This window comes from Copadichromis virginalis, linkage group LG6 (genome assembly GCF_057382275.1).
Source record: "Copadichromis virginalis isolate Kocher_CV1m ecotype Utaka linkage group LG6, C_Virginalis_male_GT1.1, whole genome shotgun sequence".
In the NCBI taxonomy this organism is placed as follows: Eukaryota; Metazoa; Chordata; class Actinopteri; order Cichliformes; family Cichlidae; genus Copadichromis; species Copadichromis virginalis.
Window position 1 is genome coordinate 32,319,220 of NC_140623.1, and position 120,695 is coordinate 32,439,914.

The 120,695-nt window shown below is 40.8% G+C and overlaps 1 protein-coding gene across 11 annotated transcripts; it reads right to left on the reverse strand.

The window, feature by feature from the left end:
- Positions 1-8,965: 8,965 nt before the first annotated feature.
- On the reverse strand, positions 8,966-113,463 carry add3a (adducin 3 (gamma) a). 11 transcript variants are annotated; one of them, XM_085459906.1, is made up of 17 exons: positions 113,267-113,463; positions 94,838-94,875; positions 42,881-43,125; positions 31,938-32,076; positions 31,205-31,356; positions 30,314-30,394; positions 24,799-24,948; positions 24,213-24,356; positions 23,221-23,319; positions 21,518-21,694; positions 19,505-19,762; positions 19,168-19,272; positions 18,296-18,382; positions 17,497-17,532; positions 16,688-16,811; positions 14,132-14,224; positions 8,966-12,025 (listed from the first exon to the last, which is right to left on the reverse strand). In XM_085459906.1, exons 3-17 carry the CDS (start codon positions 43,073-43,075, stop codon positions 11,775-11,777), a joined length of 2,091 nt encoding a protein of 696 aa, XP_085316032.1. In that variant the 5' UTR covers positions 43,076-43,125; positions 94,838-94,875; positions 113,267-113,463; the 3' UTR covers positions 8,966-11,774. The 11 variants fall into 11 exon arrangements, with proteins under 11 accessions (XP_085316032.1, XP_085316029.1, XP_085316035.1 ...); XM_085459903.1 differs by lacking the exons at positions 94,838-94,875; positions 113,267-113,463 and adding exons at positions 44,477-44,539; positions 47,481-47,882; XM_085459909.1 differs by lacking the exon at positions 94,838-94,875.
- Positions 113,464-120,695: the final 7,232 nt, after the last annotated feature.

The following is a 120,695-nucleotide window of genomic DNA, read 5'->3' on the forward strand; positions in this document are numbered from 1 at the left end:
ATGGTCCCACATCACCCTTATTCTTTCCTCCCTTCGTTGGCTTTCACTGAAATTCATAATTGATTTTAAAATTGTATTTGTAACATATGTATGACCAAGCTCTTGAATTTATTCATCTGGGGGCAAAAAAGTCATAGATTTTAAAACTATAGATTTTAGTCCTGTTCTTTATTACGTTTCAGGAAGATTGTCTCTCTTAGCATTGCTAGGATTCAGCCAAAAATAGTAATCTAATTGGCTCGCATCAGTCCAATCAGCTTCTCATTTATAGATAAAAAGCTATACAACCTTTGAGCCCCGTGTCCTCAGCACAACTGATCACCAGCTAGTGTAAAAAATGAGAGCATTTGACAGCTAATGAGTCTGAAATGGACAAATGACAAGTTAAAGGAAAAATGTGAACTTTTGACCCCTACAGTGAAGGGATCCGGGCGCAAGCATGAGAGAAGGGTTGCTGTGAATCAATACAATATTGTTGTGAGTGAGCAGCAATCTGCTGAAACACTTCTATTCACACGGCAGTGGTCACTTCCAAGATGAGTTCTTCCATCCATTATGGCGCAAAGGATCAGCGAATGGTTTGAATATTAAAATAATGGCCATCATAGTTACTATACATGAGCCCAGCTGAACGTCTGTGGGAGGGTGTAAGGTGCATTGAAGCTTCTGGGGACGTGTTCTGGTCCACAACACTTTCTCCTAGATTTTGTCATTCATCTTTATTGCTTTGTTGCTCATTCTGGAAGGAGAACCTTACTATCATAGCCAGTTCAAGTAATTCAGATCATTAGCATATCAACCACCACAGGAGCCTGCGTGTCTAACTATCAAGCCATTGTCAAGGACTCGACATTATGTCGTTGTACTCTTGGATGTTGATAATAAAAATGGCACTGGGTTTCCTGTTGGATGAGCAATAATAAAACACCAAGATAATACTCCTCAGCAGAGTTCCTTTTCTTGGTTTCCACAAACAACATTTATAATCTCCCTCCAAAGGCTCCACTGAATTGAAGATTAGGGGGCAATAAGTGAGATCCTTACTGCTTCATAGCGCAAAATGAACATAATACATCTTCAAGAGTTTGACAGAGAACCTGATCAATAACGGTGACTTCACACACACACACACACTGATTTGCAATTTTAACCTACTCACTGATGGAAGTCAGTTTTATAGAGGGACCATTAGAGGACGCACTCAATCCAAAAGCTAAATAACACAGGCGCAATATAATTACAGTATAATTCATTGAGATATCTAGTAGATGCTCACTGGGTGCTTTTGCTGGAGCTCTGATTAGTTAGCTACCTCAGTTCAGTAGAGAAAAATAGATTTTATTACTTCTGTCGATAAGAGGCCATCACAGTGAATCTGTGCTTGCAGAAGGAGTTCATTAAAGGTCACAGGCATCTTAATCAGAGATGTTGGGCCATTTGCTTTAGTAGTATCGGTTTCATGCGCACAAACTTGCACACACACTTTTGAGTTATTTGTTTGTAAGGCGATTTCACCACAAGTTTGCATACATTATTAAGATAAAACTGCGCTAAAGCGATCAAATGCCAGACTGAATTTACGAACATCTCGAGCCCTGCATGTGCTTCTCTTTCCTTTTCAGCCTTTCTTGTGCGATAATTGCCTCTCTCTCTCTCTAACTTTGAAGCCATCTCACCCCCTCACTTACTCTTTGGTAAATTTTGAATTCCACCACTTTTCACAGGGTTAACATCAGAGTTAGAGATGCTTCATTACAAACTATTCCATCACTTAAACCTGGGATGAATTTTACAGCTGACCTAAAAGGCGTGCAGGAGAACACAGAGCATTACTTTCAGATCTGACCCGTCTGACTCTAGTTAGACTCTAACTCTGTCAACGCCATAAATGTAGTTTTCATCATTATTTTTTCCTGTTTGCCAGATAATGCTCTCTATTTGTATTTATTAAAGTCACCGCTACATGCTGTAACATACAGACCCTAATCTAAGACACTCCCAATCTTTCTGAATCCCATTAATTGATTAATTCTAGCATTTTGACAGATGTTTCAATATTCTATATTACAAAGATACATGAAAGAGATTTGTGGTTTCCACGGGCCAGATTTCTTAAAGCTCTGCTCCACAGCAAATTCTTCTTTCACTTCAAAAAGCTACAGGATTTAATAAAGATGTACAGCATCATCTTCATGACTGAAAGGTGTGGACACACTTATTATTGCATATTTATTTGTTGGACTTTCCCTTTCATAGCACAAAACTTTGTTTCCGGCACACAATTTAATGCCACAAAAAAGGACGCGTTACTTTAGTTGTGGGATTTGTGATAGTTGGAGCTTTCATTTAAAGTAATGAAAGAGAGAAATGTTATCAGGAATAGAACGTAACTGTGACGTGTGGGTGACTCAAAGCTGTGACTGTGACTGCAGTGCCAAAACTCTGGCTCTGTTCTGAAGCTCTTCACTCAGTCGTCACCCAGAGTGCTGATAGCTGAGTCCCTCTCTGCACCTCAATGATACAAGTATTCATAGAAACTGAGCAGAACTGAACAGAAACTGTTTCAGTTTGGGGGCTTTTTTTGTTAAATTTCTACACAGAGATTGATGGTAATGTTGTCACCACCACCACATTCATCAATATGAAAGTGTAGCCAGTAGCTTCTTAGCTTATCTTGGGGGGAAAAAAAGTCTGGAAAGAGAGGAAAACAAACTCAGCCTACCGGCTTTCTTTATCTCACTATGAACACATTATATCTTGTTTGTTCAAGAAGACCAAATGTAAACACACCAATTTGTGGTTTTGGGTGGAGGTTGTGTCCCAGACTATATCTCAAACATTTGTAGTGATTTCCTGGAGTATTGTCATTTGAGTTGAGTTAAGTTTAGCAACTGCAAGCTATAATTTAGAGCGAGTGTTGTACTTTTTATATCTGTGAGTATGCTATGGATCCCTTGCATCTGAGTGAGATAAATTTTGTGATCCCAGCAAACAGCCAAGATATACGTCTGGGCGTGGAATATATGTCCCCTAACAATCCCACTCACTGAGAGGCTGTGCACACACTTGGTGTTAACGACGGGTCTTTGAGTTAAGGCTTAGGGCATTGGTTCCCAAACTTTTTTTGCTAGGGCCCCTTTGTTTTACAAGAAAAACGCCTCTCTGTGCAAAATGGGTTTAAAAACATAAACTGCTGTGGGATACTGTTTGTCTGTGATTTAGACAGGGGGAACAAATTGTGGCAGGATCAGCCTGATGTTATTTGTATCCCGCTGTAACTTTACTGTATAAAGAGCTAACATCTCCAACATGTCAGGAGTAGTTAGTCATTACAAGAAGTGTTAAACTTGAGGGGGTAGGGACAAATAAGTATATAGTATATACTTCTGCCTACTCCTTTTCAAACAAATAATGGAATGATATTTTGTAATGATTGTGAAGGCACATGTTTGAAATGTTTGAAATAAAAAATGAACTGAACTAAAAATCAAGAATGGGGGATACTGTTTGTCCGTGATTTGGAGAGCCCAGCGCTGCTCACGACGCAGGGAAAACCAATTCTGTCAGGGAGACCTACCTCGGCACTTGTGCAGGTGAAGCCAAAGGGAAGATATGCTTCACCATATTTTCGAGTCTTTGGCTTAGAATGAAGTTGGTTTGGAAACATATTCAGCTATGCTTCATCTCCTGCTTTGCGTTTGTGCGGGAGCCCCGTGCTAGCAGTTTTTCCCGTTTCATACCGGGCCCCCCTGCAATGACCCCCCACACTTTGGGAAGCTCTGGCTTAGGGTATAAATTTAATAATAAGTTTTGGGATGGCCTCTTTCTACTTACATGAACAGAAGGAGGAAGTTCCAATTCCAGTCACTGACAAAACAAAGTTCCTGAAAGCCATTACACAGTGTTTATTTCCAAAGCAAAACTGTTTGACACGCAAACCTCGTATCTGGAAGGACAAGAGGTTTCAACATGAAACAGTTACTACACCCTTACAAACTGTGATTAGTGAGGCTTTACTGGCAAAGACCTAGTGTTAGAGGACTTTATAACACACTTGCAGTTAAGGTTAAATGGTCTGCATTTCATGTGAAGTTCTCAGCATTCTCGTGTGGCCTCCACAAGCAAAAAAAAGAGGGGGGTGGGGGCTAGACTGGAATTGGGCCAGATTTACTTGAAGACTAGGATGGGGACGGCCGCACCTGCTGTTGTTATTGTACTGTTTTCAAGACCTCTCCTTGGAGGATGCATGCAAAGTATCACAAACGTGACAACATTTGTCTCACCTTCACTCAAGTAGAGTCATAATTATGGATATAAAAGTATAACAATGACATTTAATGTGAGAGAACAGACTTTACCTGCTTACGTACTAAAAAAGAACCAGATTTCATTATGTATCCTCCAAGAAGATGAGGAAGAATTCAGCAAGACCAACTAGTCATCTATGATAACTACAAGTAAATATAATGAAATCATTATACCGAAGAGTGAGAAATTGGTCTTTTCTTCACTGTGTTTCCAAAAAAACGTGTCATTTAATTCCAATTTGGGCCACCCTGCTAAAGACAGTCATTTAATGCACATATGGAGCATTCGTATTAAGAAAAAACTGCAAAATAAGAAATTGTGATTTTTTTAATGGTTTGTCAGAAAGTTAAAATTGTCACAATTTGTTGCATACAAGAGGTATCTTGTATGAGAAAATCTAACACCAGTTTGCAAAAGCTGTGTGGCTCTGTGTGGGTGGGTGGTCCCAAGGGGTGTGCATTTGCACTCAGCCCTAACTGACCCCTTATGTTGTTTATCAGTCACTAATTCATCCCAGTGGCATCTGGGTACTACTGCAGTCTGTCGTCACTGTGAAGCTTGGAGTGGTAGGGTGTCTAGCTAGGTATATTGTGGTGGGGTGGGTGCTTGTGTGTGCATGTGTGTTTGTCAGTGCATATGGGATGGGCTGTGCTCCCAAAAAAAGGCCTATCATGGTTACCGCACTCCCCTAGCAGAGCATCCATCTGGACGCAAGTAGTCTCATTGTTTTGACACTCACAGCAGGATGCAGTGTGGAGAGGAGAGGGGAAGCCCTCTTCACCTCTTTAACAGTGTTGAACATGATGTAGCAGGATGGGTCTGTGTATAATGTATGAGTGTGTGCTGGTTTACAAATTTAAAAGGATAACTGATTATTTGAAATTGAATTAAAACATTTAATTATTGAAACTACAGCAGTGGGAAGTGAGGCAGAGGGAACGAGGCTCTTCTCATTCAGATGACAAACTAAAAAAAGAGCCTGGATCAGACTTGTTCAGTCCTTTTCCTTTGTTTGTTGCAGGGTGTTTATGTTTATGTTCCCCTGTCCTTTCCTGTTATTTGAGTAAGTTGTTGATAGGGCCTTTATTTGATTTATTAGAGGAGTCATATTTATAGATTGTTTTCATTTTGGCTTTAAACTCAGCCGTGTCAGTGGAAATTCCTTTAAGAAAAAATAAACCGTTAAACACCTCCTCTCCTCTGAGCTCACGCTGTGCCGGCGCAGAGTCTCCTAGAATAACACATCATAGTCAATTTTCTACATCACTGTAATCAGTTTTACCCCATTTTCTTAACAAACACCATTTATAATGTTGTGTTGAAAGAAAAGTCAATATTCAATGAAATTCAGAGAATATATTCTCCATTACAGGGAAAAGGCATACATGTTCTACTTAGCGTCACGAGTTAAATTAGATGCATGACTATTTTTCTGGAAAAAATTTCAATGGTTTTATCACTCACACTGGTTTTCAGTAGAAGTAAAGAACAAACAATTACCTCACTCTGGAGCAACTAGATGGTGTCATCTTCACCACGAGACACACAAAAACACGCAGTGTCACGGGATCGCTCGTACAGATTTATTGTTCACAACAGGAACGTTGCCAGATAAAGTGCTGTATACTGGTTTCGCATTCACTGACGCCAAGACAGGGTTACACTGGTTTTAAATGCTCTCTATGGAAGCCAGCAACATGTAAAATATAAATGATAACAGACAGAAGACGTGAGATAAAAGAAATTACGGCTCATCCGGTTTCCCTCGTCTCACTCTCGTCATACACCAAACTCACTCCCGTACTGGTGTCTTTTGTCGGGTTTCTCTGGATGCAAAGATTCAGTTCACGATGAGTCTTAGTTTTGGAGTTAGCCTGCTTGGAATAACACAACAATTTTCATTCAAAGTTCTCCATCACTAAATTCACATTAAACTGATTTTCTTTTGAAACATTCAAACATTCATTAAAGTGCCAAACTGAACGACCTGGCTCAAACATACAACTGTAAACCAGCACTGATCACAAGTGTATATTTTTTTAAGTAATGTTTTCCCCAGAGAAGTTCACGTTGCTGATATAAACCCAGCAAAGTGCTGAAAAGCAGAATAGTTGTAGACATCATAATAAGTGAGGGGCAGCCCAGGGTGGACAATCTATAGCAGCTTAGCATCAAAATTATACATTTCCCTCAATTTGGGGAAAACATCTGAGGTTGCAGGAAAGTAAATGTAAATAAGACATTTTAAAAAAAAGCAGTAAGGACATTTTGGGGGTGAAGAGGAAAAAGTGCTGCCAAGTCTACGTAAAGATGTGCAGACTCTAAAAAATCTGCGAGAGACATCCTTCGGGGAAGTTAGCACACACTATTGTGATGCTAGTTTTGCATATTTTGGTTTGCATCTTGAAATATAAATGCAATCAAGGCACAGTGGCTGCTCATGTGCACACACCTTCAAATTGGTTTTGACAGTCCATGCCGTGCAGTGACTGATTAGCTCCGACGCGAGACGGCTTTTTGCCGTGGTACGGTCCAGTTGGGCTTTAAGTGTCAGGAAAACTTTCAGACAGTAAAATGAGGTTTTGCAAGACAAAACAAATCATCCTAAACAAAAGAAAAACTCATAAAGATACATACACTGGAAGTGATACAACACAGAACACGTTTTAAAGCTGTGGTTCCCAACCTTTTTAACTTCATGAAGAGGAACACATTTAAAGACGTTTAAGTCAGTTTATAGGATATAGGACAAGGGTGAGATTTTTGCAACAGCATCAGATGCGAATTAGTGTCTCTGAGTGGAACTGAACCAGCAACCTTTGACTTTGTTAGTCCAAACCACTACACTATGGAGATATATCCATGATGTCATATATTACTCCCAATCATAAGCCAGTGCCAAAAAATTTAGAGCAGCTCTGAACTGTTGTAGATAATATCTAAAGATGTGTATGACGACACACAAGTTACAAACAGCAGGATCAGACATTAAATCATTTTCTTTTTTTAAACATGCCAGTTCAAATCTAAAACTGCACAATTATTAGAATAGGGAAGGGAATTTGTTTGGAAACGTGCCCTGTGCCTCCCTCCCACACACACACTACTTGGGCAACTCTGTCACCTAAACTGAGCATGCCCAGAAGTGATAATGCAGCTGATACAAATTATCTCATGCTGCGTGATACATATGAAAGAAAAACTCTAGTAAATCTCCCAAACTGAGGTCACATGTAAAAAAAGGCTATAGCCTGTATATAAAGGATGGCTGTAGCCACATTACATCACCCACTCCTACACATCATGACCAATCTTACTGAGGGTCTGAGGGCTTGTTAATCACAGTGTAGGCCTTCACCAAATTAGACCCTATTTCATTGTTTATTTTATTCTAAAAGTAGTTTACAATATGAACACTATACTTTATTAAATAACAGACAATAAAAGGGGAGAGTTACTGAGATATTAAGTGAGAAGTCTACTTGCATCTTCTTCTATGCAAGTGGATTTCTTTCTGCAAGCACTCGCCCACTGCTGGCTATGAGTCAGAATCCAGGTTTAAAATGGCTTTATTATTCAGACTCAGAGTATACTACTACTACTGGATTTGTGTGGTAGGGTTGTGATTACTACAGTTTTTTACATTAGTGCAGCCCTAGCCCTTCTCAAAGCCTCGACCAGTATTGACTTGAATTGTAGGTACTTCATTTTTTTTATTTCAAAGGGAAGGAGTGTTTGGAATAATAAAGCTATTTTTAACTCTTTACCCCTTGAAAGCCTGCTAGGAGTAAGCCCTTCAAATCCTTTTCTGAACTAAGCAGTTTCTGGTGATTGGGTTTGCATCAGAAGTTAGTGAGGGTGGTCTCTGCCTTTGCTGCTACCTTTGGAAAAATCTGGAAACTATTTTAATGGCAGACTAAAGACAACATTTTTATTCTAAAAGGTCAAAACTCATTAAGGCCACAGAGCGGGTCATCAAATAACGTCTTTATAGGGAAAAGCATTTGGACAGTGTGATGCATTTATAAGGATGCATAGTTATGGTTATTGACCAGTTTGAGGAAAATATTACAACAGTTCAAATAAAATGACTTGTCGTCACTCATGTGACTTACAGATCACCTCGCCCTTAGGTTGGGAACAACGGCCTTAAAAATCCGCTGTAATAAGACTTCACGTGTGAAAATAATGACAAGGATTATTCATAGCACAACAATAACTTGTCACGGAAAGATTTCCTTATACACAAACCTTACAAAGTGCTGCTTTATATAGCCATGGGATCATGACTCAATGCATATGTTTACTCTCATCATGACTTCTGTCCTTCCAGAGTTCTTGGGTCTGTTGATGATTTTCACATTTAATCAGTGCCATATTTTTCAGTCCTTGATTAAAGATAAAGGCACCAGAGTCCCCCCACCCACCACCACCCCACCCATGCTCACTCAACAAAGCGTCCTGTATGTCAGCACAGGTCTTTCTCTTCCATGAGGCTGTTCTACAATACTGAAACCTCATGAAAATGCAGCATTAAGCTTATAAAACTACTCCGTTCATGGAAATGTTAAAGTAAAATGATTGTGTATGGATTATGTCAAACTAAAGCTGAAGAATGATATGGACTGTGAAGCACAAACATGAAAAAAAATGAGCATCGGGTTCTTAAAATACAGTTTTATTTGTGAATTTACACAGATTAGCAATACATCTAAAAGCAACTCCATTAGATAACCATTTATATAGGATTTTCACAGGTCACAAAGTAGCTTGGCTCATTCTGGCATGCCAAAGCAAAACTCGTTCTTTTTGTTTGTTTACTTTTTTTTGGTTTGTTTTTTTGTGTTGAACAGAAAAAAAAAAGAAAAAAAAAGAGGGTGAGACATTAGCAAAGCAAGGTGCAAACAGTCAAAAACAGATGAGAAAATAAAAAGGATGTGATGCAAATTCAGTTCATCTGGAAGCAATTTTGCTAAAAAAGAAAAAAAGGGGTTAATAAAAAAAAAAAAAAACACCACCTAATGCGTTCTGCAAACTTAAAAAAAAAAAAAAAGAAAAGAAAAAAAAACCGTACTGCGATACAAATGGAGGATGAAAAAAGATTTCCTGGAGGAGCGATGTATCAAAGAAAACCAAAAAAACAACATCTGAGTGGTGAAAATATGGTGTGTTAGTATCAGGTTGTCCTTTTCCCCTGCTCCTGTCTACTACACACAGATAAGCACTTCCATTTCCTCTCTTTCTCCATCTTTCAGTTGTGTGCCCTCAGTTCTTCGCCCGGAGCCAAAAGCTATCGTTTAACACGGCTAAAGATGTGCCCCTAAACCCTCCCGCACTCCCTCCAAATCCAATACTTCACATTGCTAGCTGGGATATTGGTACATCTGGTTAAACTGCAGGGGGGAGGATATGCAGCAACCCATCACACTTTGGCTTTGCTGAGTTCAACTGTGGGTCATCCGCCAGTTACAACAGGATCGTGTTTAGAAGAGAAATTACAGGAGGGGAGGCTTTAGAAGCTGAAATAATGACTGGGCCCGGAAAGGAATCATAAAAAAATAAAATGTCCTATGACCTCCTAATGATGTTCCAGTTCTTGGAGGAAATAAAACAGCAAATTAAGCAAGGAGGCGTAGCTGCTGTGAGTGTAGCCACTGCAAAAATATAAAATAAAATAATAAAGTTTTGAGGTGCCTGAGGGGTGTCGATGCAGTCACTGGGGTGATTTAACAGAGTTCTTATTAGGGTCTATGACGCCTGAGCAGGCAGATAAGAATCACAACCCTTGTCTTATTAAAATAATGGAGGAAAAAAATTACAATATGGCTTAAAAACACACGCACGCACGCACAAACACACCAAACAAAAAGACGTCACCGCTCTACTCTCCATGACCCATGCTTCCCATCGCAGCTGGGGACTGCGTTTAGCAGAAACGCTGCTTGAGCACAGTAATATTTTCTCACGTGTGACACCAATGAAAGATTATTCTGTCCGTCTTCATTCAACTCACTTTCTGGGTCCTGACCGCTCCCCGACACCATGCCTCGCTTTCTACTTGCACGACTTTTACCAAATTACTTCACGATCCTCCTCACTGGTGAAACCACTTGCAACTAAAATGTGTTATATACCACAAAAAGTGCTGCACCATGAAATAAAAAATATATAGCTAACGAGAAAAAAAATCTATAGCCAACATATCCAGTTTTCATATATCTGTGTTATATAGTAACTTTGTGTACTCTGAAGGTTAGAATATAATTTGAAAAAAAAAAAAAAAAAAAAAAATCAGGCATCACTACAGAAGACAGCCAAATAAATTCAGTTGCTGCAAAAAAAATAAAACAGGAAAAAAAGAGAAATCATGCATAACATCTGTATTCTCTGTAGAAGCTTAGAAATGAGTACAAAACAGTCAACTAATACCAAATTTGTGTTCAGTAAAAATGAGATGACAAACTAGAAATAGAGATGCTTGCTTAAGATGAGATTGTTTTTTCCTCCCATTAATTTGGCAAAAAACCAACAAACACTGAGATGAAAAGGACAAGATGAAAAAAAAATGCTACATAAATATTCTCTCTCAGATAAAAGTTGTGATAGACTGTCAGCCTCACTGTCTCTACTCTTAAAACTCATCTGTAGTTCAACCACAACAAGCTGAAAAGAAGGTTTTTGTCAGAAGCCTGTGCCTACAGTAGCCTGAAGAGCGTGAGAGAGCCTCTCTCACAGTAAATAAATCAACACAAACCCTGTGGCTGTTTTCTTTTTCCCTCTGAGACCAGTTTTCCAGTGTGACTTGAAATTTTATGTGGTCTCGCTGTTCCGTATGCAGAGTCAGGTGACCGGGATATAAAAAAAAAAAAAGAAGAAGGAGGAGGAGGTAAAAGGGCTGGAAGGTCTTAGAAGGGGAGGAAAAAAAGCGTTTCTTTTAAACGTGTGCAGTTTTACAACACTCGGGCTGCATTCCAATTATTTGAAGCAAGAAAAAAAACAACGTGGTTTCACGTTCCATTTTTCAACCCGGGAATAATCACAGGAGTAGCCAAAAACTCAGGATCTAAACCGGCCTTCAATGACACTTTCAAGGAGCCCCGTTAAAGCCCTGCACAGGAGGTCAGGTGTGCAGACACCCCACTACCAGCCCTAGCCACCCCACATCTGTTGCAGTTTTAATCTGTGGCCTCACTTGCCCGCCCCAAACCCCTAAGCTTTCTTGTCTTTTTGCAGAAGGAGAAAACGTCTCTTTTTTTATTACAAACAGATTTTTGTTAATTCGTTTCCTCTGCCTTTTGCACATAAAACCTTTTGTTAAAAAACAAATAAAATTAAAAACATAAAAGGACATTTAAAACAAAATAAAAACAGACATTATTAAAACAGAAAACGGGGGTTTGCTTGCCCCTCATTCTTCTATGCAGATGATCTCCCCGTCTGCCTCGCCCCCTGCTGCCTGCTCGCTCTCAAGCCTCCGTCTTCTCTTTCTTTTTGTTTTTCTTCAGGAAGGATGGGGTGCGGAACTTCTTCTTCTTCTTGGTGTTGGGCGACTTGGAGGGCGAGCTCTCGGGGGACAGGGCCTCTTCGATTTTCTCCCCGGAGCGCACGGTGATCTCCACGCTCTCGACGCTGGTGGTCAGCTGGCTCACGCGCTTTGACAGCTCCTCGTCCACGTCCCCGTGGTCGTTTTTACCGTTCATCAGTCCTGTGTGGTTCTCTGCGGGAAGGGAAATTAGCCAGACACAAGTTAGAGGTGAAAACATCGGGCACAACATCTGCAAGATGTGATAAATTCTCCCACGACAAAGAAGAGCTCCCTGGATTTAAGTGTTCTTTGGAAGGGATACATGTAGGGTAAATCTATGAGCTGCAAGGCATTCTCTTTTCAAATAAAATATTCTTTGGCTTTTTACATCATGATCATGTTTAGCATTTTGGCATACAAGCTATTATCTGGTAGTTAAACAGAGTTCATTAAAACTGGATCTTTTCTAGTCGTTTTCCACCAATAGGAATCTTCAGCTTGTGGATGTCCACCAAGAACAAACTCATAACTATTACTGGTGGAGCATCACTGAGGTGCATGTTCATGTTATCATATTGGAGGAATGACTGATTAAATCAATATATTTTCCTCACACTGAATATGTCTCATCTCTTATTGTGTCTCATTGTGTCCTCTTGTGCCAAATGCGAGGCTCTGTTGTCGGATGTACTAATCACACAGTGTCCCCGTGCTCTACATATTTCGTAATATCCCTGCGTAAAAACCCCAGTGACCTGATAGCCCAGAGAGTCTGCCCTCCTTTCAACCCAACAAAATGGGAGCTTTGAACAGCACACTGCACACACTGCCTTAATCGGTGTTCACGTAACATGCCGGGAAGCGTCACATCTCCGTTCTCTGTGCTGCAAATGCAGGTTAACCAATCCAGGGCGCTGCTTTCATATTACGCACCAAACGTGTCCTCTCAGGTTATTTTCATCATTGCATAAAAACCAGATGGTTGGACTAAAAGGCTTGCTGTACACCACGGCTGACCTCATGGTGACAGTGTCAGAAAATATAGGTCCCCTGAGTGAACGCGCCGTTATTGGTTAATTGTTATTGTGTGGTTTTGCGTGTTTGCCCTGGAAGGAAGTGGACAGGAAGCCAATCCCATAGTGCCATTATTTACAACTTGTAGAGAGACCTCTATGATCCTGCCATTTCTTGGCGGCACACCAAATGGCTTCAAATGTCAATCTTGCGTGTTAACAGACGAAATACATTCAAAGGGCGGCAACAGGCAAGAAACCCAGTGATGTGAAACTTCCCATTACCAATCCGTCTTGTATCTTTCATTAGGAAGTGATGCAGAGCATGACGGCAAAGCTCTCAATTTATTGGCTGATCCATGTTCCTACTCTCATCTATGGCCACAAGCTGTAGGTAGTGACCAAACGAATATTTAACTGTTGGCAAAATGAGCCTTCTTTGAATGTCTGGGCTCTCTATTAGAGATAGGGGTGAGCAGCTCAGAGGAGAGATGCTGCTCCTCTACATCAAAAGGAAAGGCGACTCAGGCATCTGATCAGGACGCCTTCTAGGCAAGGTGTTTCAGGCATGTTCAACAAGGAGGAGACCTCTGGGCAGGACATGGTAGACAGCTTACCCCCCCAAGACTGTCTGGTGAGAGGGGGGTCTGGGCATCACTACTCACACCGTAGCAGACCCAGATAACTAGCAGAAAATGAAAGTATGAGTTTTCATCAGGAGGGAGTTCGTTTATCTTAGCAATAAAATGAGAGAAAAGTGCTGGGCTGATATAACCACAAATTGATGCCATTTCTTGAAGCAGCTACTCTCTGGCAACCAATTGCAAAATCACAGAAATCCCTGAATGCTTGATAAGTTTACAAGACTTCAAGTCTTTAAAAATTGCTTCTCCCATTGCTCTAAAAAACAAACAAACCTTTGGACCCTCAATGGCAAAATAATAAGTGTATAAAATATGAATTCATACCTTTCAGGCAATGCTACATTTTCATAATCCAATATAAATTTGAATTGTCCAAAAAAAAAAAAAAAAAAAAAAGCCAGAGAGGTATTAAATGTAGTGAAACTGTTGCAGTTTCATTGAATTAGATGACCACGTTTTAACATGAAAGACTAGTTAGCACAGCATGAGCTAGTTCAGGCACTGTATAATAAGCATTTAGTCTATTGCAGTTAAATTTACGCTCTCATGCTCGTCCACAAACACACGTCGGACATTAAAGTCAAAAAGCAAGACAGTGAAGCTCATTCTGAAAAACAATTCAGTCTGTGAGTGAGTGATACCTTCTTTAGCTGAAGTGCTTTGCGGGGACTGGGTGACAGACAGAGACTGAGAGAGAGTGGAGCCATCGTCAGAGGTTAGCTCGTGCTCGCCATCTGCAGGGAGGGTAGGGACGGGGCCAGGTGGGGGGAGGTTGTGAGGGTTGGATGAGAGGATTGTGGCAGGGTGTAGGGGGTGGAAGTAGAGGGAAGACAGCAGGGGTGAGTGGGATGAGAGGTTGGAGGGAATTGGGATGAAGGGTCCGGAGGGAGTGGGGTGGGGAGGTTGACAGATTAGTGGTAACACACACACATGTTAGAATCAGGGCATGCACAGCTGTTTTCCAACAAAATTTACAAAATCCTTGTCTGCTGATCACCCAGCTATCAGAGTGCCATCAATCCACCCGCCCCCGGGCGTGGGTGGCTGAGCACACACTGTAACATTTTGCTAAACCTTAACACAGACAACGCTCTTGATGGTGACTTGTGGTCCACTGCTAGCTAGACCACCAAAGTTTAAACTTTCTTTATGAGATGTCTCATTTACATAGACTGAAGTATTTGTATTGTGAGACATTTAAATACAGAAAAATTTAGTTTAGGGCAAGAAAGAAAAGAAATCTCAGTCACTCTTATATAGAATAAGGAGATTATGAGAAAAGTTTATATTCTTCTTTAAAATAGATAAAGAAACAAGCATAATGAGTCCCCTTTGAACTTTAGATTCTTAAACAATTCTATCCAACCATAAGGAGCACATAGTGTTGCCAGGCAGCTTAGCTACAGTAGCTTAATTTTATTTTAAACACCAATTAGTCTGAATGAAAGACGTTCCCTGATCACTTTAACACATTCATTAGTACGTTCGGGCTTACACATCGAGCTGGCAGTCGTCACAATCATTCACAACTCCTACAAGCACAGCGTATAGGACGTGTTTGCATAACAGCCTGATCTGTGCAGTGATAGTACTCGGTGTTCTGTATATACACAGATAAAAATGCGTGCGAGCCTCAGATGAGATGATCTCAGTGTGTGTAGTCATTTTGTCACCTCATGTGAAACATATAGCACATAATACGCATCTGTACATGTGTTCATACATATCTATGTCACATATAGCTCAATTTGATCAGTTCTCTTATATAATGCGCATTATAATCAATCTGTTTTTTAAAAAATGATCAATATATACAATCTGCATGTCACAACTAATCGCAGGCTAAGCCTATAAACGTGTGTGTGCGTGTCCGGGCCGAGCATGTATCAGGCCTTTCCAGACGGTCTCCAGCTTGTCTCCAGATTGGTCACCGGGGATTCATGGGGCTATGGGGGCAAAAGTGTCATAGCAACGGGCTCTGATCATGTGGCGGGTGTGAAGACCTGCTGTCTGTTCGCTCTGCCATCTTAGTCACACTGGCCCCTTACACACATACAGTCGCACCATGTTTCATATGCACAGAAGAACATTTGCAGCCATCCATACACATGGCCTTACCCAAATATACACAACACACAAATACACATTCACTGTGCTCCAGTGTGACAGAAGGCCCCCCAGATATTGATTCGCTATTGATTTTTCCTCTGCCTCTCTGAAAGATAATAGGACAGAAGGCTAATATGATTAGCCTTGACTTGTGTGTGTATTTGTGTGTGTGTGTTGACAAGGTTAACACAGTTTAAAGCAGCCATAGACCTTGCATATAGATATAGACGTATAGGTATATAGATGTGCGTCTGTGCACGCGTTGACCGAGATCATTTAAATCTTTTGTTACCACCAGACTGCTGAGAGGGCACAAAGGAAAGTTGAGCTGTTTACTAATCAGTCTCCAAGGGGACGGCTTTGTAATTGCAGAACCAATTTTAAGAAATCCTGATTAGTTTTAAGCTCAAGTTGAAATCTGCTCCAGCTGTTTATTTTAAGGACTTTTGAATATCTGGCTCTTAGTGTCTTATTTTTTCCACAGTTTAAAGTCTTTTAAAACGTGCAAAAAACCCCTTTAATGACTCAAACACCAACAGTAGTTTTAGGTGCCGATGAGCTTTTAATCCAGGGGCAACACAAACTGATTTCACTCAGCTCTCAAGAGATACAAGCGGAACCGGATAAATTCATATTCAAGATTTCTTGAGGTCTTAGTTTTTCCTTCAGGGTTATTAAAGATGATTGTGATGGTTAATAGACCAGCATTTAAAAAAAAAAGAAGATTTACTTTAAATAAATGTATCAAAACCATGATATAAAGTGATAAATTAAAAGAAAAGGACCAGTTTCCTGCACCGGAGTAAACTGACGCCAGCACCCAGCTAAGCAGATGACAATTCCTCTTGCTGGCTCAAACTAATCTCCCGATGTGCGCGCTCAAATTGTATCTTGCATATTGATTATTGATCCAATTTGTTTCAAGCCCCGGCTCAATATTTTGTTGTTTAATGAACCTTCACCGATTGGTAAGGTCGTCTGCAGCTGGCAGCAGGAAAGAAAACTCTGGGTTCGAGTTCATCTCGCCATGTGTGCGTGAGCTTTGATGGTTGTTAACAGAAGTGTATTCGTGAGCGTATGTGCCGTACCGCTGAGGCCCAGTTGCCTTCTCTCCACGTTCTTGCGATACTCTTCCAGCGCCTTCTCTGACAACTCACTGAAAGGGTTGGGAGGCAGGGGAGCCATCTGCTCTTCCTCTGTGGGCACGTATGGCTGGGGAGGAGACAGGCAGAGGGGTGAGGATGGGACACACGTACACAGAGAGAAATAATCAGGAGGCACTGGCACACACTCTGAAATTTAAAAAACAAACCATGTACTAACACACAAGCACACACCAAAGGTACACGTACCAAAAAAAAACATGCACACACACACACACACACACACAGAGAAAACAACACCACCTCTTTAGTCATGACTGCACTGACCGACTTAAAAGAAAAATACGTTTTTTAAAAATGGCACAAACACCCACTGTGTCTGAGGATGACAATCATTCATTAGAGGATGACTAAGGCAGCTCGTGTAAAGATAAAACCACATCACAGAGTCCACATCTAATCAACTCCACGCAAGATGTTTTTATTACTCACATTCGTGCACACACACACAACGCACTTGAGCTTAAATCTCTGCTAAGCTTTCTGCCTAAAAATGTCAGAAAAAGACTCGTGCTCCAACAAATCATCACACTTCAACAACTCTCACGAACAAGTGCAGTTTCGTTTAAAGCAAACAAGTAATACATTGAAAACAGCTGTCAATTTTAAAGCAAAACTCTACTACAACACATGCAGTGGTTTTTGATCAGAACGAGTGATGAAGTGTTAAAAATCATAAAACGAACAAAAAAAAAAGTAAAAAACTAAAAACAACCACAGACAGGAAAACGTACGTTGGTATTTACCAGAACGTTTATCTGCACCAGATCCTTCAAGACAAAACATTAAACCACGAAACCATCAGCACCACAACTTCTAGTTGAGACATTTTTACTTCACTTGTTCCATTAATTTATACATTCAATTCTATCCTTGCTAGTAAAGTGCAACTGTCAAGAGCTTCATTTCATCCGTTATAAATGTGTTTACTTGTCTCCCCCTAGTGTTCAAGAGATGTCATTAAAGTGGCTTAAACTGGCAGTCTGAACAATTTTGGATAAAGTTTTTTTTTTTAATAGTTTTGGAGAGTCCTCCTCCTCTAATGTTCTCACTAAGTCATTAAGATTAGGAAACTCCTGTAATATGCAGAAAAGCTCTATCATAATCACAAAAAAGCAAATCTCTAATCAGCCAGAACAACTAAGCCCACCTATAAGTTTCTCCTTAAAGTTAGATAAAGATGTCCTGCAAGCCTCAACTGTTTTTATAGCATTATCAACACCAGCTATTCTGGATTTTCTTCAAATATCTGTAAGGACTTTCTGTTAATTGAAGAATATCCTGCAAAAACTGTTTGTCATGTACCCCGGTGTGCCCTTTAAGAGGAATTAAAAGTATTTATTGTTAAGTCACAGCATCTAACTGCTTAAACTTTATGCATTTTTTGTGAAAACCTGTCTTGTTAAAACAGATATTAGATGTTACACATCTACAGTTTACCACCAGATACTTTCTTCTTTGAAGCTCTGCTCTCTAAAAACGACGGTTTCCACAGAACACGAGGTTTAGAGGCGAGAAAGAGGAAATTCTCACCTTTCGCGGTTCATCGACAGGGATGCCTGCGAGGTGCTGAGACCGCGGCCCTGATGACATCACATCAAGCCGGTTCTGCTCTCTGATCTGTAACGGGACGAAACACACGGTGACTTACTCTAATAACCCAAACAAGTGAACACAAACATTCTGTCAGGAATCAGGACAACATGCCTGATACAGTCAGATGTTTCAGTGCCTAGATTTGTACTGATTTTGTAAGATGCTCTAAAACCAGTGCAGTGACAGTTCAAATGTAGCCGTCTTCACAAGCACTGACTACAAATTATACAGTAGTATGATTACATGGGGACCAGACTATACACATAAAAGTATGGTAGAAAGAGACACTCTTGACAACAACTGTACAGTAGGCGACTCTTTAAAATTATTTTTATAACTAATCTACTTTGATACTATAAATGTTAAATTTAGGGGACTGGCTGCTGTAAATCCTCACCTCTGTTAATCTGAATGATTGATTTCGACTGTTTTCTGCTTTGTTTGGTGATTTCTATATAATCTTTATTGAAACATTATTACCTTTATAGTAAAATTAATACTATTACTATTTAGCATGGCTCTAGTTAGCTACCCCCTGGTGTACATATGCTCATATTTGGCTTTCAGAATAGTAAAACAAAAAAACCTGATACTTCAAAGTAGCATTGTGGCTGTTATGCCCTCCTTAAACATATGAGGCTATGATAGAGATTTATTTAATTATTAATTAAGTGTTAATATCCTCACACTTTTAAACAGAACCCAGCACAAAATAGTAAAGTGTATCCTACAATTTCTGTCACTCCATCTTTAGATTTTCGTCACGTTGAAAGCATCAAGCGTCTGCTAAAAATGGTAGTTTTACTTACTTTGTTCCTCTTCGCCAGCACTTCAGTGGGATCTGTGTTGAGAGGGACAAACTGATTGGGATCCTCGATACGAATTGGGGTTCCTGGGTCATCTGCCTTCATCCACTGTTAACAGAAGACCAGTGAAAACTTTGTTTCAAAAAATATAATAATAATATTAATAATATTAAAAATAATAATGATGATGCAGCTGAACCCCTGTAGTTCACAATTTAGCCACTAGATGGTGATCTAGTACCATTTGTTCTTAGCACTGGGATGCAAGTCCAGCCAAAACACAGCAGTCCACAGTAGCTGTGGGTATGTACACACCAACTTTCCCAGCCACACTGCTCACCGTGGTTGTCCGGCTGTTGTAGCGCTCCTCTCCACCTTCTACGCTGACCTTGGTGTAGCTGTTGGGTGAATTGAGCCAGCGTGTCTTCTCCCTCTGCTGCCGCTGCTGGAGAAACTTGAAGGGCAGCCGTGTTGCACCACTATCCGCGTCCTCTTCGAACATGAACGCTGTAACCGTGGCGGGGATCTCGACGTCGCTCTTGTGCCTCGGCTTCTCCCGGATGATGGGGTGCCGGTATGCATAGCCTGTCCTGTAGCCCTAAAAGGCGTCGCAGAGGATCACATGTAGGGTTTGCTTTCTTTTATCTGGTTTGTGCTGATCCATACATTTACATAGGCCTTGTCATATGTCACAGTAGTCTCCCCACATCATCCATGACTACTGCTCCAGAATAAGTTTTGTATCATGACATTGATTTCACAGCTGACATTATAAATAATAAACATTCAATCGGTTTCGTTTTTAGTACATGAACGACAGAAATAAGCATTGATTCCTGTAATGCTGGTTGGCCTGCCAGTTTCATAGTTAGTCACATGGAAAAGAAAGACTGTGCTTTGACTGCAGGCTTTCTGGCAACACAGAGGACAGCGTTAGATAGTCATTTCCTGTCTGACCCCCTTTTTCTCTCACCCTTTTCCCTCCATCCTCTTCCTTTCCTCTCTCTCTCTCTCTCTCTCCACTTTATTCCCAACCATCTTTTTCTCTCACATTCCCATCGCTCGTCCCTCAGTGCACTCTTTTAGTCCAGCTGGTTTTCAGACAGTTTTCCACACCAGGCTTGACAGCGAGGTTCCGTTCTTTTGTCTCTCCCCCTTTCCTTTTCATCTCAGCCCCCACATCTCAGTCGATACTGACATTTCAACCTAACTGAGCTGGCGTGATCTCCTCCTGCAAAATTCTGCTTTATATTCAGACATTTCTAAATATTCACAGCTGGCAGCTTGCCGAGACACAGTATAACTACTCGATTTTTCTCCCACTTTCTCCCTTTTTGTTACAAATGTGCCTTGGTCCTGTCCTGAATCCAAGAATTTATCTGACACAAATGCCGTTTATGAAGTGTGTAAAGGGGGAGAGTAGGAAAGCAAGGGAGACAAAGATGAACTATTCAAAGTTGCAACAGTCTGGGAGGCAGTGATTCATTGAGAAAGCAGAGGGGGAAAAGAGGAGAGAAAGGTGGGAGGGAAGCATGGAGAAAGGTGAAAAGTGTCGGGTGAAGCAGGCGAGCGAAGCACACGCGGATAGAGATGCAAGGAGGACAAAAGGCATGAGAATCTGAGACAAGGAAGAACATTCAGCAAATCTCCAGGGACTGAACCACTCCAGATTTTTTAAGTTATCACTGTACTAACAAAACGCTCCTCCATTTCCTTTAAATTTCATTTGCTGTTCTTTCCAAAGATGAGCTTTGGAATCAGCACTGCTTCTTTGCATTGCAAGTTAAAAGTTTAGTTTACTGTAGGTGGCGCCCTTTTCCAGTATTGTTCACCCACACTAGCCACCACTGCTAGTAGCTGAATAGTTCTCCATCATTAGTGCAACAGAAATAAGACTGAAACAAACAGAAAGGTGAACTAAAACGAACCTCGGACCAAATGTGTGCCATAGTGGTTAAACACCAGATGTGACACTTTTATGAAATCCATATAGGCCTGTTATTATCGTTTTATAAATCAGTAACTGAGTGCTTTCACACTGGATACCCTTGGATACCAGGGATTTGTGTCTACTCCTGGTTTTGAAGCAGGGATCTTACTCATGTTAAGTGAAACCAAGATGGGTTACTTTGCTAAAACAAATGATTACACTCCTGATTTCACAAAGCCACAACAAGTAAAGATTAAAATGATTTATTTTATGATTATTATGCATTTTTTGTGTCATATATATCTTTTTTAAAACTATGCAAGTGTTTATTTAGGTCTTTTTTGTGCCTTTTTCGGGGGGGTTTGTGTGGTAAACTGACAAAACTTTCACTTTTGATGTTTAGGTTTTTCTTTATACACTTACCAGATTATCCAGCATCCTCATCAGAGACTCAAACTCCAGCTCACCGATTTTCCACTTGTATTGCCCAGCCATGTTGATAGCACCCGCCGAGGCGACGGCGAACACTCGTGATTTGTACTTCTCCTGGTCCAGCACTATAAGGTTGTCCACACCTCCAGCACAAGAAATGGCATTAACCTGAGGACAGAGGGAGACAGACGTGAGCTTCTACTGGTGGCTGGTGGCTTACGCAACACAAAAATAAACAACACCCCCCTCCTTCTCATAATACATGTGCGGCATTGGATCATCTATCTAAAAGGAGCATAAGCAGGAACAAATTTCCTGACCATTTCCCCTGCAGACTAAAAGTGTCATTTAGCAAAACCAAAATGAGAGACCCCTCCGGCTACCACGGCATTGAATTTACAGTAGATGACATGCAAACATGCCTGAGGGGATTTATTTCGAGAAATTAAGCTGGGCTGGGCTTTGCGGGATGGATTAATGTTTTCTTTTGCTTGACCAGGGAGAGTCAATCAGGAGATTTGGTTTGCTGTTACAGTGGAGCGGGGGGGCACAGCCGTTCATCTCTAAAATCCACCATATTCACCAATGAACAGGAAGACACGCAAGAACAAAAAGCAAGACAACAGAAATCCAACACAGCTGTATTTTCACTTATTGCTACAACTGCCCCTTCAAAATGGAAACAGCTGCACAGCAGTCAGCTGCACCAACCAAACCACCACCGAGCAAAGTGGGCAGCGTTTATCAGCTTGTTACAGTTTGATATTCTGGGTAATTCACGTGGATGTTATTTTGACATGCAGCATCCACCTAATCGATGCTGCAAACCAAGCACACACCCCAAAGTCAATGACACTCACTAATAACCTCCACCAGCAGTGCACTACAACACACACCAGTAAAAGATCCACCATCCTGCAGCCCACAGGACCCAAAGAATCCACTGCTGGACACCAAAGGTCACTTAAAGAGGACGTCTGGCAATATGTTAACAGGTGCACAACAAACAGATCCAAACCCTTATAAATACACGGCAATGAGAAGTGTCTGAATGACCACTGAGATTTAAAAAAAAATATTATTTCTTATGTTCCATTTCAAATACTGCTGCAGCTAAGTTGAGCTAATCCACAATCCCTGACAAACACGCCACCGCTCTCCGGGCTTATCGCCATCTTATCGGAAAAGATTACGCAGACCGACACATTACATGAAATATGAATATACACTTAAGATAACCTCAAAATGAACATGCAGTCAATAAACATTCATTCATGCTGCCCAATTCTCACCCCTTGAAATCTTATGTATCACCTTCTGTTCAGCTTTACTAATTAAAAACAAAACACGGAGAACACCATCCTTCTCTTAATGCTGCTTTGGACCAGCGTCAACAATAACACATCAGATTGTTGCTCCCTTCATCAGACTCCTAATAGCCTTATTATAAAGCTGTGTTTGGCCAACATTTTCCACATGGGGAGAGATTATGAGTTAGAGCGTTCTTAAAATAGAGAGGGAGAAATGTGAAAGCAGCTGTGGAGATTAGATTTAGCAGGAAAGCTACCGCCCTCCTGGACTAATGCGTGTGTTTGGAAGCCGAAGAGAGAGAGTGTGAGTGTGAGCGTGAGCGCGTGTGTGTGTCGGGCAGGAATGTACTGGGTACCAGCAGCACTTGGCTCTGCAATGTGTACCTGGATTTCACAGGCATACTGAGCGCTGTAGATGTAGTGAAAGGCCTCTTCGATGGTCTCCCCGAGAGCAACCACGCCGTGATTCCTCAGCACCAAAACCTGGAACGCGCACACAGAAAAAGTCATTGTAAGCATCAGAAGAGTCCGATCACAGAGAGGTACTACAGGTCCATTTCTCTAACTTGTATTAAATGAGACCGTTAGATGGTGTTTATTTTATTTATTCAGCAAGTAACCAAGTCAATGGAAGTACTGATGGAGAATGTGCGTGCTCATGCTGATTTGTATCCAGAAGCTCTGTTTTCTCTAGTTCTTAAAAAATGTTGGCCCAGGGGACAGAAGAGCTTCAAGAGTTTGAAGGTTGAAATCATTATGATTTTATGTATCAACAAGGGCTTGGCCACTGGGCGATGACATCAGAACCTGGCAACAGACAAGCAGCGGAAACTCCCTTGAATTCCCAGAATGTTTTCCAGTTTAAATTCCATCAACCGGTGATTTTTTTTTTTTTTTTTTTTAAAGACGCCAGAAAGCAAGACATACACATGGAAGGCAAATAGAAAACCCAAAATAAGGGTGCCTGACTGCCCTACTATTGCTCCTTGTTCGAAATAAACACCCTGATATTTCAATCGTTTTCCTGTCTTAGGTTAAAGGGATGAGATCTAAAACAGGCTTGATTATTTTGAACTACCCCAACATATGGGCCTAAATTGCTCCAAGCCTCTAAAAGTTTTGGTCTGTTGTCTGAAAGACTGCAGAAACGCGACTCAAAGACACATTTTGGCTCTTTTTTATCAGCAAACCTCTGGGACATACACACTCCAGTCTGAAGCTAGAGATACTGGTAGAAAGCTTTTTAATACATCTGCACAAAGCTAAGTTTATTGTTTGCACTTTTTATTTACCGTGTGGATTCTTCAAATCGCAAACCAATTATGCAAAAGTGATGGAAGATGTTGCGCAATGTTTAGTCTCCTCGCTTCGCCTACCTTTGTTGTTGGCCCCAGGGCCTTCTGTAGCTCTATGCGCTCATCCTGCTCATCCAGACTGCCCTGGTAGTTGTAGTAGGCAATATCACCCAAGATCAGCGCCTCTTGGGAAATGGGCAGGATACCACACTTCATAGATGACACCTGAAGCAGGAGAAAGGTGAGAAGGAGACAGCAGAGACATGCCAGCAATGAGAAACGTTGACCGGTGGATTACAGCTGTATAGCTGCATTATTCTTTAACGTTCGGCAGCAGATGTTTCTCGTTGGTGCTCCTGTGGGAAGAAAGCTTGGAAACTCTGGCGCTCTCTGATGACTGCGGTGATGAGCCTCTTTGTTGTTGCAAAACTTTCATTTCTGCGCTGTCGAGTCGTTTAAAGATATTCCCTTTTGGTCGAGGTGTCAAGGTAATTTTACGGGATATCACTTCACTATTCAAATTCATCCAGCCTGAAATACCTCTTCTCAAATTGAAATCGCACCCCTCTTAAAAAAAATAAGCATCAAGCACCAATCTGCAGGGAAAATCATCACAGAGAGGTTTGCAAGGTTGGGTATAATATAACGTGTGGTAATGTGAACTTACAGCTGCTGTGGCAGGAGTGTGCACGTGTATGATGCAGCGGATGTCTGGACGCATGGAGTAGATGGCAGCATGGGGGCTGAAACCTGCGGGGTCGATCCTCAGGTTGGTGGAGCCCTGGTCGATCACATCCCCGATGATGTTGACTTTCACCTGGGGAGGCATGGATAGGGTGCTTTGAGGATATCTGCTTTGAGTGGTTAAAAACACTTTAACCCAAGCAATAAGCGGCAAGAGTACGGCAGGGCTTTAGAGGCCACAGAGAGACGATGTACTGTAAACCATCACAACATCAGTGAAATCAAATATGCCGATACAAAACTAGCTCACAAGCAGGTTATAACCCTGCAGTGTTAACCAAGCAGGCCTAAAGATAAGCCAACATCTGTGAGTATGATGGCACAGAAATCACATTACAACAATTCCTCCTTTCTGTATGCTCATCTCTGGGAAATGAATTTACGCTTTACCAGGAAACATAATAGTGGAACGGAGTGGACTCACTGTGACAACTTCATTACCAAGCAGTTAACAGTTATTCGATTACATGACCGGAGAGAAAAGCATTCGAGTCAAAAGATATATAGAGGACCTGGAGGGACAGAGAGTACAATACCGGGGGGGGAGAGAGACTGATAACTGGACACAGAGACTGTGATATAAAACCTGGAGGAAGAGCAAGTGCAGATGTCAGTCCTCACAGTAAAACCTAATAACAAACCGAAAACACAACTTTGCCTGCAGACCTTGTGCACAATTGGCATCACTAAGCACATGTTGTTCTGTGATACAAGCCAGAAGCAGCCTGCTCACATTTCTGACCCCCCCCCAACAAGGTCCAAGAGTGTGTTATCACACCAGGAACACGGCATCCATCATCCAGTCAGAGGCTCATGAAACAAACCCAGTTCAAACTGAGCCAGCTCAAAAGTGTGGGGTTTGGTACTTAAAGTGTGCGTGGAGCAGGAAACTATTTCCTTCCAAAATTAAAGGAATTACATTTTTTTTTAAACCCCTTCAAACTCTGTTTTTAATCTCTCATCATCATATTACTCAAACTAAAAACCCACCCTTCCCATCCAGGGCTTCTTCAGAGCTGTGCCTCTACTCATTAGCTTTGGTAGCAACAGATCATTTTTATTTTAGGAATAAAAAACGATTCAATAACAAAAACTGCACAAACCTACTGGAGGTGTGGCTTTAAGTTTTCACCTCGCAGAAAACTTGACACTCGAGTATTGATCACTGAGAATATAACAGATTTTTTAAAAGTAAGACCAAAGTGTTACCATGGGAAACTTGCCACTACTCAAACTTCTGAATAAATAATCTTGTTTTACTTGGTTTGAGGTTTATAACTACTTGGATAGTTTAGAGTGTATTTCCTTTTACATCCTTTTTAGATCTGGTCACTACTTATTCATTCTTTAGTAAAACAAGGAAATTCAGTAAGACATTTAACCTCAGAAAACTGCATACGACTAAAAATATTGTTGAAAATTAACCATATTGTGTTGGCACGGGGCCAATACAGCGCCTGAGCAATTACCAGCTCGACTGGTTAATACGTCTCTTTCCTGAAGAGAGTCCACAGATTGTTTCCGATCTTTGGGTCAAATGAGGCTGAAAATCCTCAGACGCATTCTGAGTGGTGTTCAGACTTTTAAAAGGCATATGGGTGTTTGGGCAGATGAATTTATTGATCTTTCCAGCAGAGGAAAGTGAATGGCACTAGCTAAGCGTGAGTAACTAACCCCATCTATGTCTCCACACACCCTCTCCTGACAGCCATAGCCAGCTGCCGTGTGATCGAACACCGTTATGTCACATGGCCGGTCCATTATTGGATCACCCCCGTCACACCCTTCAAACTTCAGCCCTTCAAACTGAGAGGCCCTTATGGCCGGTGTAGCACCTCTAATCTTAAAAATAAGTCAAAGGACGTGTCAAAGAATCTGAAATGTGATGCAGCTGCATGGTAGGGAGGGGATTAGAAGCTGATAAGGAGAGTGGGGCCAGAAGCAGGCAGTAGAAACTGAAAAGGAAATCTCTGAATTCCTTCAAGGGTTCAAGGTTGCCTGATTCAAGCAAATCAAAGAGTAAAGAGAGTAATTCTCTCACCTTTTGACTCTGATGTGTAGTCAACAGTAATTTCAATGAGAAGTTTAGAGACATGAAATGGGAAACTTTGCTGTGACTTCAGACTAAACTAAAACAACCAGATGGACCAAACATTTTTTCTTTTCAACTCCAAACTCAAACTGACCTCAGAATCACCTCAAAGCTCAAAGAGTAATACTGACAGGGAGAGACAGATGCAAACTAACCAAAGCCAACTGCACCACAGCTGACCCCAACACAACCTTTGACACGCTTTATTCTGGATGACTTCCTCCTAATCAATTTCTTTGCCTTCCTAAACTCTTGAACTTAATCATGTAACTATTGAGCTTACTAAGACAAAGCCGGCTGAAAGTGGAGAGAGAGATTAAACAGATGGATATAAACAAAGCAGTGCCAGACTGGCATCAAAACACAAACACTAAGGAAAATCTGGAAGTGCCAGGTTACACGAATTTGTTCTGTCTTTCAGCGTATGCAGTGCTGTGGTCAACTTTACTGCCCGACCACAGGATAGATGGATGTGGTCCAGACAAACAAACTAAAAATACTCACAGCTGAATAAGTTTGCCATATACTGCTTTTAAGGATTCTGTGGCTTCTAGTAAAAGTTATGGCGAGTAAGTTTGATTGAGTTTGCAATCATGGACATGATTAATTACACTTTACAATGATTTGAGCCAGAGACAGAAGGTAAGAGCATCATCTGTTACTTTGTGCAGCAACAGAGCTAAAACTAAGACTAACACAACATTGTCAAAGGTAAAAGTTTTCTTTTTGCTAATAGAATAACAGAAAAGTATACTTGGGAGGATGAACAACCAAGAAGCCTGATTGGACTTATCAGCCTTGAGCTGACATTTGACAATGAATATATGGCATGAACCATCCATCCATCCATCCATTTTCATCCGCTTTGTCCGAGGCCGGGTCGCGGGGGCAGCAGCCTAAGCAAAGAGGCCCAGACCTCCCTCTCCCCAGCCACCTCCTCCAGCTTATCCGGGGGAATACCAAGGCGTTCCCAGGCCAGCCGAGAGATATAATCTCTCCAGCGTGTCCTGGGTCTGCCCCGGGGCCTCCTCCCGGTGGGACATGCCTGGAACACCTCACCCAGGAGGCGCCCAGGGGGCATCCTTGTCAGATGCCCGAACCACCTCAGCTGGCTCCTTTCGATGTGGAGCAGCAGCTGCTCTACTCTGGGCCGAACTTCTCACCCTATCTCTAAGGGAGAGGCCAGCCACCCTTCGGAGGAAGCTCATTTCTGCCGCTTGTATCCGCGATCTCGTTCTTTCGGTCACTACCCACAGCTCGTGGCCATAGGTGAGGGTAGGGACGTAGATCGACCGGTAAATTGAGAGCTTCGCTTTTACACTCAGCTCCCTCTTCACCACGACGGACCGGTGCAGCGTCCGCATTACTGCAGCTGCAGCCCCAATCCGTCTGTCGATCTCCGGCTCCCTTCTCCCATCACTCGCGAACAAGACCCCGAGATACTTGAACTCCTCCACTTGGGGCAGGAACTCATCCCCGACCCGGAGTGGGCACTCCACCCTTTTCCGGCTGAGAACCATGGCCTCAGATTTGGAGGTGCTGATCCTCATTCCCGCTGCTTCACACTCGGCTGCGAACCGCTCCAGTGCGAGCTGGAGGCCCTCACCCGATGAAGCCAACAGAACCACATCATCTGCAAAAATCAGAGATGAGATTCTGAGGCCACCAAAGCGAAAGCCCTCCGGCACTTGGCTGCGCCTAGAAATCCTGTCCATAAAAATTATGAACAGAACCGGAGACACCCCGAGGGACACGGTCGAATGCCTTCTCCAAGTCCACAAAACACATGTAGACTGGTTGGGCAAACTCCCATGCACCCTCAAGTATCCTGGAGAGGATGAAGAGCTGGTCCAGTGTTCCGCGACCAGGACGAAAACCGCATTGTTCCTCCTGTATCCGAGGTTCGACTAACGGACGAACTCTCCTTTCCAGCACCCTGGCATAGACTTTCCCAGGGAGGCTGAGGAGTGTGATCCCCCTGTAGTTGGAACACACCCTCCGGTCCCCTTTCTTGAAGATGGGAACCAATGAACCAAAATAAATATGAACCAAATACTGCTGGCATTACTGCTATTGGTAAATAAATAAATATCAAGTTTTATCCTGATTATTTTGTTGCAGTACTGAACTATTATTTCTGTGTGCTAATCAAAGACATGTCAACGTCCATGTCTAACTAGTTAACTATTGCAGCAACAGGTTTTTGAGGCAGCAAAGTTACCCTAGTGAAGAGAGTCTGTTCTGGCGGTTTCAGGTAGGTACGCTTGTTTTGTGTCTGTACTGCAAAGAGAATTTATTGTCTGAAATTATTATCAGCAATTTGGCACTTTATTCCCTTTTAAGGAAATAAAGCAGATTTTCAGGGCAAGTTTACAGTGTGTGCTGAACTAAAGCAAAAAAGACAAACAAACCCCTATTAAATTAAAAACAGACTCAAAAATGACTGAGTTCAACAAGGACATGTTCAAACCACTCAGCCACCCACGAGGCTTTACTATCAGGAAGTAGCAAGTTAGGCGCAGAGATTTATATTACTACCTTCTAACCACTCTCGCAGGTCAAAAAGTGAAATCAGCTTGTCAGCGAGGTGCTGACAGATTTCACAATCTGGCTGCAGAAGCACACCTGCAGCATATTATCCCGGATTTTATCTGTTTGCGCAGGTGTCGAAGACAAAGTAGGAGAGTACAACAAAGCTACTACACAGAGGCGAACCCTGGTTCTGTTTTTTAAATTGTCAAATGGAAAAAGCAGAAATAAACAGAAGTCCGACAATCAGGATGAGACATGTTGATGAGACAAGAGCAACAGAAAGAGAAAAACAAAACGGAGACAAACCAAAATAGAAAGTGAATTAGAGGGAGCTGAAACGTACAGAGGGAGGTAACGAGGTTGCCAACGAACTCTTAAACACATTATTGCACATTTAGCGCCGTGGTATGTCGAGCACAGCTGAAACTGGGGAGACGGAGAGACTGAACCACCTACAGTGTTTGCTGACAGAGAAACAGAGTGGCTAATGTCAACATGAGAGGTGCCGGTGACACAGAACATGATAAACACGTACACAAAAGGGACAGTCAGAGAGAGACGGTGGGATCTCGTGCACAGAGAAGACCAAAAAGCACTGGAAAAAAGTTCATCTGGTAATGGGAGAGCGCTAGTTGAGTAAAGCAAATGCAAAGCCATTACAGTCCAATGTAATGCTGGCACAGTTACACAGAGAAGGATGCTGACGCAGACATTTACGATGCATTTCATTTGTAGCAAGAAATTAAATTAACAGGCAGAGCTTGTAGTTAAAAAACTGTCTTTGGATGAGACCACAGTGGCTCGTGTTTCTTACCAGGTTTGAAGCAGATGCCTCAGCAAATGAGAGTCCTCTGGGGATGATCAGGATGTGGTCTTGTTCTTTACTGACTCGGCCCTAGGAGAAAACACAGATTGAGGACTAAAGGTTACTTTTAGTTAGAAAAAAAATTAACCAGACCCAAGTTGGGACTGCATTAGAATAACAAAGCATTAAGAAAGAGTTGAAATATGGACTAAACAGTCAGATCTGCAATTAAAACATGCTTGCCAGCAACCTCCCTGTACATTTCTGTGGGCAACAGGGAGTCAGATACAGCATGAAATGGAGGAACTTGGGTGGAAGTGGACTGCAGAGTGGTTTGCCGTGGTCCAACCACTATGGGGAGTCTAAAGTGGCTCAGATAGCGTGCCTTATATGAGACAGCCATTTGTATGTGTAGAAGTGTATCAGCTGAGCCATCAGCTGATGTGGTCACAAAGAAATTATTGCAAAATGCATTGAGGCATTGTAAAGTCATCACTACTAGACTTTCTTGGGAATTTTGCACGGCACTTAAATAAAAAAAAAGAATAGTGCAATATATAGCATTTAAACAAAGGCATAGAATAGTAGAGGACATTCTGAAAGTCTGTGTGGACAGTTTTTGAACTGTAGTATCAGTTTTCTGTAGAAAGTCAAAGGTTACAATAATCTTTGTTGTGAATGACAAGCCAGGTATTTAAGTTGTGATATTAAAGATGTTTTTGTAACCTCGAGACAATTACTGTTAGACTGAAACACCCTTGAAATGACAATAAAAGCTTTCTCTGCAAACAGACCCTCAATGTTTGTACCCGGAAATAATACAGGAGACGGTAAAATTTATGAACTAGATAGATAATAGGGAATTTCCAGTACATCTGTGCTTTTGGAGTAGTGTCTTACTGTGATGTAGGAGTTGGCGAAGTGTGCCCAGCTGAACAGGTCCACCAGTCTGTAGAGGCTGGCCAGTTTACAACGTGTCAGCTTCTCGCCTTTCACCATCGTGGTGGATTCCACTCCGTACAAGTCGTTGATGGGAGTGACCATCCCCAGGCCTAAATGATCATGGACGATGAGAGGAGGGGGAGCAGGAATGTTAAAAATGCAGATTGCGGATCAGGTGGTATTAATATCAGTGACAACCATTCAGGACCAGACATCTGTAGCTAGCATCTGGATTTGTATCTAATGGTGTATCTGACTCTACATGAGAATCCTAATTTACACAGTGGGGTGATGCGAGCAGCACTCAGTCCTTTAATGCCTTTTGTTGTCTTTAATTACAATATTTAAAAAATTAGCTAAACCAAAAGGCTACACAGTTTCTGACGTCTAATTTAGCATTAGTTGTGCATTCCAAGGCTTTGACTTCACATATGGGACTCTTGGACAGAAATTGCAAAGGATCAAAACCCATGGAAATATGCACGGCTTTTCCGGAGTCTGGGGCTGGGATGTCTAAGAGTATTTATGCCCTTAAGCACACAAAGCTCATGTTTGTGTATAGATCTCCTATATTCCAATATTGAGGCTGTGCTTTTGTTTTTCAGTGCAGTTCAAAGTTATTGCACCCAGGGCGCGGATGGCATGTGTTAGTGTCTGGTTGTCTGGGGTAACGAGCACAGTGACCACTTACTGAGGGGGGAAGTGTTGAAACCGGCAACTGTGCTGGCCATAAAGAAGTCTGCGATCTGCCTGAGGGCCAGCAGGCCAGTGGGGTTGTTCCCCTTCCGTTGCTGCTCTTGGATCAGGCTCTCCAATTCCTCCTTGAAAGCCTGAGAAAGATAGGGAAAGACAAAAGGTTGAGAGGGGACACGAGCCAACTGAGAACGTAATGTGTCAAGAACTACAAATCTAACCCTCAAATTAAGAAAAGCAACAGTAAAAAGGATTTACCGGTTAATCTTCACATTGTGACTTTTAGCACATTATCAAGCCTCGTTGAAAAAACAAAACAAAAACAAACATTTTTATTCCATATATAAAAATGAGCCTTTACGTTCAACACAGGGGGCTTTAATCAGGTGTTATGCAGCTTAACTGGGAGACACACACACCCACACACACACACAAAACGAAAACATTTCACTGAAACTGGACATCCAGGTGTATTAATCTCAAAGTGAGGCAATATCACAAAGAAAACTAAGACTATGGCGAGACAGATGAAGATAGGAGGGAGGAGAAAGGAGTAGATTAGTAGTGACAGAGAGATAAAAGAGCAAAAAGATGTGGGAACATTCAAAGAGACAGGAAGAATGCGAGTAAAGACAGGAAGATCGTGGGAGACGTGCTAATCACAGATTAGACATCCTATTTGGGTGTCAATCTGAATCATCCTAAGAGCGCTCTACGAAGCTGGGCCCAGATTGGCTAGATACACAACAAGCTCCGGAAAGGTTGCTCGTCTGGTTAGCTCGCTGCTTGTGCTTTGATTGGCTGCTTGGTGTAACTGGGAGAAAGTTAGTTTGTAGCTAATCCTCTTGTCCAGTCATCTGCTGAGTCCACAGACACGATACAGTATATGCTAACAAGCTCTTATGCAGACCCCATAAACGCACAGCTGATTGAGTGACATAATACAGAGTACTGGGTAAAGCATCTTTCTCACAGTGCTCATAAATCAAGTCGAGTCATAAATCCTATTGTAGATGTTAGCGTTTGAAATATGATGGTGTTTAAAACTGCAGGTAATATTCAGCTAGGCTGTATAGATAACAGCAAATGAAGTAATAAACCCATCTGTATCTCCAGATAACCTTTGTAAGGTTTTAACCTCCCCCGGGGGCTTTCTCACCTCTCTACCAGCTGACTTTACTAAAGCTGTAACCAGTACGTGCGGGTTTCGGCATTTAATCACACATGTGATGTTCTTATACAGCACATGCCGACGACAGGTAAAGTCCGACAGTCTGAGTTTGAGATATTTGATTTGATCAGCAAGAGTTTATTTTGTGTTATCGTTTGTTTTGGTTTCAACTTTTGTTTCTACCTTTTCCTAGCAGACCTTGGTCATCCAAATAGCCTCATCAATGAGGTGTTGTAGGTAGGTAATTGCAAATAAAAGGTAAGTTGTTACTGATATACCATCAAGCTAAAGCTAAGTGATTATCAAATCACAGATACTGTTAGCATGTATGACTTAAGGTTTAAATAACTTGTGTAACTTATTTTAAAACCAAAAGATCAGAAGTGTTTGACACATCTTTACTGACTTCTATTCCTTCTTAGTGTTTATGTGCCATTTAACACAGAGTCTCTTCTAAACACATCTGTCCAGATCAATTAGTTGTTTTCATCATCTATTCATCTCATACACCTTTACATTTCCGTCTATCAGGTAAATCATTAAAATCTTTAGTTTTGTCTCCAATTGAACTTGCCATCATCACTGACAATAACAAAAACACTATGAAGCCTCTTTAAAGTCCTGATTGAAACTTAACACCAGTGATGGAAACCTCTGGAAAGAAAAGAGCACCGCAAGAAAGCTGAATGAATCCACAAACCCTTTTTCCGAGCAATGAAGCCTCCAGTAGGAAAACATCCAATATTGATACCTTTATTTCAGTACTTATGCAACAGTCCACACACTCCCAGTGGAGCTGCATTAGTGCACAAAAACATCACTGACACTTAACTTCCTCTTTTGCCCTTCAGTCACCACACTGGGATGAGTCCATTAGTGTTATGCGAATGTTTTGTCGTTAAATGTGGATCAACCCCCTGCGTCAGGACACTGCTGGTTCTGAACTACAGCCAGACATTCCTCCATCCCTGGTGGTGAGGTTGCTGGAGCAACTGGTCTGCTGCGGATGTCTGACAGTGGTGGGTCTTCTTTGTTTTAAGTTGCTGTTGTTCTGGGTGTCAGTGTTTCGGAGACTGTTGTGCAATCAGACTGACATTAAAGTCACTGTACTAAACCTACAGTAAATTAGAGCCGTGACTCAGAAACGTATCACTGCGGCAGAATCCGTGTTCCCGACTCAACTACAAAGTTCAGTCTGTGCCTAAAAGTTCTCTCTAATCTCAAACTGCGAGCTTGTCACTAGTTGTTCTTGTGAAACTGATGACATAACATGAGCAGAAATCCCATCATTTGGTACAGTTAAACCTTTGACATTGACATTCTACCGTTCCTTAGAAGTGGCTAACATTTAGCTATTTAAACACTTAGCACATACCCACCAGAGTTGTGGGCCTGGACACTACGCTGATAATAAGTCCAGTATACTGCATTTCTGACCTTTTCTCATTAAGTGCTGAGGGATACAAGATGCATAACAAATGAAAGGGAAAGTAGTATCAAGTGCAATCAAAAAAGCTACAGCGTTTAACTCTATTGACTATAAATATTCTTCCACCTTGGAATTCACTCATTCCATTTTGCAGTCACTTGTCTCCAGTTGCCTAGGTAACACTAACATATTTATTACCAGGTCATTTATTAATCAGCTGTTTCCTGCGCTCTCATTGATAGTTGCTTCCATCGCTTGCCTGGAAGTTGAGTAAAGTTTATCTCATCTCCAGCCCACTTTGGGTCATTTCTCCTGTAGTCACTTAAAGTTACAGAATATAATTCACGTTCTCTGATCCCTGGTCAACATTTCACTGCGAACACAGCTTAAAGGCAGAGAATACGATTGCATCATTTCTTGATCATCAAATCCATCCATGTCCCTTGAGACCACTTCTAACAGGATACAGTTCTTTCAAAGAGTAAAGTTGATCATTCCAACACTGCAATGATTTCCAGGAACATGATTTTTCTCTACAGGGACTGGCAGACACAAAACATTCCAGCAAAATGCCTCTCATGACAGAGCTGCTAGATCAACACACTGTAGGAGTTAAGGACTTTGGTTTTTCCTTTAATTTGTCAACCAGTTTCCGTGTGACTCTTCAGTAGCTGAATGCGCCACCATGTTCAGCAATGTAGACCAAGGCAATGAGCAAGATGAAACAAGAGAGATGTGAGAGAGTTGCAGACCCAGAAAACAAAATAACAAGCTGAATAGCTTCATAGAGCTTACTGGAACCACAAAGAAACCACAGAACCACACGCTATTCATTGTTAAAAGAAAAATGTCATCCCAAAAGAACATGGTTCAGTCATGGTTCTTGTGTTGCTTTAGATTTACAACACAAGCACAATTACCTGTTCAGTACATGGATTCAAATGGCAAACATTTGTGCCAATCAAGTGGCAGAAAACACATGGGCATAGCAACACACACACACGCGCGCACACACACAGGCATCTGCTCTACAATTTATGTTTCGCCATTCCCAAGAAGATTATGACAGCAGGGATTAGGTTCCCACAGAATAATCCAGGGACCAAAAAGTGGATCGTATCATTAATATTCAGCAAAACCTCCACATCTCCACAACAACTAAATGACCGTCACGTGTCAAGTTTCCCTTTTAGCCACAGTGCTCTACCTGCTCATCGTTTAAATACAGTTTCCACCTTGACAACCTTGACATGTGGGGGATGGGTGTCAGGTGAGTTTGGTGAACCAAACTCACCAACAGACAACCAGGCTAATCAAGTCTCTCCACTTACTGGAGGAAAAACAAAACAAAACGATCCAATCAGAGAAATGAGGAGGTGTTTTCATGGCTGCTCCAAAATGCCAACAGCCAATCTTTCAAAATTGAACTGCAGCGCTGCTGAGAATGTTAAGTCGACATGAGGGCTGGAGCTCGGCCAGTTTCTCAGTGGAAGGGTAAAAGCCTGAGGGTGGTGAATATTAAAAAAAAAAAAAAAAAAAAACGAAAAATCAAACTGAGTATCTGTAGGAAAACACAAATGGAGTTTCAGATCTTTAGAATCCAGTCTATGTTATGTTAATTTAGCATTTATTTTATATTACAGTTGGCTGATATCGAGCTTTTTCATGCACATATTTGAGCTGATTGACTGAACCATGTTCTTGTGTGGTCTTGTGTGATTAGACCAGTAGAGAAAGATATTTTTGGTGCTATTCCACCGTTTCTGTTAAAACTGGTGTTGCAGATGCAGGTGACGTTTAAACCGTTGATGTCATCCTGTGGAAAAGACAGACGGGACTTTTTAATGAGAGTGTTGGAGCAAAGTCGACCTTGCACGTCTGTGCTTGTGCTCATCAAAGAAATCTGTGTTGCTCCCGATAGTTTCACCATTACCTCACACGCACGCACGCACGCACGCACGCACACACGCACACACACACACACACACACACAGCTCATGTCTTCATGTAAAATTACAGTTTTCTATGAGTCATTGCAACACAGTTTAACTGAGTGCAATACGAAACAGGTTACTGCTTTAAACTTTAAAAGATGAACATTAAGTTTCAAGTAATGTAGTGTCTTCTACAAACTATCTTGGGATCATTTACCGTCACAGGTTAGGTTTACGTTCACCTTGAAAAAATAAAAAGCCTTGCATTACAGCCAAACTGAAGGAACACAATGACCTGCAATTTCAGGGTTGCTGGTAATAAACTGCATCTATCTAAAAAAAAGAAAAAGAAAAGAAAAGCACAGGCCAGGTGAGGCCTGTAATTTCAGACATAGCCTCTACAGTTATGTCAGCAGAATGCTTTTCCTTCAAGCCACCAACGTGACAGTGTTACAAAGCATACAGCTGCCTGCCTGCAAGCTCACCAATGCTATTGATTCCTCCTCATCTAACCTCTGAGCCTGCACCAGTAGAATTTGTCCCCAACAGCAACGGCAGCAACATCTCTCTCACGTACTCGACATAAACCCCTTACTGTCTTCTAGGATGATACACTTTACAGACAGCGAAATAAACATTGGGAAGAGGAAATGCATTCTAGTGACTGCAATCTAACAAGGTGGTTTATCGATGTATGAAAACAACCATCAATAGTGTTTGAGTGTCTTTTTGTGCATTAAAAAGATCTGCTGATAACAATTTTTGTACCCAATCCAGCTTCTTTCATAATACATAAACTGCCATCTCAGAACATATCCTGGAGCACATCATCACTCACCTGAAAGTACAACGCCACACAATATCAAACCCCTTGCAGTAATGTTCACATAAAGACGTTCTAGACCAGGGGTGTCGAACTCCAGGCCTCGAGGGCCGGTATCCTGCAGGTTTTAGATATTACCCTGGGTCAACACACCTGAATTAAATGATTAGTTCATTACCAGGCCTCTGGAGAACTTCAAGACATGTTGGGGAGGTCATTTAGCCATTTTAATCAGCTGTGTTGGATCAAGGACACATCTAAAACCTGCAGGACACCGGCCCTCGAGGCCTGGAGTTCGACACCTGTGTTCTAGACCAACTTTATTCCAAGAAACTTTATTTAAAGGGCCATACAACCATATTTTCACAAATTTATTTGAAAACCAAAGCTCGGTCTTCAGTTTGGAACCGAGCATTTAGAGCAAACAGGTTTTGCATAGTCTCTGGCTCTGAACACAGCAGTCCAATCCTATGTTTACAAGGGGCAGCCAATCAGAAGCCAGCTGGGTTAAAAAGAAGGTGCCCTTAAAGAGAATGGAGCCAAAACAGTTCGTTTTAGACAGGGGATGGACTAAGAGTTGAATCATGCAAAGCTACTCTAGCTGAAGAATATAACTATAGAAGTGGAATCTTTTAATATATGTCGACTTTTATTTAGCGTCATAAGGTCACTATTAGTGGTGCATCTCTAGTTTTAAATAGTATCATGCAGCTATTTCATGGTAATTTGGATGTTGACTAGAGCATTTCTATCTCTGATTCTAAATGAAAAAAAATATATATTGATTTAAGCTGCCATATGGAGAAACTTGATTATACCCAGTGGATTTTTTTCTCTCTTTTTGAGGTTACACAAAGTGGATGTAACACTTCAGCGTGTTGCTCTGTTATCCTGAGGGCGCTGCTTCACGGCTGGAAGTTCAAGACCTAAAAGATCCTGTGAAATGCCAAACTGAAACACAGCCGCCAAGATCTGGCTCTGAGAGGAAAGGCGGTGGTTTTTAAAAGAGTCTCTGGAGTGAGTTCAGCCACTAATGTTCTATCAAATGAGACCTTCAGGACTACAACAAGAAAAGGGGAAAAAAAACGTAAATGAGAGCAGGCATGACATTTGCTTCACACGAGGGGGTTCTCAGCAGAACCTAAAGCACCATAAATTATCCACTTGTGTTTTCTGGAAAGTGCATGCAGGGGGATTGCACTTCCTCTGCAAACCACAGGACAAGTGCAAATACGGCTGAGTAAATTTACCGCTTGGCATCAGTAAATCATTTCTGCAGGTGATGAACAGTCTGTGCCACAAGATGGAGAGAAGTGGAGAAGTGGGGGGAAGATGAAGGGGGGGGGGGGGTATTAACACAAGAGAAAACAAGACGGGCAATGACGATGAAAATGGAAGCAGCGTGTGAAGGCACAACTCCAATTCAATTTGGTCTGATTTAATCTCATTCTGATGGCATTTTAACCTTTTGGACCAACAGTGGCAAATCAAGTCACGTCAACCTAGTTCTCAGCAGTTAGAGGGAAACACAGAGGCTTTACTGCCATGACAAAATGAAGCGTGGATTTTTAGCCAAAATCCTCCTTGCAAACATACATAACAGAAAAACCACCCCAAGGCTCAAAGGCCACCTCGACAAAATTCTAATCATTGCATGTCACAGAAAACACTCATCAAAAATCATCAAAAAACAGTAGAAAGTAGAAAGATCTTCCTTTTCAATTCCCTCTTCAGACGATTGACACACACAATAACAAGAAGTTCTATAGCGGAAAAACATGTTCTACTGTTTATCTTAAGGCTACTGGCGAAACCTGGCCGTGTCTCTCTTTAAGTGCTTTAAATATAACGTCATCACATCAACAGGACGAGTCATTATTTTTCAGCCATCTCCGTTTTGTCACACTGCTGGTATGCCCGTCATTGTTGCACACAAGCAAAAATCACAGTTGTAGCTCTACAGTAGATAGCTGGATATGTTGAACAGCTCAAGGTTTGACTTTAGACTTTAAATGTAAACACAGCTGAATGAATGAGGTAAGTGGATCAAGTCAGCTGAGTTGATTCAGACCTGCCTAGTCTATATTCGTCCAGCTTTAAATACAACCTGCCATTGGAGCAATACAAACATGTAATCTGGAGCCGCCACTAGACCCATAACACTGGAATGAAAACAAATAGAGAAAGAAAAATGGAGAGAGAAATGAGGAAAGCAAAAAAAGAAAAAAAAGTATATACAGCTGGTTGCTGTAGTTGAATGAAAAAGTGCAAACTGAGAAAGAAGGAAGACAGAAATGGAGATAAGCCTGTGTCCAGCTGGTGCCACACACACACACTTCTTATTGTTGTTACGGCTGAATATGAATAAAGAAGCACTGAGACTAACTGTCTTCGTGTACGGGCTGCAAACACTATATAAGCCAAAGGGAACCACCTGTCACTGCTGACTGAAAGCTATTTGGCTCAAATTCAAAACCGCATAAAGCAGGAATACCATACAGACATACCACTGTAGCACACAGGCAAAGCTACAAGTACATACACACACAGTTAGATGCAGTTGCAAATAATAGTGAAGGGTAACCTGCGATGTTCAGATGTTAAATAATAAAAATTATTACAAGTGGAAAAAATATGTCTTTTCAAGATTGATACTAAAAAGTATTTGGTGTAAAAATGTCCACATGAGAAAAATAGCTGAAAATTATAATTAAGCATTTATAGACATGTTGAAAATACATGTCAACGTGGTAGATTCCTTTAGTTTGGAAAGTTTAGTTTTGCTTGCACTGGTGTTATAATGTCAGGCAGCTCTCTCACCGACCTCCTCTGCCATTAATTCAGTAATCTAAATCAGTGCGTCTGTATCAGCAGTGAAGTTAGAGACATAGCACAAAAAGGCCTGAGCCATTCGGCTCTGGATCAAGAACGCCCTGCAGCAAACTGTCTGCATTTAAGGGCCCTGTTTTAAGTAGACAGTCATTTTCTCTCCTACAGCTTACTTGCGGTACTCCCGCTCTCTCTCTGACACACACATGATACCAGCAGAGGATCAAGTGGAAACCTGGATCAGGAGCAGCGATACTGCCCTTCCAGACATCTGGCACAAAATACGGCACGCCAAGAAAACCACTCTGAGCATGTGCAGAATGTAGATCAAATTTAAAGTTTAAAAAAAAAAAAAAAAAGTACGGGTCAAACCACCAAGCTGTTACTACCCAGAGTTGATCACGCACATAGACACTTCCTGGATTGTACACAATCACTCTCCTTCTCTAGAAGGTTGTTTTGCATCTGCATCATTCATTGCATGTGTAACGTCTAACTTTATCCTGTCCCCAGCCTTATCATTTGTCTGTGCCTGCTGATTTGTCACAGCCTGCTGCTGTGCATACTCTTTAATAAGTGTATTTGTTACTTTAAAGTAATCCCAAGTACAAATGCATACTGACACATGTACACACCTTGCACCTGCGTCCCCTCGTAAACAGTGTGAAACATTTCAGCTAAAGACCAGCCTTGAGTCAATGTCGCAAAGTAAATAACGCCAGTGTGCAGGCTGAAAGGCCCTGTTGTAAAATCTCCACACAGAGTGATGCAACTGTTCAAAGGGCACAATACAAATAGCAAGATAGGACAACAGTGTGTTGTCTTTACAAGAACTTGCGTTTTCTCAATAAGGACGGTTGGGATATTTTTGCAAACAAATTTTATGCTCAAAAATCCACAAAATAATATATGCGTGCAAAATAGAGCTAAAAAAAGACGACTTCTTTCTGTGATTCTGAACTTTTTGAATGTTTCCTTGTGTTGCACAATCTTCACCCTACATTTTGAAGTTGGCGCCAACAATAAAATGCAGCACAGATAAGATATCACGGTGCTTTACCTTTCCAGAACAATGAACGATTATTTTAAATAATAAAATAAAAATAAAAATCGAGTGTGCGATTGCCAGGAGGCTCAAACATCTAACTGCACCATAAAACAGTAACTCTTAAGAATTCAGACCTCCAAGGAAAGGAAATCGGATAACATTAGTTGTCTTTGCTAAGATTTTTGTCAAGGAGTTGTTTACTTTAAAAAACCTGACCTAACATGAGTGCTCTTAGTGGGAGGGCACTTGAAGAGATTCAACGGTAAGTTTGAAAGAGGGTGTGGCAGCTTGTGGTTATATTAAAGCTTGAGCAAAGCCAGCTGCTGACTGCTGTGATTCTTTAGTCGGTGTCATAATACCAAGGGAAGCATGAACGCACAAGCACATGTGATGCATTCACTGCTGTAACTTATTTTGAAACCCCTTGATTAGGGAATAATAACTGACACAAAGGAGAAAAAAAGGGAACCGATTACACAAACATTTAGTCAGTGAGGTGAAACCTTTGCTTTGCTTAAACAAGTTCTCCATTAAATTGGAGGAAAAAAAACATTACTCTTTTTTGGCAAAGTATTAGACATTTAATACATCTGTTTATCTTGTTCACAGTTGTGGGAGGCAAGAGGAAGTTCCAGCAAGCACCAAACAGGTAAAACAGACAGCTCATTTATCAGGGGGCACAGAAATATGAATAGGCTGACATCTACTTTCATGTTTATAGTTGGAGACTAATAGCCAATGCATTCAAGAAATCTGAAAACGTGGAATATAAAGAACAATGCAGATATGAGCAGGGCATATAAATCCCACAAAGATAGGCTTTTTTGCCAGTCGGTAGATTCTCCAATCCTGCAGCTTAAAGCTTCCTCGACTACAAACATTGTTTGTAACCATGATGCTCCATAATCAGGCCCATCAGCAAGTTAGCAACCCGAAATGTATTATCCGTTTCAAAAATATCCGTCAATGGGCTGCTTACCACATTTGCCCTGCACTGTGTAAAAGGAGGATTCAGCCACTTAAGGTGTTGGTTGATACAGTTGAACTGCTTGGAAAACACTCAAGCTCTGTACAAGAAGGGCCAATGTTGGCTCCATCTTCTGTGCAGGCTGAGGTCTTCTGGGGTGTGCAGGTCCTTTACGACACAGCTATGGCTTCTGCAGTCTTTTATCTAGTTGTCTGCCAAGTAGGTGGCAACATGAAGCAGGACCAGAAACGACTCAATAAACTGGTGAATAAGGCCGGCTCTGTTTCCTCGACTCCACAGAGGTTATTTGTGAGACAAGGATGTTACCCGAGCTAATAACCTTCACGGACAACACCACCTATCACCTGTATGAGACAGTGGAGGCTGCACACTACAATACCCTATATAAGATAAATACCTAATAAAAGAAAATATTCAGTGTATCTATTATTAGTCACACTGCACTTTTTGTACATACAAAAAAACTCTGTGACATATCTTTTGTGTTTTAACATATACACTTCCTCGGAGTGGGATTAATAAGCTCTGTCTATCCATCTAGAGGTTGCTCCCCTTTAGGCAGTATCCCCCAGTAGGCAAATGTACACTAGTGATGTCTTTAAAACCTCAACGTGTTAAAAATTGTTTGCTCAGTCTCTAAATTTGCACCAAGGGGTCACTAACATTGACATTTACGTGTTTAAAAAGAAACAAAATGATGTGTTTTTCTCTTAACTTACGGGGCTCTGTAGTATCTGTGTGACACGTTTCTTCTGCTCCAAAACGTTGAAGTCCTGTCGGAGGTCGGGAGACATGTTCCTGGCCCTGATGTACTCCGGATCATTCACGTCGACACGGTCGAAGTAGCGCTCCTTAGTACCTCCACCAGGCGGAGGAGGGGTGGTCACCACCCCCTGATGGCTGTCCGCACTCATGCCTGTTTCACCTCACTTGCTTGCTCTACAGCTGCCACTCTGACTGTCACCTGAAAAGCAGAAAGGTTGACATGTTACATGACACATATGAAGCAATTTTTTAAAAAAAAGGCAAGCAAGGAGAGTTTAACATTTAAATTAAAAGAATATTTGTTCAGGGTGTTTGTGGTTTTTATGCACGTAAAATGAAGGGTGGTAATATACCAGGAAAAGGTGTAGCATGCAAATAAAAAGGGCATCAAGATCTAAGTCAGATTAGCCTGTAAGGAAAAATGCAAAAGCTGAAATGTGCCATGTATCGATCACAGGATTTATACTTTTGTCGCTCTTAAACATGAATATTTTTCAATGAAAGTTAGTTGAATGCCAACAAACAGTCATGTTTAAAATTAGCTAAAGGCACGTAGCATAAACGAGACCAATGATGAGTAAGAAAATGGCATGCCTACCACCTCTCTTTTATCAGATGAAAACACACGGAGGTGTATCATAAACAGGAAAAGGAAGTCCCTGTTATCTCTATACCATAGAGGTGCTACTCTTCGGTTTGATGGAAATAAAAGTTCTATCCTGCAGTTCATGTCATTCGCTTGCTGAGTCACGACTACATGTAGGTCTTGGTTAGGTCACACTGACAGATCAACTAACAAAGCATACAAATGGGGGCGGGAGGAATTTTGTTTTGACATCCAAGACCTTGACTGCTGAGGTGGTTTACTCCCACTGTTCATTCTCAGGTCAACTGGCATGACAAGCATTTTGCAGGATGCAGGAATTGGTAAATGCAACAATAGAAAATGACTTCAGCGCTTTGCTTTCAGGCCAAGAGTCAAAGCCAATAAAGTCAAAACAAAAATACTAATACAAAAGATTAAAAAACAAAATGCAAGCAGAGCTTTAAAATAAATAAACACGGCATCTTCCAGGAGCCCTTGTTAGCATACGCAGCTGCAGTTACAGTGCCAAATAGTAAGATGCTGGTGTATCATGAAGAGGCGGAGCTTATGGGATGGCTACCAGATGGTGTCTTGGCTTGGACAACAGAGGAATGACAGCAAAAAAAAAAGTTCAAGGAAATAGATCCGAAGTTTTTTTTTCTTTTTTTTTAAAAAATGCAGTAGTCATCTGACAGCACCAGAATTAAAATGTATAGGTTCCTGTGCCAGCACAGAGTCCTCCTGTATTTCAATTCAGCGTTGTCATCTTAGCTTAACACTATAAGAAACAGCAGGGTTTGAGCGGTGATTTAGATTGACACATGCCACTAAGCCACTCATTCAGGTCAAACGCCAATTAAAACTGTGGTTGAGATTAGACAAGAGTCACACACAAAACAAAGTTTAACGAACTCCTCACACATGGATGACAAATTAACCAATATTTTCCTTACTCATCACTCACATTGGCGTGTGACTGATTTATGGTTTTTCTCTCTCTCTTCAGGAAGAAGCCTGAACCCCGAGGCTGAAATAAAAAACACTCCATTTGTGTGTTTACTCAAATATCCATTAAACATCAGTATTTCCTATATGTCTTTACCTCTAAGAATCCAGGACTCAGGAAACCACTCTTTGTCTGCCTGATCTCCCTGCCATAGCTCTGATTTATACTATAAAAACAAATAAAAGCCTCCCAAAAAGTAAAATCCTCTTTAACTGAAGGCAGCTGGGCAGCACAGAGTTATGTAACATGATATTGAATTCATCCTCCTGCCCGCACTGTTTTGCTTGCTGAACAACTTTACACAGGCCTGATCAACAAAAGCCCAAGACAAAAGGTTTTGAGAGCAGGACTTTGATATAAAGACTTGTATAAAGATGCATTTGCTGTGCTGTCCTGTTTCGTGCTTTATATCCACAGCTTTTCCTATATCTTCGACTGCAGGTATTCTGAGGAATACCACGTGGGAGAAACTTGACAGATGTGTAAATAAGAAATGCATTTAAGGACGGTGTGATTGACAGTAGAAGCTCACGCATAAAGTTTGCTGACTGGAATCTCTGCATGGCTGAATGCAACAGCTGTAGTTTCACCAAAATAAAACGACTCCCCCAACCCCCCACTCACACTCACATGCCTGAATACACCACCCCATCCCTGCTCTGTCACAACTTCAGCAGTCCCCAGCATGAACTTCCACCACCCCACCCCCACCTCCCCCAGTCTCTGTCAATAGATCATTGTCCTCATCTCGAATCATCTCAGTCTGTTCAGATCCAGAGGAATCGACGTTTTTGGAGCAGTGGGGGTGGTTGTGTGTGTGTGTGTGTGTGTGCGCGCATTTGAGAGAATGCACAATTAATCCGAGTAAGAATGAAACCCGATCCTCACATTACACCAGCAACATTTATAATCTTAATTTCATGCTCGATGACAGATGCTTACACTTTTTGAATGCAGCCCACTGAAGATGCCAGTTTATACTGAGCTTTGTTCAGTGAAAGACTGGAATTTACAAAGGCAATGGCCATTAAAGTGTGGCATTGCGTGATAACGCTATTATTGCAGTCGATGTAAACTTCACAATTCTATGGCTGATAAATGAGGTGGGCTGTGTTTACTGATGTGCACTAGACTGTGACTGCAGCACCCGAGGTCAGCACAACCTCAAGACCTTTAGTGACCCTTCCTCTTTTTCCTCCTTTTCCTCCCATCTGCACGTTTAGAAGCACCAACAGACAACATGTTTTCATCTGAGGGTAAGCTGTCCATGAAAAAGTTCCCATTTATAAAACAGTGCCACGAATCACTGCTATGAACCACAGAATGCTCAATGTGACTTTAGTTAGTTAGATAACAAATGCAGCGAGTTAAAATTGAGCTTGGCCTTAACTATCAGGTAAGAATAAGAGGTCAGGCATAAAAACCAACTGTACAATACAACTGTATTTAATAAGTTATTTCATGTATAAAATGACAGAAAGTAACTTAAAGTGCTAAAAGAATGACTTGAAATATCTTATTCGGCCAAAATACATCAAAGCAACTCTTTACAGTTCGTTACATCCTAATGTAAAATCTTATTTATGTGTAGTATGAAAATATTTGCTGCAGAGAAGAGATAGACGAGAAAAAAGGACAATTAAGGATGCGTACATGTTTGTGACTTTTCGCTGCAGTTCAACTGACCACTTCCTTGTATTTGAATTGGTTCTGTGGACAGCCTCCATTAGTGGAACTCGATGTTTATCTCTAAGACAGAGGACTCATCCATTACACACTAATACTTCTGACATTTGGAAATGGAGAGCAAGTGCCTGAGACAAGGCATAACTCTCCATCTTCATCTGATGACAGCTGGCTAATCTAGAAGCCTACACAGACCTCTCTCCAGTCCTTTAACTCTGCTCTGTTTCACTTTTATCCATCTCACTCTGATGTTTCGTCGTATACAATACGCAAACTTGCTAGAAAGGCAGGAGTAAAGCAAGAAGCCATGAGTAAACATATGTAGTCACAAAAACTCCCTAAAATGCCGAGTGACACTGCCCGGGCTCTCCACTCACACACATGCATGCAGCTACTGTCTTTATCGTGCTGGGGCAGATGGACTTCAAAAGCAAGCCTGCCTACATCTCTGCCACCTCTAAAAATAGACAAACTGCCTTTTGGGCTGTGTTACAACCCTAATAACAACAATACCAGGAAAGAATCTGTGCGCCGCTAATTATATCCCCGAGTGCTGCAAAAAGCAGCGCGAACACACATGCACACAGTGACCTGTAGCGTAAACTTTGCTAATGCACACACCCAAACACACAGAGACAAGTAGGTGCGTTCCCTGTCCAAACACGCCTGCGTGAGAGCTCTAGCAGTGAAACTGAAGGACAATGTTTGAGCCAAAAGCTCAGCAGCTTACATGATCCTCCAGCGGCTTTGCTATGAGATGAGGAAAGCTCCTCTTGAATCCATCACTGTGCCAGCAGCAAGCGTTACCCATGACACAGGGTAATGCCTGGCTATCAGTTTAAGCTGATGGTTTCTTATGAAATCTTGATTTAGAGCAACGACTAGTGACTGTGAATGCATTTTAACTTGCAAATATATTCAGTCTAATATGTTTCTCTCTATACTTCATCTGTAAGGATTCTAAAACACTCCCTGCTATCTTCCTTCACAGAGCTAATCTTCTCTGGTGCTCACACTCAGTGCACTATTATTGCCAGACGTGTTTACAGTGGCAGCCACACTGACATGGAATTCCCCTAAAATTGCCAATCGTTTTTTTGGATAGTAACCTTTGGAGTCATGCCCCGGGTTCTAGTGGGAGCAGAAAACAGATCCCAAGTCGGATGAATGAAACAAAAACATCCGTCCATACAACAGAGGGAATACATACAAAATATGCAAACAGGTGTACTGACACAAGCAGCCGACACACAAATATAATGCAAGCACAACCAACCTTGTGTTTATTTCCTACGTGGTCAGTGAATGGGAGAGAATGGGGAGTAGTAGTAGGCAGCTGAGGCAAAACACATGTCTCTGTTTTTCACTGCTGCTTGGTGCCCGTGCACAAATTCCACCAGTGAGTCCCAGAAAGAAGCCGGGAGAGACGAGAGAGAAAGAGCGGGATACGAATAACCAGGCGGCGATCAGAAAACCAGTCTGTCCACGCGTCCCTGCAGATTTTCCATATAAATGCTCCTCGGTGAAGCTGCCAGCAGACAGCAGATTCTCCCAGATTCTTACAGTCTCCCCGTCTTGGCTGCTCCAGCGTTCATCAGATAGAGAAGTATCAACAGCTGTGAGTGTGTATGTGAGAGGATCTGTGTATGTGCGTGCCCTTAGTGAATGGGGGCGTGTGTTTGTGTGGAAAAGAAGCTAAAGCGACCACGTGATGCAAGCTTAATCCCCCGCCCACTGGCTAAAAAACACACACACACACACACACACACACACACACACACACACACACACACACAATCAGGCAAAGGCATACATACAGGCTTTTTGACCAATCAGAGCTCAGGCTCACACACTAATCACACCTCCCCTCCTCCACTGCCTTCTCTCTCCCTCTCTCTCTCTCCATCTAGTCTAGCCTTTTTCTTCCTCTCTTTTTTTCTTTGATCCATTCACATCCCTCACATTCCACTAGCCGCTCTCGCTCGCTTTCTTTTTATGTCTCTCATTCACACCCACTGCTGTCCTTCCCCCCTCGCTGGGCGACTGTACTAAAGGTCAGTGTTTATTAGTTTGGCTGGAAGCAGCATAACTGCAGCCGCACAACCTGCTGCAGCAGAAACTGCTCGGCTTTCACTGTCACTTCTGCCCCATTGAATCAATGCTATCTGGCTCTCTGATAAAATCAAATACCAACAGCCTTACAAAAGAACATTGTTAAAAAGTATCATTTAATGCCATAATTCAGTCACCCGTCTGTCAATACATCTGTCACATGACAGCTCTCTGCAAGTCTGTGGCCCTACTCACTTCGCCTATACATTTTTCTCATACTTGTTGCTGTTCATTGTATCTCTAAAGCCATTTTTGAAGCCATGACGACATCTTGTATTTCTACACTCCCTAAACTTGCTCAAAAGCACTCAAAGCATTTTCTCTTTCTTCACTCTATGCTGGTGAGGAATATGAAAAATGTGTCCTCTGGTTTTCCGTCTCTCTTTATCACCAAAGCTGTTTTTCATGCATGAACTCCAAACAATGTGACGAAAATCAGGTTAGGACGCTGTGAAAGGTTGTACACTACATCAGATAGTGTGTTTTGAGTTTTAAAAAGTGGGTGCTGTGTGCACTAAGAATGCAAAAGGAAGTTCACAATACACCCATACACTTTTTACGAATTCATCAACTCTTCCCTACATTATTCTCATATTAACACTGTCAGACATCTTGCAGACTCTTTAACAGACTCCAATCACACAAGCCTAGAGACCAGTTGGAGACTGAATGAGTTGGTGGGTGGTTGCTGAAAGTTAACTGCTGTCGTTACATGAAACTGGTCACAAAGAGGTATATGGTGGTCCACCCAAAAAAAACCCTAAAACCGAAAAAAACTAACATTTTTGTGATTTGTTTGGTCGCTATCAGACTGTCAGGGTTGCCTGTATTGTCCATTGAAGACACTGATATGATGGTTGGCCACAAAAGGTACAATTAACAAAATGGCAAACCAATACAGATTATGAACTTGAACAAAATATAAAATCTGGCCTTAAAACAACTGCTAAGCATTTGGACGAAAAGTGATTAGCAGAATGATAAACAGAAGTGTCTTAAAGGGAAAAGAAAACAGGCGAATGTTGCCTTTCGGTACACGTTAACAGGCTATACAGTGGGAACATTAGCACAGTCTCCAGCTGAAGGAGCATCTTCCGGCTCTGTACCTGTTGAGCAATCAAAGCAGGAAATAGACTAAGTCTCTACAACTGCAAAACACAGACCACAAACTCAACCCCCCAGTGGGGAATAAGCTAAGCCACAGATGACTTAACCACCAGAGAAACACATGGCACACATTTCCCCTTGCAATAGTTGAATACAGTCCAATTCACAAGCCATCCATGCAGAAGACAAACAAACAATCCAGGCAACCAAGATGTCAACAACTTGTCAGCCAGGTCATTCATTCTAATGTTTGCTTTTAAAAGATCAACGCTTCACATCAAATGCAAATTTACATATGGATGCTTTACACACACTCTGGATTTAACCTTGTAAGAATGTACATAGTGATGATGCAGATAAGCTGAGAGACTCAGCATCAGGTATAGTTAAATGAAGACATGCATTTGAAGCTAAAATCCTAAAATATGAATAATATAAAGAAACTATTTCTAGGCACTTTAGGTATTTAGACTGTGATCTTTCAACAACACTTTCAGGAAGTTGTCATTCAGAAGTACAACAGTGACCCAAAGCACACAACAGGGTCATAAGGACATCCTCAAGATAAGAACAAGACCTGCAACAGATGGCATGGCCCCCACAGAGCCCTGATCTTCACATCATCATTCAGGGATTACACGTGGAAACACTGAGACAGTCTTAATCTACAAGTCACTACACTTAACATGTTGTTAGCCAATTAATATAAACGAATGATAACATTAATTTGTTAAGCATCATAACCATTTTCATTCAACTTTCAACAAAGCAGCACAAGTTGCAAGGTACAGTAATGGCACGTCAAGTACCAGTTGAGTCCTGCAAAAGTGTGTCACTATCATAACAAAACTCACACATTACGCAAAATGTCATGAAATTTCCTTCATGAGAGCCCTAGATAACAAAGGGCTATAGTACACATTTGTTGTGATCGCCTGATGGCTTAGATGATATGGAGTTTTTGTTTAGGTTCCTGCAAGAGTAACGGTGATAACACTGCTGCAACAGACGCCAAGCCACACCCATTTGATATCTCACAGCTGGAAAATTGCCACAAGATAACTTTATCAAAGCCCTGCATTATTTTGTGACATCAGAATTTCCTCCTGAGTTTACATCCGACTTCATTTTAAAGCTCAATTTTTGCCTACAACACAAAGTGGTGAAAATGTGATGCTTGTTCAGGTCGCACAACAAATAAATGTGCTTAATAAAGAACCCAGGCAAGAATTTTAATGTGCTAAATGTATACAAGTTAATAATACTTGTGTGTAAGACTGTAATACATTCCAAGCATCTCAAGTTATTGTTGAATTTAAAACCAAAGGTGACATGTGCTATTTGTTATTTTCACTGGGGAATTACCCTTTACCGGGAAATCTACCATCATACGTACGTCATAGTCGCACACCTGTCTGAAATCCTACACCGTAACTTGATTTGCACCACCCTAGAAATGCAAGTACACACCGTGCTGACGTAGCCCGCAACAATTGTGATTGGCCTGTTCAGGACCCTTGATTCTTCCTGCGTATTTCCGACTACTTTAGGTCACAAAGGAATGAACAAAGAAGTAGAAAAATAAGTTTTTTTCTTTTTCTTCAGAAAAAAGAAAAAGAGGAAGAATAAAAAAAAAAAAAAGAAAAGAAAAAAAAGAAAGAACCTGACCACAAAAAAGTGGGGATCCATGAGGGAAACAAGTCCCAGTGTTTTGTTTCCATTGGCTGGCACTGCATATAAAACAGTGGGAAAACACCACATAATAATGAACACTAATTGCACCAGCACAAGCATAAATGGAGTCAACAGCTTATCGTTCATTCCATCTTTTCAACAACAGTGGAGAGTATGAGATAGGTCAGACCTGGGCATGGTATGGCCTGTGAGCAACATCCGGCGCATTGATTGTACCAGACCATAAGGTCCATGGGAAAATAGGATTTAAACAAAAATCCTAATAAGTACATGTTATGCAAGCAACACTGCGAAAGCAAGGAGGAGTTTTCTTTAAAGATATAATGCATTTTGGGGTCAACTTGAATGAGAGCGTCAGAGGTCAAATGTGACATGATATTTGAATGCAAACTATATTGTGATATTTAGAATACCCATATATCAGTATCATTTGTTTGTATTGACAACATTTACAAAAGAAAGTTGAATTTTATGGACAGTTTTAACGAGAAGACATTTTATGAAGGAATCCCCATGTTTCATTCCCCACAGCCCCTTTTCCATTAGAAGAAGACAAATCCTTTTCTTGTCATTCAATACAAGTTATACATTCATAAAGAGTAAGTATTTTATAAGGCTGTCATGTTTCTGTATCATCCCTTTCCTATTTGACCCAAAAAGATCAGCCTCTTTAATGATCTGTTATTTTTACCATTTTAAGAAAATTATATTGTACAATTTGTCATCCAATTAAAGAATATTTGCTACATCAGTTTGCCTTGCATTTTATCTGAAATATAAAAGCTTAAATATGCAGTAACTAAAGCTTTCAGACAGTGGTCGCATCAATTATTATTTGTCTGTGAGACACTCACAGGTACAAACTAGAGATGGCACGATACCACTTTTTTATGTCCGATACCGATACCGATATCATAAATTTGGATATCTGCCGATACCGATATGAATCCGATATAGTGTTTTTTAATCAACAAAACTGTTTTTTAAAATATCTTGCTGCATTTTGCAAGTCTGCAAGTTCATACTCAAGTTTAAAACAACAACTACACTAAAGCTATTCTGTTATACCTGTATGCAAAAAAAATATTTCATAGTTCAGCAATACTGATCAATCTAATAAACTTAGACCTACACCATCCTCCCTATTCTGGTATTTTAAAGAGTACTTAGCGTAAATATTAAGCAACCTAACTAATAGGGTTCCAACTCCCAGCAACAACAAAAATAAATAAATAAAAAATAGGGAACCACCCCTCACGCTCCACCTCATGATGCTTAATCAACGTAATCAACCTTAATTTGATGCAGTGTGAAAAAAAATGCACAGAAATCAATTATTTTTCAAGAAATATTAAATAGATTCAACATCTTTCTTCAACAAAATTGCAGACTGCACAGATGGTACCTTCCCAAAGGAAAATGTACTATAGCTTACTAGGGTATATATATTAGACTTAATAGTCACTATATACAGTAATTGACTTCTATTCATTTTACATCAAATTAAAACTTTGGGTGTCAGATAATTATTTATTAAAAGCTAGACATTTTAAATGAGAATAAGAAAGAAAAGTATGTCTTTGTGCCCCCTTTTCCCTGTTAATGCCCTATCGGCCCCCCTGGCTAAACTTTGCTAGATCCGCCCCTGCACAGTTACCAGCCGTCAGCTACGTAGAAAAAGATCCTGGTGTAGAAAGTAATATTAAATAAATTCTAACAACAGCTTATCAAGCTTAAACGTGCTGCTGTTGTTCAGCCGCTGGTTTGCTCTTTCTGGCGCAAAGTGGACCAAAAACAAACAAGAGAGACGGACTCACAACAGAAAAGCCGATCAGCTGATCATTAGCAGTTTCACGATTGAAGTAGCAGCCGGAGAGCGAGAGGCAGTCGCTCGTTAAGCTTAACGTGGGAATGCTTTACAAACATTCAGAGATGGACTTACACACTTGCTTTACTTCTCTCGGGGATAACTTTGTCGGAGATGAAATGCCAGGTTGCTAGCGAAGCTCCACATGCTATCCAGACCACCGACAGGTCCCGCATGCCACAGCTGCTCTATCACGTGATGCATACTGCTCCGACGTTCTGAGGCGAGTTACGGTGTGTTGCAAGTTTTGTGAGGTGCTTTCGTGATATTTAATGGATCGGATTACATTTTTTATTTTTCTCCGATATCCGATCCAGTAATTTAGGTCAGTATCGGACCGATAACGATACGTAATATCGGATCGGTCCATCTCTAGTACAAACGATATGATTTTAACTGACATGGAATATTTGAGACACCAGAGTTAAATTCTGAATTGAGTATATAAAGTGTATGTAAATGTAAATTCTGTCATAGTTGTACCTTCAAAATAAAATGAGACGAGTCACATGAGCTTGTTTATTAGCTAAAGTTAGCATCGTTGGTGGCTAAAAGGACTAAGCACATGGCTGTGGTGTTGGCTGTCCCAGATACATCACATGCAGATGAAAAAATACAATTTACTCAGATAAAAGTCAAACATAAAATTAAGATTTTATGCATTTCCTTCGAACATTACAACTGTAGCCGCTACTGTTGCGGTGGCTAGGCAACAGGAACTGCCTAGCAACATAAACGAAAACAAACAACTTTCTTTTTTCTTTCTTTTTTTTTTTTTTTTTTTAAAAACCCGGCAATGACAGAAATGGCTAGGGGAAAAAAACAAAACAAAAACCCTTTGTTATAACGTTCATGTCGCATATTAATTACGTCGCTGGACGTGTTGCTATAACAACAACTTCACACATTAGGTAGTACTGGATGATAATAGAAAACCAATCAATCCGAGTTGGTACTTATGGAAAAGTGGCTTATATGTCTGTATTGTCAATTCAAACAATAGCAGTGACTAACATGTTTTTTTAAATACCTTTATATAGCATTATCATCACTTTGACTTTTCAGGTCAATCCAGTGCCCTTGAAGGAAAGGTCAGAGGTCAAATGGGAAATTATATTTTAAATCTTTATACATTTAGCATTTGTTAACAATACACACCAGAGGGTTTTCTCAAGGCCTTTTGTCAAATTTCGGTCAACAAATGATTAAGATGACTCTGGATCTTGGTGGATGCAAGCCAAATTTTAATGGATTGTTAACGTGATCCAACTCTACACCTCTACAAAGGTTATTTTTTTGTTTTTTCCTCTCTCATTCTCACTCTCAAATCTACCTTCATATGTGAACAAACATTGTCTCAGTGACGAAGTTTAACAAATCCATATAGAGATTACCTTTCAGCGAGGATTACCTGTCTGCTCTCCTTTGAATTTCCACCTCAGATTTAAACCAGACTTAAACCGAACACACTTATTCAAATTGTTAAAACCTGGCATCTACTCTTGCCAGGAGCAGTTTATACTAGAGATGGACCGATCCGATATTACGTATCGGTATCGGTCCGATACTGACCTAAATTACTGGATCGGATATCGGAGAAAAATAAAAAATTTAATCCGATCCATTAAATATCACGAAAGCACCTCACAAAACTTGCAACACGCCGTAACTCACCTCAGAACGTTAGCACGTCGGAGCAGTATGCATCAGGTGATAGAGCGGCTGTGGCATGCGGGACCTGTCGGTGGTCTGGATAGCATTTGGAGCTTCGCTAGCAACCCGGCATTTCATCTCCGACAAAGTTATCCCCGAGAGAAGTAAAGCAAGTGTGTAAGTCCATCTCTGAATGTTTGTAAAGCATTCCTGCGTTAAGCTTAACAAACGATATATGGAGCGACTGCTTCTTCTGGCTGCTACTTCAATCATGAAACTGCTTAACGATCAGCTGATCGGCTTTTCTGTCACGAGTCCGTCTCTCTGGTTTGTTTTTGGCCCACTTTGCACCAGAAAGAGGAAACCATCGGCTGAACAACAGCAGCACGTTTAAGCTTGATAAGCTGTTGTTAGAATCTATTTATTATTACTTTCTACTCGAGGATCTTTTTCTACGTAGCTGACGGCTGGTAACTGTGCAGGGGCGGATCTAGCAAAGTTTAGCCAGGGGGGCCGATAGGGCATTAACATGGAAAAGGGGGCACAAAGACATACTTTTCTTTCTTATTCTCATTTAAAATGTCTAGCTTTTAATAAATAATTATCCGAATCTTACACCCAAAGTTTTAATTTGATGTAAAATGAATAGAAGTCCATTACTGTATATAGTGACTATTAAGTCTAATATATATACCCTAGTAAGCTATAGTACTTTTTCCTTTGGGAAGGTACCATCTGTGCAGTCTGCAATTTTGTTGAAGAAAGATGTTGAATCTATTTAATATTTCTTGAAAAATAATTGATTTCTGTGCATTTTTTTTCACACTGCATCAAATTAAGGTTGATTACGTTGATTAAGCATCATGAGGTGGAGTGTGAGGGGTGGTTCCCTATTTTTTATTTATTTATTTTTGTTGTTGCTGGGAGTTGGAACCCTATTAGTTAGGTTGCTTAATATTTACACTAAGTACTCTTTAAAATACCAGAATAGGGAGGATGGTGTAGGTTTAAGTTTATTAGATTGATCAGTATTGCTGAAATATGAAATATATTTTTTTTACATACAGGTATAACAGAATAGCTTTAGTGTAGTTGTTGTTTTAAACTTGAGTATGAACTTATACAAAATGCAGCAAGATATTTAAAAAAAAACAGTTTTGTTGATTAAAAAACATTATATCGGATTCATATCGGTATCGGCAGATATCCAAATTTATGATATCGGTATCGGTATCGGACATAAAAAAGTGGTATCGTGCCATCTCTAGTTTATACAGGGATAAAATTAAAACTGACCAAAAATGAATCCAGTTTATTGAACTCAATTCTGCTTGACAGTTCACAACAATCCCAGTTTCTCATGTGATCCCATGGGAAAATTAATTGCCCACCCCTTTGATACATATTCCTCACACAGTCTGGTTGCCACTGGCCATGTAATAATAGGCAGATTCCCTTAAATGGCATCAAATACATGTGGAAGAAATCCCTGGAGTGTTTGCTCAACTGGCTGCAGCTGGCCTACACCAACAAACAAGCAGCCATCACACGACTAACAATTTCTTTTCCCGAACAAACTGTCTTCTACAGAAAGAAGAACAACAATGCACTCTGGGGACATTTTTGCAATGCTGATCTGTGAGAAAACATGAAGAATGCTTACAGAAAATACCTTTATTGGTATGCAGCAGCTGGAGGGGACCTTTTATTTGAGATTGAGGATAATCCTTCACAGCTCATCTAAAAGAAAGTGCTTAAGAGTAATAAACACCTATATAGCAATCCGAGTCAAGAGAAAGTAACACTGCAACAATAGTGCAGCAAAATCAGCTTGGGCATCTCTGTACACAGCTGTAAATCCTTTAATACAAGTGTATTATCCATTTATAATCTGTTATATGCATAATTCTATACAAGCAAGATTTTTGTCACACTGCAGCACTTTCGCTAGAAGAATATGCAACGGACAAAAAACCTGCTTTTCGCAAATCACATCTGAAGAAACCACTTAAAGATCAACTAAAGATCATAATAACTTATGAAGGATCACACTACAATCAATTGATTTCCTTGCACTCTATCCTGTATGGTGTTACTCTATACTAACAGCTCCAGTTGGTAAAATATTAGTTATATTCACACTACCAAGACCTGTGTCTAGACAGCATTCTCTTCTGCAGTGCGGTAAATATAAGTATAGACTGGCACAGAAAGGAGACCGATCCCTCTCAACCCCTCCTTCTGGAAGTCGGTGCATCACTCAGCACTTTTACAAACTCCACACACACGGACGCACGCAGACAGCTGACTCTGTGAAAAAAAGCTCTGTGCACATTGTTGAATAAAGCCACTTTCACACAAAACCCCAAACAGTTAACTGTATAAAGATAACAGTGTAGTACAGATAGAGACACGCTTACGTTTTGAGCAGTTTAAGTTATTTTAATAGTAAAACTGAGAGTATCTGAAAGAGTTTTAACACAATATAAAACTATTAAAGATTAACTACAAAACCATAAGATAAACTTTTCAGACGTGACTACTGACTCCAACAATCTGTTATCAGCTTTCTGTCATTCAGACAGAATGCTGGGTAGTCAGTCTGTCGATGCTTTCTTGGTCATTAGCAGACAGGCGTGCATGGGTATCTAATCATTTGTATCCATACAGTTCAGATTTGCGCACCAAGTCTAGCCAGATTTCTGAATTTACAGTAAATTACAGAAAGGCGTGTCAAAGGTCTGAATGGATCTCTGGACATTTTTGGGAGAGCCGGGTTGGGAAATTTCAAGTTGCTTTTGCTCACGTGAGGAGGAGACTCACTTTTAGAAATCTCTTATTTAGATCATGGTGCTGCCTGGATAATGCTCTAAAGGAGAGTCTGGATATCACACAGACTTTGTACCATGGAACTGGCATCTTAAAGACAGTTTTATACAGTTTGGACGTTTGTGTTCTTACATGCAGTTCCACCCGGTAACAAAGTTCAGGGCTGCAGTGCATGTGTGAAAACAGCTTTTGTTTTGCCATTTCACTGAGTACAAATGAGAGCACCATCCAGGTGGGACCGTCTCAAGATGCTGCCCAATCAACAACATATCTCACTGGGTGATGAGAGCAGGCTAGTCTCTGAACAACAGCTAATTATGGCTGTGTGGACACCAAAATTACTGTTATTTCCCCTGGTTCAGTCATGTGAGACATGACAAACAAAGCTGCACTAATCCTATACATCTAAAAGAACGCTTAGTGCTCTAACACACTCCACACAACTGTTATTAACTTTAAAGATTAATGAGTCCTTTGCACACTACAGTACTCAAGTAATCCTACATTTTTTGTTGAAGTCATCCACTCCTTGAATCCTGCGATAAGCCGTGGACAAAAACGGAGCACAACAGAGGAGAGGGCCCGACAGTTTGCTGGGCTGAATGCTTGCTGGTATCCATTTACAGCCAAAGCCCTGCTATCAGCGTTCTGTCAGCATTTCCCACCAAACGGCGAGCAGTAAGAGGAGAGGAGCAATAGGGCACTTTCACTGATGTTAACTACCAGGGAATATATAAACATTTGAACTCATGACCAGGGGAAAAGGAAAAAAAAGGACACCACACGCACACACAATAAAATAGAAACAGACTAATGTGGAGACTCCTCAAAGGGAAAAGGATGGATGTGGATTTCTTAACATAATAAGACAGTTAATGGTTATAAGGAAAAACCCCTGACCTTACTTCAAATGCCATTTGCCCACATGTCAGGAAGTTCAAGTTTATTCCTTAAAGGAAGTATAAATTCACAACATCAAAACTGCTTCACAGTTGCCAGCTCCTATGCAACATCAGATACTCCTCTTGAAGGGAAACATTTTGACAATCAAGTCCAAACAGCAGGATGACACAAACTGCAAATTCCGGTCATTAATCTCACGTCTTCACTTATTCAAAGCAACCACAACCAATTAAAACCGGAATCACAGACTTTTGACAAAACTATGTCACCAGTGTCCAAACACACACACACAATCCCATAAAGTTATCGCTCACACGCATGTTTACGCGACTCTAGTCTAGTTTTACACTTGTATAGGAGTCATAATAAGTAGTCACTAATCCCTGTTTGAAGGGTAAATAGGCATTAAGAGCAGAGCTAATGTTTAAAATAAAGAGACACATTCAGATTCACTTCCTGGAGCCCTCGCTGGTAACAAAGCTGTGCCTGTCTGAGCAGCTGTGTTATTTAGCACAGAGAAGAAATACACGCACACAGACCAATGCATGAACCTACTCGAGCGTGAACAGGGAAGCCTGCTTCTCCCTCAAGGTTCAGGTAGAGACAATAAACTTCTGTGGAGGCAGAGAGGGTGAGCAAGGAAGCAGCGGGCCTGTGTGTGTATTTTAAGGAGTTTGTTTCCTCCATTGACAGAGATAAAACGTGGCCTAGAAGCAACAATGGGAAGTCACCGCCCAGGCATCACCCTCTGTCAAATGTGCTATTTCAGGTCGACGGCAGAACAGCACGAGTGCTTAGGAGCTTCAGTGTTTGGAGGAAATTTAAACACACAGATAAGATAACATCTCGGCTCACAGGCGATCAGTCAAGATGAACTGCGTGAGTCATCTGCAAAACATTTGACTTTAACTGAAAAAGATCGTATCAATATCAGCGACTTGCACAATGAATTGACCGTAAAAACAAAAACGTTGTTATGGCCACTTTAGCTACTGTGAACAAGGAGGTAATTTCCTCCTTTACTTTATAATGCTCAGCTGTCCTTATTTCTAACCAAAGCTCATGTTTAAATTTAAAGTGACTCTTGTTTCACTGGAAATACTTCAGTTAACCTTGGTAAACAACGCCGCATCATATTTCTATGTCTCAGCATTTCTGGCATCTGCATTGAAATCTAAAAGAGTCTTTAACTACTTTTGAGTTTGAATTTAGCCGAGATTTACAGTGTTTAACAATGTTGGTAACACCTGTGACAAGCACAGGTGATAAGTTCCCAGCTGCATTGTAATATCTTTGCATGCAGTCTTTATCTCTCTTTAATATTTCTGGGGTTTCTACGCTTGTAATAATCATTCCCGTGTACTGTCGTCACTCTTAACAGTCACAGAATATCAGATTACCTCAAATCCACACACATGAAAATCTTCCCTTCCTTGTTGACAACAAAATGCCATGCACACCTCGAATCCACACTGCAGGAGAAAAAAAAAAAATTAATATAGTCACCTCCTTGTCCAGGGTGTAGTCTGGCCCTATGGTAGCTAGGATGGGCTCCAGGTTCCCATGACGCTGATAAGAATAAGTGGAAGAGAATGAATGGATGGAATGTAGTCTGAGCTTCCACGTACACTATATGGATAAAAGTACTGACCTGCATACGCATTACAGGAGCCGTTAAGCCATAAAAGTTTATGACATGAGGCTCTCGGCCCACAGTTTTTATGCTGATGTTAATGCGAGAGTAGGTTTGAAACTCTGCAGTGATTGAGTCAGCACAGCGTTGGCGACTTTTACACACCGGTTGCCTCAGCATTCATTTCCCCACTTTGTCACCTCAGGTTGCGGAATTCAAGGTCTCCAATTTTCAATAATAACACTTCCTTGTAAAATATCTTGGAATAAATTCTACAAACTGAGATCTTTCAACAGTGGCATCCAACTGCAGTACCGCACTCAAACTCAGAATCAGAACACTTTATTAATCCCTAGGGAAATTATGTCAATGTAGGATGTTGACTTCTATGTATCATGTAAAATCTGTGAATTATTTAGACATAAGGGCCTGGGGTGATAATCAGCCTGGAAAATTAGGAGGGCGGCATATATTTTGGACTTTTGATTTTATTTTAAATCTTACAGCTTTTCCCCCTGATAAACAGCTTACCCACTTCATGGATGTCCCACCTGTAGCACAGTAATTAAGTAGCACGACAATTCCTGTTTTTCCCCACAATCTACTATAGAAATGAGTGTTTTTCTGTGAATTAACAGAAACCGTCTTTAAATTCTTAGTTTAAATCATGCTGACACACTTCTTTCATTTGTAACAGCAGAACTTCATGTAGAAAAACCAACATATACTTCTGAAATTTCATCTTTTTCTTATTTTAAAGAGATCTTAGTTAAACCTCTTCATGCTGACAGAAAGGGGAGTTTCACCGGTCTAGCCCACTCAGGATCAAAGGGGGCTGCATGTGGCCCACCATGTAACACAAGGTTAAAATCCCTACTTTAGAGCAATCCACTTTTTTGGGGGACCAATAAAATGAAATTGAATTCATAGATTAATAGTTGTGTTTCTGGTACTTTTTTCTGAATTTCAGCAGACACTTTATCAGTTACTGTATTTATTTATTTCAAACACAGTAGCATGACTATTCAAAGACTGTCAGTGAACTAAAACGTCGAAGTCAACATCCTGCTCCTTAAACAAACTTTTAAAGGGACACAAAGGTGCTTTGTAGTATTACATCCCACAAGACAGTTCCTCTGAATGAAAACGGTAAAAGAAGCTCACCTACTTTTACCTTTGGCACAGAAAGCAGTGGTGCATGTCACACGGAAGTAGACAAAGACATTCAAAGCTTCAAGCTTCATTCTTCTCTCCACTCACTTAGTTTATGCTCATACAAGTAGCAGTAAAATAGCTCCCTGGATACAAAGCCCGTCACATTAATTCAAGGCTAGGACTCGGAGCACAAATCACTCAATCCTGCTTTCAATGTCATTTCAGAGATGACTACATTTTCTATTTTGACTTTCAATATTTTCATCTATATTAACGTCATTAATTCTTCTTGTTGTGATCAGAACTGTTGAATCATATTTCTGCTGCTTCTTTCAGGACACTGGTCCGCTTTTCATTTTTCTCTTTCATCTACACAGTCTTATATTTACAAAACAAGAAATACAATAAAAATAAGATGCATGGTGCATAATGCATTTGATGAGCATCATCCTAATAGTGTTGCAACCAGTCACAAATTTTACTGGTTCCTGTGTAAAAGAAAGTTTATTTCATTAAATAAATGAATCCCAATCTGGATCCTGTTGTACGATTCCTCTGAAAAACAGATCACATGCCAAATTAAGGTAATCCATAACACAAGACCCACACAGACACACACACACACACGACTGCTAATCACCCTGTAATTATAGCTGGTAATGACAGAGTTACAGACACACTTTAACGGGCCCCTGTTGCTTCACCCACACAAACAATCACAATCCAAGGCCGGGCGTCTCAGCTGCTAACCGTTACCGTATGTCCTCACCGCCAGACACTGCCTTTATATTTGGGCACAGGCTAAACAGCAGAGCGCTCTGAATTGCTCCATGGCTACACAACACAAGCTGTGCACTGAATTAGTTTTGGTGTGAATTACTTGACATTTTCTCAAAGCTTTCGCTGGCATCAATGCCTGATTGAGTGGGACTGGCAAAACTGTTTGGACTGTCCGATTCTGCTGCCTTCAAAACAAAATTCACTTTAGAAAGTTTTTTGTTTTGTTTTGTTTTTTTCCTTTTTTAAATAAATGGCCCCTGCTTAGGATTCAAATCACAGCACTCACCGAGTCTCAGTACACAGGTTCAGCTCCATCAGCGCACTATGGCCACTTATGAACAGGGTTCACGTTTCATTTAAATGATTAACTCAAGGATGCAGCTGCCTTTTCGTACTACATGTTAAAATTTCTCATGTGGCCCTTTTTCCCCAACTCACTGAACACAGCTGACAAATCCAATATACCTTATAAGCAAGCGTTCCATTTTGTAACCTTACACTTGGGTTATGCTCACAGTCAACTACTACATGTGTGTGAATGTTGCATTTCTAGTTTTGTAAGGTTACAAAAATTGGTAATGGAAGACAAAAAAACTCAGGTTCAGAAATTTGGGTCTGACAAACAGTTCTAAAACCAAAGCTGTAAACAGGCTTAGTTATACTATTCATAAAGCTGTTTGGACATACAATTGTTCAGACAGTGTTGGAGGAACTTATCTAATTCAGGGTTAGGGGGTGACTGTCCAGTCTCTGATGAAGCACACGGTTAAGCTCATACGGGGATACATTGTTTGGCTCCTCCACATATCCGTAGTATGCTATGTTGCAGATTTCCCCAATAATTTGGGACGACACTCATAATATAAACGAGGCAACACGGCTTTTTCCTATGAGGCAACATCCCTAACCTTTGCACCACCTTGTCGCGTACACATTCCAATAATCTGCTATAACACAGACTTGGTTCTACAGAACTGGCAGATACAGTGTGTTTAATGGTCAGTGCGACTACATCACATATTCAAGTTCTCACATAAAAGCCTGCAGGATTAGGTCAAAAGCATGAAAATAGCTTCAGTATCATGGAAAAAAAAACTGATGCTTTCTATAAAATATCCTATTATTTAAAAATGGAAAACAGCAATAAAACCAAAACTTGGATGTAAAAAACATCTTGTATCCTCTTTCACCCCTTTAATATTTACAGCAGCCGAATAGATTTTTTTCCGCACTGCAGTAGCTTACATAGATTTCCTTGCAGAAGACAAGAATATACTCGTGTCCTGGATTTCAGTCGGATAATGAAGCTTTTTTTGAAGTGGCAGTCTTAGGGGAAACAGAGCGGAGCACTGAGCAGGAATGTTTCGCTATCACAGTAACAGTGGCAGCAGTCATTACATAAGACCATGATAAAGATAAATCAATTGAATGTGTTTTATAATAAAGTGGACCAATGTGCTCTAGCCATTAAATTAAGCAGTTCATTTCAATGCAAATCTTTTCTAAGTCAATCACTTCACACCAGACTGAACCTTTGTCTGGATGGGTACCAGTATCCGGTGCCATTATGGCACCAGTTCTGACATAAACGGTAGTAACCAGACCGAAATGCAGCGCACATTTTGGTGTTTTACTTCGGTGCTTTTTTTTTTTTCTGAGATGTCATACATTTTGGATTCCAGCCAATCATTTTACGTTTCCGAGGATAGTAGGCGGGCCCAGGTACGTACGTTCTTTTAGAACAGAGCTACAGATTAAAAATGCCCAAAGCGAAGCGGTCAAAGTCGGGTTTTCTTCACAGCAAAAGATGCAAACTCAGCAGCCTGCAACAAGTGCTTTAAGCCGATACTGTGCAAAGGAGGTAACACCTCGAATCTGATGAAACACCTGGCGACGAATAGCATGTTTTTAAAAGCCGAGAAATGCGCCGTATTTGATAGCTTGCTGCGAGACCTCACACCGAGCACATCTGTGCGTGGGTTGCCTGTTATCGGACCCGGAGTTAGCAACATCCCCCAAAAAACCCGAAGAGGAGAGTCCTGGCCCCTAGCCCTGCCAGTGTAGCAGAAATGATGAGGATGATGATGGCAGCAGCAGCAGCCGTTCTTCTCTGCGTGAGTAGCTTAATGTTGTTCGTGTGTAATTTACGTTGAGTAGGCTAACCACGTTATTACATTAATGCACGTAAGGTGAACTAGCAAACACTGTCGTAGTTACTGTACATGCAGCTGTCTTTTTGTTTGATGGCAGATACTCCCTTCACCCTGGCCAAAAAGGCTAAAATGACCAAAGAAAAAGTGGAAAACAGCTAAACATGAGAGGTTTTTGGACAAAGTTTGTTTTTTCCATTGATTAAGCACTGCTTCCAGCCAAAGAGTGATGCCATATATCCCCTATAGCTGCAGAAAAAGCTAACATTGTTATCTTTTTACAATAAAACAGCTGAACATGAGAGGTTTTTGGACCAATTTTGTGTTCTCCATTCTTTAAGCACCGGTTCGAGCACCGTTTAAGCACCGGCACCGTTTCAAAAGTACCGGTTTGGTACTGGTATCGGATAAAACCTAAACGATACCCATCCCTAGTCTGCACCAGGTGACTAAACACACTTTGCTTGAATAAACATATGGAAACAAGCAGGGATTTTATCCACCAAGCAAAAAGCAAGTTTGGGGGGGATTTCTGTGCTGCATGGACAGTTGATGCATACGAGGTGTATTCCCTGGCAATCTTTCACAGGCTTGTCAGAGAAGAACTCGAGCTATTTTTCCCCCCATATGAAAAGCTGAACATTTTAAATCTTACTCGTGATCGTGTGTGTCAAACTGTGGCTGATTTATTTTTGCGTGCTTTATTAGAAACAGGAACGGCGAAAGTCAAAAATTGATGAAAAACTAAGCATGCAACATAAAAGCAAATATCCATGACATAGAGAATGCACCCCGGCAGTGCTACTGAATGAGCTCTTTTTAACAGTGAATACAGGATTTTCATGGAAGGCCACAGTCACGTGGCAAATCGGTAAGTAGGCCTTTAATAAGCGCGTACGTTTATGCTTCAGGGGAAAATACATCTTCCAGAAATCTTTGTGAAATGAAGCAGAGCTTTTCCGCTCACAGAGAGGAGCATTCTTTTCCACACGGAAAAAGATTTCTTACCAGTGACTTAACTCCCAGCTATAATAAATGCACATCAACACTGGGGCTGGGTTCCATATTTTCACACCGTCAGAGACGAGCAGCTGTGGAACGTCAGGAGCTTGACCCCGTGTGATAAGGTGGGAGTAGAAACAGTTTAAAACACTAATATTCAGCATGTACAATTATATATCAGAAGAAGTAGAGTTCGGGAGTTCATTGCGAGTTCGTGAACTTTCTCCTTTTCTAAAGAGATGTGATACTGAAGTCTATTCAAATAAAGCTCATTATGTACTGATGCAGCATTGAATTATCAAGCAATTATGCACTGTTCCTGTTGTCAAAGGGAGTTGCGACATTGTCGCTGAGAGCCACATGACTCCTCTGTGGTCAAGCAACGGGGCAAAACACTGAGTGGGCGTCGACCACAGAGCTGCTGTGCGTGTGTGCACGCATTTCTGGGGGGACCATCCATTACACAATCCAAGGAAGCAGACAGATTCGATATGTCAGAGTCTGTGTCTGGATGAGGTCATTATGCACGGAGCAGAACTGCAGGCCCATCTCACCAGCACAAACACACATGCAGTCGAGCATGAGCACACAAACAGGCGCACACTCGCACGGGTTTCTATGGCAACTCCAAACAAACAGTCGGTGCATGTGGTGACCCCACCCCAACAGAAAGAAAAAGGGAGAAACCAAGACTGAGAAGCAAAAACAGAAGTAAAAGTAAGATAGAAAGTGAGATGAAACATCCAGTCACATATGCTTTACTTTCTAGATCCCAAGTGTCATTCATAGGAGCATCTGCACCGAATATATACATAAAAGCTCTTAAATTATATTTACCATATTCTCATAATGCTAAATCTACTCTCAGAACTTAAGAGCTCCACATCTAAAACCAGATTCTCTTGTTAAGTCATTTGGAAAGTTTCACAAAAAGGCTGAGGAATTGTGAAACAGCCTCGTCCCACCAGTATCCCACAAGCCTCTTATGCTATCCTACCACACAGGTCGAAGACAGAGCACACAGAGACCGCACATCAACCAGCCTCCCAAAAGGCATTTTCATTTAACTCCAGAAAAACGAAAGAGAACACACCAACAATAGACACGCAGCTTTGTGTTCAAGTCAAGGCCACTTATTGAGGCTTAGCAACTTCCAAGGTCAGTCAAGGTTGAAAACACCCACATCCGCAGATTAAAAGAATCCTTACATGTAGATGTTTTGCTGGTTGGAAAAAAAAAAAAAAAAAAGACAAAAGAAAAAGTTTGACCACTTTTGGCATTTTCCCATGTTTTGCAAAGTCCATCCTGCCATCACAGAACATTTGACTCTGATAAAAGGTTAGGAGGTTAAGGGTGACATTTCACCAAACCTGTACGTGCCTAGGGTATTCTATATAGAAGATAAACATAAAGATAAGGTCTCACTCTAGAGACTAAAGTATCACATGAAACCAGCTGCAGGAAAGCAAACAAGCAGCTCTTCTCAGTGTGAGCCGCTGTCACCGTTTTGTGAACCGTTTTATCATATCAAACGATTCAATAACATGTTGTCAGAGGAAAAAGAGAGAGCCTCTGGGGTGTCTATTTGTTCATGAGTCCCTCAGTGTTTCCGGGCCTGTCAGGCTCGAGCCTCAGGGGTTGTGACACAAAGTCATACAAAGCATCCATCATGAAAAGTAAAGCAGGAGCAAAGGGTGCTGATGACATCCAGACGGTCGGGCATCTTGCTGCACGGGCCCCTGGGATCCTTTCCTAGTGTTGTCAACAAAATCTACTGAGAGTAAATGCAATGGAGCCCAAAAACATGGAAGAAGATAAAACAAGTTTATCTTTGTAGAGGATTAAAAGGTCTTTTAGGGGTTTTAGTTTTTTCATTTGGAGTAGCTGTCACAAGAAAAAATGTGTGTGTGTGTGTGTGTGTGTGTGTGCTAAAAAGCAACTAAAGAAACGGGCACTTCTTTTAAAAAAAAAAAAAAATCATGATCTTTAATGGTATTCCAGCAGTGACTGTTTTGCTGGACTTGGGAATAACCTGCTAGCTATCCTGTACAATATTACAATATCAGTTCCACTTGGATTTGGTCAAAAAAGAAAAGTTGTGAAAGCAGATTACAAACAAAACAAGTTTAAAATAGAAAAAAGTATTTCTGGTTTGTACAGTTTTGCTAAAATCAACTTGAGTTCATGTGGGTTTGAAATTCTAAGAAGCCATTATCTTTACTCAATCTGTAATTTCCCACTTTTGTGGTGTGTAATTAAATCTATTCATCCTTTTATCTCCGTTCCCTTATCGCTGCCACTTTCCGGTTGCCCATATGAGTAGCCTGCAGTGATTCAGTGTGTTGCCCTCTTTCCCCGTCTTGGTATCACACATACAGTTTGTGTGTGCGTGCATGAGTGTGAAGGAAGGACAAACTTCCTGTCAGGATGTGGGGTCCTGCGGAGGGACAGCGACACACGGCCAGAAGTCATAACTTTCTGCTGAGACCAAGTGTGGCATGGTTTGTGTGTGCGGGCGTCTCGTTCTAGTGCACGCATTCATGTGCAATTGTGCGCATCTTAATTGCTCTGACCACTGAGCATACTTCGTTTCACTGCAGCTATGTCGCTGATCGTAGGAAATTCTCCAAAATGAAAGAGATTTCAGGCTCGTACTGTAGCACAGCCTTCATTCATACAAGCTTCACTGAGACAACTTCAAACATACATGAAAATGACCATTATCAGCGCCTCTCCTGCAACTCAATCATAGCAAAGGGCTTCACTGGTCTATAGGGAGTCCGCATAATTAGACCACCAAGGCGGAAGAAAAATAGTCCACAGCTTGGGCCTCAAAGATGCCCTCTCTTCCTCACAGTCACCATCATTCCAACAATGTTCACTTATCTCAAACTGTGTGTTCTATTTCTTGCTGTTGTTCATGTTCTTATCTGCACAAACAGCAAACAGTGTACAACTTGTGACGTTCCAAACTATTTATTTATTTATTTTAATGAAAAAGTAATTCCTAGAAAAAATAAATAAGAGCAAGGAGGAGGACGATTTCCATGACACACCAAGGACTTTAATATTGTGATTAATACGCACTATGAAATTAGACTTTGCTTAAAACCAAGCAGCAGATGGTTTCTGGCTATAGAGAAAACACTGCAACCTTTCCAGCCCCACTATCACATGATGTCCCAAGCAGCTTCATATGATGTTTTCATTTGCACAAACATACTTTTAGGTCATAAAAATGTGGCAGAAAGACATCACCACAGCAAACAAGGCAGTAACTTAACCCTCTCAGGCTCAAATTAAACTTTTTGTTGCTAATGCACAACCAAGTCCTGCAGTGGTACTTCTGAGTAAAAAAACCTCATAAAATATGTATGTGGGGTAATCAGGTTGTTAGTTTTTAATTGTTGCAAATCGGCAACGCCTGCCTCGAGAGGGTTAACGAACTGAATTTCAAAAAGTGGATATTAATCCAATTTTAGCTACATTCTTCATTTAACTTGGTGAAATTTCAAGGGACTTTTTTCTGCAGAAACACATGAGCTCACATGTAACGATCTCAGTCATTTTCAGCTTTATGGATGTGGATGAGCGTTACTCTGTGTTGCACAAGTAGGTCCAGCTGTTTCCTCACACGCCCTTCACGCTTCCAATTATATACCAGTTCACACACGAGCTACCATCCTTTCCCGTCAGAATGAGCATAAAGGATGCTGAAAGAAAAGCCTTATATTGTTTTAGGATCCAATTGTTCCGGACAACCAGTGTCCTACATGACTCACAGTCACCACGGAGACCGAGACCTAGTGATGCAATCAGGAAGGAAAACTTTGGAGCAAGCGTGAACAGAGCGAGGGCTGAAAGAGACACACACACACACACACACACACACACACCCCGACTTCAAACAAACCATTTCAAGTACATTTGGGAAACCTACAAGTTCTCTCACAGTTTCCACAAGTAATTTCTCTTTCACTTTTCACGTATAGTGGTGGGTGAATGTTTTTGATTTAGAAGATTTTTTTTGTGAAGGGGGTGTAATGGGAAATACTGTTCGGTCTGAAGGAACCCCAGCACTTAAGCTTCTACTGCAGTGGCCGCTTTGCCAAATGCAAACCTTGTGGTTCCACGAACTGTTAAAATGGCCCAGAACATTAAATGCGTTGTATTATAATGGTGGAAGCTCATAAGTTTCACACAATAAAGCCATCACACATGTAATAGATTTTAGCATAAAGCGTAAGCTTCAGACTACTCTGAACTCTACACAGATATATATAGAGCCCTGCGACAAACTGAAGACCCATCCAGCGTCTATTCTGCCTTTTGCTCTGTGGTAGTTGGGATAGGCTCCAGCCCCCCACAACCCTGATAAGTTGAAGAGAATAGACAGATAAACCAGATATACCCAATATGGTCATTCTAGATGAGGAGTGTCAAACATAAGGCCCGGGGGCTAAAATTGGCCCAGCAGAGACTCCAATCCGGCCCACTGGACTAACATGATGAATGTCACAGAGGGCATAGATTTTGGATTTTTAACTTTAGAGTCCTACCAACACTCTTCTTTCATATACAACAGCAGCGATTCTTTGTTATGCAAAAAAAAGAGACATGCTGTTGAAAAATTGCACTTTTTCCAACAGCAAAATATCTCAGCGATGACACGATTAGTTAAATGTGTTTACACTGACAGAAAGGTTACTTTAAAACTGTTGCACTCGGGATCAAAGTGGGCTATATGGAGCACCACCAAGTAAAATGAGCTGTCTCTCTGTCCCAGATGCACAGGTCTGTTTGAGTACAGAAGAACAACACACACACACTGTTCAAACTTTCTAAGGCAGCTCAAGCAATCAAAAAATGGCTTGTTTCAGATGCTAGATGAACTGAAGGGTTGCAGCAATGCCTGGTATAAGATAAAGATCTCCATTTATGGGTGATATTACAGATATTTGTCTGTGAAATAAGGGATATCCAACCATTCTCTTCCACTTATCCAATTGAGGGTCCATCCCAGCTGTCTTAGAGCGAGAGGACAGGTCAGATAGACAGGTCACTGTGGACTGTGGGAGGAAGCCAGAGTACCCAGAGAGAACCCATGCAAACACGGGGAGAACAAGCAAACTCCACACAGAAAAACCCGGCCTGATGGTGGAACTGAACTTAAGACCTTCTTACTAGTTCAATGCTGTAGTAGTTGGAAGCTTTGATGGAAATTTCAACAAGAAGGCAAAATACTTCTAGTATAGTAAGAGTGTGTGTGTGTGTGTTTTTAATTCTCCCTCTTTTTTTTTGGCTGCTTCACATCTTGAAATAAGGATTTTTAGATGCTGTCAACTCGCAGCATGCCTGCAACACTACCACACGTGTCAGTGTCAACTTGACAAAGATAGGGAGCATTCCATTGGACCTAATGACAGCCGTCTTAAAGCCGCTGTAGATGTGTGCATGGCAGAACAAGAGAAAAGCAGGCGGTGGAAGGATTACACAACTGATGGTGGATCATAAAGTATTTAGTATTTAGTATTTATTTATTTATTGTCATTGTCAAGAACAATGAAATTGCGTTTGGGGCTTCCATACAACCCAAAAAAAGAAGAAAATAATAAATACCCCTTAAAACCCAAGTGTACATATTTAACCCAGTGTGACTCCAATGCAATAGGACAATCCTTAGCAATAATGTTCGTAGAAATTCAGACAAAGACCTGAGAAACATGACAAAATACAACAATGCAACCCATTCAATATTATTGTACTGTGAGATATGATATCAGATATGATAGTTATCTATTTAAGAAAGAGGGGGGGGGGGGGAGGAGGGGGAAGAGAATAAAGATATGATGCACCAATGCAGACCAGTTCATTGCTATTAAGAAGTTGGATATGGTTATTGTCCGTGAGAGGGGGGCAGAGAGTTCAGGAGCCTCACAGCCTGTGGATACAGGCTGTTGGCCAGTCTGGATGTTCTGGCCTGTATAGACCTGTACCTTCTCCCTGAGGGCAGCAGATGGAAAAGGTGGCGCGCAGGGTGATGTTGGTCCCGCAGGATACTGTGCACCCTCCTCAGACAGCGAGTGGGGAAGATATTACTGATCTCTGGCAGACTTGTTCCAATAATTCTGCCAGCTTCTTTCACCACCCGCTGGAGTGCTTGCTGATCGGCCTTGGTGCAGCTGGGGAACCACACTAGAAATCCATACGTCAGAACGCTGCTGATGGCACAGTTGTAGAAGTTCAACATCAGAGATCTGGGAATGTGTGCGCTCCGCAGTCTCCTCAGGTAGTAAAACATGAGGGATTATCTTTTCAACCTTGAGACTTAAATGTCTGATTATTTCCCTACTAGGATAAAGACTACTGAGACATTAATTCACGAAAAACTGCTGCGGGCTAATGGTTACCAGGAACTACAGGGTGTCACTGTGCATCAGCATCAACTTCAGTCGGCTCAGCTCACTTGTCTTGGAAATTTGCGCCACAGTTTCTGGCTTTGATCCTACTGCTTGAACTAAGACTGTACAAATTTAAGAAACACAATGGCAACATTCAACAATTAGACTTAACAGTTTCCCTAAGAGATATTAGATGTTGCCCCGAAAGAACTCTGACCAATATTTTAAGAGTCACTTTGTTTGACAAAATAATTTTATGAAAGGCTGTAAGTACCAGCAACCATATGTGAACAGCATTACAGAATAGTAAAAGCTCAAAACACTGGGAAAGGCATAAATACCAGTTTCAAATAGCTACCCTTCATAGCTAAATGAAATCCCAATGGAATAGCCTTGACATGGCTTGACAAGGTTACTCACTGGTTAGTGGTTCAAGTCCCAGCTTGAAGTCTCAGGCTTCACAGAGACACTGACTTAAAAAAAAAAAAAAACAATATTAAAATATAACTAAGATCATTACTTCAACATGAATGAATTCATGAAATACCTGATGATTAAAGCATCGTCACGTATGGATAATTATTTATCCACAAATCATTACATTTATTTACATTTTCTGAATGATCCCCATGCTCAGTGCAACCTCGGTAAATTGTAAAGGAGTCAACTTTAATCTAATTCATGTCTTTACTATATCGGAGTGCAGCTGAACCAATGTCTAGATGTGATGTCAGCTTTACAGACATGCCACATAATAATTTAAACTGGCATTACAGACATGTAATTCCAGACCTGGATCTATGTCAAAGGCCAGTGCTTTCTGGAAAAGGAGATTTAAGTAAAAAGGGGGTACAGGTTCTCATGTTACGACTTAATTAGCCACCAATTTGTCGGTGAGGCAGGTAAATGCATGGATCACCCCCAGGGTCCACATTGCTGTGTCAGTTCCAGTTAAAAATGAACAAATGCAGGAAGGTAGACACTTTCTTTCCTGCGTTAGGTGGGGAAAAAAAGACAACTGGAGATGGAGAGTGACCTCACTGACTGCCTGCTGCTGCACTCTCAGTCTCCTGGCCTGTGATCAGGGGAGTATTGGCAGTGATAAAAATCACTGATACATTTTTCAGCTGCACAGGGTATTACCACAGCTATGCACTGAAAAATTCCACAACTCCCTTCTTTTTCTTTATCCCCTGAGACTAGCAGATACCCTTCTTCCCATGTGGTGTCCCTCAAACTCCTTAAACATCATCACCGTTTATTAACAACTGGATACAGGAATATCCCCAACAATCAACCACTATAACACCAGACAGTAATCTAAGTAGCACCTCCGGACCAGAAAAAGACAAGTATTGCTAATGCGGCAGTGACTTGACTCCATTTACAAGGTGTCTGATGGAACATACAGACGGGTCGTCTCTCTTTTAATCTCAACGCAATGCCAGTTACCCTTGAGCAACACTTTGCACCAAGATCCCTTTCAATCTTTCCTCTCTGCTTAACCAATCACAGAAAACACCCACCAGCACAGCAGGTCCCTCCCGGATCTGGTGTTTAAACACGAGCATGAAAGGATTTTTCCACATTTAAAATGAAGGCAGAGAAGATTTATGACTGGTAAGTGGGCGATATAAGTCTGACCAGGTATTGCACACAGAGAAACTCGCCGGTCACAGAAAAGGAGACACCATCAGAGGTCTCTTATTAACAACCCACAATGTTTTATGGCTTTAACAGAAGACAATGGTGTGGAATGACAAGTCTAGGATTTGAAGGGAGAAATGATCTGATGGTCTGGTCATCTGCTTTCGACAAGCTTTTATAACCATTTCTGTGTATATGTATAGATCAGGGGTGGGCAATCTCAGTCCACGAGGGCTGGTGTCCCTGTAGGTTTTAGATGTGTCCTCGAACCAACACAGCTGATTTAAATGGCTAAATTAGCTCCTCAACATGTCCTGAAGTTCTCCAGAGGCCTGATAACGAACTAATCATGTGATTCAGGTGTGTTGACCCAAGGTGAGATCTAAAACCTGCAGGGACACCGGCCCTCGTGGACTGAGATTGCCCACCCCTGGTATAGATACATACATATAGATAAAAAACAGAAGGTAAGCTAAAACATAAATAAGAATATTTTTATTTAAAAAAAAAAAAAAAAAAAAAAAAAAAAAGGAAGGAATTGCTGCGGGCCATTCGATCCCTGTACAACCGTTGCAGGAGCTTGGTTCGCATTGCCGGCAATAAGTCGGACTCGTTCCCGGTGGGTGATGGGCTCCGCCAGGGCTGCCCTTTGTCACCGATTCTGTTCATAATTTTTATGGACAGGATTTTTAGGCGCAGCCAAGTGGCGGAGGGCTTTCACTTCAGTGGCCTCAGAATCTCATCTCTGCTTTTCACGGATGATGTGTTTCTGTTGGCTTCATCGGGTGAAGGCCTCCAGGTCGCACTGGAACGGTTTGCAGCCGAGTGTAGCCGAGGGAATTAGGATCAGCACCTCCAAATCTGAGGCCATGGTTCTCAGCCGGAAAAGGGTGGAGTCCCCACTCCGGGTCGGGGACGAGATCCTGCCCCAAGTGGAGGAGTTCAAGTATCTTGGGGTCTTGTTCACGAGTGATGGGAGAAGGGAGCCGAAGATCGACAGACTGATTGGTGCTGCGGCTGCAGTAATGCAGACGCTGCACCGGTCCGTCGTGGTGAAGAGGGAGCTGAGTGTAAAAGCGAAGCTCTCAATTTACCGGTCAATCTACGTCCCTACCCTCACCTATGGCCACGAGCTGTGGGTAGTGACCGAAAGAACGAGATCGTGGATACAAGCGGCAGAAATGGATTTCCTCCGAAGGGTGGCTGGCCTCTCCCTTAGAGATAGGGTGAGAAGTTCGGCCATCCGGGAGGGGCTCAGAGTAGAGCCGCTGCTCCTCCACATCGAGAGGAGCCAGCTGAGGTGGTTCGGGCATCTGACAAGGATGCCCCCTGGGCGCCTCCTGGGTGAGGTGTTCCGGGCATGTCCCACCGGGAGGAGGCCCCGGGGCAGACCCAGGACATGCTGGAGAGATTATATCTCTCGGCTGGCCTGGGAACACCTTTGTGTTCCCCCAGATAAGCTGGAGCAGGTGGCTGGGGAGAGGGAGGTCTGGGCATCTTTGCTTAGGCTGCTGCCCCCGCGACCCGGCCTCGGATAAAGCGGATGAAGATGGATGGATGGATGGATGGATGGATGGATGGATGGATGAAAAAAAAAAGCCTTGTGGGCGCAGCTGGACCACATTTGATTGACACAAATAGTAAAAGTTACAGTAATTTGAGGTATGATGCTTCCCATTTGATCCCATGATACTTTGGGTTCATTAAAAGGGAGCAACGTCTGGTTATTCCTACACTGAGCTGAGTTTTGTGAGCATTAACAGTTTAGTTTGGGTTGTAAAAGAATTAGCAGAGTGGATAATGTGCTGATGTACATATTTACTCATCAAGTTGTCCTCCCACCCTGATAACACACACACTCAATGAAAGGATTTATCAAGGTCGTACACGTAATTCATATATAGTGGAGACAGAAAAACACATTTTTTCCCCTGTGTGTCTGTTTGGTAGATTCTAACTTTACTTTGATTTCTACATCCCTCTTTGTCTCAGCTTTTCTGCCTGCAGCCTGTGTGCGAATCCATCCGTCTCTAATCCTCATCCTGTTCGGCTCACTGAAACCTCGGCGTTCATTTGTTAAACTTTTTCTTTGGCGTCCAGTACAGGCTGTCGGACTGTGCCCCCTCTCTCTCTCTCTCTCTCTCTCTCTCTCTCTCTCTCTCTCTCTCTCTCTCTCTCTCTCTCTCTCTCTCTCTCTCTCTCTCTCTCTCTCTCTCTCTCTCTCTCTCTCTCTCTCTCTCTCTCTCTCTCTCTCTCTCTCTCTCTCTCTCTCTCTCTCTCTCTCTCTCTCTCTCTCTCTCTCTCTCTCTCTCTCTCTCTCTCTCTCTCTCTCTCTCTCTCTCTCTCTCTCTCTCTCTCTCTCTCTCTCTCTCTCTCTCTCTCACTGTCCCGCCTGCATTTCTCTCTTTAGATAACTTTTGCTCTCCATCCTTCCCCTCAGTCCCACCACCTGTGTGTCCTCCTCCTCCTCCTCTTCTTCTTTAACCCCTCTTTCATCTCCTTCATCTTCCACCAGGTCATTCTTCTCTCACACACTTTCTTGTTGAGAGATAGACAGTGCAGCATCTTGGCAGCCCTCCACCCTCCCGCCTGGACGGAAAAATAAACAAGGGTCCACATGTTCCCAAGGAATTTTAATGACTTCCATAACTCTGGCCATTTTACCTGCCAAACTCCATGGAGCGTGAGAGGGAAGCGGCGGACTCTGAACGAGCTAGTTTAGCGGCACTGATGACGAGCTTTGTGAGGCCGAGCCAAGTAGTATCCTTTGAAGCACTAAGAAGCTTTGAAAGAAACCAGTCTGGGATGTTGTAAAGGACAAATCCGTGAGCTAAAAGTATACAGTGTCGAACAAAAAAAGCTGCAAATGTGAGTTTGTGTGGCATTTTACGAATGCCCTACAAACATAAACAAAGTACTGCATCAAAACGGTGAAGGGGATATTAAATGCCCTGGTGTATTGCTCAGTGTTAGAACTTTTTAGTGCAGCACAAGCAGCAGTCCTACTTATATAAGCATCCCGAAATTATGTTACTGTGCTAAAATGGTTGGCTCAACATTTGGCTTACAGGAATATTGCAGAGAGCACCTCTATGTGTCTCCCAGTGATCAACAGCTTCTGGCAGCTACATTCCTCTGCCTCAAACATTGGTGCACAAAATAGACGACTCTTTTGAGAGTCTTTAAAAAGTCAAAGTGAAATAAAGGCACGCATTTATTGTTGGTGTCTTCTCAAAGTTTTATGGTGATAAGCACACTTGTAATCACAAAACATGACAGAAACTGTTGTATGAAGAATTAAAGGATAGCTGTAGAGGAAGAGATATAAATCCTGCTTGTTTTTAATTTTTCACACCAGCACAAAAAAACAAAAATAGGCCAAGCAATGTGTAAAAAGTTCAACCAAACAAATAAAATCAGAACTGAAAGGATTTGTTATCATAGCCATTTAGCCGTTTCTCAACAAATGCCATGTTTAAATTGATCCATTCATTCAGCTCTGTGATCCCTTTGTTACAGACAGTCAACTATGATTTGTATAGAACCGTTTCTGTGAAAGACCACCACAGGCTAAATGACCGATAATAAAATCCCTAATGGCTATATTTTAAAGGGGCCACGACCATAGACTGTCAGGCTGAGCTGCACAGACCTGACCTGAGAGAAGACAAGGGGCTATGGAGGTCTCTTTCAAGGGCTGGGGCTGAGCAATAAATCTGAGCAAATTGTCTTCCCAGACTAAATCTTGAGACTTACTTAAAACAGTGAGAAGCACAAAAATTGTGAGTACATACATGAAACAACTCCACAAAATAAAGAAACTCTAGACTATCAATTTCATTTCCCACAAGAACTCAAATCAGAAGGTTTTAATCTATTAAAAAGGATTTATTCTCCCTTGCACAACGGATTATTCATTATTCAGATTTTGTGTTACATGTGTGCATCTTTAGCTTGTCAGACCTGTTCTACACCTTTATTAACACAGCATTACGAAATCAGACAATGTGTTTTATTACAGATGTGTCGGCAGCAGGGAACACCCAGCCCACTGGCAGGACCGCTGTTTAGATTTCAGTTATATTTTTCTTTCCCTCTCAACCCGGGACCAGCTGCAGAGGAAATGACAATAGAAGGGGAGATTCATAACATCTCCTCCCACCTACCCACGCTCCCAACTCACTAATTTCTCCCTCTATGCGTGCCAAAATGGCCTTTTTTTTCCTGCCCATCTAACTTGTTCAACTTCCCACCCCACTTCTTAATCTGCACTTCTACTTGTTTCATCTCCAAGTTTGTAACCCTTGACCCATGTGATTGATACTTTCATAAATTCAGGAAAATCACACATGCACATTTGGTTTCTTCCCCCCTTTCCCTCTCAGGACTCCATCCTCTCTCACGCACAAGGAATCTGGGATGTGTTCTCCAACTTCTCTAACTTTAAGTCTTCAAATCTAGTAGTCTTTGGGGTGTGGACCCACAAAACTCCCCCAGGCTTGTAATGTTGGACCTTTATGCCTCAATGTTTTCACTTTTAAGAGGACTGCCGATTCCTTATTGTTTAGCATGTATAAAAGTGTTGCATTTGTTTCAAATAACTACACAAACACTTGAACCTTTTTCTGATATCCCCGAAACAAGTGGACTTCTTTTGGTTTGAAAAATATCTACTTCATAGTGCTTTTCTACTCAACTTTCTTACTACAAGACATGCCATTATATATGCCTAAGGATTTTTACCCTAACATTCACTTACTCACATGGATGTATTGAGGTTTAGCACCTTCCCAGAAAACCAAACCACTAACCTTGCAATTGGTTGACAGCAGACACTAGCTCCTGGGCCACAACCCACATGAACTGACAAAGCGTAGAAGCAGAGCCTCTAATAATTTGGGTGAAGTGAGTATGAATAAGCACAATGACAGTATAACACAGTAATCTCCCAATCTTAATTTACAACAAACTAAATGAATAAGAGGAAAGAAACTAACAGCTGAGGTAAGACTGACAGGATTCACTAAGGACGGGAAACAAGTGTAGTGTCAGTACACCAACATCATTGAACTATCACTTATTTTACTTTGGTGCACGCACTGTTAAAAAGTGCTGGAACCAGATGTTCGTTACCAAGGCAGAGACTGTGTACCAAGTTTGGTTATAGCCAAACATCAACCCACAGCTGGTTCCAGCACGGAGCTCTTTAGCTCCACTCTGACGCAATCCCCTTGATGGGAGGCGTGGGACATCAAACTTTAGTCTCTACCCTCTGTGCTCTACTCATATATCCACTTTTGGACAGGAGAAACCCCATCCTGACTTTATAAATGACTTCTAGACTGTAGTTAAGAAGCAGAGAAGTTGGAAAAAGGGTCAGAAAGAAAAGAGTGAAAAAGGATTTAATAAGGAACCTGGGAGTCCTGAGCCAATCTACCAGGACAGAGAACTCATCCATCCATTATTTTTCTTCTGCCTATCCAAATTAGCGCCGTGGCTAGGCTAAAGTCTAACTCAGTTGTCATGTGACAAGAGACGGGGTACACCTTGGACAGGCTGCCAATCTGTTGCAGATCTAACACAGACAACGCGCATGCACGCACACACACATCAACGTTGCTCTGACTTCCCATGTTGAAGAGGCATTTCATTTGAAAATTCCGACTGGAAACTCAAATTCTGACTCCCAGCTTAATTTTGTATGCACCATTAGAATGACCAATTAACTTAATGTGCAAGTCTTCAGTCCCCTACTCTAGTGAGGTGTGTGGCAGAGCAGTTCATCTGCTAATTGGAAGGTTGGCGGTTTGATCCCTGGCTGCTTCAGTCTGCATCCTTGGGCGAGATACTAACCCCAAGTAGAAAAAGTGCTTGTTTGAATGGGTGTGAATGAGGCAAGTTGTGTAAAGCGCCTTGAATGCTCAGAGTAAAAACAACCAGTATTCAACAATTAGTCCACCAGTTTTATGGTGGGGAGCTTTGGAGTCCTGTCCAAGTTATTGGTCCAGTGGGTCCTGTGCATCATATCCTTAGGATATGATGCAAATTTATTCATGAATTTGTGCTGGTTGTTTGCTACCATTTTATCTATAAATCATTCTTCTTGGGCTCCACTCCATCTTTTCTAATTCCTCAACCTGCCACACATCACATTACACTCAGCTGTAAATCCTAGGACAAACACCACATGTAGAAAGCCAATTACCTGTCAAAAAGCACTCTTTCCTTTCCTGTGAAATTCACACTTTGTTCTCAGAGCTTCAAAGACAAATTTGTAAAGAGATTTTATTCTGGGTGAGATTCTGTATTGGAAAATGAGTACTTATTACCTGGGATTTGTAAACAATTATGGTGATAGTCAGTAAGGCATAAAACATTACTATAAAAAGTTAATGAAGTTCCTTTCAACCAGTTGACTTTTTCCACAGGAAAAAAAAAAGAAGAAAAAAAGGCTTTGGTTTTAAACCAAGTGGTAGCCTCCTGTTTTATTAAAGATCAGCATTACTAACACCAATCATCAGGCATGTCAGGTCAAAAGGGTAGTAGCGTTCATAAAAAATAAAAAATAAAAAAAAAGTAGGGATATCTTAAGGTTAATGACACAAGCCAAAATTAGCCAACTGACGTCAAAAGTGGTAACGGAGCACAAAAAGGAAAAATGTTGTGATGCACAGCATCTCCAAAAGATGAAAAGGTCAGTGTCTTCCAGTATTTAATGTATTTTATGCTCTTCCATGTTCTTTCAATAGCCTCTAAACTTCTGTGTTGTCCAGTGCTTAAGTGGGTCCAGACGGCTGTGGATGGTGCTGCAATACTTGCACTTGGGATCAGGTTCACAAGACAAAGACAACATACAGTGTTAGGCCACACAAGCTGTGCAGGGAAACACAAGGAGCACTCTGCTTTGTACATCTGTGAGGTACTTTGGCACCAAGCACAGAGTGAATGTGGTTGAAATCAAAGCACAAACAGGTGGGAGGTTCAGTCAAATGAGGAAGAGCAAATTTACCTGTGGCAACGGGGATGCAGTCTGCTTTTACAAACATTTGAAAAAAGGGGGTCATTCTAAAGAGCTCACTGAATTTGAGTGTGGTACTGTAATAGGATGCCAGTCCTCAATAGGTCAGTTTGTGAAATAGATATTCTACAGGTTGACTCAGAACTGAAAGTATAACCCGGGCACATGAGAGCTACAGCTTTGCATTCTGTCCTCGCATTTCTTTGGCTAACATAAATACTACCCAGAACATATAAACACAATAATGTAGCTCATTAAACTTTTAAAAGTCGTAAGGATTCAACAAAGGCTCAACTATAAAGTACTGAACTACAGAAGTTCCAGTTCCCTGTAACACATGACTCCTTAACTATGAGATCTAATATTAACCTGCCAAGGGATGCAGCTGCTTGGTGAAGACAATTTCAGAAACCCTTCCCATGAACTTTGACCTCACTAGCACAATCTGTAAAAAAAAAAAAAAAAAAAAGTGTTGGGAGAACCTAAATCGTTATTGGTTTCACCCCACAAGACTCAGCTCACTGTGGCCAGGGTAAAATGGGAGCCTGGGTTAGTGGGGTCCAGCCACTGCTGGGCAAAGATCAACCAATTTATGGTACTTAACTGACGTCATTATCCAAGGGATTACTCAGAGGCTGGAGTGCTGCAGTTTTCTGCTGTGGACGTCTTTCATGCATGACTCCAACAATAACAGCAGCAGCAAACCAGCAAACCACACGGCATCAATCTTTCTCTTTGGGAGCGTTTATTGCAATCTGATTGAGTAACAAGCTTGCAACATGAATGAAGATGTGAGAGAAATGACTAAAATGTCAGTCCCATGAAAACAAAATCCAACAGATCAAAATTCAAGCCTGGGGGGGGAAATTGAGGATTTGGAAGCCTTGTTTATGTAAATGTAATGCTTGAAAGACCTCAGTGCTGCCTAAATGCTCTCCACTGTAAACAAAAAAATAATAATTTCACATTTACTTTTCTGGTTCAAAGATGATTTTGCTTTAAAACTACATGAGCACCTGCATTCAAGCTGAAATGTGTGCAGCCATTTTTTCAGCTGTGTTTGCCCGTCTATGGGACCCAGCCCAAAGCACTTAATTTAGAGCTGGAACGCAGTATTCAATCAGACCCTAATCATGATCTCCAAAAAGACCAAAAAGCTTCAGCGCTTTCATTACTCACAATCTGATTTTCTTTATGGAGCAAGCCAACAGGTGACACTCCACAGACCTTCAGTGTGTACTTTCATATAAACAGTTAAGGCAAAGATTTAAAAATAAATAAATAAATAAATAAAAATGAACAAAACACAGACCGGGCACACATGCACAAAATCACCCCCAACAAAAAACAACACAAACACATGGACTGTGGTTGAGGATGAATTTCTTGAAGGCAAAATTAAGTTCAGCTGACATAGACAGCTGGAAACCATGTTGTATGACATAATTGTGGGAATAATACCCAAGCTATTTACCTAACACGCACATGCACACGCACACACTACAGAGAGCATAAGGAATAGAGCCAGTGAGGTCGCTGAGGTTGATTGAGAGACCAGAAAAATACTCGCTAACAGTACGTGTTCACCCCCTCAGCCTCAGCATTGGGAGATAAATTTTCTTGGATAGTTTTCTGGGACGTTGTTGAACTACATGGTCAAAGCACAATAAGTCAGATGTAAGTTATATCTCAAAACCTTGACCTGAGAGCAGGCATGTGGTGTCAAGTTCATGTGAATACAAAAAAATATATATATATATTTGTTTAAAAAAAAAAATGCCTCGGGAGAGGAAATCAAGGCCAGAAGGACCGCAAATCATTTGGCCTGAAGCACCAACATTTTCTTCAAGGGCCCAGCACACAAAGTCATTTCTGAAACAATAAGAAACCTCAGAGGAGACCAAACAAAGCCTGCAGCAAGGGTCCTTTTTTATTGCTTTTTCTGCAGACGAACTCTGCACAAATATCTGATTGGACATTTCAGGATTCATTGGAGCACCAAGGCCATCGCCATGGCAGCAAGTACAATGTGTACACACCTAATAATCTCCTCTGCAGCAGAACTGAATCTCAAAGCAGAACATTTTTCTGCTCCTGTTAAACCTCCACAAAGCAACAGTAACAGCATATAAAGCTGCAGCTAGCAGTGCTTTGTATGTGCACATTCAGCCTCCTCGTCAAGAACTCACCAGATTTTAAGTCAAAGTTTGAAAATATTTTGATGTTGGTTTAAGGCTCAATGAGAGGATGAATACCAATTTCAATAATTTAAATTTTTTTTTATCCAAGACAGAAACAAGATTTGACATGCTTGGCCATTATCAAGCATTAGGGCATTTGAAACCCCAAATGTATGATTTTCAAAAACAAACAGTCTGTTGAGGTTGTGTGCAGTGCGCACTACTGCACCTAGTGTGGATTACAGTATTTTTTGTTCAGCCTGGACGATAAAGGTGAGGCAGCCAACAAAGACAAACCTGTGAGGACTATTTGCTCACCACACTGAAGACAACAGGAAGAGATTAGTGAAAAAACGTACAGTCTGTGAGCTCAGTGGCTGTATGCAGTAACACTACAGAGGCAGGTGTGTTCCTGATGTGAATCAGAGACTTTATTACTTCAGCACTGAAAGACAAATGTGACAGCAAGTCAGAAAAAACGCAGGTCAGTTCTAAGCTTTGTAACCTATGCACATCTACGTTTAAATTTGCATACACTTTGTTGCACTGATGGGTAGCTTGAGATCTTAGCATAGCTCAAAAAGAACTGCAGCACAAACATGACTCAACTTGGCCCCAAATTTCCTTCACAAACAGCGTGAGAGCTCTTGGATAAGCTGCAGAGCATTTGAGCAAAAAAAAAAAAAAAAAATCTGTTGTGTTGAAATCAGAGACTGTTGATCTGAAATGGTGTACAGATTTCTGTGATTCAGTTCTTGAGAAGAAAGAGAAAACAAGTAGAAATGATCCATAACCTCGAGGCATAAAAGGCAATGCCTTGATCATGGAAAATGCCTAAAGCTATATAAATCTAATGAAGTGAAGCAAATGTAAGCAGAAATTTCAGGGAAGACAAAAAAAAAAAAGACAAAAAAAGAAAGTGAGCAAAGCGCAACAAAACCACCGGTTCTCCCAGTCAGTCAGTCATTTATCCAACCATGAAAGGGGGCCTTTCATAGGAATACCCGGAAAAACAGTCCGAAATAGAAACAAGCTGCTCCTAATGGCTCCTTATCGCCGTTCAGTCGACAGTAAACAGATATCTATGAAAAGAGATTCACGAGAGCACTTGACTGTATCACTCCTTCCCCTCAAGGGAAAAAGGAACCACAAGAAAATAAAGCAACTTTTTTAATCCTTAACCTTAAACTAAAATTTCATATTATGTAAGAGACCAAGGTAATAACTCACGCCTTATCAATACAGCCCAGATGCAAAAATCCCAGCCCCCTCTACAAACTACAAGCACATGAACCTACCCCCTACCACCTTCCCATAAGCATGCTGACACTTGAGAGGGCGGCACCTCTCTTAAGCACACAGAAAGCCATCTCGGGTGCATTCAAAGCTCCCAGCTCTATTCTTCTCCGCAGTAAAAGAACTCCCAGTTTGAAAGGAGGGAATCGGGCCTCTGCTATTTCATTTAGCATGCCAGACAAGTCTCTGAATCCCTCGTAAACTTCCTAATGTGTAATGAACTTTTGTGAACAAGATACCAAGAAGGACAGTGCATGCCTTAAAAAGAAAAAAATGAAACAAAAACATGAGTTTACCACTGATGCGCACACTTTCCTTTGCTGCGGTCAGCTCTAGGGAATGACAGAACTGCAGAGCAGAAACATGAAGGGACAGCAGTGATACGAAGGGGAACACAGCATCCATTCAGTCACAGAAAATACAAAGATGTGCACAAAACACGGAATAAAAAACTACAGTTGTGGAGAATCTTCAGTACAAACCTGCTGCCGCCAAATCTTTCTCTTCAGACAGCTGCGATCCACCTGCGCTACAGCGAGTATGCTGCCGCTACTGCTCTCCCTCTCTCTAACACGCCTCTCCCATTGAAGCCGAATGCAGTGTAAAATTTTGCGTCGTCTGCCCGCTTTCTTTCACGCTCCTCCTACAGCATCTTTCCCCCCCTTCCTGGAGTTGCTCCTTCTTCCCTACTTAAGCAGGACGCACTCTGGTACATCTGGCAGAAAATACGACGCATCTGCTGCAGGAGCTGCAGAGGACTGGCCAGCATGAAGAGAGAAGGGGGCTCTGTGAATTCAGCAGGAGGCTGATAGTGACGGAGGGGTTGAATATGGAAGGGGGGGAGGGGTGAGATGACAGGGTCATTCGCCCCCAGGGGTGCTTCAGAGATCTTTTGTGAAAAAGGTCCAAGACCTCCAAAAGGTGTTTTTTTTTAGCCATTCCTTCTTTCAAACATTTGTATAGACTGGAACTTGATAACAAAGTGAGTAATGCATAAGACGGATACTTTAGATGGTTGTGCAATAAATTAAGCTCGCTCCTTCTATTTTTCCTCCTCCCAGTCCCCATTTAACTTCCTTGAAACTTATTAAAACACCAATTTGTATTTATTTTTTAATTCACAAATGACTCTCCTATACTTCCAGTGTTGCCAAATCTTCCCCCTTCCTGCACTACACAGTCCCTCCCTCCTCATTAATCATTAATCCTCCTGATGACATTCAGCACTTGATAGCAGCTCAACTGCCTCCTCATGTGAGGAATCTCCTTTGACACAAAAGAGTTTGGAGGAGCGTTTGATCATATAAAGAAAGGAGGGAGGAGCTGCCATTTAGAAATGGCTTTTTAGTTTAGAAATACAATGATGTGCGCCAAATCGGTCCTTGGCTTTTAAATGAATAGTTGGATAGCAAGTAAAAGCCTTAATATTTAATGATGACGAACACAGACAGAGAGAGATGTTAACAACAACAACAACAACAACAAGTACTGCGCCCGCACCGCTCATGTTCTGACTTCACCCTGGCAGAGTTATCCATGCAAATGAGGACTCATCTTAACCTTCACACTATCCTGACTTCCGTGACTGTGAAGAACCTGTTGCACTGAGCACTTGCATTCCCGTGTACTGCACACAACAGATCTTTAAAACGGAACCATTATGCTCCTTTTCATCGCAATTATTTTAGCTTTGCATGATTGACAGTTCAAAACACTGAACTGTTCTTTATCAAAAACATTTATCTCCTCACTTTATTGTTTCAGTTGTACTTCTATGGTTAATCCATACAGAGTCGACAAAGTAGACTATACAAGTTGAAGATTCCATTGCAAAACATTAATACCTGCGCAGGTGGCAATGACTGCAACGTGTAGATACATTTCTAAGGATGTGCACTTTAGGATATGATATGGTTTTAGAAGAGTTTGACGTCACGCGCCTACAGCAATGAGTTAATAGAAGTATAATAGTATCCATTTAACTTCCTCTTAAATGGTTACTCCTCAGAAAGTTTGACTGGCCGGTTGGCGAGCCACGTTGGCCATATTTGTGAAAGCCGCTCAGTCACATCATAAAGTGCACTTAAGGCAGTCTAAAACCTGAGTTTTGGGGTCATGGGGATTATTTGCACTTAAATGGTTAAAAGTGATCATATGACATAAAATCAGGAAACGCATAATCGGTCCCCTTTCAAGATTTTCATTATTAAGATGTGGAAAAGCATCATGCATGAGACGTATTCTAAGGACTGCACAGCAATGCTAAAATGGGCCTCGTGTAACATTCCAACTTCCATCATGTATAGGAAATTGTTGGGGTGTCTAATTTATGGTTTGTCAGAGAAACAAACAAATCCAAATGAATATTTAATTGGTGCTTCTGTGGAAAATGCTTCCATTTGGAGGGTAAAACATTGGCCTTATTGCTGGCAAACCAAGGAGGCAATAATTATAGGAAACAAAAATACAAGTCCATACCAGCACAATGAAGAAATGAGCCAGTTGAGCCTATAAATCAATTTGAAATCAATTATTCGAGCAAAGAGTATGGGATTTATGGGAGAAACAGCCCCAGCAAGCTACTGTATATGCAGCTGTCAGTCTCTGTGGCAGGGATTCCCTGCTTGCTCTGCTGGTCTGTGCGGTGAGTGTGGTTTTACGTTTGTCAAACTGCCTCGGACGAGCGGATCAATCGCTCGTGGCTGAAAGCAGTGAATCCCCACACTGGAAACTATTTTTAAGGAGTAGTGTGTTTAAACTGGTTCATGTGGCAGAAACATCGTCAGCATTCATTTCTCTGCAATGAACGCCTCATACATGTATTTGTTAAAACTACATGTTTCTCACAATAAGCCACACATCCATCACCACAACCTTCTCACTGGACATACCCGCACCAAAATAAACAACACAGCGGGAGCATGAACGGCTCTAACATGGCAATAAAGGTGTAAATCTAGGCTGGTGTGTATCTGTGTTTGCACACCTGTCATCTGTGCATATAAACTGACCTACGCTACATTGCTTGGCTGTCAGTATCACTCCATTAATCTTGATTTAGCACATAATATTCCTCAGCTCAGAACTGCAGACTCGACCACCAGACAGCTATGCGCGTTTACATGAATGTCCTCACTGACTGAGCATAGATGAGACACATTTTAAGGGCTCCATCTACATTTAAAGGAAAAGGGAGAAACAAAGTATAGCTCACTTTGTCACAGTACATGTGAAGCTCATTAACAGCAACTGTTTGATAAGCAGAGAAAGAGGAAACAGACAGTACTCTCCTCCTACTAACAATTTTGTCACAAACCTGCTGATGGTATCGAAGTAAATAGGCACCATTTTTTCCTGCCAACATCAAAATCAAAAAGGTCCACCGCCAGTATTCTTAAGCTTTTACTCTCAGGATTTTTCATCCTCTCTAATCTGGACCACTATTTTGCATTTGAGAACACTGCTGACATTGCACTGGAATGCCATATTTGCCATTTGTTCCATCTTGAGCCACAATAAATGATTCTTGGATATGATCAGCAGTTCTTTCCACTGCTACATGTGACTAGCATGCAGCATTTCCTCATCGAAAACAACACAGTTTTGGCCAAGGGCTGTGCAAACTACTGGCATAACTAAAGCATCACAAAGAAATTCTTTGAATGTAATAAGAATGTACTCAAGTATGGATATAAATCAGATTAAACGCCTAGAAAAAGAGAGAAGGAAAAAGAAGTGAACCTCTCTCCCCAGAATTTAACTTGAGTAAATGAACCCATTCTACTCCCTGCAAACCCAAGAGGATACCAAAGCAACGCAAGTGCTGACGCAAGCTTAAATCCCTTGAAATACCCAAAGGAAGTGCAAGGATTCACCTGCAGAGTCTGCAGTGGTCTACTGGCTTGTGTCCAACATTAGAAATAAAGCATGGCTGAGAAAAAGCAAAGCAGTGACTATTACAGGGATTTATTGTGTTTGCCGTAGCAAAATATGAGGCGTGTGTTGTGAAACGACTCGGGTAATTAATGCAGAAAGCTGCCATCTACAGTGGAAAATAATGTGTGTGTATGACTGTTTTCACAGGCAAGAAAATGAAGCATAGAAAGGGCTGATACAAGTGTCAGCAGCATAATCGCGTAACATAAAATAATCTCCTAAGAAGCCAATGAAGTTTCTTCTCATTTAGCCATATACGGTCGGCACCCTTTAATAAATTATTCATTAGTAAAATATTACTTTTGTCTTATAACGGTTGTAATTAAACCTGACAAATAGGCCCCAGGCTTTATTAATCACCCAGATGTATTTTTTTCCTTGTTTGTTCACAGACTCAGATGAACCGTGTCCTGAGACGACCTTCTCCCCCTGAATGAGGTGTGGAGACTCTTGGTCTATGTGGGGGAGGGGGGCTCCGTTTAGTTTCCTGGGTTGACTGCAACATCATGTGACACATGGTGACTCACTAATGAGTCCACGTCTGGCACAAGGTCAGGAGGTGCATATTACGGTCAAAAGATATATTTTGACGGGGGCTTGAACTCCACAGCGTGACCCTCAGTTTAATCGACTTCTTAGAATAGCACTAAAGCTATGCTGTTAACAGACCAGCTCGGTTAAACACATACTACTACCATGCGAAGAAATTACGCAACATGTTAAATTACTTTAACATGTTGTCAAAAAAATGTGAGCTATAGCAAAAACACCCACAAAATGTAATTATGCTGGAAAATATTACAATTTAATTCCATCTCCCAGTGCGGTCCAGAGGGAGCAGTTTTGACATGAAGCAGATCTCAGCCATAACTGAAAGGACTGAGAGGCCCAGCCTTCAAGTCTGACTTAAACGGCGACACGAAGGGAGAGATTCAGACAAACACAAATCACTGCCAAACATTGTTACTTACAACACCCACTCCACGGCACATTTCCACTGCCAGCTGCCAGATTCAGTAACAAAAATATTCAATAAAAACAACCTCTTATTTTATTTTATTTTAAAATCTGTCCCACATTGTAAATTAATTTCGGATGAGCTATTGGAAAAAAAACAAAACAAACAAACAAAAAACAAAAAAACAAACTGGATTGAACACTTTCAGATGTTTTATGTATGATCAGTAATTAGTTACTGATTACTTTTTTCAAGTAACTTGACCAACACTGATGATGACTTAAGAGTATGGCTCTGTTGTGGACAATGTGTAATTGTGGCTATCACTACCCTCTAAATTTGAGCCTATTGGATAGACCGGCTTGTAAAAAAACAAACAAAAACACAATCTTTGGAAGATGTACTTTTATGGCCAGTTGTAGTAATGTAATTCTCTACTTTTGTACCCTGTAAAAACAAAAAATTCTAACATTTAAGAGTCAGCTTGGTGATTTGCTCTTTGTTCAGTGCAAAGAATACAACAAAAAGTTTCAGATGAGAGAGACGTAAAGTATCTCACTGTTTACCAAATCCACTTCAAAAACAGAACTAGGGCAAAGAAATAGAAACCCCTGGTACTAGATCTTCTAAGTCCAGCAGCATAACAAAGACCACATGCAGTACTATACATTTCATCCACCCACGCTTCATGGTACACAAAAGCACCACAGAAGCAGACCAAGGGAGCATTCTCTTATATTACTTCTGTTCTAGAAATCACAGCAGAATGACCCTCAATTACACTGACAAATACAGCTGTACAAGTAGAAAAGCAACAGCCACTAAACTAATGATTAAAAAACTATTTACTATTGAAACACACTGGTGGCTATACAGGCTTCAAAACATTGAGAGCCCCAAATTTAGAAGCACTGGAATTGACATGATTTTACAAAAGATTGAAGCTACCAGTCAAGAAAGGTCAAGAGGAGTGCTCATGCATCTGTTTATCGAACCTATTAATCAAGACACACACACACAAAAAGTATTTTATGATGCATTTTTCCATTTACAATCGACTGTCAGGTCAGTGAAGCCATCTATCCGATATGGACCTGACCACTGTCAGGTCATGTCAACCTCAGAGCGCTGAGCTGTAACACTCCCGACTCCTCATCTGCCCTTTACTGCAAGTCCATTTTCTGCTCTAGTGTCATGAGGGGGCTGTAATGAAACAGCCTATTGTGCACGACAGAACTGCACCCTGCCTTTGACACTTCCACAGTGTGCGAGCGTGCTCGTGTACGAATGTGTGTTTGTGTTTTTAAGTGCGCGTCAGTGCGCTCCTACTTTCCCATCCTTGCAAAGCACAAAGCGGTTGTTTGTTGCACTACAAAAGCCCCACAGGCCACCAGTGCTGAAAGCAGAACTTGTGTCAGTTTGTGACTATGCATTATATGCTTAGCAAAATATCTGCTTTTGTATCTATACGAGCAAAATAATGAAGAAATTGATGGCAGCCAATTTGTATTTCCTATGTGCATTTGTGCATGCGGTCAAGATGTGGCCGCATACTCCCAGCCTGCGTTTCATTGGGATGTGACTGATGATTACAAGACCCATCATGTGGCTCTAAACCAGAGATCTGCACCACAAAACCATGGCACACAAACAGACATCCATAAATCTGATCATTTACAGCTGCCAGACCAGACCAGGCCAGACCCCCGTTCTTCCATCTGAGCAAAACTAGCCAAAAAGAAAGAAAGAAAAAACAGAAACAGAGGTTATCGAATCATATCAAATTTGGCTGTGAAACAATTCAAATAGAGCACATGCACAATCAGGCACAGGCACAAACACAAAGTAAAACAACCAACTCCTCTGGCTGCTGTCAGGACTTATGAGTCACAGAAGAGACAGCTGTTATTCATCAGGGAGACACCCATTCTGATTATAATTAAAACAGCTCAGAGCCATAAATCAGCGTGTCAAGTCCTTGGAAAGACCACTTTGATTAATACTGTTAAACATGGTCATCACAAATCTGTCCATGCCGAAAGACAGTGCAGCCACCACAGGGAGGAAAAAAAAAATGCATCTCTTACCTACTACAACAATGTCTTTTCACTCAACTTCAAAACCTATTCAAGCACCTTAAAAATCAATACACAGTTCCACCAAAGGAAGAGGATTGTAGTAAGCTCTGCCCCGCTATGCTGTAGGGCTGGGTTGAACATCATTATATCATTATCCATGTCAGATATGCCCAGCCTTTTGTGATTTCCAACAAAGACTCTCCCTGAAAGTTCAAGAACTGCATGGGTTTTTAATTTCCACCATCTATAAAATCCATCTTGGGTTGAATGCTTGCAGGTTTAGAACAGCTGGCCATCTCTGCAGTGAGAATTGTTAAAATCATATAATTCAAACCTCCTTTATCCTGAAGATTCACTGAGTTTTCTCTAAACTGAACCCAGCTTAGCATGTGTTTGGACTTGTCTTTGACTGGGAAAGTGTCCGAAATAATGGAAGAAGTAGGATGGATGTGTGTCGTCAACTTTGTCCATCTTTAAGGAAATGTATCACTATACGGTTTTTAAATAAGAGCAAGTGTTGTTTACTCCAAATTTAAAAAAAAAAATACATACATTTTCATATTGACGTCTACAATAGTTTGCAGAAATGTTAGGCTGACTTAATATCAGATATGATTACAGCACTCTACCCTAAAAGTAGATGGATTTAAATGTAAATTCTAATAATATAAATGAAAAGTGTCTGTGTATATGCCTTGCCAGTTTTTGGATCAATTTTTATTAACTAAAACTACAAAATTCATTCACAAAGTAACTGGAATACAAAAACTAAGTTAGGCTGTTAAACCATATCTCTGTATATTCTTTCTTGAACCTTAGTGAGTAATAACAATATCCTTGGACAGTGAACCAAGGCTTTCCAAAACAAGAGAACGTAGAACTAAGCAAAGCACTGCACTGGCATGTCATCATCACCTAGGACTAGCATATCACTGTGCACGTTGTGATCAGGGTGAGGCACCACAGCCAGGTCTGAACACCGCACACACTTTACTGAAGGAAATCTAAAGGAAGAAATGGGAGCCAATCTTCAAAAATATGTTTTTAGATCAAATGTTGCTGGAGACAAGTGCCATTTACAGCACACTTTCAGTCTTAGCATTACTGCTCCTATAAATACTCGGGTCTTGTGCTTCATTTTTTGAGCTATTTCGCTTATCAACCTTTCTGTGCTGACACTCTCACTGTCATTGGGCAGCTCGGGTTTTATACTTCTGTCATTGTTGTTACAAAGACCTCGACTATTAGGAGATGCCAACTGTTTCTATGACTTTCAGCCACTCATAGAAACAGTCATATTATACTGGTTTACAAAGAGACAGGACAGATGTAAAAAAGGCATTAAAGTTGCTGTACACAAGTCAAATGAAGAACAAGAAATATTAATTAAAATCATTTTCCTTAAGTTTATTTACCACATTGTTGTGCACCCATTTCACAACAGCCTCTATTAACGTTTGCAAGAATTTAAATGATGCTAGTGTCTCTCATAGCTCGTCTGCGGTGTGCTGTAACATCGCTGAATTATTATTTTTTTTAAATTATCTTCATCATCCCTTATTACATCACTGCTCTCTTAGCAGAATGGAAAAGCTGCATTTTTCCCCTCAAAGCTGGGAGGCCCCAAAAACCTCTGATGATAAATACGTCAAAGGCAAGCTGATTGTCGCTTATGTCTTCTCAGCAGCAAGAACATACAGAACAGTGACATTTTGTAATTTTGCCACACGTTTGCCATATTTACTCGTTAGAACATGCCAGTATTCCAAGGACTTCAGCCTTGTTTGATTAACAGATTCGTTATTACAAGAAAATGCAATTACAAAGATGCTTAATACAGTTCAATAGTGTATATTACTTCTGAATTCCTGCTGCAGGATAAACAAAATCGCAGAAAGCACTACGAAACTCATTAAAGGATTACATCGACAGACGTTAATCCACTTTCTATTGTGGTATAATTTATAAATGGAGCATTAGAAGCTTAGCCAGATGGCTTAGCTGCAGTTTGCACTTTAAATGGCAAATATGTCCAAATCACAAAGCTGTCAGCAACGGATTCCCACTGGAGCTGAATCCTTGTCAAGAACAATACTAAATCAGTTGGTACAAGAGAATTATTGGAATGAAAAAAAAGAGCTATCCCAACTCGGGTTTGTTTTTTTTTAACAAATTTTAATGCAAAACAAAATTTTAGCTGCTCAAATGTTGCTTGGAGATTGAATATGGGTTTGGTAAAACTAACGTAAAAGAAAATGTACATTAGAAGGATAATAGTGGATAATATTATCAAAGAGGAGTGCTCCAGCAGTGCTCAGAGATAAGCACAGACTCTAAAGTACTTTTGTGTCTGCAGTTAAATTTGCTGGGACCTGAAATGTTCTCATACAGGAATTAAAGAACCAGACAACTTGGTATGTAACACTTTGAGACACACCAGCAATCAGAGCTACGCTGACTTCTTCTGACCTTACAAGCTCTGAGCAACTACGTCTGAGAGAGATCCTTTAAAAATATCTGACAGAGAAAGAGGGAGAGCGACAGGGTAAGATAAGACCGAGGTGCATAACGAGAGACAGATCAAGTAAAGACATACAGAGTGAAAGAGGAGTGAGTGAGAGGAGGGAGATCTTGTGTCGCTCGTACGTCAACGGCCCAAAACAGAAAGCACAAAGCACACCGCTGCTGTAAACACAGAAAAAGATCCTTTCATTTATCAGATAGGAAAGAATCAGACTGTGGCTAGGAGATCAAACTCATGGGAGTTCCTTAAAATTCAATGAGTCACAAACATACTACAGATCAACAGTGTTGCAGTGCTGAGCCAAAAGAAATTGTTTTAAATATAATTAACAAGAAACACAAAAATTTTTGTCTTACATATGGATGGCTGGAATCAGCTTTTACTGGCTCTGATCCAATAATATCTTTAGGATTTGGAGAAATACCTCCAAAGTGCTGCTGCTCTGCTGTTAGTTTCCTTCACATTACGTCAGCTTTGGGTGATGACAGATACAGAATAAAGAACTCAAATGAATAGATCGGATCATGTCACCAATATCCAGCTTTCTGGGCTAGTATCAGACTGATATCCGATCCACTACTGTCAAATTCCTAGAATTGAATGAATTCTAGGATTGGCTTTCAAACTAAAAGCAATACTGCCATATGGCCCCCACAAACTCAAACTACAGGGGACAGGCACACGATGCTTCCATCAGAAGACTTGGAAAAAAGCTTTGTAGTTTCAAATTCTGAAGATGGTCAAACATCCAAAACCCATTTTGCAGTGGAAAAGGGTTCTGTGGGCTTCTGTGGACAGTGGAAGTTTATTCGAGATAACAAAATTCTAGGACATTAGGACTATCATTTGAAAACAGAAGAACGGCAACCACCAACCACGAGCTTTATTTATAACCAGGAATCATACTTGAGGTTTTGAACTGGAAAATCTGCACAAAACCAGAAAAGTTTCTACTGTGTGTCCAGGTATGTAGACAGTTGTATATGTTTAGAAAAAAAAAAAAAAAACCCAACTGTGTTTGTCGGGAAATAAAATTCATAAAAGATCCATTAATATTGGTTACAAACTAAAAGAAATCGCGCCACGTCATAAAAAGTGCAAAAGCTTTTGCACTGTAGTCTATGCAATCATCCTTATTAGTTGTAAGATTTTAAAACTCCTAATGGAAGTAAAATAAACACAAGGTCTCCACTATAAAGCTGGTACTGACTTAAAATTGCACTGGAGCAGAAAAACAAGAGTGACAAATAGGCTTAAAAATATCAGTCACCAAAAGTGGAAGCAGACTATGTGTTAACAGCCTAAATACACATTAAAGGCGATTAAAATTTGAGCTACTTTGCAGAAGGGAAAGGTCTGGTGCTTTTTTCTCTACAGAATGACTTTGAGCACATAAAAACTCTGGCCACAAGTTTACCACTGACCGAAGCTAAGTCAAGGCTCTCCACAAACCTTTCAGTATTACACTCCATGTACCTCCCTTTGTCCTTGATAAAACCATAGAGGAGGGTGGAGGCATCTGGACTACAGACCGAAGAAAATAAGAACTTTCCATTTCACTCAACACTACATTTAAGACTTTACTCACCATCCTCTGTTCTGCTGTAAAATAATACTCAAAGCAGCGCTGTGGTGTTTATGCAGTGAACAGGTGTTGCGAAAGCTTGTGCAGAAGCTTAAATGGTGCGTGCTGATGTCAAATTTCTTACCTCTCTGGGGACTGGCCGAGGTGATGACGTCTCGCCAACTAGGACAAAAACAAAATAAAAACTTTTTTTTTTACTTTCTACCTCCAAGTTCAGTAAAACTCTGAGCCACATTGCGAGTCTGTGGTGAGGACATCTGACACAGAGGCTGATGCACCCACTGGTTTAAACATTTACGCATTATGAAGTCTGTAATCCTGAAATACAAATACAGCAAATTAGCCAGGAATGAGTGAAACAAACCTAAAATCAAAGGTAGAGAGGCATCTCACAACAAAAGTAATGAAGTCTACTTTTCCCCCTCAAGCCTTTTCATTATCCCATCTGAGTAATTTAACATACTCCCAAAAATCCAAACAAAAAAGAAGACATTTAATTAAGCTAAAATCTGAAATGTCTCATGGACTTCCATCAGGAATGGTCACAATGTGTTAAACTAGGTCGAAGAACAAGACGAGTCTAGAGTCTAGATTACGCAGTCTTAGGAGCTGAAAACGGCCACTTGAGGCTGCCCTCAAAAACCAATTGATCCCCAAAGAATTTTCGATTAAAATACCCAACTCCATGCATGAATGTAATATTTTTATAGTCTGTTACAAAAATTGATTTGGGTCTCTAGTGAATTTACTCAAGTCCACGAAGAGGTGCCTTTCTGTATTATTCACCAATTTGGATCCAGTTGATGCTTAAAGTTAGGGGCATGACTGCTTCACCTGACACGTGTAAATTGCTATCTAGAAGGCCGCACCTTCAGTAATTCAAGTCACTGAATTGGACCTCTGCACTGTTTTTTGTGCTGTTGATAACTTTAGAGTACTTTTAATTGAATTATCTGTCAAATATCATGGCTGGCTGTGGTGACTGTTTTACTTTCCATGCTTTTAGGGGTTTATACTGAGACGTCCCTGACCTTGTATCTAACCAGCTTCCTTACAAAGGAAATTGTAAATGTTCCCCCCTCTTCTTTTACAAACGTTTAAGAGTGTACTTTAATTATCCCTTTACTACCATTTCCCAGTAGTACCCTGGCCATCACTGGATGTGGCTCATTTAGAACTCATTATTGTGCATGTATGAGCAATTGCACTGGTCTCAGTGTGTGTTCTAGGTCACAGCGGTCAGCAGTTTCCAACATAGAGACTAGGCTGTGCCTCTGTACTGTAATAGCGGCTACACCAAGCAGCAGGAGGCCTGAGGGACACGGTTTGCCTTTGATAGACATCCATGTCATCTGCATAAACACCAACTGTGTCAACACCAGGGAGCATGGGTCACTGTAGAAGAACGCGAGTGCAGACTGACAGCATGTTAAATGTGTTTTTGCTAAGTGCTGCGCCTGAATTCCATTCCAATGACAATTGGTTACTGGGAATCAAAAACATTACAAAAGTGTAACAAATATGGAACAAGGTAGTGCGAAAACATTGGGAACATTTAGGCTTGGTCGGTGCTTTTTTAGATCAACAAGTAACTGTAACTTAAGTAGGCCTGAGAATAACTTGAGGAATACCTCAATTTCCATACCTGGATGATTGATCATGCATCAAGACGTTTTGGAGTATATTTATATTTTATTTTACAGGATTATCTACCCAATAGTATGGTCTTCTATGAGGTACAGGCCATCCAAGAAGTCTTTCTTCAACTTTGATGAATGAAATTCTAACATTTTTTTTTCTAGTTACTTTGTAATACTTTACAGGTACCCACGTTTGCGTGTTATATGCCAGCTAAGTTTACAAGTAATATTTATAATAAAGCACTGCTAACTTAGTACTCTATCGAAATGTGCGAAGATTATCTGGTTCCACCTGATTAGTACTCCAAGTGATCATCGTGAGTAACGGGCAGAACAATTACATCCTCTTCCACTAGAGGGCAGTGCAACTACCCGCTATCATTAAATGGGTTGCCAACTGCCAGTAAAAAAGACGAAGAAAAAAATGACGCAATAGACATGCGTGACGACGCGTGATTGCAAAAGATAAATATTTGAAAAGAAAAAGTAGTCGATCTGATCTGGGTCCTGGAAAATTCCAACCCAGATGAAGAACCTATCATGAATACTGGTCAGAATAAAGCAAAAAAAATGTATACTGGGGACAAACAGAGTCAATTCCACAATACCCGGTGCACGGGGAAAAATTATGAATATGCTTTTTGTGATATTTTTGTTTGTTGGTGTGCCGTACGATTTTTCTAATGTGAAATATATGTGCTGTGCATCCAAAAGGTTGTGAAACACAGCTCTATCCTCTAGTCTAAATATGGCCATGTTTGGCTCCAGAAACATCAAAATGGTAAAGGGCAGTCCTTAGAGATCTCTGCTTGGATTATTTCTGTTACTGTTCAGCTAAAACCCATCAGACAGACGAAAAAGAGGAGTTCCTGCTGTCTAGATTACCTAACTGTGGACACAATGACTGGAATTGTCAGCTGGTTCTAGAAATATGCATTATTGGAGCACTGCATGAGGCTGTATAAATGTAAAAAAGCACCAGATTTTACAGTAGTTATGGAAACACCTCTGTCCGGGTTGGCTGACTGAACAGGAATTGAAATCACCTGGTTGAAATGTTTTTGTGTTAGTGCAGGTGGAGAAAGGAATTTTCCTCCACTTCTCAGGTGTGGACTGACATGACAAGTGTGAGAAGCATGAATCTCATTGACAGAGGGTCTGTACTCTTTTACAGCTCCGATGGTGAACTTCCTTTTTAAACAAAAGCAGAGAAGTCCGCAGACCACAGAGTTCTTTGGCTGAGTGATCCGACAGAACTCCAGGGTTCTTTATTCAGACCTTGGTATTCATCTACCCCAACTCTAGTAGCACAGCAAAGCCAATGATTTAGCTAAACCATGGCTATTGTGCTTCCACACTTTCACACCGTCAGCAGAAATAATAATTGGCATTAGAGAAATGGAACTAGCAGAAAGAACTGCTTCAAGTCATTAGCAATGCCCAGCGCTGCACTTAACATACTACTCACTTTTTCCTTGGGCGACATGCAGGGACAGTTACATAACCGTTTTTGCTGACCACTGTGGTGGCCCTACTGATTGGGAGGATGTGACTGTCCAACCATGCAGCATGACCCCCTTTAGCCTTATTACATAAAGTCCAGACAAATTAAGTGCAACTTTTTAACCATTTGCTGCTTTAACCTTATTAAGGGAGGTTACTAATGAAGTTTTCAACCAATTTTAGGTAGCTTCTAATGGAGTGATAGCACCTCCATGTCATCAGCTACTATAGAGACCTCTTTTAAAAAATAAATAAAAATAGACAAGATGAGAGAGAACTTTGCTTGTAGACTTGTTAGTTTTGCAGCAGTTACACAACAACTCATTACTCTGATTTTGTCAAAAGGGCTTAGAGAGATGAGTGAAAACCCCAATGGAATTTTGACAGTCTTTAAATTCAGACTCATGAAGAAGAGGACAGGTGTTCCCTCTACAGCTATCGACCAGATTTATCCACATTGGGAGTAGACAGCCAGAAATCAGGGCACACAACAAAGCAAAAAACTATCAAATCTTGAGGACAACCTAAAGGAAATACTGGCAGTTTCAGAACAGATGGCTGATAAGGCAGGCTGTCAGAACTGTGCCCGTTCAGTAGGATGCAGCAGCAGATGACAGTTTTTAAAAATGTTATTCGGATGTAAGACATAAACCCATTTATGCAAGTAAACATACATGGACTCGTGCAGCTTTGTTAACTGACTACAAGTACGCAAGCCTTTACCTTTTCTTCAGTTTCTACAGCTGATTTAATTACAGTACACAGAATTACCCTCTAGTATTCTCAAATTAAATCAAGGGAAATAAAATTAGAAGAGACATATTACATTTAGCTTGCTTAACTTTCACTCTTAATTGTTCTCCTTGAGTTCCAACAGCAGTTTGTCAGATGGTGCGTTACTGACGTGTGTGGATAAATTCTTCCACAGCTGTGCTACTACTGTGTTAACATTTAAAAGTGAAGAAAATAAAGTCGTTTTTCACATCCAGTCATTCATTTCCAATCTGTTCAGCTGAAAACAAACAAACAAACAAAAAAAAAAAAACAACCCCCACCACCAACAACAACAACCACAACCCCTGAACTGAACAGTTTTCTCCACCTTCTTTTTGCAACAATGTCAGACCTGATGTAAGCATCAGATGTGCAAACAATTTGTGGGGCGTTATCTTGATTCCCACTCTGAGTTATGAGTTTGAAGTTCAGGAATTTACTAAAATATTTCTACGATCCACCAAACTCTATTACCGCAGCCCACTACAGAACTTGCCTCTAGTATATTCTACTTCATGCGTATCCCTATGATAGAGTACAAGTTGTTTTTGATACCCACTCTTCCTCAATCTGTTGACCACAGTCAAAATTTCAAAATCACTTAAGCCCATTTTAAATGTTTCAGAAGTAGCAATATCTAAATATGACATCAGACATGCCAAAACAGAGTTTTATTTCCTTTTGGATATTATGTTCTCCATTAGTCAAAAGATTGAGGATATATTTTAGTCCACTCTTAGAAAGTGTACAGGTAAAAATGCCTTTCCACTCATGCTGAACACTGAAAGCACTTCTTCAATACAACCCACATTCATTTATATTGCTTTTTATTTCATACACTTTTTAATCAAACAGGCACAAACTTCCCAAAGTGTTTTTCAGAGGTTCAGTATCTTGCCCATGAAAGCTTTAACACGAGGACTAGAGGAATATTAGGATTAGTAAACTACTAGCTCTTCCTCCTGAGCCACAGCTGCCCCTTGGTTTCTTTCAGTTTAATACAACCCTGACTCATGACCTCAAAAATATAAATATATACATAAAAACTAAATATTAGAGTGAAATTATACTAAACTACACCTATGCTTTTTATAATTTGACTAGTCAAAATGAACAATGTGAATGCTCGCATCAATAAACACGCCCCACCCAAACGGAACAGTTCTCCGTCAACACAAGGCAAACCAGTTTTCATTAATTAAGCATCAGATGAATCCTGTGTGGGCTACAAAACAGCTCCAAACACTAGCACCACAAACCCATAACGGCTTATGCAGTGTTAAAAAAAAATAAATCTTTTTCATCACTTTAAGACTCCACAACAGCATTTATTCAATAAGAAACTCACTGACCAATGATATTATCATGTTCATGAACTTATAAGATAAACTTTCAAGACTAATATTGTTAAATATTGTCCATTGTTCTTATGCAGTGTCAGAGCCCTCTGTTGCTCTCTCAGGTTCATCTTGTGTTCGTTGTTGGCAGTCAGCCACACTCACAAAGCCCATCTGAACAGATCAGACAGCTGCTTTAACAGGAAGAGAGTCATGTTGAAAGATGGGTTCAGGCAAAGTACATGACAAACACCATCCTGGATACAACCCCAATAAGCACTCATTTTTGTTACAGTTTATTTTATTAACAATAACAACTCCAAAATGCGATACACTGTTAATCCCAGAAGATAAACTCTCCTCTTTGTTTAGGCGAGAGGTCAGGCTCAGCCGTGCATCAGCTGAAGCTGATGTGCAATCGAATGAAACACAGAGATGTCTTGCTCAAGGGCATTTAAGCGGTACTTAATGGGAGCGCCAGTCTGGTTAAACACTGATCTGACACTTTGAACAGATATCAGTCTTAAGTTGGCGGGTCTATTACGTCTTTACTACACCATGTATCAGCAGCTGTGCACCAGCTAGGACAGCATGGAGGAAGTTGCAAAGGATCAGCAAATTGGACATACTTCATATTTGTTACATCAACAGCTTTTCTTTGTATGAATGATTCTTTTCCCCTTTATTTTTATTTATTTAAGCTAAATTGCAAGTTGGCTGACCCAAAATGAAAACCCGATCCGTATGATGCTTTCAGAGCCGGCTCTTAGTCGCTCTCACTCGCTAATATTCCATTTAAACCCTCGTCAGCAAGCACTTAATGGGACATGATGTGCTGTTGTCAATTCAATTAATATCATTATATCATCTGATATAGACTTAATTGCTTCACACTAACAAGAGGTGAATAACGATAATAATTTTTTCATTATTTTTTCCACTGAATTCATCTTTGGCCTGTTGTCACTGGTATCAAATATTTGTTAGTATATTTTTAGCCAATAAATACCATTTTGGTAAATTTATATTCTTGGATACATTTGTTACAAATTTATTTTCTAGAGTTAGGAAAGTAATTTCAAGCCTGATGTTCCCTTAAAAATAAAAGAATGACCTTCAGCCGCTTTGTCAGAATGAGGAATATAGTTCATCAATTTAACACTGGCACCAGATCAGTCCTCTCTATCAGCAGATACCCAAAGTCAAGGTATCTGCGTCATATTGGCGCCATCAAAATTGGATTATTTCTCCCCAAATCAATGAACGAGTTAGCTGATTGATGCATTTTTCCAAGACATTATAACATTAACTATCCTAATAAGTTCAACTGAGCTTCAACTTACAGCCTGTGTGCAGATGTGCTTTTGATTTTATTTTGAAGGTGGTTGTAAGATGGATGTTTCTAACTCTAACACACTTCATTTCAAGATTTTCAAGCTCTGCCAATGAAAAGATTTCCAATAAAACTCAACACTAAAATGACCAAGACTGATCTCTCCTGTCACCACATATATATCCAAACAATCTGGAATTTTACAAGCACATTTATACATAAAACATAAAGCTGTTTTGCTAAATATTCAAAGGCTTATGACTTCAAGTGCCCAGTTAGACACTAAAAGCACAATAGCCAACATGGAAGTTTGTATTGTAACAAAGAACAGCTGAAAAACTGAGCAAAATGTTTACTGTTTGAGATGGGTTTTTCCCTTTTAAACACACGACATTAAAACTGCATTAAAAGAGTTTTAAACCCCCCCTCCCATAGATTCTTGCGAAACTCATTTCCAGCAAGTATTTGGCATTCACTGTATTATTGGTGCTCTCATTATGTCCATGATGGAAATGTTTTGGACTTGAAAAGTTAAACTCACTCCCACACAGATGTGTCACAGATCGATTTGTCATGATTTCCCCTTACTGTGATGTTCCACAGGCCATGAAACACACTTTTCAGGCACAATAAAACAGATTGAGATTCAAACTACTGACAAGTGTAGCAACACTGCTTTGAGCACAAGACAAATGACACTCGTGCAAGTTAAAAGCAATTGTTCTTGAAAACCCATACTGTGTTACCGGCCCATCAAGGGCTCAGAGACAGTCTGCAGGTATCACACGACCGTGTTGCGTTTGTTTAACCTCACACCCAAAACATATCAGTAGCCATCCTGAAAGGACGGAACAAAAGATGGTCCCTGCCAGAGATTTCCTCTGCTGAGGTAGAGGAAATACAACATTCCCATACTTCTCATCCTGTGACAAGAGTCCAAACATGTGACACAACACCACATACATCTGATAGGGTATCTCCTCTAGACTGCAACAGATACATCCTCAGTGGAAACAGTGTCTGAGAGTGAGAACTGATAACTGTTTGTCATCTGTTTAAAACGCTTAAAGGAAAAACAGACTCAAATTATTTTTATGATTTAATCAAAGTTTAATATGGACTACTTCAGAGTACTGCTGGGAACTAGAAAAAGAGCCTATTTGCCCCATATTGTTTTCTCTTTATTGGCTTCCTCTTAAACCTAAACCGGATTTAAAACCACATCATCCCAACAGAGTACTTTGAAAAATATTCCTAGGAACCACAAGAACAAAGTAGAATGGGAAGCAGAGCCTACAGCTTTCAGGCCCCCCCTTTTATGGAAACAGCTCCCAGTTTGGATTCAGGAGAGCAGATTAGATTAGGCTCAACTTTGATAAAACTTGTTCAGGTCACCCTGATCTACCTCACAGAGCATGTCTTCTTCACTCACTGTTTATTTATACACCACTTTGCATTTATTCATTAGCTATTGTTAATCTCTGGCTCTCTAACAGTCCATCTTCCTTCCCTCACCCCCCAGCAACCCGTCCCTGAGCCTGGTGCTGTGAGAGTTTCTTCCTGTCAAAGGAGACTTTGTCTTTCCCACTGTCACCAAATGCGTCCTCTCATGTGGTCTGTCTGTCTTTATGTCTGTAAAAAGCTGAACTGAAAATTACCTTTAAAAAACAAACAAACCCTTTACAAAAAGGTTATACTATAAAACAATGTCCAACTATCTATACCACACAATATAGTGTCTTCTCCCAGCTATGTCCTGTGTCCAGGGAGGAGACACAAATACGTTGGGGTTGCACAATAAAGGGCATCTGCCATAAAAATCTACCAACTGAGCTACAAGCTGTGTAAACCCCTTCATAATAAGGCAGCCATTAAGTAAAGTAGCTCATGTTGGATAAATAATGGATAAAATAAATAACAATAATTTATAATGATTAAGCCACCTGTAAAACATCATTATGCATCTTCTGAACCAGTGTCATTGATTAAACTTAAATTAATATTGTGTATGTTATTACTGAAAGACATTTATACAATCTAAACAGTACCTGGTCATCCTAATTTCTTTACTTATACTTAAAACTGAAGGTGCAACACAAAAATTCTGGCTTAGCTAGTGATGAGAAATAAAATTTGTGCTAAGAAAAACAGAACAAGATAACTCACAAATCTAAACTGACATATCGACATGACTTGACAGACTGAAATACAAATGCAGCGTTTCCTCAGTCTTTGCTTAATGACTTTAGGGTGGATCTTTTCTTTATAAAAGTGCAATGTTGCAATCAGAATACACAGGATATTATGCAATATTGCTTCTTAAGTAACTTAAACTCATAAGATATAGCAAACACTGGATGTGATGGAGTGCAATCTGTTATCTTACGACAGCCTGTTTATTTCTGTTCCGTCTCAGCAGGTTTCCCTCTATAATGACTGAGAGACTACGGGCAAACAATCCCACAGCCAGTAAGACCTACAACAGATAGATTCTGTGCTGCAACACAGATACATATATTTGTTTGCGCTTTTAATTTTCAGTTAGTATTAACCAATTTCAGAAACCCATGGACAAATTATAAAATGAAAGATGTAAAATTAGCATCTAAAAAGTAAGAAGCACCATCAGCAAGAACAGGAACATAAAAATGTGCAGTTTACTTAAATTCAATGAAATCTAAAGGGAACCCAGGTGTATACACATCAATGTGCTGTTCAAATACACAAACATGTAAAAGAGTGTAATGTGCAAACAAACACAAGCCATGCGCACACACAAACTACCCTAAAAACGTGCTGTCGGGGCTAGTGAACAGAATGCATCACTAATGACATGCAGCAGCCCTCCAGCAAAGCTAAGGCAGAGCAACAGCACAGTGTAATAAACGCACTGCTCCTGCACATACAGTACTGCGATTTGTCTTGCAGAAACATTGACCTCGATACCAGACTGAGGTGGGAGTTCAGAATGAGGTAAGGTCCCAGCTTTAGTAATGACGTCAAAGCGCACATAAAACCCTCTGGAATATTATACTGTATTTGTACTGGAGCTCTTGAGGACAAACTTAAAAGTTGTTTTAATGATAGCCTGAGCTGACCAAGTATTCGCTTTCAGGAAACTGTCAGATTTAAGGTAGAGTGCAGGTGATGAGCTACATGCCTCTGTACATGTAAATTGTTTTTTTCCCTCTTATTATGTTGACCACCCCATTGTCACGTTGGTGACTAATAACACATGTAACTGTTGTGGTTACATGTCGTAATGCTGTTGCTATGTTACACACCTTAGAAGTGGCAGTCACCTTGGCTGTAGCTACATGGCAGCATAGCTAGAATATAGGAAACTCTTTCTACAGCTTCTGCAATAGTGCGATGCTGCCCCACTGTTACACGTCAAACGCACAGAAGTTGGAGAAAATGGGAAACCTGAACATCGGTAACTCAACCCCTCCTAACATCGCTCCTTTGCCTCGTTTAGCTTCTCTCCGTGTCATGCTGCTGATACCGCTGCATCACATCTTATTACAGGTAATTTGGGTGTTTTTTGGGTGGTTTCTGACTTGATTCTTGAAACATTATCTGGAGTTCATACCACTATAATGTGATCAAGGTTGTTGCACATCTGACTCTACCAAGTTATATGACTGTCAGATCTCAGGAGTACAAGTCTACATAACTCGATCATCGATCCAGCAAACAGAAAACTTACTGCAGTTTAAAATATCCGTCTGCCTTCTTTGGCCTCTTTTGAATTCACGTTACAACATTCATGCAGCATGCATACAAGGGTGGCATGGCCATGTGTAATTCTGCATAAGAATTACAGCGTGGATTTGCTTCATTATGATTCTGTCACCAACACTCACCGTCCAAGTCCATTTACTGGTACCGGTTACCTTCAAATACAACATTTCATTAAGGCCAGCTGTGACATGTGCTTAAAATAACATCAAATGATTGCTGAGTGATCCCTGGGAAGCACAGGTGCAAGAAAACCACATGGCTGACTGTCTGGGGTTCTCAGTGTCATTAAAATCAAAACAATAACAACTCTCACTGTGTGCCATATAAACGTCAGCACTGTTTTGTAAGAAGACATTGAGATTCATGTCGCATCTTGTCACACCCTACCACAGCACACAGGCAAATATAGCAAACTAAAGCATGACTAAGGATAACAAATAGTTTCCAAAACAAACTCAAGGTCACACTTGACAGTGCTGATGCTGCATTTTAGTCGAGCACAAGAGTTGAGTAAACAAGCTGACCCACATAGCGATAGGACAGAGGAGCACAGTACAGTACATACCCACACCAACACCAGGTTTCAGCAGCTAGCCGAGGCTCAGCGCACCTACTGAGATTTGTCACAGTGTGTGATGTGACAATACCATGGTGTGCCCCTGTGCGTTTCCACAAGGAGGAACCAAGCCAAGGGCGTGCCTAGCAGATGATGTGGTAAATGTAGCTGTTTGGTCACAGAGGCAATAAAGTGTGTTTCCTAAACAAGGCCAACCGGAGTTCACTCTCTCACACACTTACTTTCACTTCTTTTTTATAAAAAATACTGAAGTCACAAGTTAAACGATATCCAAGAATAAACAAAAAAATTATAAAAAAAAACAAAAAAAACTGTCAGAACCCAAATGGCCCACAAAAATACCACATTCAAATACAGTGGCCAAAGTGACAAGTTCATAACGGGTCCAGAATTTCAAAAAATTACCTAACCGACTTTGAAACAACCAAGCTGGTAACTGGGAAACAAATGCCACAGTATACATATATTTATACTGGCTATATAAATAAATCATCTGATTGTTGCATACAGGCCTGAACTGTGTGCTTTTGTACTGTTTGAACAGGAGTTATGGGGATGTACCAGTCAGGCCAATGCTGAGGTTTTTGTTTAGGTTAATAATTGTTGGACCTTTTGCATCAGGAAAAACACAAACATTGTTTATTAGCTGGATCCCAGAATTTCCATACAGTGTGTGAAAACAGAATTTCAGCTATTAGTCATACTCAGAAATGGCACTAGTGCATCCTTTCCAGATCCCCCGGCAGCAAGGGGATCAACACCCATAATGATGGCATGAAGGCATCCATAGAAGCTACTCACATGACTGGAAACACACGCACACACAGGATTAGGCTCCAATTAGGCTGACATGTACATGCTGTGAGGAATGGATTCAGATGACATTTTCTTCCCTTTGTCAGGAAATATGCGAAATGACACTCTGTTAATTGAGCAGATTCTGTGACCTGGAAGATTTCTCATCTAATCTCCATATTCATGCACAGTAATGGGAAAATGCCCCCCTACACACTCAACCCAGTGAAAACAGCAGTGTGGTTCTGTGACAGTGTTGCAACTACTTGCACTTTAAATTCTGATTACACCCACACATAAGCTACAAGTGCTACAAAGCACTGTTTTACTTTACTTTCTTTTTAGTTGTTTGAAGGGAACCTGCAAAGTAAGAATGTCATTGCTCTGCAGAGCCATTTGTGTTTTGCGGTGTACATGACAATAAACATCTTGAATTTTGGTTCTTGGCAGTTTCCAGTGGGATCTGAAACTTGTTGACCTGTGTAGAGAGACTTTTAATAAAGCGACCACCAGGGGGTGGTTCATAGGAGCCATCGTCTGCCCCGAAAGTTCATTTGGCTCCAAGTCTCCTTCACCAGTGGTCATTGTCTGGCCGCGTTGCCATAGTTCCTATGCTCTAATATCTATGGAAACGCCTTCGAACTGCGTGAGTAGACCCATTGTTGACTCTCTGTCGGGCCTGTCCTCACACACACGCTCACAAAAGAAACTATACAGTGAAACTAATGCTGTAAATATCAACACACATGCACATATTAATAAACACACCTCCCCAAAGCTGGATAGAAGTCATTTCTACTTCACGCTGGGTCAGATGCTTTCAGTAATTCATCCGCCCACAAGTGTATAATAAGGTTATTCTAACCCCACCCCGCTGGGACCTCTGGCAACCAAACAAATGTGTAATCTAAACACCCAGCCCACATGCATATCTCATCAAACAGCAACGTCAGTGGATGCACAAAGGCATAAAACAAGGAACTGTTTGGCTCCGTCTGAGACCTCGGAGTCAGGGGAATCGACGTATAAAAAAAATATGGAAGACTGAGGCAGGAGATTGAGCGCAACAACAATGTAGTTTGTCGAGGTTTTTTTTTTTTTTTTTTTTTTTTTTTTTACACACAAATTATTTTTGGATAATAAATTGATGTCATTGGCTAAAAAGCAGCTATTTTGTTTACGTTACCCCTTGAAGGAAAGTAGGCCAAATAGTCGAGAATGGAAGAGGATAATGTTAATCTCTTGCTCCATTATAGAGCTGGCCTTTTTTTTTTTTTTTCCCCTTTCTTTTTTTTTTTAAAAATGGTAATTTTTTTTTTCATTAAGTCTTCTTCCTTTGCTACTTTATTGGTGCGTATTCTAAAGTGGTTACCCAGTAAATGTTTAACGTATAAGCTTCAACTGCTGAAAAGAACCACAGGCAATTGAAACTATGTGGAGATTTGTACACAGACATCAATGGGACATTTTCATCTACATGACTAGTAAATGTGCTGCCATGGAAACTTGGCCCTGTATTACTGATGGCAAATAGTCTAGAACAAAGCACTAGGGTGGAAATTCCTGTATCTGACAAATATCCTTGCAATTAAACTAGCTTACCCACGCTAGTTGAGCTAGCCACAAGTCCCCCCAACACACAAACATATCCCAAGTTGAAAGGTTTAAAAGGTTGTGTATTTAATGGCCTAATCATTTCAAAGTTATCTAAGCTCATCTTATTGATTTAAAATAAATATAATCCATTATTATCATTACTACTACTACTACTACTACTACTACACTTACTTAGCACTTAGTTCCTCCTACGCCGAGCGGCGCATCGGGCAGCTAATGACCTCCATCGATGTCGGTCAGCGGCAACTGCTTTGGCTTCGTCCCAGGCAATGTCAACGGTTCTCAGATCATTCATAAACGTTCGACACCATCTGATCTTTGGTCGGGGTTGCTTTTTCTTGCCAGTGCATGGGAGCCATGTAATGGTGATCTTGGCCAGACAATAACGGGGTAGACGTCAAATATGGCAAAGCGGAAGCGCAGTCAGCTCTTGAGGTCTTCCTGAGTGAAGCCCAGCAGAGCAATGTCATCCGAGAAGTCCAAGTCGGTGAGATTACGTGCTTCGTGCCAGGGGACACCGATGCCAGCTTGGTCAACTGATCATTGCATGATGAAGTCAGTTACAAACAGGAAGAGGAAAGGGGATAGCACGCATCCTTGTCGGACGCCAGTATTGATCTTGAAGAAATCTGTGCAGCCGTCATCCGTCCGGACGCAGCAGCAGGAGTTGGAGTAGAGACCATGAAAGGCATCTACAAACTGCTGAGGGACTCTATAGTGGCGTAGGATAGCCCATAGAGTCGGCCGGTGGACGCCATCAAAAACCTTCTCGAAGTCAATGAAATTAATAGAAATCTTCCTTTGGTATCCCAATGTTGGTGGTGCTGGTGGTGGTCAGAGGGCCCGGTGGCGCCAGTGTCCGGCAGCCTCGCCTCTGTCAGTGCGCCCCAGGGCAGCTGTGGCTACAATGTAGCTTGCCGTCACCAGTGTGTGAATGTGTGTGTGAATGGGTGAATGACTGAATGTAGTGTAAAGCGCTTTGGGGTCCTTAGGGACCGAGTAAAAGCGCTATACAAATGCAGGCCATTTACCATGTTTGTTCAACAATCATGCGGAGGGTGAAGATTTGCTCGACGCACGACCGGCCACTCCGAAAGCCAGCCTGCTCTTCTCACAATTGTTCATCCACTGCACGTCGTAGCTGATTCAAAAGAACGAGGCAAAGCACTTTCCCGGGTACCGACAGCAACGTGATGCCCCACCAGTTGTTACAGTCATCCAAATCACCTTTCTTTGGAAGTTTGATGATGACACCTTTTGTCCAACATGCGATGTTGACCAGCAGGCGTTTAGGAGTCTTGTAAGGGCAGCTTCCAACTGGGGTCCACCATGCTTCAGCATTTCGGGGAGGATCTCGTGCAGGCCAGCGGCCTTTCCACTCTTGAGGAGTAGAATCAATGTCTTGACTTCGGCGGCGCAGATTTGTCCGATATCAACAGGAAGAAGGCCCATGGAAGGTTTTTGGCCTTGAACAGGTGGAGTGGCTCGGGTTGGTTCAGAGTATCGCAGAAGTGTTTGGCACAGCGTTGGTCTCTTTTCAGCTGCAGTAAGGAGGACGCATCCATTTTTGTCTCGGATTGGGACACAGCGGCCACCACGAGCCCCAGTTAGATCTCTTACAATGCGATATAAGGTTCGGGTATCGTTCCGGTCGGCTGCTTCTTTGTATTAAAATAGATTTGTATTACAAATCTATTTTAAATATCACTGGATTTTAAATATCCCTGGATTTTGGACTGAGAGGCTGGTTGATCATATCACTCAGTCCTACTCAAAACAATTTTCCATTCAGATAACATTGTAGCTCAAATGATAACAATAATAAAAACTTAAAATATTTTAGGTGGTTTGCATTGCTTTCTGTAAAACAAACAATGAGCCTTAAATTTCAGATTTAAAGTCTACAAAGCTATATTGTTCACCTGGGTAATAATACAGCCAAATTAAAATGCCACCGCAATACATTTGCCATCTTGTCTCATTGGGTGTAATAGACACACATACACATGCTTAAACAGCATGGCGTTTCATCCTCTCCAACCTTGTGGGCCTCCATCCTGTCTGACCAAACCCAGAGCAACTTGCCGAAACATGCCAAATGAATGACAGAGAGAGAAAAGTAAATCTAAGATGATAAAATTAAGCCAGCATGTGCACAAACGCACACATTCCCCAACAAAAGGAAAACACTCGAGTCCAAGACTCAATCAATTTGCAGTGAGAAGGGAGAGTGGAGCCACATGTTTTTGATAAGTCCTCTAGCAGAGCAGGGTGAGGTAATGATGAAGTCATCTCTGTCCTCTGGACAGGTTCAAATTCACTGGGCTGTACGCATTTTAAATAGCTTTGGGCTCACAAACACGTATACGTTTTTCTTGTGCAGTTCTGCGCAATAAAAAGACTGCATAAAACATTGAGGTGTGCAGGACGTATTAAGGCCAGGAAATAATAAAGGTGCACTAACATGTGGTCACTAAAGCAGCTCCTAACATAAAAAAAAAACAAAAAACAAAACAAAACAAAAAAACATTCATCAATTACCTTCAGTCTTAATATCTGCCTCCTTGTTTTTCTATTCCCGTTTCCACAAAACATTACCAAGCAATCCAGACTTACTATAGACACGCCTCATTAACGGTCCCTACAGACTGCACCCACTCAACCAGTCACAGCCACTCTGTTATTAAGTCACTTAATCTATGAGGCTGTCAGTCCAGTCCCCCACCACAATGGACATTGTACTTCCTGTGCCTGAGCATTCATCTGAAGATTAACTCAGTCATGTCTTGTGCTATTATAAAACTATTCATAAGAGACAAACAAGAGATCAGCTCAGACAGAAAGACGGCAGTTGTGTTGAACCCAAAGACTCCCTTCTGCTTGGCTCGTAAAGGTTCTACGCAAATGTAACTGTGTGTGCAGAATACAGGTAAACATCATAGGAATTTAATTAAGATGCAATGTAAGTTTAGTTAACAAGCTCCAATTTGCTTTCCACCACTATCTAGCACGAGCTGGTTTACATCACTTTACCAATAATCATTTGACAGAGGGTGAGTCATAAAGTACTGAAAGTCATATTGGTGGGGAAATCCAGTTAGATCACCTGCATGTTGCACCAATGACACCGTACAAGGAAGGGCATACAGTATAGTGATAATAAAGGTAGATGTGCTGGTAGATGGAAATTTGGGAGGAAAAACAGAAATCTTCAAAACCATATCAGGAAAGCATGACCGAGTTGTGTGAAAGCAAAGCTTTATCATAAATTATCTGCAACAAAAGCTGGATAAACTGATAAATGTTAGTCATTTTCCCCCTCCACTCTGTCAAAGCCCAATAATCTGCAATATTCCTCTTCTTCAGTCAACTAACATTAGAACCAAGAGACAGAAACCTCACCATCTCCCCTCCCTTGAGTCTCCAGCAACTGCAATATTCATGGGGACCTTACGAAACACTTGGAGTAAAAAACACAAGAGAAAATTGAGTTTGCATCAGAGAGGATGTGCAGAGGTGGAGTAAAAATAAATATGGAATATGCTCCCCCCGTGCAGTCACTGGTCTGGGTTAAATAGCTCAGTTATAGAAAGTCCCTGAAGGATTTTGAAGTAGGGCCCCTTCGATCTGAGTAAATCAGAGAAAGGGGGGAATACAGTTTTAGATTTCACGTCCATATGGCAAACATTCACAGCTTTTCAAAGAGCTCTGCTGAGCAAAATAAAAGAGGGGAAGAAACAGAAACAAAAAAAACAAAAACCCAACATCAAGCATGTCAGGGTCCAGGCATTTTGGAGTCAATTATCATATTTGTCTGGGTTCGTTTTAGGTTCGGACAACCAGACTTTGGCATGGAAATGGATATCCTTACAGAGCCTTTACAGGTTGTGAAATATCTCATACACAGAGGTGCTGATGAGATGGGGTGACATAAAGGCACAAAGAAAGCGAGAGAGGGATGGAGGAAGCTTTCTTCCAGGCTTCTGAGCATAACCAAAAAAAAAAAAAAAAAAAAAAAAGGGGGGGGGGGGGGGGAATATGGGGGAAATTTAGGGAAATGACAGCAAGCAATGAAATACAAAGGAGGAATGACTATAAAGTCAGCTGCTGACCATTTAACTGCCCTTCACGAAACAAGCCTTGCCATATCACAGTTATTGTGACATAGGGTGTTATTGGCTGTGGGTAGGTATTTTGAACTGCCCCTACAGTGAGTGATATTCACTGTTTATTTAAAGAAACCAGATATGAAAAGATTTTTACTAGCCAGAGGTGCTTCTGCAGGAGAAAGAGCTGCCCAGTTAGACTTCAAAAAAGGCTTTATTGTGGGCAAAGTGGTACTCCCAGATAAAACTGAAGCTTGTCGTTTCCACTTACATCCAGAGAGCAAAAGTTCAACAGTTTTGCAAAAAAAAAAAAAAAAGGGTTTATTTGCTTCTGAACCACAAGTCTTGATTGATGAAAATTTGCTAATAACTCATGTGATTTAAGCTATAAATTTAAAAAAGAAAAAAGGATGTAGCAAACATCACAACAGGCCATTTTTAATGTTCTTACACATTCTGAATTTGGAGATGTCAGACTCAATTTGAAACTTTCTGTAGATGAAAAGAAAACATCCTGATTACAAGGATTTTGTTGTACACTTTTTAAGTATTAGAAACCGGCTAAATGCTAGACATGTGTAGACAGGCATTAGCCATCTCTGAAAACACATACTGTATGTTGAAATTGGGGATGCTCCACATATGGCAGACATTGGCTCTGTTGACCGAAATAAGCTGATCATGATTGGATTAACTGATGACAATGGCTTCTTTCTTTGTTTATAAAGCTTTTATGTCGCATCACCTGCAAGCTGGCTGGATGTTGGATAATGAAGTGATAAAAGGCATAAATAAAAGGGGAGAAAACAAACATTAAAAAGAATACAAACAATAAATTATTAATAAATGAATAAGTTAGTTGTTGTAATTTAAACACTGTTTTTACACTGGTGCAACACTAATAGTAAAGCTGATAAAGGACACTGAGTGCAGGTGCAGAAGGTACTACTATAGTATACTTGACCTTCAACTTTAAAAACTCACTGAAAATGAAAATGTTATAAATCCCTATTATAAAAGGTCAATAAAAGGGCTCCCAAGCTAGAATGTTTTCCACTGTTCGAATGAATAAATGAAAAGCTGTGTAGACCCACGGTACATGTATTATACACCAAACATGTGAATACCTGCAATGAGGAGGTCTCGCGTTAGAAGCAGCCAGTAGATCTGCAGGCGTGCACTTGTCCCCGACCTTCTCTGTCTCCGACTCGTTCAGCTTCAGCTCAAACGAGCAGATGTCCGGTAACTTTCACTGACGTTCAGGCAGTAAGGTGGTGTTGACCCGCTCCCAGCGGGTAGAGCAGGCAGCACGCATGCTGTGGAGATCATATGCCGGCTGAAGCGGAAACACGACATCAGCTCACAATATAGCAGGAAGTGAAATGTGCTGAAGTAGGCGGTGCATTTTTTTTGCAAATCCCTCGCAGGAGACTGAGCGCACGTGATCCAGGCGTGCTGTTGTTGACGTGTATTATTTATATTTTGACCTGATTCAACCAGAAGGTGAATATAAAAGCTCTGTTTCACGGTTCACGGTTTAATCACATAAACATTAGTTTTAAAATAGATTTTGGACGTTTTAAATATGCTGTGAGTGTCTGTAGATTATTCGCATGCTGCATGCACACTACATTAACAAATTAAATATGTCTCTTGGGAATACTGTTACATGTGGGCGTTAACTTATTTGCTCTTTATTGTACGATATACTTGAACGGCACTGTTCTGTAATGTTAAGCTTGCCTTTGGCACTCTGCGTGGAGCTGTTTAAATTATCATGATAGTTGATGATGATGTGTGTACTTGGGTTTATCCTAAGTTTGTATCCGCCAGCCGGAGTTCGCATGTTTTCTTCCTCCCAAAGTCCAAAGATATGCTTGGAGTTAGTTTAACTGGTGATTCTAAATTAGCTATACGTGTGTCTCTCTGTGTAAGCCACGGGTCACAAACTCCAGGCCTCGAGGGCCGGTGTCCTGCAGGTTTTAGACATCACCCTGGGTTAACACACCGGAATCAAATGATTAGTTCGTTGCAAGGCCTCTGGAGAACTTCAACTTCGACATGGAGTTGGTCATTTAGCCATTTAAATCAGTGGTGTTGGATCAAGGACATATCTAAAACCTGCAGGACCCCTGCTGTCAGCCCTACCATAGACTAGTGTACCCCACCCCGTAGTAGATAGATTAATAGATGGATAGATGCATGGGATGAAAACTTATTCAGCAAACAGTAACCTCAGCAGAAAGAAAAACGCATAACTCACGCTACGCTGACTCCATCTACTGGTAAAATCAATGTAAAACAACTGCTCCCAATTCTACACGCACAGATGCACACACATACACGCACATACAAACAACAAAGGCCACTCTCCATTTCTTTCTAGACAAAAAGCAAAAAGGATTAAATGGATTAAAGATCTTTTTTGTCATTTTACATAGTAGAATGAAATTGTGGAAATTGTGGACGACAGCAATTTATAACTAGAATGAATAAAAGATTTTTTTCAATTAACTTTTGGCATGAGGCACAGGTTCCAGTCTGACTTGTCCTTCGCTGCATGTCTTTTCATGCTGTCTCTCTTCTCTTTCTACTGTTCACTGCTACAGAATAAAGGTTTAAAAAAGCCCAAAGAGGAAAAATAATTAAAAATCAAATCTTAACAGCACTAACAGAGGAAAAAAATATCAGAATCATGCGTAGTTTCGCTGGTGTAAAGTCTTATGAGCTAAGTATAACGTTCTAAGTGCCAATTTGTATGTTCAAAAACTGCATTTTCCAAATGTCAGAATTAAATTTTACATTATCTGCTGCATCTAAGCAAATTTTAAGCATGCAAGCTGCTGCAACATGCAAAACTGATGCACGATCCAGCCTTTATTTCCTCTACGATGGACTACCTCTACTAAGATGTCGTATTCTATCATCCTCCTCCAGTCAGACCTGTTTGCTGCTCAGAAACTTCCATATTTATTTCCACCTTAAATGATCTAAGCTTTAAAGATTACTCTCAATTCCTCAAATGCAGAAACATTTTTCTTGTGCATACAGCAATAAGTCATATGATATAGTTTCACTCTTTCATGCTATCATTCAGAGTACAGAATGGACCTCATGACAAAAATGTTTCTCAAAAGACATGGTGAAAAAATGCAACGTTTTGGGGGTACAAATGTTAGTAATTTGGAATATCAGTTCCAGATTACTTTGATTTGCGGAAATGCATTTTGGATATTTGAATACTAGCTCAGTTTTTAAATATTTGGAGAAAAGCTTTAAGAAAGTACATTTCAGTTATAATTCTTGTTATGGCATAAGAATGTGGATTACTGTAACTGTTATTAAATCATTCAGAATCCCTGGATTAATGATACAAATAAAAAGCTTTCAATTAATCTTGTCTGTGAAGGTTCTCAGTCATCCAGGTCATCGTAGTCAAAGGAGCTTGTAAAGAAAAGCGTCTGGACTTCTTTAAGTTGCTTGAAGACGTTTCACCTCTCATCCGAGAAGCTTCTTCAGTTCTAAGGTCAAATGGTGGAGAGTCCCTTGTCATTTAGCCATTTAAATCAGTGGTGTTGGATCAAGGACATATCTAAAACCTGCAGGACCCCTGCTGTCAGCCCTACCATAGACTAGTGTACCCCACCCCGTAGTATGAGCCAGTTCTTTGCCATTGAGTGTCATGTGAGGCTGCACACTGTATAACCCCCAAAAAATCTGTTAACTCATCTAAAGGCATTCGTTGCCAGTCATTGTCATACAGTGCTGCACACCAATCAATCATCATAGAACCACAGTGATACTGAAAGTGACTTTGAGTACCCGTCGTACGGGAAGTTCGGAGATTGTTTGGAATATGATGGCATCTTACCAACATGTTAACAATGGGCTCCATTATAAGAGAATCGTTTTGTTAATTGTAAAGGGAATGTTTTAAAATTTGCATCACTTCACATGAGCCCTGGTTAGACTGCTTGTTTTTAGAGGGACCGTAGTGCTCTAAAAAATATCCTTATGCATATCAAAACGTTTTTCAGCTTGCATTACAGACATCGTAAAAATAATTTACAGCCTCTTTGTCTTCTAATATTTTATTTGTCAGGACATAATTTAAAAAATAATCAGGTCTTTGGCAGGTCTTAAAATTAGTTAAATACATCACCAATGAACTAGAAAACTTTACCTATTACGCTGTGTTATTATTTAGCAGTTTAACTGAGGATCAGCAAATGTGACCACATCTATGAAATCAGAACTTTTGGTTTTTCTGGTTGGGAGCATTCAAGTGTGAATGGCCTTGGAGAAGCAAGTGTTGTTGCATAGAAGGGTGAAGAAGGGACACGTGAAGCCACAATTCCTCCACAATCATGCAAGAAACAATTAGAAAACATGGATGTTACTTAAACGTGTTGCTCTCTAAAGTAGTTCTACAAGCTACTGTGTCAGGGGGGAGTTTTTTCACATGCTACATCTGATTTTATGATTATTATATATATTTATTTAATATAAATAAATGTAATATTTTGTAGTTCATCTGAAGTTGAATTGATGTCATTTGAACACCTGCTAAGGTGTTAAAGTAGTTTTTGTTGATTTATTTATTTTGGCATGTGATGGACACAACTGGGCAATGTTCATGTTTTCAGAAAATTCAGGTTAGACACAAAAAGGCTCGAGAGAAAATATCTAATTTCCCCCAACAGCATAATCCATTTTATTAATTTCTCTTTGTGTCAGAATTTGAGCGTTTTTGAGTGGGGAATGATGTTTTAATATTAATATTCCTTACAACAAAATGTCAGTGAGTATCTTATCTTTAACGCAGAGTCAAAGGACTGTTTCTGGACTAAAAAATCTTCATAAGATAAGATAACCTTTATTAGTCCCACACGTGGGAAATTTGTTTTGTCACAGCAGGAAGTGGACAGTGCAAAAGTTATGAAACCAAAATTAGAATATAATAAGAATAAATACAGTACACAACTGTACAGAATAAAATAAAATACTATATACAGTAGAATAAAATAGAATAAAATATACAATAGGATAAAAATAGAATACAAATGCTGCATACAACTGAGTAAAAATACAACGATGCCAGAAAAGAGTATTGCACTTAGTGTTATTGCACATGTGTGGATGTGTGTGTTTGATCAGTTGAAGTCTTTGTTGTGGAGTCTGACAGCAGTGGGGAGGAAAGACCTGCGAAATCTCTCCGTCCCACATCGTGGGTGCTGCAACCACTGAAGGAGCTGCTCAGTGCTGTCACAGTCTCCTGCATGGGGTGGGAGATGTTGTCCAACAGGGATGACAGCTTAGCCACCATTCCTGTCACTCACCACCAGAGATGGGCAGTAACGCGTTACATCTGATTACTTTTTTCAGGTAACGAGTAAAGTAAGGGATTACTGTTGCAAAAACGGTAATTAGATTACCGTTACTTTCCAGTAGGAACGCTGCATTACTAAAACCGTGATTTTTTTATTTTTTTTGCGAGAATGTCTCATGACAGTGACATAAGTGAGTGCGACGTTGGTGACAACAGCTGTGTGCAGATCAACAATGGATCATATATCGAGTGCGGGAGAGAGTGTGAGCGTGCAGCGTTTAAAGCGTGGAAGTACTGGCCTTATTTTGGGTTTGATTCCATAAAAAGTGACAAAAACATTAGCGTCCATTGTGCGTAGGAAGAAAACTTCTTTTTACAGCGAAAAAACCCCTAAACTTCCAAGCAAGCACCGAGTGCGCTACGACGTAATGGGAAATTCACAGAGAATCTCGTGGATTCTTCCACTGACCGCTGCGGCACACCTGCACCAGGGTAAACCTCCGCCTACTCCACTCCTGCTTTACAGGTGAAAATAGAGCAACAGGACCGCTAGTCTTTGATGTTATTTATTTTCTGCTGTGTTTTACTTGCATCTATTTGAAAGACTGAGTGTAAACACACACAAAAAAAAATTATATGCTGGAATGTGCAGAAAATAAGTTTAAATGTTAAACTAATTTCTTCTAGTCAGAGAATGTTGCATATAATTAAATTTTTGCTTGATGCATAAAGTTAAAAGGTTAAAACTAATAAAACAAGTTTAAAAAAGAGACTTTTCCATTTGATTACATTTTGTATGATGGATTATGTAGAAAATGTAGAATTGGGCTGAAAGATCTATCGCTTTATCACCTCTTCAGGTTGTAAATCGTGTTTTTAAAAAGTAACTAAGTAATTAATTACTTTTGAAAATAAGTAATCAGTAAAGTAACGGGATTACTTTTTGGGGAAGTAATTGGTAATTAGTTACTGATTACTTTTTTCAAGTAACTTGACCAACACTGCTCACCACCTCCACTGGGTCCAGAGGGCATCCTAGAACAGAGCTTTTCATATCCTCTTCAAAAGTTCTTTATAATTTAAAACAACAACAAAAAACTACAGTTGTTGCAGTCAAGTGAGAGGAGAGATATTGAAAATCCTTCTTTATTCTGGCTTTTCTAACTTTACCGCGCTCTCATCCATCCTGTGCTGCTATTACTGTAACTGCTATGACTGCCCTCTTTCCGTTTTCCCTATATTTAGTAGTCATTATTTATTTTACTCATGTGTGTGTGAGTGTGACAAACCTGTGTATACACAGCCATGTCGTCATTCAAGTCTTTGCTGCAATCAGTGACCAAAGCAAGCCAGAGACACCTGAACCTCTTCAAAGGCCCTCCAGTACACGAAACAGCTCATGGGCTCTCACATCAGGGTACCATACAGGCTTTGCTGCGCACCTCATCCTTCCATAAACTGACAAAGTGTGAATGTAACACAACATAAATGTCTTTCGACCTGTATGTTTTTGCCTGCTTAAAATTATAGTTCTAGCTGAAATTGTTTATTGTTACAATAACAGGCTTTTTAAAAACTATATATGGTACAAGTTGGAGATTTTATATGTGGAGAACCTATAAATTTTAATTTACAACATTCCTACATATAATCCGTGCTTCCTTTTTTGCGTGCGCAAACTTCTTATGAACTTTGCAGTTTCAATTTACAATTTGAAAAATACTGTACCAAAGTACCCTGGTTCTAACTTTCATGGCTACTTCCAGTAATTTCATGACCACCAGCTAAATGATCTGAAGTGACTTTGATTCATTAGGACACCGGATCAGACTTAGAAAAAGATTTTTTCCAACATCTGATGCAAGAAAACACGTGACGTGGATGAACACTGTGGCCGAATATAAAGCATTGTTTGATATGTGACAGTAAATTCATGTTAACCATCATCATCCACCTAGAGTAATTTATGAATGAGGTGTGAATAATGTAGGCGCAGTTGCTTAACTGTTGGCTTAATCAATGATAGCTTTAAAAACATCTGAACAGGCTTCACATGCTTTGTGTCGTTGACATTTTTCCTCATGCCGTCATATGCAGCATAACAATGAACTCTCAGAGTAATTGCAAAGTCATTTTCACATTAGTGCCAGATCCTGTAAATCTATGTGACAAAACATGTTTTTAGAGGTATCTGAGTTCTTCTTGGAAGTGTTATCTTCTGTGTGTTTACTTTGGAAATTAACGTCTCTGTGTGCGTACAAATACAAGGTGTTTAGAACAGATTAAATTAGGCAACGTTCATGTAAAGTAGTTGTTAGAAGCAAAAAGTCTTTTTTTAAAAAGATTATTTCTATCAGTCAGTGACAGAAGTGAGCCTATTTGCTCTTTAAGCTTTATCCATGTTTTGTAGCATGTCTTAAGAATGTGAAGTGTTTTGAGTGGGAAACCTAAACCAAACCATGACACTATGATTCTGCTTGCTTCAAAATGATCGTCTTGTCTTTTACACATAACTGGGGAGTTATTTGTGGCATATGTTTTAATCATGTCCATCATGGTCTTTTGCAGTTAAGACAACTTCTTCACACAGAAGTAAATGGAGCTAACTGAGAGGAAAGACACAGATTTCTTTTTTTTTTTTTTATTCATTCAAGTTCTTCTAATATGTTATTCCACTATCCTTCTTCTTCCACACTTCTGTGGGGAAGTTCACCTTACTCTGCGTATACTGCAACTAACAATACCATGACTTTAATGTATCTGCTTCCCTTCCAGTTGCCTATATTGAGCTACGATTGCCTACTCTCTGTATACGGTGATGGGCCATTAAGCTGCTATTTTTAAATAAAGTTGCTATTTTCTGCTATTCAGTTTTTCCCTTGAACTTTGTCAGAGTAGCAGTTTTGGTTTTCGTATACTTTTTAAGTAGAAAAAAGGGAAGAGGTAGAAATAGGGTGCAAAAGGGGAATTTTAAAGTAGAAATGTAGAAGCATTAGCGTGTTCAAAGAGCTGTGGCTCTCGTGTAAGAGTACACTTCAAAGTTCCTCTGTGAGTTTAACATTGGGAACTTTAAACTTCCTTTGTTGTTGCTCAAGTTATTCAGATCACAATGAAAAAAAAAAACAGTTAAAAAAATAAATCAAAACTGCTTAATCTGCTGCATTTTTTTGTTTTCTTTCATGCTGCGTTTATTTTTTATGATTTTAGGTAGAGACATTAAAAAATGT

What these genes read in the sequence shown, in the direction of transcription:
- add3a (XM_085459909.1), bottom strand. Translation starts at nt 43,075, where the DNA reads ATGAGTGCGGACAGCCATCAGGGGGTGGTGACCACCCCTCCTCCGCCT. An exon ending in AGGCATCTGCTTCAAACCTG is followed by an intron (nt 24,949 to 30,313) that starts GTAAGAAACACG and finishes ATGCCTCCCCAG; the next exon opens with GTGAAAGTCAACATCATCGG. An exon ending in TGAGGATGCTGGATAATCTG is followed by an intron (nt 19,763 to 21,517) that starts GTAAGTGTATAA and finishes GACGCCTTTTAG; the next exon opens with GGCTACAGGACAGGCTATGC.